This window comes from Leucopleurus acutus (assembly GCF_964270905.1).
Source record: "Leucopleurus acutus genome assembly, chromosome: 18".
NCBI lineage: Eukaryota > Metazoa > Chordata > Mammalia > Artiodactyla > Delphinidae > Leucopleurus > Leucopleurus acutus.
The window spans coordinates 22,623,189-22,767,367 of NC_139160.1; the positions used below are offsets into that span (position 1 = coordinate 22,623,189).

A 144,179-nucleotide genomic window follows, 5' to 3' on the forward strand; every position below is an offset into this window, starting at 1 on the left:
TGTGTAATATTGACAGAGCACCCTCATTTGACACTCTATCACTCTTTCCACCCTATATGTGTGTTACAAAGAATCGGACTCCGTTTTTCATGTCTGCTGACAACTTTCCAGCCACATCGTTCCTCTTCTCCTGCTGCCCCACAGCCAGATGATAAGAAGCCTGGGTGCTCCCTCCTTTGGTACCAGCAGGAAATTCAGGTTATGCAAGCCTCAGCACATGTGAGGGGACACTCACTCCATCCCTACACTCTAACCACCGTAAAAAGCCAACCCAGTCGTCCTTTCCGGATCTCCCAAGCCTTTGGACCTGCTTGGGAGTTTGTCCTGCTCTCCTTTAAAAGTCTCATTATGGGGCTTCCCTGGTGGCGCAGTGGTTGGGAGTCCGCCTGCCGATGCAGGGGACGCGGGTTCGTGCCCTGGTCTGGGAGGATCCCACGTGCCGCAGAGCGGCTGGGCCCGTGAGCCGTGGCCGCTGGGCCTGCGCGTCCGGAGCCTGTGCTCCGCAATGGGAGAGGCCACAGCGGTGAGAGGCCCGCGTACCACAAAAAAAAAAAAAAAAAAAGTCTCATGTGAGTAATAAAGGTTCTCAGGCTCTCATAGTGTGTGTGTGGCATCATCAGTCTAGACCCCTGAACTAAACTTGTGGTGGTGGCAGGTCCATCCCATTTCCACAGAGGGACCTAAACAACCTGGACCTAAACAACTTCCTTCCTTCCTTCCTTCCTTCCTTCCTTCCTTTCTTCCTTCCTTCCTCCCTCTCTCCCTCCCTCCCTTCCTTCCTTCCTTCCTTCTGTAAAGGGTCTTAGTTGCGGCACGCGGGATCTTCATCGTCACATGCAGGATCTTTTAGTTGAAGCATGTGGGCTCTTAGTTGCGGCATGCAGGATCTAGTTCCCCGACCAGAGATTGGACCCGGGCCCCCTGCATTGGGAGCGCAGAGTCTTAACGACTGGACCACAAGGGAAGTCCCAATGGCAGTACCTTCTAAGTCATCTTGGTGTCTGAAGTTTCTCTGTCCCCTCTGCACACAGCTGAAAGAGTCACCGCTCCAACGTGCTGCTCTGATTTTGTCACTTCTCCATTTAAGTTTAGAATTAAAATCTTTCAGTGGTTTCCCTACAAAATCAAGTTCTAAAATCTTAGCATGGCATCTAAGGCCCATAATTTTAACACAATTTTACTTTCTGGGCCTGTCTCCTCTACCATTTTAGAAACTCTATTCTTTAGCCAAAGAGCTGAACTACTGATTCCCAGAGGAATTTTAACATCTGACTTGTATTCACAGTTAGCCTTGTATGTGCTTTTCCATTGTTGTCTTAAAGTATTACTTATATATTATGATGTTATTTAAACTTTCAGTTCTTAACGATATTCTTCTACCAGATTTTTAGAAGACAGGAACTTTCTTTGTTTCTCCCATAGGATTTAAGGCAAAGCCTGACCCATCATATGTGCTCACTGAATATTTATTCTTCTGATTTGATTTTATAAAGAGTTATAAATCTACTCTAGGATTTCTCAAGGGTGAAAAAACAAAGGATAATTTTTGTTGTAGACTTTTCAGCCATATTTTATGTTTTAATTATACATGACTTAATGGACTGGGTTTGGGAAAATATTCTTTAATATAAAAATGAAATGGATCTGCCCTTTAGTGTATTGTGATAAACAAATTTGAACTTTTCTCACAATTGTAACTTATCAAGATAAAATTTCCTTAGGCTGAATTACTAAGTCAATTGGTTTGTTTCAGATGTACTGATTTTTAGAGGAATTTTTCTAATCATACACTTTTAGTACAGATTTTAGTCATTCAGTTAACACTTTACAAAGGCTCTTATTGCTAAAAAGGGCAACATGGTAAATTTCTTCCATTGGATTGGCGTTCACATGGGCATACACAACAGGGATTTGTGGATCATTCAAAAAAGCATTGTTTTTTCTTTAAATCCTCCACTCAGCATCCTTCCTGGGCAGATAATAACTCAAGGAGAAGGACTTGGAGCGTCATGGTTCTCTCAGTAACAACGGTTATCACTCTAGTAAAGCTTCTATCACAAAGACACAGGTTATGCTGTGGCAACCAATGGAATTCTGACTATTTGTGGGAAGGTCAAGACACATAGGTGGCTCATTTTCCCCTTAAACTTGGTTTGATGCAAAGAAAAGGATAGCCAGCAGAAAGCCTTCTGTAATCCAGAAGCTATTTGAACAATATTTATACCAATGCCTTTCTCAAAAACCTGCTAATAATATTGGAAACCAGATGCTATTCTCATTTATTAGGCAATTTGCTCAATAAAGACAGATGAGTCAATAGCCCTGCACACATAACCGTCTGGGAATTGGGGACTGCAGGTTAGAAAAGACTTTAGTAAAATATGTTCTGGGTCACATACTTGCGCTTCCTCAAATATTTTTGAGAACTATATTAAAGCTTGGATTGCCTGTTTCTACTGTACTTTTGTAAAGTGACACGGCTTAGGGATTGGATCACATGCGTCACAGCTTTCTAAGTATTACATCAGCTCCAGACTCTAAATTCTACAGCACTTTGTCAGTTTTTCTGCTACAGTGTCAGCTGCCATTCACTAAAAAGCTCACAGTTCATACATAACGCGCAAGACACTCTCGGTGTCTAGGCTCTTCCCCACCCAACTCAGCACACTTTACGTGTCTCCTTCCTCTACTTAATCTTCATTTTTTTCTCTCACTCCCAACTCCTGCATACAGCCTCACATGTCTGAAATAATTTCCATTCAGCTTCTCTCCACATTCCTCACCTTTAAATGCTCCATGTAATTGGATAGCCTGAAAAGCTCAAAATTTCTGAAGTCTCTTTAGAGGAGTTTTCTATCTACCCTATTACTTTGCTAGGCTCAAACATACTTTCCCATATTTTCTTCCTATCTCGTACTTTTCTTGGCCATGTAATATTATAGCAGCATCTAAATCTGGCAGTGGCAAACTATCAACTATTGATGCTAAATAAATCTTCGTTCATAGTGTTGGAGGCTAATAAAGTGGTTATCCAAGATCAGGCTCTGGAAGTCACTAATGATGGCATGAGGAACATGTCACTAAACTCCCTCAATTGCTAGAGTTTATTTCATTCTTTAAAAAAAAAGAAAAGTAGCCTAATTTTCCAGCTGCACAAAGCAAAATGGAAGAAAGAAACCACTATCACAAACTGGTGTCAGGTTTCTTAACAGTTGTGTATTTTTTTGAATAACCGGAATCACCACCTATGACTGGTTGTAACACAAGGGACATTTATCTGTAAAATATAGAAATAATTCCATGAAGACTAAAAAGCATAAGTAGAATATATTTAAAATATGCTCACATACTTGGAGGATTTCTGGTAAATAAAATCTGAACGTTCCACTGGAATCTTAAATTAGGTTTCTAGTCTTTGCATCAAATGAGTAAAATAATCATTCCTAAAAATATACCACATGTTTGATAATTATTATATTCTGTTATTTCTTTTGTTCTTTTCCTGTAATAATCAAGCCAACAAATCCAGAACAGCAGTTTTATATTATAATGTTGCCACCTTTTTATGGGGATTTGATCCTAAATATGACCAGAAAAGTCAGTCCCAAAATGTCTCCTTGGCAATGATCCATTTCTTTGTTCCCATTTCATTCTACAACATTCCCCAAGGGACATACCGAGTATGGGCACTTTTATTTATCAGTCTGCTGTTAGAACAATGGTGAAAAAGTAGCAATACTTACTTATGTTTCAGAGACATCCAGAACTGACTTTAAATTCTTACATATTGACTAACCAGCTTTCAGTTAAAATGTAGATTGAACACAAATGTTTACTCTTTTCCCTCCAGAAACCTCACTAAGGAGGCAGTAAAGGCAATAAAACATAAATCCACAAGTATAAAGAGAACAGGAAAACAAATGACAATAAAAGTTTGAAAGCTGAAAGTCTTACGGATGAGTAGTTACTAACTTAGGAAACTAGAGGAAGCCTGGAAGTGGTTTGAGCTGGAGAAGCCTCAAGGTAACTCCAGAAATAAGCAGGTGCATGTGACAAAACCACCGAAAGCCTCAGTAGTTGGGGTATCAATTACCTCCAAAGGTGGGGTGTTCAGGTGAGGCTGAAAACCAGAAGCTTAGTTGAAAATCTGTATAAGAAAAAATTAACCTCATAGATCTCCCTCCTCAGCCTCCTCAGACCACCTCTTCCCCCACCGTAAAAGGAAACAAAAGCTTTGCTCACTGATGGGCTATAGCCTCACCTCACTAGAGAGCTCTACTAAATACAGGGAAAACAGGCCAAATGTGAAATTTCTGAAAGGTGAACCCTCCTCACCCCCATCGCAGCACTTTCTCCCACTCAGTCCCAGAATGCTGCAAGAACGCATAACCCCCAGGCGTGAAATTGGAAGATTCATATCTAGGGAAACTGACTCAGCAGAAAGATCTGCAGATCTTGACAGTTGGGGTTCCTCTAAGAAGACACTCAGCCAGATTACCTTAGAGTGAAGCCCACTACTCAGCAAGGGCCCCTACTCATTCAGACCTTAGAAGCAACCTTTTTCATTAATAATAATAATGAACACACAGCCAATAATAACAGTAAATCTGAGAAAGACCTACAATATGAAAGACACAGACCAAAACAAAAGAGAGAAAAGAGAGGCATTGAATGAAACAGAAGAAAACTTCCAAAAACAAAAAAAACTGTAACTAATCCTCATAAAAATAAAATAGATCAGAGGAGTCTGTAAAAAAGCAACATTTATTGAACAAAAACAAATTCTTGGGAATTAGGAAAAGAGCAAAAATGAACATTTTAATAGAAGGGATCGAAGATAAAGTTTAGTAAATCAAGTACAAAGGATGACATATCTGTTCATGAGATAGAAAATAGGAAGGATGATAAGAAAATTAGAGAATCAACCTGGAGGTCCATCATCCTTTTAATGGAATATTCAGAGAGAGAGGAAAAAGATAAAACAGGGAGAAGTTATTAAAGAAATAACTTGAAAATGTGTCAGAACTAAAAAAAAAAAAAAAAAAAAAATAGCTTCCAAATGGAAAGGCCCACAGGATGCCCAGCACAATACTTGAGCAAAGACCCACATCAATTCCTATAATGAGGAGATTTCAGGAGCCGAAGGACAAATAGGAAATCCTAAAACCTTCCGGGGAGCGAAAAACATACGAAGATCAGGAATCAAACTAACACTGATTACATCATGTTGTTCCAACTACTGCAAAATAACATAAAGTGAAATATCAGAACCTAGAAGATGCTGGAGCAATGCTTTCAAAATCCTGAGGGAAATGCTTTTCATGGTAATAAGATACCAAATGATTGATTAATTATAAAACTGGAATAAGGATTACAAGTTCTCGGGGCTTCCCTGGTGGCGCAGTGGTTGAGAGTCCGCCTGCCGATGCAGGGGATGCGGGTTCATGCCCCGGTCCGGGAAGATCCCACATGCCGCGGAGCGGCTGGGCCCGTGAGCCATGGCCGCTGAGCCTGCGCGTCCGGAGCCTGTGCTCCACAACGGGAGAGGCCACAACAGTGAGAGGCCCGCGTACCGCAAAAAAAAAAAAAAAAAAAAAAGATTACAAGTTCTCAAAAAATGTATCTCCTATGAACTGTTTCCTAGGAAGTTACAAGGTGTGCTCCATCAAAACAATGAGGAAAGCAAGAAAGCAGAAGACACAGGATCTAGGAAACAATGGATCCAAAATAGGAGAGAGGCAAAGGGAATCTCCAAAATGGTAATGACTGAAAATTCCTTGGCAAAATTGGTGTGGCAGGCCTAGAGATCAGCCAGTCCAGACTAGAAGGGGAATAGAGAGATGTCTTTAAAAAAAAGAAAAAGAAAAAAATGATGTGATAGTTACCTGTTGTAATTGAATATATTTAAAGAGATTTGTATTTCTGGCACAGTTCAAGAATGAATCAATGACAGTAAATAGTATATAGAACTAAACAAATGAAGAAAAGGAGCTCATACAACTCAATATCAAAAAAACAAACAACCCACTCAAAAAATGGGCACAAGATCTAAACATTTCTCCAAAGAAGACACACAGATGGCCAACACAAAAAGATGCTCAACACTGCTAATTATTAGAGTAATGCAAATCAAAACTACAATGAGGTATCAACTCACACCAGTCAGAATGGCTATCGTCAAAAAGTCTACAAATAGTAAATGCTGGAGAGGATGTGGAGAAAAAGGAACCCTCCCACACTGTTGGTGGGAATGTAAATTCGTGCAGCCACTATGGAGAACAATATGAAGGTTCCTTAAAAAACTAAAAATAGAGTTACCATATAATCCAGCAATTCCACTCCTGAGCATATATCCAGAAAAGACAAAAATTCTAATTTGAAAAGATACATGCACCCCAATGTTCATAGTAGCACTATTTTTAATAATAAAAATCAGAGTGATTACCTCTGAGGACAGAGGTATTGACTGGAAAGGTGCACAAAGAAGCTCTTTGAAATACTGGAAATATCCTGTATCTTGATATGGTTTGTGGGTCATGAGTATGTTCACAGATAAAAATTCAACCAACTATATGCCTAAGATTCATGCACTTTAATATATGTATAATATATATGTATAATGTATATTATACATGTATGTATACATGTATGTAAGGTATGTAATTATACATATAATATATGCATATAATATATGTATAATATGTATAATTATAATATAATATATATATATATGCCATTGTAGCAATATTATTCCTCAACAGAAAAGAAAAGTTGTTTGGAAGAGAACCTCTCCAATCCTCTAAGCTCCTTCTCACTCACTCTGAGCCTCCGTATCACCTCTACCGCTGACTTCCAGCACCCTGCACTCCTCCCCCCCCATCTGCCCTATTTACACTTGGAGTCCAAGCTGAAAGCTGGTTCCCAACTGTTCAGCCCCATGATTCCTCCAGTGGCAGCACGTTATACATTCTCTTCCCCCAACCACCCAGAAGTTAGAGTTTAACCATCTCATAAATATAGACTGTTCCAGATATCCTAGGCTTCTGTCAGCCCTAAGTAAAATGCCTGCCTGGGGGAATGTGCATAGACTATTTTTACGAGTGCATGCTGTCATCGTATTCCACATTCTAAGCTTGCTGAAGTCTTTCTACCCAGCCCATACCCCAGAAAAGAATAAAGGAAGAAAAGAAGAAAAAAAGACTACGAAGAGATGGCTCTGTAAATTTCTAATCTCCTTTTTTTCCCTCTGCTGGCACATATTTCTTTTTAGCTTATTATAATTCTCATATTTTTTCTGCCTCTTCCTTTCCTTTACACTATTCTTATTCCTTCTTTACTCTCTACCTATATCTGTTATAGTTTAATAAGACATTTGAAGAATGGAATAGTTCTGGAATTTTTATATTTTTATTTTTTACTTTCTATTTTTTTTTTAATTTGTTGAACACTAGCATTTATTGAGTGCTGGAAACCAAGCTAAACATTTTCAGTAGAGATCACAAAGTGGTGGTCCATAGACTGTATCCACCTGAAGTTTTGTTTTTAAATATTTGAGTTTTTAAAAAAGTTTTTGGCCATGCCACACAGTATGTGGGATCTTAGTTCCCCAACAACTTCCCCTGCAGTGGAAGCACAGAGTCTTAACTACTGGACCACCAGGGAAGTCCTGGAATGATTTTTTTAATTGAATATATTTGGCACATAACACTGTATAAACTTAAGATGTACAACATGTTCTTTGATACACTTTTGTATTGTAATATGATTGCCATTGTAGCACTATTTATCACATCACATAATTATAGTACAATATTATTGTCTAGACTTAGAATGATTTTTCTAAATTAATGTACTTTTTAGAGCAGTTTTAGGTTTATCGAAAAATGGAACAGAAAGTACAGAGAGTTCCCTTATACTCTCTTTCCAAGATACCCCACATTTTGCCCACAGTATCCCTATTACTAACATCTTACATTTGTGCGTACAATCGATGGACCAATACTGACACATTATTATTAACTAAAGTCCATAGTTTACATCAGGGTTCATTCTTCGTGTTCTACCGTTCTGTGGTTTTGACAAATGCGTAGTCATGTATCCACCATTATAGTATTATACAGAATAGTTCCCTGCCCTAAAAATGCTTTGTGTGCCAATTGTTCAGCTCCCTCCGCCACACCACCAACCCCACTGAACCCCTGGCAACCTCTGATATTTCTACTCTGTTTAAAGTTGTTTTCCAGAATGTCATATAGTGAGAATCATATAGTATGTAGCCTTTCAGACTGGCTTCTTTCATTTGCCGTATGCGCTAAGTTTCCTCCCTGTCTTTTTCACTAGCTCATTTCTTTTTATCACTAAATAATTTTCCATTGTCTGAATGTACCACAATTTGTTTATCCAACCACCTATTGAATTACATCTTGGTTGCTTCCAATTTTGGCAGTTTTGAACAAAGGAGCTGTAAAAATGTGTGCACGATGTTTTATGTGGACCTAAGTTTTGGCTCATTTAGGAGCACGATCGCTGGATCCTATGGTAAGATTATGTTTAGCTTTGTCACAGAATAATTTTCTAAACATTCTAAAAATAAAGAAATGAGGCATTTCTTCCAAATAGGACATGGGAAATAGCCTTCCTTCCATTGCTACTCCAGTCCTGCTCAATAATAAGTCTCATGATACTTAACATGTTAACCTTTTCTCCTCTACTTTGCTTCTCTTGAAAAGCCTCTGTACAAGTCAGAATTATATGGACCTGGGTTGTGAGGGAGAGAACCAAAATGCCTTAGACCAAATTTCCTAGGTAAGATCTCTTTTCCTGGGTTAATGAGCTTTGAAAGGAGCTAGGGCAACCTTGACTCCAAGATCAGCTCCTCATGGCAGCTACTTAACCTCCCATAGCCTCAGTTTCCCATCCGTAAAACGGTGATAGAAGTAAGAGCACAATGACACTGGAGAAAGGATTTGATGAGATGCCATATCCAAAGCTCATAGGACACAACCCGGGAAACGGGAGACACTCACAAGAGTTTACTTCCCCCCTTTGATAAAGGCTGCTTGTATGCCACTATATTTTTTCCTCCCATTTCACTGGGGCAATACAAATGGTTAGCCTATCTCCACTCAAGAGACCAGGAGCTCTCTGATAAGACTTTAAAGTGAATTCTTGAAAAAGTCTTGAACAGCCTACTAAGAATGAGTGACATTCTGTGGACGTTATTAGGATGGAAACTGACCTTGGCAGCTCTCTTGATAGTGTTACTCCCTAATGCTCTTTAATGTATTACCCTCCCTAGAGCATCTGCATTTTAAGTGAGGATTCCAGAAGATAATACAAAGGAATTAGCGCCCAAAGGAATTTTAATCAATCCTGTGGTTCACTCCCTTTAACCTGACCTAGGAAATACCAGTCTTTCTGCAACGCAGACCAACATGTCCACAGAATTCAACTCAAGACTCTTCAAACAACCATGGAATGTGGGATCATCCACCCTACAAGGATTACAAGGTTCAAATGAAAGGAACACCGTGGTCTTGAGACTGATCGGAGCCTTGTGAAAGTGAGAATGCTGGTTTTTCTTTTTTTATGGATGTGAGTATAAAAATTATTATTTTGTGGAAATATATCTATCTTTAGGCGTGTTTTAGCCCTAGCTACCACAGAGAGTATCCAAAGTTAAGTGACTTGACAGAAAACAAAAGTGTTGAGATTTGCTGATCACTTCTAGGCTGTGTCAGATTTCTTAGAGTTAGCTCAGTGCTTTAGTATCATAATAAATTATATAATTCTTTTTGTCTCTTTGATTACCAGGGGATTAACAGCTGTTTTAAATGCACCTATGTTATGAGCATCTGCCAGTCATAGATCCCAGTATTCTTTCCCCAAGACAATTTACCTTCCTAATTTTCAGGGTTATATTTGCATCATGGAGCCAGTGTTTTCCCTTCCTCAAAAGAGCGCAGTATCCATGTCTCATTTGCCCCTGTACTTTGTGTACATGGTGCTGAATATCTATTGACAAACACCATGGTCTTATTGTAAATCAAGAAATTAAAGATGCCAATTCTCTCTTTACAGTGTGATTACCAATCCTATGGTTAACAATTTCCACCTTACAATTTACAGATTCCCCAAATCACAGATACCATTGTAGCATAGAATTTTTTCCATAAAGTTCAGTCAAGCATCATTAAAAACTTTTAATTGACCCCTTAAGACCTTCATAATTCTATAAATAGAGGATAGACTCATTTATGAAGCAAATAGTATGAATTCTGTCTGGAAAATTTATTGAAATAGTGTGTGAATTACCTTTCCTTATTTCCTTATGGGGCACATGGTGAATCCAAACCACCGCCAGTGTGGCATTCCCACTCCATAATTTATCCCAAACTCCTAGTTTGCTGTATAAGCATCATCTTTTTCCTAGACTTCTTAGCTTTCTCCTCACTTTCATGCCAACACTCTTCACTGGTTGGTTCGAATTGTTTGTTTTTTTCTGTTTGTGCCTTTGTTTAGCAGGGGCATTTTCCATAAAATACAGAGATTTTCTTGCTTCACAAAAGGTGCATGGATGGGACGATGAGCTAAGAGCCATAAAGTTGGTCTGAGATGAGGATGCTTGACCTTGGATAGGTTTCACCCCGGGAAAGTGACTCACTACTGCCAATGACCGTCACCTCAGTGTATAGGACTTAAATATGTAGTTCAGCAAAATTCAAAAGACTACGTTCTGTGGACCATTCGAGTTACTTAGCTGTAGTCAAAACCACACATCTTAATTCTCTGAATGCCAATAGCCTTATAATGATTTTTTTTTAATTCTAATATAATTTGTGAATAGACACCCTTTTTGAGACGGAGTGGGAGGGAGACTAAATTAGTGAACGCTGTTGTGAGTGAGGAGCTGGGTTGCTTGCTTTATTCTCTACAGACACGACATCATTTAATTCTCTCAGTAACATTATGAAGTAGGTATATTGTTCCTATTTTTAGAGAAATGAAAGTTCTGAGAAGATTTAAACTTCCCAAATATTATACAACTAATAATTGACTGGGAAATAATTCAAAACTGGGTCTGTCTGACTGGAACCTTGATGCTCAAAATGTCCTCTGACCACAGCATCAGTGTCACTTGGAAGGTGGCTGAAAATGCAAACTCTCTGAGAAACTTAAACCAGTTTATAGATAATTATAGATTGAGGCCTACAAAATCTCATAACCGCCTAGGAAAGACTGGAAAACTAAGAAACTGAAGCACAGAAGGATGGAAAAGATTGACAAAGTTGAATTCACTACTTAATTAGGTAATATAAACTTTGAATCTGTTCTTTTCTCTGGGAACTTTGTACCCCATCCTCAGGTTGCTTTAGATTTCTCCTTTCAAACATTCTCCTCTGCTAGCCTTTCAGATCCCAATTAGTGACGAGGCCCCAGTTGCTCAGGCCTATCCTAGGGGTCATCTTTAATTATTCTTTTTTCATTGTCCTGCACGTAACGCATCACAACTTCTTTTAGATTCACCTCCAAAATAAATAGCAAAAATCAATCACACTCCACCATCAACACCCTCATCCAAAACGCCCCATTTCTTTCCTGGGTGACCTTCTAACTCACCATTCATCCCGATTCTACTTTCAACATCTGCAAGTCATTCACTACACAGAAGTCAAAGTAATATTTTAAATTATTGTTAATAATTACTTACTGTATTTAGAATAAAGTTCAAACTCCATGATCCAGCAGCTTTTTCTACCGGCCTGTTTTTCATTTATCACACGTAACACTGGCCTTCCTTTTTTTCTGGAACACGTCCAACTCATTCTCCCCTCAGGGTCTTCATACTTTCCTCTGTCTGGTAGGCTATCCCCCCCCCCGATCTTTCTGTGCCCCTTCTCATCATTCACACATCGGCTCAAATATCAACTTCTTGGAGGAGTCCTACCTGACCATCTTAACTAGGCAGCCCCTCCTGATATCTGATATTTATTCCATTTCCCTGTTTCATTTTTTTCCTAACACTGCTGCAAGTTAGGTTCCCCAGGAACCAGAGACTGAGGAGTGGTTTGCATGTAGGAAGTTTATTAGAGGTTCTCTTGATCAACACCTGAGGAAAGAAGGAAAATAAGAGGAGTGGATGAAGGGAGATGTTGGGCTACAACTGCAGTCTTAACAAAAACCTCAGCAAACCGCACAGTTGAGTTCCGAAGCTGCAAGATCTAGAGATACACCATTTTAGCAAGAGGCAACAAGTTTGACATCCCCAGGTCAACCAGTTCCTGGATGCCAGGGGCTCTCTTCAGTTGGGACAATTCCCAAAGTAAGCTGACAGCAAAAGCTATCTGTCTGCAGCACTCCCAGCAGCTTGGGGAGCAAGTTTTTTGGTACTGAATGAGGGTCTAGGTAGCACTTCACGGAGGTCACGAGTCCACCCTTTGAATCTACTGCTCTGAATACATTCTGGAGGCAGCTTTGTGGTGTATTCTTCCTCAGGTAAACTTACTGAGGTTTAGTGGCAAGAAACACAGCCCCAGCTGAGCAGCCAGTCTTGGGATCACAAGTGAAACGCATTGTCTCCTCCTCCACCTCCATTCTATATTCTCCTCAACCTCACCTAGCATCTCCACAGGTCTGTGTGTCTTACCTGGTGGCATGAACCTGACCAGAGGGGTCTGAGGTCCCAGTCACCACGTCCTTCTCTGACTAAGGTTTCTAAACTTGCCTATTACTGTCAACACTGGGCAAAGTAGTACCAAGAGGCACCTAAAAAAATCACTTGGGTGCCAAATATATTCTTCCCTGCTTCCGCTGTATGACAGTCTCCCAACGTCCTCCTGATGCCACGAGTCACCCCCTTCTTGCCTGTTGGTCCCTTGGAACAAGGAACCCAAAGGCTGAGCTGTCGATTATAGTTTAATAGGACTCTGTGTCCTCTGGTGGAAGGACCAGAGGGAACCAGGACAGAACTCAGAGAAACAAGGAGAGGAAGAGAAATTCTCCAAGCAGGTAACGAAGTGATGGTAAGCAGGGCCATTCCTGCCCTGACCCCTAACTCCTGGAAGTATGTATTCTACCTACTGAGGATGTCACACCATATAATATTCGTTGATATCAAGTACACAGTGCACCCTAGATGATGACCCCCACTTCCTTACCCTAATCTCAAAGCTGCTGCCTCAGCTATGCCTTGAATGTACCATTCCAGTGCTCTGCTGAGCCAGTCTCTGATGGTGCAGTATGGGACAGGACCAGTGCATCTCACAGTCATGAACCCACTCCTGCGTTTTGGTGTGTCTGTGTGGCATCCACCTGGGGAAGCTAGTCGCTCCCAGCATCCCTGCAGTGAAGCCTAAGAGCACATCCCCTGTATCTGCAGCCATGATAGTTTTAACACCAAGAAGACTCACCTTTGTGATGATGTCATTGTCGGAACACATTTTGGAGTCAGTTCTTTCCTCAGCCTGGGGCAAAGTTGTAAGAGTGAACTGGCGACCCTTTTAGGGCTACCACAAGCTTCAGAATATGATGGAGAAGCAAAAAAAAAAAAAAGTCAGGTTTTGATGACTGGAATTTCTGGATCAGTGTGGCCCTCAAGGGCTGTGGTTCCAGCTACCACAGGCCTATCCTATTAAAGTTTTTGTAAGGTTTGGGGCCTCCATTGATATTTATTCTGTTTTACTCCAATCTCAAATTGCATTTTAAAGAAAACAAAAGGAAAAATTGTATCCTTTAAACTCATTTATTAATTATGTGCATTTGCCAATTGGATGAAAAACTAGGTGACAACTTCTTGCCAAAAGCCAAGTGGAACTGAGGTTAAGTTTTGTATTTACTTACCTAAAGAAAACCACATGTAAATATAGTTAATATTTTATGTGTAGAACTATCTATCTGTATATCTGTGTACATTTATGTGTATTGACATATAAGGACATAGCAGATGTCAGCTGATTTCCAGATCGTGAGCCTTGCAATATTCCATTACAAGTATACTTTTCAAAAGCAGAATTTTTTTACTCAATGGCTAGGACCAGTCTATCCAAAATACACTTTTAATAATGATATGAGATATGTGGAAAATATGAGGGAGAAAAATCTATGAAAACCACTAATGCCAAAATCAAACTGAAGAGGCAAGGCACGCCGAGGTCGTGCAGAGGGCGTGCTATGTGGACACGAGCAGCTGAGGTAGTCAGCCAGGTTCCACAAAGCAGCCCTCAGCTCAGTTGCAAGGGCCAGTATAGGGCTGTATCATCCACCCTGTTCTTTCCTCTTTGGTTTCTGCATAAACCTAAATAAGTCCATTCTTTATCTGGAGGGGTGTGTCCACCTTCTGGTGTGGGTCTGGTTATTGGCTTCAGAGAGGAGCCGGAGTATTGAAATTGGCCCTGGAAATCGTGGTTTACAAAGCCTTTGAGCCACAGTCTTATTAGCACAGGGATAGGAGCTAGCTACAGGGAGGAGGCAGCTTCTGCTGCTGCTGCGGCTGAATTTCAATAAGCAGAAATCAGTCAACAAAGTCAGGACATGGGAGCCCTGACATGGGAGCCCTGACAGGCTCCGGCCTCCTCTGAGATGAGGCCGGTCTGGGGACTTCAGCCTGACACAGAACTTTTTACATCTCATATTAAAGACATACGAGCAACGGCACGTCCCCAGGAGGCTCCTTCTCTGAAGAGTGAAAGTCATGGCTGTGTGGCCTTCTCATTCCTGCTCTGTTGTCTGAAGTCGCGCAGAAATAAAAGGCATCTTCTTTTGAAGAGAGTTATGGGAAGAATGCATAATAGTTGCTACTTAAACATCTTACCAAGATAATTAGCAAACAAATGCCACAGGTTATATAAATTGAGTGAGTGAATTTAAAATTTCATTTTGTCCTTAGATTTCCCTTCCTTAAACCTTGAGAGCCGGAATAAATCAACTCCACATTTTGGAGGCTAGACAGGGTATTCTAGAGTACGGTCACCGGGCAAGCAGGATTCAAGGGTGCCGGGCAGACCCCAGTGTGTTTCTGGTTTTATCCAGTTGTGCTTTGGTGGAAAACATTTAATAGCAGTAACTCCTTCAGTTATTACTCCTCGTAGGGTGTCTCTGATACCTCTCGACTTACTTCACTGACAAAAAGCATGCTTTTAATCTGCTTTGCATCACTGAGCCAACTGAAAAAAGGGGGAACACAAAACGGGTCCTGTTCCTTGTGAATTATTGAAGCACGTTGTCAGCAACTATAAACCCTGGAGATGGATGACAGCCTCAGAAGCAGACAGAAGACAGCCCAATCTGTGGAGCCCAGTGGAAAAAAAGAAAGAAAGAAAATGACTCTTGACTGGAAAACTGAAGATACTCCATTTAGATTTAGAATATGGATTTGAGGGAGCTCTTCACAAACACCCCAAATCAAAATTAACCAACAAGTCTTCTTGGATAAAGTTTTATACTATTTCTCTTGTTCTTTCCTTAACATCTTACTTGGTTGGGATCAGAGTCAACTAAAGTGATTTAAATGATAAGTTTCAGAGGAAAAGCTTTTGGGCACTTAATATAGATATCGCTTGAAAAAATTTAGTATATAAAAATAAACCAAGCCTGTTAATCACCAGATGGAACTAAAAGGAAGAATACTGAATATTTTCATGGAGTTCATGTGAGTCCTATTCTCTCTGTTGTCAGTTCTAATTCATTATCTATTCATTCAGCAAACATTTGCTGGGGTCTCTCAGTAACTTTCTCTCTTGTTCTTTTTGAAGCAAATACTCTTGGGAAAGTATTTAGAACTTCCTGGCCAGCCAATGGATAAGAGAAAATGTCTGTACCGTGGTGTTAGCCAACATTTTTCTGTTACATTGATTTAGGAGTTTATTTTCATCCATCCTACATTATTAAAAGCCAGGGAGAAGCTAAATATTAATCATATATTTTGTTTCAGGAAGCACCATGGGGTCCCCAGACTCTGATTCAGAATGGACTTGTGGCCCAATGTCAAAGGGAAACAGAGGCCATCGGGTGTCAGGGCCAGTGCTGCCCAGCCTTGGGCAGGGAAGCATCCTTCCCCTCTCTGAGCCTCAGTGACCTGCACTTGTCTGACACTATGAGTGAATGCCTCCTTAAGGCTGGCACCCTAGGCACCTCACTCACCCACCCTAGTCCAAGCCTTGCCCCTAGGATACCACTTTGGTGAACTTTATGACTCCAGAGACATCTTGGGCATAAAGATCTTGTCTCAGTCTCCTCATAGTGGAAGGTCTAGTAAAAATTGAAACAGCTCACCCTGACTCCAAGGTTAATCACTCCTCAAGCCCAGCTGTAGGGGCTGCTTTCCAGAGGGGCCGCCCACCCTGGGGCTAACGAAGCGCTACTACACCAAGGGAGGTCACAAGGGCACTTTCTGAACGCTGACACTGGACATTCTTGCTCAGTGTTGATTGCTTCTTTGGTTCCTGTCTTGTGCTTTGGCTCTGAGCTTTGCTAACTGTGACTTTTGGCTCTGGTTCCTTTTGGGCTTCTGCCCCCTGGCCTCCACGCTGTCTCAGTGGCAGACCTTCCAGCTCTGATCAGCAGCTGCGTCCTTGATCTGGCTTGTTACTCATTCTCTTTAGGTCTCCTGCTCTGTTTTCTCCACAGTCCTGGGCTGAGGTCCTAAGGCCATTTCAACATCCCAGGTCTGGTCATTGACAGTGTGTCCTGGAAAGGCGAGTGGAGACCAGAAACATTTGTTTTCTATTATTCTTTCCCTTCATGAAAAACAGACTAAAATAATATATTCTGCCTTTCTGGACTGCATAGGTGTGTTATAAAGATTAACGTCCGTGAAGCCTGTGTGGATTAATGTAAAAAGCAGCCATGTAGAAGATTGCCAAGGTATCGCCTTGGCAACATTTCCACTTTAGGAAGAAACCTATAACACAAGCTGTCATTATAAAGTAAGGAGTCTGTTTTATTTTTACCAAATGCACCAAACTCTGTACTTCTAGGTACCTCTTGTCCCCTTCAAATTAGCCACTGTGGGAAACTGTCAACTTATTTCACTTATTTCAGCAGTTAATGCCCATTCAAAAAATTGTTAGGAATGAACTTTCGCTATTTCCTTTAGGGACAGAGGCCTATTTTTCTCAAATCTCCTTAGTGGTAAAAAGTCTTTATTCTATCAGGGTTGTCCTGAATTTAAAACCACCAAATCTGGAGGGAAAGTCCCCCACAAGTCTGGGAAATATTGAAGAAAGAGAGAAAGAGACAGAGACACACAGAGAAATTGATTGACTGATTGATTCCACCTGAAACTGTATAAAAAAAAGAGCTTACTCTAAAGTAGTAACTGGATGTGTGTGTCTCATGCATGCGTGTGCGGCGGTGTAATGATTGTATGTAGGAAAGTCAGAGAGAGAGAATATCCTCGGTGTTTCAATTTGTTGATAAAGTAGTGACTTTATGTCCCACTGAACAAAGAATGCAAATCTAATGGGCCATGCATGCTACAACTTCCACCCCTGTCAGGAAAATTTCTCAGCTTCAGTCTTAATTAGAAGCATAATTTTTTTTTTTTTTTTTTTTGGAACAGATGATGCTGTCAGCAGGAAGGCAGAAGGTCCCACAGGGCACATCACGGGAATGTCTCTCCACCCAGGATTCACATAGCTCTGTCATCATATCCGAACTCTGCTGCCGCAGATGACCAGCCAACAAGGCTGGATGTGCAGACTTGTGAATGCTTTCAATTGAATTTTTGAGGAAAAGTTTACTTTGCAAACTAGTCAGCTCCCCTTTCTCCAATGCCACTAGTCTCTATGTCCAGTATTCCTTCCCTCAGGCCTCTCTCTGCCTTTAGAAAGATCAGCAATTATTTTCAGCTTCAAGCAGCAGGCTGCCCCACAGGGGCCCTCCAGAGGCCATAAGTATGGGAGAAGGTGGGTGATTTACAGATCAACAGCTACCTGGCAGATGCTGTGGGATACTTTGCTGTCAACACCAAAGGATTGACGAGCATAGTTTTGCTAGCCATAGAAAAATCTGTAAGAAAAACAAAAAGAGGGGAGCTTCTCTGGTGGCGCAGTGGTTGAGAGTCCGCCTGCCGATGCAGGGGACACGGGTTCGTGCCCCGGTCCGGGAAGATCCCACATGCCGCGGAGCGGCTAGGCCCATGAGCCATGGCCGCTGAGGCTGCGCGTCCGGAGCCTGTGCTCCGCAACGGGAGAGGCCACAACAGTGAGAGGCCCGCGTACCGCAAAAAAAGAGAGGAATTACAACCTCTCCTCCTCCTCTTGAAAAATCTGGTTGTTTCTTTCTTTCTCTTTGGTAGCTAATTCCATTTTTAGATGCCTATGAAAAAGACAGAAACATTCTTGCTTTGTGAATTCTGGTATTTCCTAACTCATACTGTCTGTGATCTGGCCAACATTAACAATGGACTGAATTCCCTGTGTTTGCAGTATTTCCTGGATCCCCAGGAGGGTCCACCTGTTAGATTCTACTGAGGACCACTTGAGGCTAAGTCAGGACATAGGTGCTCAGTCCATGTCACTCCTCTTGACTCTCAGCTGTACTGTTCACCTCCTCACCCTGTAATTGGCATACCTCTCTTCCCAACTTGCCAGTACTACCAAACTGCCACATTTCAGAAACTGAAATGCCAGAGTATCCTGAGGTCCCATGTTCATGGTTTTTGTTTTGTTTTGTTCCTATTTTTATCCCTCTGGTAGATTACTACAATGTTTTAGAGGGTAATTTTTTTTTAATTTAATTTTTATTTATTTATTTTTGGCTGTGTTGGGTCTTCGTTTCTGTGCGAGGGCTTTCTCTAGTTGTGGCGAGCAGGGGCCACTCTTCATCGCGGTGCGTGGGCCTCTCACTGTCGCGGCCTCTCTTGTTGTAGAGCACAAGCTCCAGACACGCAGGATCAGTAGTTGTGGCTCACGGGCCTAGTTGCTCCGCGGCATGTGGGATCTTCCCAGAACAGGGCTCAAACCCGTGTCCCCTGCATTGGCAGGCAGACTCTCAACAACTGCGCCACCAGAGAAGCCCCTACTACAATGTTTTAGAATGGATTAGCTGAATCTGTTTCATCCTGTAGCCTAAATTCAATTCACCTTAACAATCATTTGTGGAATCCTCACTAAGGACAGATATAAAAGCTACAGAGGGTACATAAAAATTTAAGACATCGTTCACAATCTAATTGGGTAGATATTCAAGCACAAAAAGGAATGTAACACAAGATAGAGTAAGATAGGTATCTTAGGATACATAAAACATTGTTCCTTGATCATTGTACTGTTAGATGTTGGCCATCAGGAATGGGATACTGATGAGGAAAAGGGTGAACGACAGAAATCAGGAAGCCACACTATCAAACACCTTTGCAATAATTAAGTTCAAACCTGAATTCTGAGAGGGGCCTATGTTCCTTTGGCTTCACTGAAACCTTGTAAGTAGTACTATGTAGGTCAATCTGTTTTCAAGGTTTAAGTGTGAAGAAGCTGTTATTTAGTTTTTTAAAGACTTTATCTTTTAGAGCAGCTCTAGGTTTACAACAAAATTGAAAGGAAGGTACAGAGATTTCCCCTATATTCTCTGCCCAACATATGCACAGCCTCCCTCAATATCAATATCATTCACCAGAATGGTACTTTTTTTTTACCAAGGATGAACCTACATTGACACATCATAATCACCCACAGTCCATAGTTTACCTTAGGTTTCACTCTTGGTGTTATACCTTCTATGGATTTGGACAAATGTATAAGGACATATATCCATCACTATAATATTACACAGAGTACTTTCACTACCTTAAAAAAAAACAAACTATGCTCTGCCTATTCATTCCTCCCAACCACTTTTCATTTTATGGTCTACATAGTTTTACCTTTTCCAGAATGTCATTAGGTTAGAATCATACAGTATGTCACCTTTTCATATTGGCTTCTTTCACTTAGTAATGTGCATTTAAGCTCCCTCTGTATCTTTCATGGCTTAATAGCTAATTTCTTTGTAGAACTGAATAATATTTGATTGGGTGTACCATAATTTATTTACCCATTCACCTACTAAAGGAAATCTTGGTTGCTTCCAAGTTTGGGAAATTATAAATAAAGCTACTATAGACATCTGTGTGGAGGTTTTTTATATGGACCTATGTTTTCAAATCATTTGGGTAAATACCAAGGAACACAATTGCTGGATTATAGGTTTACTGGAGATGTATGTTTATTTTTGTAAGAAACCACCAAACTCTTCCAAAGTGGTTGTACCATTTTGTATTCCCACCAGCAATGTATAAGAATTCCTGTTGCTTCAAATCCTTGTCAGCATTTGGTATTGTCAGTGTTCCAGATTTTGGCCATTCTATTGGATATATAGTGGTATCTCGTTGTTCTTTTAAAAGAAGCTGTAATTTTTATATTTTTTATTTTAGAAAATAATGGTGGAATGTAAAAGTTGGAAGAGATGTCATAGGCCATCTGATCAAACCCTCCAGAAGAGGCTGAATTCCTTCCTTCAACAGAAACATTACTCAATCAGGAGAGACAGTCCAACATTTCTCGAAACAGACCCAGAAGTGATTTATTCACTTCCTCCTGACCCAGTAGCCTATTCTTTCTTCAGAAAACTCTGTTCATTTTTCTTACATCAAGAGAAAATCTGCTCCCTTGCAATCTCCCCAGATGGACATATAAACCCTTCATTATGAAAGACTTCAGGTGTGGAAACAGGTATCATGATCCACCACCCCTCTGTTGCCAACCTCACCCTTCCACACCATTCTCTTCTGCAGCTCAACATCACCAATTCCCTCAATAGGTATCCCCTCAATTCTTTTATTTTGTTAGAATGTAAAAATAATCAATGACTATACTAGAAAATATATTAAAGCATAGAGTAACAACTCTAGAAGCATGTGGTCTAGTTAAAAAGATGAATGTATGATATGCACACTATAAGGGCACAAAAGAAGGGCATTGAATGAAATTAGGTGGCAATGACACTGAGCTGACTGACGATGAATGAGTAGAAGGATAAGAGGCAGATTCGGAGAAGATATTCTAGAAAAGATCTTATGATGTTCAGAGCTTGCACCACAGCCCAGAAGTAGGAAAGTGCACAGTATTTAGATGATGATAGGCATTCTTTTTGGTAAATAGTTTGTATGAAGGACTGGTAAAAGATGAAACTAGAGAGGTGTGTGGAAATCAGATTGTGAAGGGCCTTACCTGCAAAAGAAAATGTTATTTTTGTCCCCAAAGTTATAGGAATACATGTCATTAATGTGTTTAAGAAAGGGAGCATTTTTGTTGCTGAAAGTTCACTCCACTGGCAGGTGGAAAAAGAAAGGAGCAACCTAGGATCAAGAAGAGATCAGTTAGGCTATTGCAGAGAAAGAAGTGACAAAAACCAGAGTGGCAGCAGTGTTGGAATGAAAGAGAGAGAAGGAAAATATATTTCAGAGATTGAATCACTGTGACCTGTAATTGATCGAAATTTAATGGTGAACGTCTATTCAACATAGTACTGAAGGTCTTGGAGCAATTAGGCACAAAAAAAAGGCAGCCAAATCAGAAAGAGAAAAGTAAAATGATCTCTGTTTACAGATAACATGTTCCTATACACAGAAAATCTAAAGATTTCACCAAAAACAATCTTAGAATTAATAATGAATTCAGTAATGTTGCAGGATAGAAAAACACACAAAAACCAGTTGCATTTCTATATACTAACAATGAACCATGCAAAAAGGAAGGTAAGAAAACAATCCCATTTGCAGTAGCATCAAAAAGCATAAAATACTTAAAATAAACTTCGCCAAGTAGTTGGAAAAACTTGTACACTGAAAACTGTAATACACTGAAGAAAGAAATTAAAGAAGAAATTTAAAATGCAAGTAAATGGAAAACATCCCATGTTCATGGATTGGAAGACTTAATATTGTTAAGATGCCCATACTACCCAAAGCAATCTACAGGGCTCAATACTATTCCCATCAAAATCCCAATGGCATTTTTTATAGAAAAAAAATCTAAGATTCATATGAAATCACAAAAGACTTTGAATAGCCCAAAGCTACTTTGATCTTGAGATCTTGAGAAAGAAGAATAAAGCTGGAGGCATCCTAATTTCAAAATATATTACAGAGCAGACCTTCAAGATGGCAGAGGAGTAAGACATGGAGATCACCTTAATCCCCGCAAATACATCAAAAATAAATCGACATGTGGAACAACTCCTAATGAACACTAGCAGAAGACCTCAGACTTCTCAAAAGGCAAGAAAATCCCCACGTACCTGGGTAGGGCAAGAGAAAAAAGAAAAAACAGAGACAAAAGGATAGGGACAGGACCTGCACCTCTGGGAGGAAGCTGTGAAGGAGGAAAAGTTCCCACACACTAGGAAGACCATTCATGGACAGAGATGGGGGTTGGGCGGGAGGGACGATTCAGAGCCACGGAGGAGAGCGCAGCAATAGGGGTGCAGAGGGCAAAGTGGAGAGATTTCCGCACAGAGGATCAGTGCCGACCAGCACTCAACAGCCCGAGAGGCTTGTCTGCTCACCCGCCGGGGCAGGTGGGGGCTGGGAGCTGAGGCTTGGGCTTCGGAGGTCAGATCCCAGGGAGAGGACTGGGGTTGGCTGTGTGAACACAGCCTGAAGGGGGCTAGTGCGCCATAGCTAGCTGGGAGGGAGTCCGGGGAAAATTCTGGACCTGCGGAAGAGGCAACAGACCATTGTTTCGGGGTGTATGAGGAGAGGGGATTCCTTCCCTGTCTGCCCAGAAGAGGCAGAGCACCACCTAAATGAGCGCCAGAGAAGGGCACAAGCCACGACTATCAGCTCGGACACCAGAGACAGGCATGAAATGCTAATGCTGCTGCTGCTGCCACCAAGATGCCTGTGTGCAAGCATGGGTCACTATGCACAGCACCCACCCCGGGGAGCCTGTGCAGCCCGCCACTGCCAGGGTCCCGTGATCCAGGGACAACTTCCCCGGGAGAACACACAGTGCGTCTCAGGCTGTTGCAACGTCATGCCGGCCTCTGCCACTGGAGGCTCACCCTGCATTCTGATTATAACTACCGTACCCCTCCCTCCCCACAGCATGAGTGAACCAGAGCCCCCTAATCAGCCACTGCTTTAACCCCATCCTGTCTGGGTGGGAACAGATGCCTGAGGGCAACCTACATGCAGAGGTTGGGCCAAAACCAAAGCTGAGCCCCAGGAGCTGTGCGAACAAAGAAGACAATGGGAAATCTCTCCCAACAGCCTCAGGAGCAGCAGATTAAATCCCCACAATAAACATGATGTAACCTTCATCTGTGAAATACACAAATAGACAACAAATCGTCCCAAAATTGAGGTGGTGGACTGTGGGAGCAACTGTAGACTTGGGGTCGGCTGTCAATGACTGATTTGTTTCAGATTTTTATATTTAACCTTAGTATAGTTCTTAGTATAGTTTTAGCACCTGTTATCATTGGTGGATTTGTTTATTGGTTTAGTTGCTCTCTTTTTAAATTTTAATTTAATAAATTTTTCTTTCTGTTTTCTCCCTTTTCTTCTGAGCTGTGTGGTTGACAGGGTCCTGGTGCTCTGGCCTGGTGTCAGGCCTGAGGCTCTGAGGTGGGAGAGCCGAGATCAGGACATTGGACCACCAGAGACATCCCAGCCCCATGTAATATCAATCGGTACGAGCTCTCCCAGAGATCTCCATCTCAACACTAAGACCCAGATCCACCCAACAGCCAGCAAGATCCAGTGCTGGATGCCCCATGACAGTCAACTAGCAAGACAGGAACGAATCCCACCCATTAGCAGACAGGCTGCCTAAAATCATACTAAGTTCACAGACACACCACCGGACATGGCCCTGCCCACCAGAAAGACAAGATCCAGCTTCACCCACCAGAACAGAGACACCAGTCCCCTCCACCAGGAAGCCTACACAACCCACTGAACCAACCTCACCCACTTGGGGCAGGCACCAAAAACAACAGGAACTATGAATGTGCAGCCTGTGAAAAGGAGACCCCAAACACAGTAAGTCAAGCAAAATGAGAAGACAGAGAAACACACAGCAGATGAAGGAGCAAGGTAAAAACCCATCAGACCAAATAAATGAACAGGATATAGGCAGTCTACCTGAAAAAGAATTCAGGATAATGATAGTTAAGGTGACCCAAAATCTTGGAAATAGAATGGAGAATATACAAGAAACGTGTAACAAGGACCTAGAAGAACTAAAGAACAAACAAACAATGATGAACAACACAATAAATGAAATTAAAAATTATCTGGAAGGAATCAATAGAAGAATAACTGAGGCAGAAGAACAGATAAGTGACCCTGAAGATAAAATAGTGGAAATATCTACTGCAGAGCAGAATATGAAAAAAAGAATGAAAAGAATTAAAGACACTCTCAGAGACCTCTGGAACAACTTTAAATGCACCAACATTTGAATTATAGGGGTCCCAGAAGAAGAAGAGAGAAAGAAGTGGACTGAGAAAATATTTGAAGAGATTATAGTTGAAAACTTCCCAAACATGAGAAAGAAAATAGGCAGTCAAGTCCAAGAAGTGCACGGAGTCCCATATAAGATAAATCCAAGGAGAAACACACCAAGACACATATTAATCAAACTGTCAAATATTAAATACAAAGAAAAAATATTAAAAGCAGCAAGGGAAAAGCGACACATAACATACAAGGGAATCCCCATAAGGTTAACAGCTGATCTTTCAGCAGAAACCCTGCAAGCCACAGGGGAGTGGCTGGACATATTTAAAGTGATGAAAGAGAAAAAACTACAACCAAGATTACCCAGCAAGGATCTCATTTAGATTTGATGGAGAAATTAAAACCTTTACAGACAAGCAAAAGTTAAGAGAATTCAGCACCATCAAAGCAGCTATACAACAAATACTAAAGGAACTTCTCTAGGCAGGAAACACAAGAGAACGAAAAGACCTACAAAAACAAACCCAAAACAATTAAGAAAATGGTAATAGGAACATACATATCGATAATTATCTTAAGTGTAAATGGATTAAATGCTCCAGCCAAAAGACATAGACTGGCTGAATGGATACAAAAACAAGACCCGTATATATGCTGTCTACAAGAGACCCACTTCAGACCTAGGGATACATACAGACTGAAGGTGAAGGGATGGAAAAAGATATTCCATGCAAAGGGAAGTCAAAAGAAAGCTGGAGTAGCAATTCTCATATCAGACAAAATAGACTTTAAAATAAAGACTATTAAAAGAGACAAAGAAGGACACTACATAATGATAAAGGGATCAATCCAAGACGAAGATATAACAATTGTAAATATTTATGCACCCAACATAGAAGCACCTCAATACATAAGGCAAATGCTAACAGCCATAAAAGGGGAACTCGACAGTAACATAACAATAGTAGGGGACTGTAACACCCCACTTTCACCAATGTACAGATCATCCAAAATGAAAATAAATAAGGAAACACAAGCTTTAAATGACACATTAAAGAAGATGGACTTAATTGATACTTTTGGATATTCTATCCAAAAACAACAGAATGATATTTCTTCTCAAAGTGCTCATGGAACATTCTCCAGGATAGATCATATCTTGGGCCACAAAACAAGTCATGGTAAATTTAAGAAAATTGAAATCATATCAAGTATATTTTCTGACCACAATGCTATGAGACTAGATATCAATTACAGGAAAAGAACTGTAAAAAATACAAACACATGGAGGCTAAACAATACCCTACTAAATAGCCAAGAGATCACTGAAGAAATGAAAGAGGAATTCAAAAAATACCCAGAAACTAATAACAACAAAAACACAACGACCCAAAGCCTACGGGACTCAGCAAAAGCAGTTCTAAGAGGGAAGTTATAACAATAGAAATCCTACCTCAAAAAACAAGAAACATCTCAAATAAAGAGCCTAACCAAGAGCAATTAGTGAAAGAAAAACAAAAAAACCCAAAGTCAGCAGAAGGAAAGAAATCATAAAGATCAGATCAGATATAAATGAAAAAGAAATGAAGGAAACAATAGCAAAGATCAATAAAACTAAAAGCTGGTTCTCAAAGAAGATAAACAAAATTGATAAACCATTAGCCAGACTCATCAAGAAAAAAAGAGAGAAGACTCAAATCAACAGAATTAGAAATGAAAAAGGAGAAGTAACCTCTGACACTGCAGAAATAAAAAGGATCATGAGAGATTATTACAAGCAACTATATGCCAATAAAATGGACAACCTGGAAGAAATGGACAAATTCTTAGAAAAGCACAACTTCCGAGACTGAACCAGGAAGAAATGGAAAATATAAACAGATCAATCACAAGTAATGAAATTGAAACTGTGATTAAAAAATCTTCCAACAAAGAAAAGTCCAGGACTAAGATGGCTTCACAGGCGAATTCTATCAAACATTTAGAGAAGAGCTAACACCTATCCTTCTCAAACTCTTTCAAAATATAGCGGAGGGAGGAATACTCCAAAACTCATTCTACGAGGCCACCATCACCCTGATACCAAAACCAGACAAAGATGTCACAAAAAAAGAAAACTCCAGGCCAATATCACTGATTAGCATAGATGCAAAATTCCTCAACAAAATACTAGCAAACAGAATCCAACAGCACATTAAAAGGATCATACACCATGATCACATGGGGTTTATCCCAGGAATGCAAGGATTCTTCAATATATGAAGATCAATCAATGTGATACACCACAAATTGATGTATAACAAATTGATGGATAAAAACCATATGATCATCTCAATAGATGCAGAAAAAACTTGCGACAAAGTTCAACACCTATTTATGATAAAAACTCTCCAGAAAGTGGGCATAGAGGAAACTTACCTCAACATAATAAAGGCCATATATGACAAACCTACAGCCAACAACATTCTCAATGGTGAAAAACTGAAACCATTTCGTCTAAGATCAGGAACAAGACAAGGTTGCCCACTCTCACCACTATTATTCAACATAGTTTTGGAAGTTTTAGCCACAGCAATCAGAGAAGAAAAAGAAATAAAAGGAATCTAAATTGTAAAAGAAGAAGTAAAACTGTCACTGTTTGCAGATGACATGATACTATACATAGAGAATCCTAAAGATATTACCAGAAAACTACTAGAATGAATTTGGTAAAGTAGCAGGATACAAAATTAATACACAGAAATCTCTTGCATTACTATACACTAATGATGAATAATCTGAAAGAGAAATTAAGGAAACACTCCCATTTACCACTGCAACAAAAAGAATGAGATACCTAGGAGTAAACCTACCTAGGGAGACAAAAGACCTGTATGCAGAAAACCATAAGACACTGATGAAATAAATTAAAGATAATACAAACAGATGGAGAAATATACTATGTTCTTGGAGTGGAAGAATCAATATTGTGAAAATGACTATACTACCCAAAACATTCTACAGATTCAATACAATCCCTATCAAACTACCAATGGCATTTTTCACAAAACTAGAACAAAATATTTCACAATTTGTGTGGAAACACAAAAGACCCCGAATAGCCAAAGTAACCTTGAGAAAGAAAAATGGAGCTGGAGGAATCAGGCTCTCTGACTTCAGACTATACTACAAAGCTACAGTAATCAAGACAGTATGGTACTGGCACAAAAACAGAAATATAGATCAATGGAACAGGATAGAAAGCAGAGATAAACCCACGCACATATGGTCACCTTATTTTTGATAAAGGAGGCAAGAATATACAATAGAGAAAAGCCAGCCTCTTCAATAAGTGGTGCTGTGAAAACTGGACAGCTACATGTAAAAGAATGAAATTATAATAGTCCCTAACACCATACACAAAAATAAACTCAAAATGGATTAAAGACCTAAATATAAGGTCAGACACTATAAATCTCTTCGAGGAAAACATAGGCAGAACACTCTATGACATAAATCACAGCAAGATCCTTTTTGACCCACCTCCTGGAGAAATGGAAATAAAAAGAAAAATAAACAAATGGGACCTAATGAAACTTCAAAGCTTTTGCACAGCAAAGGAAACCATAAACAAGACGAAAAGACAACCCTCAGAATGGGAGAAAATATTCGTAAATGAAGCAACTGACAAAGAATTAATCTCCAAAATATAGAAGCAGCTCATGCAGTTCAATATCAAAAAAACAAACAATCAATCCAAAAATGGGAAGAAGACCTAAATAGACATTTCTCCAAAGAAGATATACAGATTGCCAAGAAACACATGAAAGGATGCTCAACATCAGTAGTCATTAGAGAAATGCAAATCAAAACTACAATGAGTTATCACCTCTCCCTGATGGTCAGAATGGCCATCATCAAAAAATCTACAATCAGTGCTGGAGAGGGTGTGGAGAAAAGGGAACTGTTGGTGGGAATGTAAATTTATACAGCCACTACGGAGAACATTATGGAGGTTCCTTAAAAAACTAAAAATAGAACTACCATATGACCCAGCAATCTCACTACTGGGCATATACCCTGAGAAAACCATAATTCAAAAAGAGACATGTACCGCAATGTTCATTGCAGCACTATTTACAATAGCCAGGACATGGAAGCAACCTAAGTGTCCATCGACAGATGAATGGATAAAGAAGATGTGGCACGTTTATACAATGGATTACTACTCAGCCATATAAAGAAATGAAACTGAACTATTTGTAGTGAGGTGGATGGACCTAGAGTCTGTCATACAGAGTGAAGCAAGTCAGAAAGGGAAAAACAAATACTGTATGCTAACGCATATATATGGAATCTAAGAAAAAAAAAGAAAAGAAGGTCATGAAGAACCTGGGGCAAGATGGGAATAAAGACACAGACCTACTAGAGAATGGACTTGAGGATATGGGGAGGGGGAAGGGTAAGCTGTGACAAAGTGAGAGAGTGGCATGGACATATATACACTACCAAACGTAAAATAGGTAGCTAGTGGGGAGTAGCCGCATAGCACAGGGAGATCAGGTCGGTGCTTTGTGACCACCTAGAGTGGTGGCATAGGGAGGTTTGGAGGGAAGCGCAAGAGGGAGGGGATATGGGAACATATGTGTACATGCAGCTGATTCACTTTGTCATACAGCAGAAACTAACACAACATTGTAAAGCAATTATACTCCAATAAAGATGTTTAAAAATATATATTACAAAGCTACAATCATTAAAATAATATGATACTAGAAGAGAAAGACCATCTGAATAATGAGTAGAAAAAAGTACAAAAAGGGAAAGGTACAGAATAGGTGTTGGTCCAAAGGAAAGAAAAGTCCAACCACTATAAAGTAATCAAATTATATCTAATGATGTCCAAGTAAACTAGAAGCCTTCACCACAAGAACAATAAGTCTCCTTCATGGGAAAGAAAAGCACTAGCACACCAATTCAATTCCCCAAAATAAAGGGAAGAAAGATATTTTTAAAAAACAGGTCACAATAATGTTCAGCTGAGTCATACTTATAATAAAGGATGTAATAATTGAGAGAAATCTAATAGTCTGCCTTTAAACAAAAAGGGTAAACAAGTAATTCAATCTCTATGGAAGAGAAAAATGGCAGAATTTTTAAAGAAGAAAGGATCTCATTTCCAAAAGATGTTAGTACAAGTTACATAAGTTTTCTGTAGGACTTAATGTTTTTTACAACCATAATCCTGCAAGCCATGGGAATAGTTAAGAATTTAATCATTTAGCTAGGCAATTGACTATTGAAGCAGTTTGGTTTTACCAAAGAAAGAAAAAAATAGACATAATCTTGGAAACTTTTGCCAGTTCAACATTTTTTATAATGAGCCAAACAAATTACCTTCCAGCTAGAAGAAAATTGTGTGAAATTCAGATGGAGAAAAATCAAGTTGGTGTCAAGGAAATGCTTGAATTGATCAATTCCAGCCCTTACAAGCAGGCTGAGGAAAATTTCAAACATAGTTATGAGGTAATGTCCATTATTGGCAGAGAAATAGGCTGTGTGTTCCCATCTCAAATTGTTCTAACTCTTCAATTTACCCTTTTCCAAATAATTTATTCCATAATGCGAGAATGTTTACCTTCTGATCCAAAGGAAGAGGGCCAATACATTTTTCCATCCACTTGTCTTTTTAAAAATAAGACAGAAAAGAAAAATAATAAAAAGAAAATGTATCAATTCCTAATAGACCCTAATAGCTAGATAGTAATAATGGATAGATCCTAATAGACCTAATTCCTTATACTAGGGTCCTGCTCACATAGGTTCATAGACAAAACATTCTAAAACCTCACCCTTCTGTTGTGTAAACAAATATCCCCTCCAGAGATAGAAATAACTGAGATCCTGTTTCTATATCAAACACACATGTGGGAAAAGCTCCTAAAACTCTCTAAGGATATTTGCCCACTGTAAATAAAACATTTTCTGAGTATCTAGACCTGCAGTTGAGGGACTTTTTTTTCTTGTCATTATTTTCCAGATTCCACCAGAGGTCTATTGAAAGTGTTTTCTAGCAGATTCAGCAGTGAAGGCTACGTGAAGAATAGGCACAACTCAGCTCCGATGCTCCACCATCAAGGTGGGAAAGCAACATCTGCAGCTTTGCTGCAGGGTCTCTGTTGGTGTAAGAAACTCTCAATACTGAGACAGACTTTCAATACTAAGCTTCCATGGAAGGTCTTCCTCTAGTGCTGACAAACTTGGGAATCGTGAAAGGAGGGAACACTGAAGTAACAAAACATTGGTGTTCAGTATTATGCTAACTGGAACTGAAGTAAACCCAAATACCAGACCTCAAGTAGCCAATATGAAACTCACTACAAGAAATGAACAAAACGCAAACATCCTCCAGTGTAAAATGATGGCACAGAAACATTGTTCTGATTCACCAAGCTTTCTAATCCTTTCTAGTCTTCATAATTATCCCAGTTCTTGCCTGAGCATTAAATGTACTCATTAAATTTCTCTCTGTTAGGCTACAGAAAATTAAGCCTTAGTGGGTGGGTTTGTTTTTGTGCCCTTCACATTCCCCAAAAGTTTTGTTTCAAAATCTAAAACTCTATTAATCCACACTAGTAGCCACTAGAATCCTGTCCTATCTTGGACTCTTCGAATGACTTATTACTGTACCCAAGTGAAGCGCATATTTTTTATTTCCTGCTCTAGTTTAGTTTCTCTTTCTTAACATGGGAACAATTAGTAGGGTACCTATAATTTTTCTTAACAGAGTTATGGTAAATGTTCTGCAAAAATTAGCTCACAGATATTTTTTCTGAACAAATATGAAGAGCCATTTCATATTGGAACTGTTATGACACACTTAATAAATACTGATATAGAAGATTATAGTAATAGCTTCATAGTGGCTAACAGAGCTGAAAGTTGTAATTACACATACACCCCAGCCCTCAGGATACCATATTACTGTCCACAATCCTTTTAACTTCTCAGGAATGGACGACCTGATGATCCATTCGGTTTTGCCTTTATCATCAAAATAGTTTATATCAACAAAAATTCAATCCACTAAAAGGCTATGGACTGTGACTCAGATATTTTAAAAACTGACCAAAGTATCATCCAGTGGACATCTCAGATTTCTACTAGCCCAGGATACGTATGCAAATCTAACTCACTATTTAATATTATAAATGTTATTTTGATGGGCAATCTAAGTCAATGGGTAAAAAGAGTAGAATTATAAAGCAGGACAAAGCATGTGTAATCCATTTTACATCCATTATCGTGGGGCCCAATTCACCAAGATGCTAGCTTTTTGCTACTTAAGGTTACAAGGATTCCAGCCTCCAGTGAGGTATTGGACTGGATCACCTCTGCATTCACTTTCTGAGAAAGGTTGTATAGAATGACAGGAAGGGTTTAGGTTTTAACTCCCTATCCCCGTGTTGGATTTCAGTTTTGTCTGTGGTATAATACTGAACAAATCATTTAATCCTGAGTCTTGGTTTCTAATGTATGAAGTGGGAACAATAAAGCAAGCTTGGAGAATGGTAAATGCTTTTGTTGCATTCGTTCCATGACATTTTGATTTGTTCACAGTTCTGTCCTGGAGCTTCCTGAGGGCAGGGACTGTGTCTTATCCATCTCTAAATCTTAAATGCCCAACAAATACCCAGCAAATGAAAGACACTCAATAAATGAACTATGACCTCTCAGAAACATTTGTCACAATAATAATGACTTCCCATTCAGCAGCAATGCCTCTTTTTTTTTTTTATTTTTAATTTTTTGAGAAACCTCCACACTGTTTTCCGTAGTGCCTGCACCAATTTACAATCTCACCAACAATACACAGGGGTTCCCTTTTTCCCACATCCTCGCCAACACCTGTTATTTCTTGTCTTTTTGATAATAGCCATTTTGACAGTGTGAGGTGATAGCTCATTGAGGTTTTGATTCGTATTTCCCTGATGATCAGTGATGTTGATTAGTGATGTCATTTCCTATTCCCTTTCCCTGCTTCTTGTTTTTTCACAGCACTTACTCTTTAGCAGTGACTTTATATTATAGATCTATTATATATCTATCTATATATAGATCTATAGATCTATTATATTATGGATCTATTATAGATCTATTTATTTGTTTATTGTATCCCTCTTGACTAGAATGCCCTTCATGAGGGCAGAAATTTGATCTTGTTACCTGCTGCATCTCCAGCACCCAGGAAAAAGTCTGGTATGGTATATATTAGGTACTCAATAAATATTTGTTGAGTGAATAATTAATGTCCAAATTCACTCTTTTGAATTATTCACTATCCATTTATTTTATGTAACAGTACCAGGCAAGCAACAGCTTTAGATCTCAGGGTGGGATTACACATGCCGCCTGCATTACTTACCACCCAGCATGCCGGGATGGAGGAGGTTGAGCCAAGGGGCACCACAAAAGGGGGGCTGGGGAGTGTCGGCAATTCTAAATTGCATCCAAACCAGAGAATGGCAAACCCAGTGCAGCCCACTGCAGTTGTTGGTATTAGAGTAGGGAAACAACGGGATGGGAGAGCCTTAGCATAAGGGCAGAGCTTCCTACTATCAGGAGAAGAGTAGAGACCACAGGACTCCAAATAGCGAACAAGGTTATCTGGGGAAATTGTCAGATGTACTGGAGCAGAAGAAAATTTGCAAAGCTCACAAGAGATCTATCACCTTAATGGTTGATTCCTTGATATCAGTGCAGGATCATGGCTGCCTACTGGTTTGACTGATGCTCAATCCAGTATAAGGCATGGGGATGGGCTGGGACAGGTACTGTGGGGATTGTGCAAAGACAAATAAAATCTCTATCTTCAAAGTGGCTGGAGACTTATGGGAGGTGATAAGACACAGCTAATAGAAGTAAGAGCATTACATAATATGTATGTGCTCAGTGGAGCCGTGGAGTCATAGCAAGTTATGTCTGTAAAGGAGGCTATTTCTGGATTGTGTTTAAATATAGAACTAGTCTCTTGGGTAAAAGAAGAACAATTTACCAGTTGCAAATCTCTTCATCTGCAAAAATGTAGGCTTTAAATAGAATTCATTTCTCTGTGTCCCTCTATTTCTAAATTGCTATCATTCTTAATTCATATACATGTAACCCTGTATACATACACATATATACGTAGATAATAAAACCTCATTAATTGGACTTTGCTAATTTTGGATTTATAATCAACCATCAGAGTGAGGCTAGTTTAATTTTAATTTTGCTCTATCAGTAATATTAGTAGCTTGTCCAACAAACAGTGTAAACAAATTATAAAAGGAATGTTCACCAACTTTAAAGAGCAAACTGTTTTCAAATACAAAATTTCAAACACAAATAGCTGAAGTGGAGTCAGACACTTGGACTAATGTTTTGATACACTTCTTACAGATCCCTGAGCTAAGGCCCCCTGGAGAGAAGGGGGTTGACACACAAGGTCCCTGACCCTCACCTCACCTCAGAGCATCAGGAGTCAGAGCTTGACTTGACTTAAAGGAGAAGCCAAAGGAATTATCTCAGAAGAAATGTGACCTCGCCACTTATCCCTGGAGCCTCTACTGTACTTCTTGCTCTGGTGGTAAAAAGTCCTTGTGAAAAATGTGTAATAGAAAAGATGTATTCTTTTTTTAATAGGTTATTACATAAAATTCATTCATTTATAAAGATTTAACAGATGGCTACTATGCAGGAGGCACGATTATATATCCACCTTACATTATGGATTTTTCAGTACCATGCGTTCATCTATCCACAGTTCTTGAAAATATGCTAGAAGAATATCTCAATATCTCAAAAGACTGCATGTATACCTCACAGGAAAATGGGAATCTTACCCAAAATAGAAAGTAAGGTGACTAGGGAATCCTAAAACTTAGCAAAAGCTTTTAGGACTAAGGTCAGAAAAGCTGGGACGAAGTGAGAGAGTGGCATGGACATATATACACTGCCAAATGTAAAATAGCTAGTGGGAAGCAGCCGCATAGCACAGGGAGATCAGCTCGGTGCTTTGTGACCACCTAGAGGGGTGGGATGGCAAAGGTGGGAGGGAGACACAAGAGGGAGGAGATATGGGGATATATGTATATGTATAGTTGATTCACTTTGTTATAAAGCAGAAACTAACACACCATTGTAAAGCAATTATACTCCAGTAAAGATGTTAAAAAATAATAAATAAAAATTTAAAAATTTTAAAAAAGAAAAGCTAAAATTCAGAATGAGATGGAAATGGGAAAAAGTCAGGAAAGGAATGGAAAAAAAAAACCTTGGAAACCACACAACTAGAAATTTTCATTATACCTTAGAAAAATGATCACAAAGTGAAGAGGAGCTGGATATAGGAAGGCAGAAATATGAGTCACACCACCTAGCAGCCTCTCTCTGTGGCTGAGTCGAAAGACTAATCAAGATAGGCCATGGTCCTCCATCTCCCTTGGACACGTTGAGGTTATTTCCAATTTGATTCCTTTCCTAAGGCTGCTCTCCTCACTCAATGTCTGACTTTCAGATACTGTTCATTCTTCAGAGCTTTGCTGCAGTTCCAGCCTCTTCTCAGCACAGCCCTCTCTGTCCAAAATGCCAGCCACTTTCTGGATGCACCACAAGCCCTTACACCAACACAGTTTACCACTAAGCGGCTCTTCACTGGGTGTTGAGTTCTTCGTCTGGATTAGTCTGCAGATTCCTAACTAGCAGGACTCATACCTTAAACCTTTTAATAATTTATGAACTTCCTTATGAGAAAAGTCTTACAAGAGATAAAAAATTAAATCATCTTAAATTTATATATTTAGTAACTTGTGTTTATTAAAAAGAATAATACTGTAGGAAGTGAACCTGTCTTGGAAAGTTTGGAATATGTGTTCCACAAGACCCATTCACTTAACTCCTAAAATATTTTTGACTGCATATTGATTAGATTGATGTGTGGTAGTAGGAGATGTTTCTTTACGGAGACTTTTCGTTCTAACCGGTGTGTTAATAATGTATGAAGTTGACTAGTGCAAATAATCAGATAATATGTCCCGAAGTAGACTCGAGACATTCATTACCACCACCACCTAAAAACTGCTCAGCCTCCCGTATCCTCTATCCTGCTTAATGACATCACCACTCACCCAGTGACCTAAATCAGGATACCAGTGGTTACCCAGCACTCTTCTTACTCTCATATTTGATTCCTCATCAAATTCTGTTGAATCTCTCCGATTCATCCCTGCGTCTCCTTCAGACAGCTTCTTCCTTGGTTCGGGCCTTAGTTTCTCCACCCAGGCTCTATGGTCATTTCCCAACTGGTTACCTTATATCTGGTCTCACCTCTCCCCAATCCATGCCACATACAGCTGCAGATGATCTTTCTAAAATGCAAATGTTTGTGTCATCCCCCTTTCTAAATATTAAAATGACTCTTAATGTCTAAAGCATAAAGTCCTAACTTTTCTGCGTGTCATTCAAAGGGCCTCATAATCTGATCCCTGCCTTTCTTTTTCATACCAACTTTAAGCATTTGCCTACATACATCGTACCTTCTACCTATGCTAAAATTGTCAGACTTTGAAATACCATGCCATTCCATCTCACTATGTAAAACCATCTTTAACTCTGTATCCATTTACACTGTTTGAGTTAACTTCAGTCCTAACCCAGGGGCCAATTTCTTTCTTGACCATCTCTACAAGGCTGATACTTTTGTCACCACTGTGCCTGGTAAACGCTTTCAATGTATTTGTTCATACACCCATTTTACCAACTAGATATCCTCTACCCTCAGAAGAGTAGGGAGGAACACAGCAGTATGTGGAGATAGTATGTAGTTTGGGACTTCATATATTACCAGTCACCATAATGACTACTCCAGTGTTTGCTGAACATGGCTGAGTCAGTGATGAAAGAGTTTAAAGGAGGAATTTCAGGGAAAGAGAACATCAGGAGCAAAGGCTCAGAAGCAGCAGTGAAATTGCAGGAGGCTGAGACCAGACCAGGGTGTTTTTACCCTGACATTTCTAAATTGGAGATATTTATGAAGGGGTTATAGGTAAACGAAGAAGCCAGTTTGAACAAGCAGTGACTCAATAAGTAAAACATGAAATGAAACAAAAATAACTCAAAGATTTCTGCCTGGGAGGCTGGAAGATTGGCTGCACCTTCGCAGAACATGATAAACCTGGATTACACATTCAGACAAGTTCTCACCACCTGAATCTGAAAAAATGTCTAAGAGGAAAAACTGAAAATTACTTACAAATATCCTTGCCAGTCTGAGGGTTTACGCCACCTGTTGGCAGTATACCCAATTTTAGATTCTATTTAAAGTGGTATAAACTCTCCAAATTTGTAGGTACCTGCAAATCCTAGTACAGTGTCAGGTATGAAGCAGTTACTCAGGCATTTTTTGTTGAACAAATGAATGAGCTAAATGTATAAATCAATTATTAAATGAGGCAAAGCTCTGTGGTGAAAAGAGCTCTGACCTGAAGGTCAAAGGTCAAGTGAGTAGGCATCCAGTTCCGTACTATTAACTGCGGGGTGACCTAAGAAAGTCACCAGATCTCTGGGTCTCAGTGTTGGTGTATGTAGAATCTCTAAGTAGGGCCAGAAGAGAAGCTACATATCAGTACTAAAAGTACAGAAAGATTCATTGGGGATGACTGAATTTTGTTTTGTATTGTTTTTAATTGAAATATTTCGTTGATTTACAGTATTTTAGTTTCAAGTGTACACCATAGTGATTCAAAATTTTTACAGATTATACTCCATTTAAAGTTATTATAAAATATTGACTATATTCCCTGTTGTACAATATATCCTGTAGCTTATTTATTTTATACATAGTAGTTTGTACCTCTTAATCCCCTACCCCTATCTTGCCCCTCCCCCCTTTCCTCTTCCCATCAGTAACCACTAGTTTGTTCTCTTTATCTGTGAGTCTGTCCCTTTTGTTATATTCATTTGTTCACTTTATTTTTTAGATTCCAAATATGACTGATATCGTATGATATTTGTCTTTGTCTTACTTCACTTAGTATGATAATCTAAATCCACCTATATTGCTGCTAATGACATTATTTCATTCTTTTTATGCCTGAGTAGTATTCCATTGTATATACGCACCACATCTCCTTTATCCATTCATGGATGGACATTTGGGTTGCTTCCATATCTTGGCTATTGTGAATAGTGCTGCTATGGACACTGGGGTGCATGTATGTTTTCAAATTAGTGTTTTTGTTTCCTTTGGATATAAATAAATTATTGAATAACTAATAAGGGGAGGAGAGTAGATAAATCTGTGCAGAAAATTTTCCAATTATTTATGTAGATACTCTCCCTTCACAGAGGTGGAACATAATTCCCTACTAAGTATAGCTGTGTACACACCACCAAAGAGTATAAAGCATGGAAAGGAGGAATGAAAGAGTGACTTTATCATGGAGAAACCTGACAAACACTACCTCAGCAAGGTGATCAATGGTGCTAAGTCATGCTGATTAGTACTTACCCTTGACATGACTTCACCTCTGCAGTCTTCTTCCCCAATATCCATAATTCAAGTCTATTCAATAGAAACACATCAGAGAAATCCCAGTTGAGGGGCATTCTACAAAATACCTAACGAGTATTCCTCAAAGCTGCTGAGGTCATGAAAAAATAAGGAAAGCTTGAGAAACTGTCACACCCAAGAGGAGCTTAAGGAGATATGATGGCTAAATGTAATGTGGTGTCCTGGATAGGACCCTGGAACAGAACAAAGGACTCAAAAACAGAGGAAATCTGAATAAGGTATGAACTTTAGTTAACAATATTGTATCAATATTGGTTCATTAATTGCAACAATTGTACCAAACTAATGTAAGATGTTAGTAATAGGGAAAAGTGGGGTTTTTACAATTTTACAATGCTAAAACTATGCTAAAATAAAGATTGTTTTTAAAAAAAGAAAGCACGAGCCAAACCTCCCATCACACTCAGCACCATGTGGAGATTCAAGGAAAGGTCAAAATATTATTAAGTACCTTTTGGAAAATTAGACAGCCAAGGATATGTGAAAGAAAAAGGAGGTTTTCAATCCAGGAAAGAGAAAGATAAAATATGGTTTAGGCACAGTTAGATATAATTTTTTCTTTTGAAAAAAGTATAGTTCATTAAAATACATAGAAAAAATAGAAAATATAGAAAAATACAGAAAAGCAGAAAGGGGAAACAAAAGTTTTCATAATCTCACCATCTAATGCAACTACTATTACTACTATTTTATTTTCAATTTTTAAAAAATATATAAAGTTTTGTGGGTTTTCTCATGTTGTAATCACACTTAATATACAATTTAATTTGGAAGTTTTCCCCCCTCTTAACTTGAATATAAATCTTACACAGAGCTAGTTAATTAGTATTATTCTGCATTTTGGACAATTAAGTCAAGTGAAAGGGAACTACAGGACTTCCCAAGACTAAATGAATCTCCTGAATCTGCTCTCCTTATCTAGGATGTAGTACAGAACCAGAGAGCATGTATACTATGTTATATAGGAGCTTAATGATGTGTCTCTTGACTTCACTGTGAAGGAGATGTGGTATTTAAGAAACAAAATGGAAAAGGGGAAAAATTCACTGTCAGGCAAGAGCCACAGAAATGAGAGGCGGGGAACTAAGAGTGTTGGGGTCAGAAAATAGTTTAGGGGAATATAGAAGGGGCATGTGTGTGTTTAAGGAATAATTATAAAATGGCATGGATTGAGAAGAGCACGAGAGATCATCTATTTTGCAAATGTGTGGCCTGTGAACATTTTGGGAGAAGAATGTGGTTAAGAGTAAGTGGTAGGAAGTATTAACATTATTAAAATCTCTGTAGGTAGGAGCTTGAATTCAGGCAATATTGTTTCTTAAGATTTGATACAATGACAATTTTCCAAATAAAAGTTTGATGCCTTAATTTCAGTTAGACTGAGGGAACTGGAAACAGTAAACATTCTTGAGTACACATTGCCACCCAGTGGATGAATGTACATGATGCACAAATCATACGCAAAGGAAAAGACAAAGGAAGACTGTGAGAGGTTATCACCATGATGCAAGTGTTAAAACTTTATGTTCAGTGATATCATATGTGATCCAAACCTGAATCACACCACTCATTCAGAAAGCCAGACTAGATTTTAATACACATTTTTCAAAGTATTCTGGTAAATATTATGAAAGGCTTTCAGCAATGAAAGAAAAATATTGAGTGTGCTTACCACCACATTAGATACTAAAGTTTCATTAACGCTAATAAAACTTATGTTCATGAATTTCCAATAGGACAAGTCAGAGATACTTAACTCGTCATATGGCAGAAAGAGGGCTGTCAAGGCAGAGATTCGAGAGTCTTAACTCCCCAGGGTGCTAAAAGCTTTGACGTGAAATCAGAGATGAATTACATCTTTGGCATAATAATTTTGAGTCTCCCTTCATCTGAAGGCAAATAAAAAATATGAGATTAGGGATACACAGAGACAATGGGTGAAGTTGGGTCATTTAAATACGTATTGAGGCCATGTTTATATAGGGATTTCCTAGTGGTTCAACTTGGAGGGGCATAGCAATATTCTCTTGGAGTAACTCAGTAAGAATCTTCTGGTATTCTACAGACAAGTCTAAATTTATATACTGTCTTTCCTAAAAAGAAAAATAAAATTTATGCAATTGGCATGACATTGAATGTCTAAGGAAAACTAGTCTGGGGCTTTGGTTTTTGCTATGTTTATGCAGTATCCTAAATAGAGGTTTATCCATTCACTTTTGAACACCTCTCAATAGGGAACCCACGAACTAATGTGCTTCTCCTTTCTTGGATCTGGGATTTATCAATCTAATCCTACTTATGGGCTAATAAATTAGTCTATCACCAGTATTGGCAGAAGATGTGAGATGACTGAGTTAGAGACAAAAGATTTCGTTATTCATAGTTAACGAGTAGGATAAACATCTTATCTAAGTTAGTTCCCTTCCCTCCAAGTCCCATGGGGGCACCAAAGAGGGGCTCAGGTGTATTGTATGCACACAGTAGGTTTTTGTCCTAGGTTAAGAACACTGAGCTTGGGGAATTCACTTTTATAATAAGTGGTAAGCAAGTCTGCCTTTTCTCCAAAATGGTATCTTAACCTATCCCTCAAGATTGCTTGCTGCAAACACAACCCTGATAAATGTCCTGGAAAAAAAAGAGCAAACAGGGCCTTGCTGGAGTACTTAAGGCCCATGGCAGATAGCCTTTCTCAACATTCATACTAATCCAAAATCAGTCTTCCTATAATTTCCACTAATTTGTTCTATTTTTTTCTATTCCGTCAGCATTCTGTACTTCAAATATCTATGGTGTGTTGTTTAAATTCCACTGAGACTTCTTTTCTCCAAGCTAATCTTTCTAGTTCCTTTGATCCATCCCTCCCATAATCTGGCTTTGGGCCCCCTCACCATTAGTATTGCTTTTCTCTGACCTTGTTTAAGGGGTACTTCCCAAAATGTACTACAATACCCCAAGTATGGTCTAATCAATTTAGAACAGAATAGAAACATTGCTTTGCTCATTCTAGAAGTATATTGCTATATGGCAACCTGGGATCCCATGAGGTTTTTTGGCAGTCCCATTAATTCTCATTGAAAAACACTAACTTTTACCATAAACTGCTATTAAGCCATACACTTTTATTCTATTCTATTCTTATGCCAGAGGATGGAAGTTCCATGTAGTTTTTCATTAAAGGAATCATCATACCAACCAGATTCCACTTAATAGAAAATGTAAAAGTAAGCTTATTATTTTAGGACAGTTATTTAGCAGAAAAGTGTGGCTCCTTATTGTTTCCTATTTTGTGAATTACAGACCTCCTGTGTTAATATAAATGGCATATAATTCTCATATTCTTCATTCAAACAAGAATCCAACAGTCAGATATGTTTGCTTTCTCCTCTCCACTCCCCACACCATGCATATAAAAGAATGAGTTGACAATGTTCATCTTCTGCTTTAATAAAGAAAATTGAAATGTGTACATACTTTTTCTAAACAAAAATGTTACTTTAAATATTACTAGCAGTGCAAGAATTTTTAAAAATTATGGCTAAATTTCAAACATTCACGAAAGTAGAGAAAACAGTACAATGAACCCCCAGATAACCATCGCTCGGGTTTAACAAGTCAAGATTTTGCCATGTTTGCATCATATCCTTATTACTATCATTATTATTGAAACATTTGGTAGCAACTGGCATGTAACACATCAGTTTACTCCTACAATACAGATCAACATAGATATTTTTTACAGAACTTCAGTATCATTAACCTCTAGAAAAACTAATGATAATTCCTGGCATCATTTAATACCTAGATCATATTCAAATTTTTCCCAATTGTCTCAAAAATATGTTCTATAGTTTATTTCTTCTCATTGGAATCCAAACTAGGCCCACTCATTTCATGGGACTGTTAGGTCTAATAAATTTATTTTAATCCAGAATAGTCCCCCTCCTATCTTTTCTCTGGTAAAATGATATAGCCACTTTTTTATTTAAAAAAAATTTTATTGAAGTATAGTTGACATATTGGTTTCAGCTGTATCTCCCACCCTTTTTAAAATTCTTGACCAGTTTCAAAAAGTGGATCACTTTTTTACCACCCCAAATTTGTGGTATCCTTTAACTTAATCCTCCCTCCCCCATATTTCTTACACATTGATAATTAGCTCTAGAGCTTGATTAGATTCAGGCTAAAACAAGTACTTAAGGAAAGTGAAATAATAGGGTAGCACTGGTAAGATGTAAACTGTAGGAATGTATGATGCAAAAATAAATAAGAAGAAAATAAAGGAAAATAAAAATTCAAAACTCAATTGTCACCACGAACAGGTCTATTTTCTACAGATGTTTCTCATGGGATGAGAGTACCCTTTTTGTTGTTGTTAGAAAGGAATGTGGTATTTTGAGCTACTGAATCTGCTAGAAATTTTAATTGTTTAATAAGATACAGTAACTGGACACCCCAGTCTTTTGAGAACTACATAAAAGAAAAAGCCTGCTCCAGATACAGAAAGGACACAGCTCACCTCAGGCAATTGGCACAGACATAGGGAGCGTGATGTAAGCATTTCTTTCTCTACGAAGAAAATGCGTCTACGGAGAGTATGAGAAGTTTGTCTCCACACAACTGACATGTGATCATTGTGAGTCCAAACCAAATGCATTAATCCGGAAAAAGCAGTACTGGCAGATTTCTTTTTCCTTCATTAAGCAATGACCTCACACGGAACAATGCATTACTTACAGCAGTTGCCTCATCTTTGAAATCACAAGTAAAGTTTAAAAACACTGCCTACAATGGAAATGGACGTGCTCTAGACCAGAGCTCCCATAAACACATACAGTGAGCATAAGGACCATGCTTCCATTCTTTACTGCCCGATTTACAAAATTTTTATAGAGGGAAATCTATGATTCCACTGCATCCAATGTATTTTGTGTGACTTTACAGTAGCTGGGGCAAAGAGGCTATGCACCATACATGGCACATACTTCTTGTTTACCATTTAGCACACACACAGATCCATGTCTAAGATTGGTGGCACTAGAGTTCACATAAAAGGATGGATACATCGGAAGTATAACTTTAGGACAACTGAGTGAAAACAAAGATCAAATCCTACTTTGAGATATAAAATGAGTTCATATGTCACTGTCCTCTTATTTCCAGCTTCTGAATCCATGGGTATCATGTATGTTTTTGTCATGTGACACAGAATAAGCTTCTTTGAATCCCTCCCACCCCCCAATCTATTTACAGAAGAGCAGTTACTGGAGATTCTGTAGAAGTGAGACCCAGGTAGGTGAGGATTCCTAAATGTTTTTACCTACTTGAACTATAATAAGTTGCATCTAAAGTAAGAGCCATATATGTGTTTTGTACAAATAAATACAGAGATTAAGATTGGTTCAACTTTATACCAAGAAACAGAGCAGAGCTACTTGTAGAAATACTACCTCCTAGTGGAAAGACCATTTTTTCCTTTGCTTTATAAAGCAATGGAGTATAGCATATTTAATCACTATGCTACTCTTCAGAATTTAAAATTACAATTAGATAAATTTTAGTTCACTAATTAGCACCTCTAAAAAATCATGTCATGAACTCTGATTTACAAACTTAATTTATCGTCTTACTAAAATGACAACTTATATTTTCTATGTGCAGTTAGTAGTAGTGCTTAGATTGAAAACAGAACTTATTAAAAGTCATCATTGTAGTTACACCCTGAAAGTCCCAGAAACCTATATACAAATGCTTAAAAATGAGAGAGATCTTGTAGAGGCAATAAGATATGACTATTTAACAACCAACATTCTGTTTTTGAGTTACTGAATAAATACTTTTCACTCAGTAAAACAGCAAGGAGACAACTTTTCATTCTATGCTTTGACACAGATAATGCAAAATCATAGATAATCAAACATAATTTTTATTTGGTTTTGGAGTATTTTGATACATAAAGTAAAACATGGCTGCCTAATACTCTGCATTCAACAAAATAATATACAGTGAAGAACTGGAAAATTATCCATCTTTCTCAATGGAATTATTTCTTAATCTTATTGTTATCATGAAACAAGAGTATTTTACATGAGTTTGATTGCATGAGTTTGTCCTATGATTTGTATTTAATGCCTTCCCTAAATTGGAAGAAATGAGGTATTATATATAAATTTCACACTGAGCTATGAGTTACATAAAAGAATTAAACCACCTTACAACACATATCACAGTATTAAAATTGTTGCTTTATTGAATGTCACTTTCACTGGATATTAAATATCTTGAGGGCCGTAACTATAATTTTTAACCTACCCTAGCACCTCAACAAAATTTTGACTGAGTGGATGAATACGTGATATTAACAAAAAGTTGCAAAAATTTAATTTAGATAGCTCTGATTAACTGTAAATTCTGAAATGACATTTGGAGTCACAAGATGTGGGTTCAAATCTTACTTTATCACAAATTATGTGATTTTAGCCTCTACCTGAACGAGGCTCAGTTTTCTTATCTGAATAAAAGGAATAGCACCTGACATGTACTTCAAGATACCTGTAAAGGTAAAATGAGGTAATGGACTTGAAAGTCCTTTATAAGTACCAAACAAATGTAATTTTCTGCATATTCAGGTAAGAAATATATGTATGAAATAAGAAATCTTTTTAAGGTACAATGTGACAATTCACATTAAAAGTATGTACCATACATACCATTTTTCCCAAGTGAAAACAGCCTAACTCCTCAGAAGGGTTGACACTGGTGCATCCTCATCCTCAAAGAACTGAAATCTGACTCCTCCACCATGACCTATAGAACAGCTTCAACATGGTTAATCCATTGGTTTCTTCTCATTTTCTCTCTGAAGATTTCTTTTTTTTTTTTAACTTACTTACTTATTTTTGTATTTTGGCCACGCTGAACGGCATGCAGGATGCGGACCAGGGATCAAATCTGGGCCTCCATAGTGAAAGCACCAAATCCTAACCACTAGGCAACCAGGGAACTCCCTGAAGATTTCTTTTCCTCTCATATCGATGCTGGCTTCTTTCTCCAAAATGACTATACATTTTTTTCTTCTAGGATCAATCTTTTTGACTGGTTCAGCTTCTGGCTCTCCAAATGCAAGTGTTGCATGAGGTTTCATCCTTGGACCTCCCTTCTTCTCACTCTATGTTTCTACGGAGATGATCCAGCCTATTCCAGCAGACTCGGGCATTGCCTCTGCATAGCCAACTCCCAAATTGCTGTCTTTTTCGCAACTCCCTCCCAGGTTCCTGGTCTCTATTTCTAATTGTTGACCACATAATTTCCATCTGGATGTACTTCAGTCTGTGTGTCAATCTCATTATCCCTCCCCCTGGCCCCAAACCTCCTCCCCATCTTTGCTGCCACTCTAGGTAGTCAGCCAAGCAGAGACTGGGAGGCATCAGGGACTTCTCCACTCTTCCTCATCTCTTACCTCCATGATCTAGGAACAGGATCTGCAGATTCCATCTCTGAAATGTCTCGCTAATTCATCTACTCTTGCCTCTGTTTTAATTTCCACTGCATTCAGGTTTCATTATTTCATTTTAAAAGTATCGTGACTGCCTCTTAACTAATCTCTCTGCTTTAGTCTCTCACAAGTTAAATCCATCCTGTTAAATATAATGCCAAGGACATAAAAACACTCTCCTACTTTCTATGCCTACTCTTTGCCTGGAAAATAAACTCCAAACTCTCTGACACAGCATTCAAGACCTGAACTAATCTGTTTCTAACCTGTTTTTCCAGTAACTCCTGCCCACACCTTTCTCTTTGCAGAACATGTTATACACGTACAGCTTCATGCCCTAGTTTATGGTATTCCCTCTACCTGTTATGGCTGTTCTTTATTTGTCAAAAGCCTATACATCATCTTTCGGGTGCATGTGGTAAGTCATGTTCTCTGTAATACCTTCTCTATTCTGCCTTTCACATAGAATTAATCCTCCCTTCTCCTGTACTCTTTGGCTATTAAAATTAAAGTGTTAGAAGTGTTTATCTCTTCCACTGCATTAGACTCAAAGGGAAAAAGTATTACTCATCTTGATTTCACCTATGATTCACACAACACTTGACAAATAGAGGCTACCCAATAAATACTAAACTGAATAGACCTATTCCTGATTTACATAACAAATACAGACTACAAACTTTAAGAATAATCCTTATCTGTGTAACATATAAACTATTGGGTTGGCCAAAAAGTTCATTTGGGTTTAAGTAAAAATAAAAGACACATTTTTCATTTTCACCAAGAACATTATTGAACAACGTATTCATTAACTGAGCAAACCTTTTGGCCAACCCAATACATCATATTAATTTTGTGTCAGTTACTGTTAGAATCAATGAAATCATTTGGCTTTGGATAATAATGAAAATATATCTGAAAGATGAATTATTCATTATAATCCTTTTGGTTTTAAGCATATCAAACAGCTAAATTTCTCTCTTACAGTTGGTTTGGAAGGAAGCAGGAAATAGTTATGCAAAAATCCAGTCAAGTATCTGTAAAAATACATAGAAATCAAATATGAGGAGGCCATTAGTAGTGCTATTAAAATATCAATGTAAGAATCACTAAATCTATCAAAGCCTTTTGTATATTAAAGAGTTAAAGACATTGTAAAGCCTAAAAACAATATTAATTCAATTAAAAGTAACCTTAAAGAAAATCAGGTATATGCTAAAGGGTCAGTGCCAAATCACTGTCACAAAATATTTTTTGTATAACTAAAAAAAAAAGTCCATCTCTAAGAAATACTAATTTAATGAAATTACACTAAATCTTGCTCTATGATTGTAGCTCAAGTGTCAGCAAACTATACCCTGTGGACCAAATCTTTATTTTGTAAATAAAGTTTTACTGAAGCTGGACATACTCATTCATTCCTGCTCCTGTCTGCTTTTGCTCTACAAAAGCAGAGTTGAATAGCTGAGCAGAGACTACATGTTGCACAAAGCCTAAAATATGTACTATCTAGCCCTTTAAGGAAAACTGACCAACTCCGACTATAGATAATCAGCTGGTAATTTGGTTGTAAAACCAGGCTGGTCTGTGTATGTATTATCATTATAGAATTTTGAATTTTTAATGTAAAGATTCCTTCTCAAAAATTAAAAGAATTTAAAAAAGAAAGATTTAAAGATGTTATGATAGAAAATATACGGATGTCAAAAAAATATATACAGATGTCAAAAAAAAGAAAATATACAGATGTCAAGTACATAGGAGAGTTAAATGGCATATATAACATGATTTTTTAATGAAAAAATTATTTTATTTTTATACTTTTATATATACTTATAATATATTCTTCATTAACTAGGAAAAGAAGTAGCTGCTCTTTATATTAGAGTATGTCACAGAAAATTAACTGTTCTACTACTATTGCTTCACTAAAAAGTAGAGAATTAATTCTTCCTATAGGAATAAATAAGTAAAGTTAAATATAATTAATTATTTTTTAAAATGAAGGGAGGGAAAGGTGGAAAGAGGGAGGAGAAGGGAGAGGGAGCAGGGAGAGAGAAGCTACTATACCTCATTCTCTAATTGATATGAAGCCAATCTGTGTACCAAAGTTAAGGCCATCTCGGACATGGGAGAAAAACTTGTCAGGATGACAGGAGGTACAGAGGTTAAGATCTTGGTTCTGGTCCTGAATATTCTGTGGTAGAATTCCTCCCTGTTCTAGAAGAATCCTTAGGATAAAGATTTTTCAAAAGACAGAAAGTTTACTTTACCAACAGCCAAAGCAATATGGAAAAAGTATGGATATTGGTGTAAAAGAATTCTGGGAAAGATCTGCTTGGAACAATGCAAATTGTTATTTAGTTACAGAACAAGGACAAGTCAGGAAATGGTAGATTTCACCACCATTAATCATCTAAGTTCATATGTGAACTGTATAACCTCCATATTGTCCTGCAGACATGATCTGGGTATAGGATTCTATAAGCAAAATCAAGTAATTATTTAAGAAGAAACTTTTATAAGCAAAATCAAGTACTAATTTAAGAAGAATCTTGAAGACAAGATTCAATTGATTCAGACAGAGCGTGCTTCGTAGTCATCTGGCTCTCCCGCCTCCTTTCCTTCTATTAACCAGATTTTTCACAGAAAACTTGCTTCTCCTTAAACACTTCATGGTATGAAATATGACTATAAATTAGTGATACTTATTTCACAGGTCACATTTAAGAATCAATTTCAATCCTTTCTACTTATGTACTAAATGAGGCAGAATCTGGGTAAGGTTTTGCTGACTGGAAAAGAAACACGATCCAAATCAGACATCAATTTTCCTTTGTAGAAATGACAAATAATTTTTATTATCTATTAATAGCAAAATTTCATAAATTCAAAAATGCAAGGGACCATAAAAAACTTGAAAGTATCTATGTGTTTATATTATCTAGTATTTTTGCTGAAAAACATATTCCTCCAGTTAATTAGAGAATAAGAATAATTTTAAAATATCAGTTTCCTGATAGTTTATTATATTTAGGAGAATTTAGCTGAGGAATGTCTGTGACGTGCCATTCTTTTCTATAAAAAGTGCCAACTTTTCTATATGAAGTTTAAGTAGATCTCTTAAAATTAAATGCCAGCTGTTTCTTCCTTCACTTTCAAATCAATAAGAGATACCAGATCAAAAGATTGCTGTTATTCAAACTTCAATGAGAAAAGATTTCATATTTAAAATTAGTTTTTGTGTAAGTGTATATGTCAGCTACTTAAATATCTGCCACCTGAATTTTTCTTGGAGTTACTAATTGTTTTCTAAAATTATCTTCATTTTAGAAGCAATAAGCAATAATCAAACTTGCAGTTCTGGACTGAAATCAAGCATACCTCGTGGCTTTACGGATGTCAACATAGGGATTTGGTGAGCCAAAGAGCCGTACACATCCGGGATCAAGATTATGAAATGCCTTTGCTGATTCCCTTGGAAGAGTAAAACAGCAAGGTCCTACTGAAGGCCCCAGTACAACAATAATGTCTTCCAAACTACAGCCATATTCTGCTATCATAGCATTCACTGTAGCCATAGCAACACCTAACAAAGTACCTCTCCAACCTAGTAAATAAGAAGAAAAAGAGATAAGCAAAGTTAAAACATAAGAAAATTTCATCATAATTTATATCTAAGTTAAAAATGAACAGAGTCAGTTTATGTATTTTCGAAGTCCGGAAATAGTAAATGAATCACAAAATTAATTAATTAAGCCAAATAATCAACTAATTAATTAAAATACTGGGTTTTAAATGAGGTATATTATACAAAGCACCTGACACAGAAGAGACATTTAATGGGAGGTCCCTTCCACTTCCTTTTTAAAATGTTCTATACTTTCAGTTTCCACTGGAATTATATCTTCTTAGTCTTCTCTCCTTCACTTTTTATGCACACTTTTAAAAATCGTGGGAAAAAACACATAACATAAAATTTACCATTTTAACTGTTTACAAGTGTACTCTTCAGTAACGTTAAGTCTATCCACATTGTTGTGCAACCAATCTCCAGAACTTTCTCATTTTGCAAACTAAAACTCTATGCCCATTAAACAAGAACTCGGCCTTTCCACCTTCCCCAGTCTCTGGCAACCACCCGTCTTCTTTCTGTTCCTATGAATTTGACTATGCTAGGTACCTCCTATAAGTGGAATCATATAGTATTTGTCTTCTTGTGACTGGCTTATTTCACTTAGCATAATATCCTCAAGATTCATTCAATGTTGTAGCATGGGTCAGGATTTCCTTCCTTTTTAAGGCTGGATAATATTCCATTGTATGAATTTTGCTTATCCATTCAATCATGGATAGACACTTGGGTTACTTTCACCTCTTAGCTACTGTGAATAATTCTGCTATGAGGATGGGTGTGCAAATATCCTGCCAATATCCTGCTTTCAATTCTTTTGGATATATATTCAGAAGTGGAATTGCTAGGTAATATGATAATTCTATTTAAAAATTTTTGAGGAACCATCATACTGTTTTCTATAGGAGCTGCACCATTTTATACTCCCACCAATAGTGCATTATGGTTTCCATTTCTCTTCACCAACACTTTTTTTTTATAATATTAGCCATCCTAATGGGTGTGAGGTGAAATCCTGGTTTTGATTTGCTTTTCCCAAATTATTAGTGATGTTGGGCATCTTTTCACATGCTTGTTGGACATTTGCATATCATCTTTGGAGAATGTTCTATTGAAGTCCTTTACCCATTTTTCAATCAAGTTGGTTTTTGTTGTTGTTGTTGAACTGTAGGTGTTCTTTATATATTCTGAATATTGACTCCTTAGTAGATATATGAATTGCAAATATTTATTCTCAATCGGTTGGGTTGACTTTTCACTTTGTTTACTGTGTCCTTTGATGCACAGAAGTTTTTACTTTTGACAAAATTCAATTTATCTATTTTTACTTCTGTTGCTTGTGCTTTTGGCATCATATCTAAGAAACCATTGCTTAATCCAAGATCACAGGATTTACGATTACACTTTCTTCTATGAGTTTTAGAGTTTTAGCTCTTACATTTAGATCTTTGATCCATTTTGAGTTTTTATATATGACATAAGATAAGGGTCTAACATTATTTTTTTGCATATGACTATCCAGTTTTCCCAGTACCATTTGTTAAAGAAACTGTCCTTTCCCCATTGTATAGTCTAGGTACCTTGTGAAAAATCATTTGACCGTATATGCAAGGGTTTATTTCTGGGATGTCTATTCTATTCCATTGCTCTATACGTCTGTCTTTATACCAGCACCATACATACTGTTTTTTTTCTCTTTGCAGTACACGGGCCTCTCACTGCCGCGGCCTCTCCCGTTGCGGAGCACAGGCTCTGGACGTGCAGACTCAGCAGCCATGGCTCACGGGCCTAGCCGCTCCGCGGCATGTGGGATCCTCCCGGACCAGGGCACGAACCCGTGTCCCCTGCATCGGCAGGCGGACTCTCAACCACTGCGCCACCAGGGAAGCCCATACATACTGTTTTGATTACTGTAGCTTTATAACAAGTTTTGAAATCGAGACGTGTGAGACATCTAACTTTGTTCCTTTTCAAGACTGTTTCTTTTATCTTTGATACTTTTGAATTTAATGTTTCAAAACCCAGGAAGTAGCAAATAATATTCCCGTTTTATATCCAGGAACTAAAACTCAAATTTTAAGTAACTTTTGACAATGTCACTGACTTCTAGTCATTCATTACTTTAGCTAGATCAAAAGAAAAATGCACCACTTTCTTATTTATCTACAGTCTAAAATGCAAAGTAATCGTTGATTTACAAGCAGAAGAAAATCTAAAAGATCATTCTTCATTTTACATAGACTCATAACCACTGGATAGTCTAAACAGTATTTTTTTAAAAAATCACCAGAAAACAAAATTCCATTAACACAACACAGAACCTAAAAATTCTTTGTTCTTATCTTCAGAGAATAGCTAAAGCCATTAGACTACAGCATATTAAACTAAATGCGGTTTTCCAAACATATCTTGCTTTTTCTTACCTCCACACCTTTACACATGCTGCTGCATTTTCATAAACACCTTCTGTGACCCAACATGTCTCAACTTCCTATTCCCTATTACCTGGACTTCAAGGGTTCTCAACTAGAGGCAGTACAACTCCCTGGGAGTGTTTTGAAAAGCATGGAGGCTTTTTTTTTCTTTTGGTTCTTACAACTCTGAGTGCTACTGGCATGAAGAATTTCAAAAAGCCAAGTAAACTTGGTCTGCAGTCAGTGTAAGACTATCTTGCCCCAAATGTTAATAGCACCCCTGCTGAGAAACACTGGCACCTAGCCAAATCCTATAAATCCCCCAGGAATCAGCCTAAGTACTGCTTTCTTTGGGAATTATACTCTGATTCATATAATTTAATTTAGGGACTCCTTTTATCTGCTCCTGTCCTAAGAGTCTGCTAGCTCTTCCCAATCTTTACACTTATCACCATGGGTAGTAATTAACTATTTGTAATATCCATCAGAAAGAAATTATAACTTTTCCCGTACCAAAAAAAATTGGTAAAATCCTAGATGTTTAATTAAGTACACTTACCAGAGTGAGCAACCCCACATGCTTTTCTGACAGGATCAGCAAAAACTATCGGTATACAGTCAGCACCAAGAGCCGCTATTGTGACTCCTCTTTGATTTGTGGTGATTCCATCGTAAGATTCAGGCTCCTTCCTTCCCATAATCCAGACATCATTAGCATGATCAGTCTAATACCAAAGATGTGAGAAAAAAATGTTTTGAAGATAGAGTTTCTCATACCATAAGCTTTTCCTAAAGTACGCATCTTGTACAAAATTATATAACCAGTTTAAGGTTACAAGCATTCATTAAACATATCAGGTCCATATATGATAAAATAACAAACTTACGTATTTAACTTTATGATATGATAATCTCTGCATATTTTCCTCAAAGGAAAGCAGATTTTACATTTAACAAACATTTTAAAAAATTCAAAATAGTCCATCCATCATGAATACCTCCCACTAGAGATGGGTAAATCTCTAATTGCAGTACTTTCCACAAAGTACTAATTTACTGAAAGAAATTAAATTTCCAAATCAATGATCTTTTTACTTTTCCTGGAGTCAAGTAACGCTAGAATTCTGTAAGAAACAATTATCTCATCAGTTGTACCCGAGTTCCTCCTAGTGTTGATTAATAATGGCTTTTCTCTCCCACCAAGCAGGAACCTTCCTTCTAAATCAAAAAGGGCAGTGGTACTATACTCTGAGAATTCACTGTACTTTTAGATGTGAGGAGCACCAGATGAAATATATATATATCATCATAGAATTGATCTCTAGGTTATGGTATACAGCTCTAAGAAATATAATCACAAATACTATCCTAAATCTTAGATAAAACACTAGATGCAAAAGTTAAATAACTTATTTAAAGTCCACGTAGTCATTAGCAGAGTCAAGAATATACTTTAGGGACTTCCCTGGTGGGGCCGCGGTTAGGAATCCACCTGCCAATGCAGAAGACACGGGTTCGATCCCTGGTCCGGGAAGATCCCACACGCCACGGAGCAACTAAGCCCATGCGCCACAACTACTGAGCCTGTGTTCTAGAGCCTGCAAGCCACAACTACTGAGCCTGCACACCACAACTACTGAGCCTGCGCACCACAACTATAGAAGCCTGCACGCCTACAGCCTGAGAAGCCACCACAATGAGAAGCCCACGCACCGCAAGGAAGCCACCACAATGAGAAGCCCACGCACCGCAAGGAAGAGTAGCCCTTGCTCGTCGCAACTAGAGAAAGCCCGCATGCAGCAACAAAGACCCAACACAGCAATAAATAAATAAATAAGAATATACTTTACATCTTCCAAAATAGGAAATAAAATTGTACCTTTATTCGGTAAAATTTCTTCACGTTAAATCCTGCTGCATTCCCCAGCCTACGCAGATTTTCTTGAACAACAGCCTTGGGATCTCTCCGTTTGGAACTACTGAAGAGGTTGAATGAGCTAAGAGTTGGTATGTAAGATATCCCACCTGTTCTTGTAGTAAATCCATGTATGAAAATATCTGTTGAAGATAAACAATGAAGATTAAAAACATGACATACAAAAGACTATAAGCATTACAAACCCAGTCTCTCATTAAGACTTTCCCTAATCACCTCATCCTGCATTAGTTTATCTGCCTTCTAATTTCTACAGTTCTTTATACCTCCACCTATTCTTACGACATAATGCTTTGGGTTTGTTTTACCTTTTCTGTGGGATTATTGCTCTTCAAAGGGTATCTTTTGTCCCATTTGTCTTTGTTATCCCAATAGCATATAGCTCACAGTAAACTTCATTCTTCTGTGAAAGCACCAATGAGTTAAGGTTTCAGAATTTCTGAGTAGGAAATGCTTACGGTCATAAATCTCATTTAAAAGGAAGGCTGGGGGATTTGTCTTAAAGCTGAATTTGCATAAAGAGAAATTATTTACTTAGGGTGGCTATCCCTTGACACCCCTGACACTACAAGGCAATGCATGACACTCCCATGTTGTAACTGATGCTAATGAACACATAAATTCACAACAGTCTACAAAAGAAAGAAGCAAAAAGAGGTGAACAACCTGTAAAGAAAGACTGGCTTTTCACATCCAGTAAAATCAACAGATAGTGTTTAACGTACCTGGGATCAAAGGAGATGTGATAATGGTTAATTCTCCTTTCAGTGTTGGCAAACTTCTCAAATATGTTTCTATTTCATTCTGGATTGCCTCTAGTTCTTGAGCTGTGATTATGTTTATTTCAGTAGGCTGTTTCAAAAGACCTCCCCTCAAAGTCATCTGTAAATCTTCAAACTCAAAATTGTAAACATCAGTGAAGAGTTGACCAATAAAAGCCTTCATTAATGTCTTCCGGTGCACAGGCACAATTACCTTAATGCTGCTCAAATTTTTTTCATCAATTTTTTGTTTAATGGTATACAATGAGGCAGCCATGCTGGAATTGCTAACAGTTTCAAATTCTCTCAGGAAAGCAGATAATCCATTGCTTGTTTCTAATTCACAATCATCATGGTCACAGCTGATGTTACTGCAACACATTATGCAAAGGAACTTGGCCTTGGCACCATGGTGGTTTCGGACAGCATTCAATGTCATTAGTAATGTCTGATGACAGTTTTTCTGAGAGTTTAATTTCAAACCAAAGAGATCTATCAACACTGCTTCTGCCATCCTTCAACACAGTACAAAGTTCTTCAAAGAAGGTTTTTGTGCCCCCCAAAATCACCTGTAAAGAAAAATTAGCCTAAGTAAGAATACAAAGTTATATCAATCTCCTTATAGTTACAACAGAAACTTGTGGATGGGTAAAAAGAATTGCATTGACTAAAAAATGTAACCAGAATAGTGAATCTAGACTCCTCCCAGAAAAGCTAGTGCACTATTTGTCAGAACCAGGACAATGAAAAGCAAAGACATCTCTTAATTCATTTTGTGAAAGTACTTTACATCTTTCCAGCAGAACAACAGTTTTTGTTTTGTTTTGTTTTCAGGTAGCAATTTTTAAAAAATATCTTTATTGGAGTATAATTGCTTTACAATGGTGCAGGTAGCAAATTTTCAGCAGGGAATTACTTGTTGACTTAGACAAAGTCCTGTATTTTAATTACAGGGTGTCAACTTATTGATATATCATTAATCCGGATATCACTGGTTTGCTAATTTACATCCCTTCATATGAAATACCTGGGTGTCGAGTTCAATAGGTTAAAAGGAGCTGCACCTAAAAATTAAAAATTTTTAAATTCTTAATTGCTTTTTCTTTCCTTCAGAAAAATTGCATTTTGTTATTGTTGTTTTTCAGAAGCAGATTCACAGATACAGAGGACAAACTAGTGGTTACCAGCGGGGAGAGGGAAGGAGGGAGGGGCAAGATAGGGGTCGGAGATTAAGAGGTACAAACTACTATGTATAAAATAAATAAGCTACAAGGATATATTGTACAGCACAGAGAATATAGCCAATATTTGATAATAACTTTAAACGGCATAAAATCTATAAAAATATTGACTCACTATGTTGTACACCTGAAACTAATATTGTAAATCAACTATACTTCAATTTTTTTTAAATGCGTTTTTAAGGAGATAAAAGCAGACTCCAGGATTCACGCAGGACTCAGGTATGGCAATTATCTCATAAGCAACGGCAATTTGGATCAGGTGTGCGTCCCACCTGCTCTCCTCTTCACTCTCCGCGCACAGATCTTCTCCCCCCAGCCCCTGCCCTCCCCCACCCCAGGCTGCCGGTCTCTCTTTGGTGACCCCTTCGGTGACCCCCTGTGCCCCGGATGGTTTTCTCCTGCCGCCACTCCTAACCCCCTCGCTCTGGACCGTGAAAAGCCCCACGACGCCTCTGCCACCCGCCCGGTCCGCGCTCGGCCCTGTGGGGCGCCGATCCTCACCTGCCGGACTCCTCCCGCCCCTTCGAGATTTTCCGACGGCCGGACGCACACCCGAGGCCGTTCTCCGTCCTCGCCCGTCGCGCGTCGCCTTCCGCTGCACACTCGGTGGGCGGCGAGCTCTGAGGCGTCTGCCGCCCCCAGTCCTCCGCCTGAACGAGACCAGGAGGCCGCAAGCGTGTGCCCGGGCGCTGGGCGGGCGGCGCCCGTCCCGCCTCACCCGCCTGACCGCGGACTGACAGAGCCCCCGCCCGGCAGCCCCGGAGGCCGGGCCGGGGGGCTGGGTGCGGGGAAGCGGGAGCGACCCGGGGAGCGACCCTCGGGTCGGACGCGCCAGACCGCGGGGAACCGTCAGCAGTTCCGGGTCAGGAGGGCGCAAGCCCGCACCAACCGCCCGGCGCCAGGAAGAGGAACGGGAACCGGAGCAGCCGACCGACCGAGTGGCCGGAGCCAGGCGGGTCCGCGGGCCGGTGGCTGGGCGGGGTGGGCGGGGCGCGAGGGAGCGGGGCGGGCCTCCGGACTGGGCGCGCGGCCGGGCGGCCTCGGGTCGATGACCTCCTCCCTCTGCCCGGGAGCGATGAAGCCCTTTCCCGGCGTCCGCGCTCCCAGTCGGGCCACAGCGAGTCGCCGGCCCGGCAGCGCGGTCGGGACACTCGGTTTCCTCCCCAGAGCCCAGGCCTGAGAACCTCCTCGCGTTAGCGCTTGGCACTCTGTCCCATCCAAGTTCAAGTAACGTGCCTCCTGAGGTAGACTTTTTAAATTTTTGTAGCGGTTTTGCTTTAGTTGTTTCCAGAAACGAGTTGGCTGAACCCCTCCTTTGTCTTTTTGCTGATCGTGCCTAACTTGCTGACTAAACTTTACAGCTCCTGCACGTGTGTGGATAAACGGAGGTCCTAGGTGCCCTTTGAAAACTACGCGCCAGGAGTAGAAAATTAGAAGGCACTGACCCTTAGAGTTGTGATAAAGATGTAAATTAGCATCCTTTCTCTGCCCTGAAAGAGCATAACATTCATTTATTTAAAAATATTGAACAGCTCCTATGTATATGGAAGGCAGACACTCTGGCCAAGGGGAAATATCTCCAACCTTCAAAGAGTAGCAGAAAGGATGCTTCCTGTGGAAGTGGTTATGACAGAAGGAGGGGGTCCCTTTCTTCTGACAGTCGCTCAGACGATAAGTGCTGAAGAACCTGTCCCTGAGAGAAAGAATCTCAGCCATCTGGGAGTTTAGAAGAGCACCTGAAATGGGCAGGTGCTGCTATTCTATGGCATCACCAACACAGAATAGGAACCCACTGTTCAGTGTCTGGCAGATGTTTCTGTCAAAAATTGTACTTTCATCATTTTTGCTGGGCATTTATTAAGAGCACTGAGTGCTATGTGGTGCACCTGATGCACTCTGCTCTGAGCTTGCTTTATGTTAAATATTACTGTAAGCAAAATAGAGGTCTTTAGTTACAAAGCTGGGTGAAAACATTTATCTCTGTTTTTATAGACAATGGTGGGAATTCATTTTCTGTCATGCAACGGTAACAGTAAAAAAGGTAAAAAAGAAATATTTCAGAATAGGGAAGCTGTCAGGGAAGAGAAAGTTTGCTGTTATATTGTATTTATATACCATTTCCTTTCATCATCTGGTACTGGGCTGTGGCCTCATCTAGCACTCTCTTACCTCATACCCATTCCCCCCACTCCAGTGGCTCTCAATCCTGGCTACACCTCAGAACTACAAGTAGAACTTTAAAAAAATATAAATCCAGGGAGCTTCCCCCTCCCCCACCTCCAGATATACATTTGAATCAGAAACTCGGGGAGTCAAGTCTCACTCGGGGCGTCAAGTCTCGACCTGTTTTGCTTTGCTTTTTGTTTTGTTTTAATCTCTACAGATGATTCAGATGCATAATTAGATTTGAAAAAACAACTTCCCTATTCCCAAGCCACTCAAACTAAAGGCTGTTCCTTGGAACACCATATGATTTCATCCTTTGCGTAAGCTATCCCTTCTGCTTAGAACACTCTTCTCTTTATATGCTTTTTTTAGCTGTTACTTGTTCAAGACCCTTCAAGCTCAAACATCACCTTGAATCCCCATCCCCTTGCTAAGCAGAATTAACTGCTTCTTTTAGCATTTTGTTTGTATAGGAGAAGCTCTCTCATAGATGCAATCTGTATCCATAACCAAGCAGTACATTGAAAAAGTCAATTAAACATTAAATTGTATACCTCATAAAGATGAACATGGTAGTATATAAATTATATCTAAATAAAACTGTTTCAAAGGAAAGTCAGTTAAACCAGAGAGTTATGAAAATATACCATAATACCTTAAACATTTTTTAACCTAAAACAACTATATGCTTGTTTGCCAATCTGTTGAGAAGGTCCAAGGCCTTTTCTTTGCACATGGCCTCCTGATTAGAGTTCTGCATCATATCTCTTCCATAAACTACACTTCTCAGCCATCAGCTAAGCTTTCCCAAGATTCGGTTCCTTTAAGAGGAAAATAACCTAGAGGCACTTGTGAAGCTGAGTGCAGATTTCTTCTTTATAATCATTTATAGTTATCTCACACATTCAAACAACTCACCTTAATTGGGTCTTTCCAAAATATTAAACATAGCTTTTAAAGAAACAACAAACTTTATTTCCACACTATTTCATTGGTTTACATAATATTTAATTAAATTATGAAAGCACAGTGACAAGTACAACTGGCATAAACAGGTTCAGGAACAAACACAAGTGACATTGTCAGCTGTACAGTTCCACTGGTAGGAGCAGAAGTGGGCAGACTCACTGGAGACTAGCTTTGTAACCCTTTAGCATTCAGCATGTGCATTCAGTGTGATGTGGGAATTAGCAGCTTATGATTTAAAAGGAAACAAAATGAGTCAATTGGTTAGAGGTTAAGTGTAGGTAGACTAAGAGAACACCTACTGTTCCTCTACATTTTCATTATTTGACTTTGCATCTATTTCCCCCATAGAGACTTAGAGCATTTTGGGGGCAGAGAGAGTGCCTGGCTGTTGAGGGGAACCTTTGGGAAAATCCCCAGGCATTCTTAATCACCATGTAAATCCTTACCATGAGAACAATTAGAATAAAACTGGGAACACTTGTCTTTAAACCATTCACACTAGGGTTTATGAGTCCTTCCAGAAAAGGACATGTAACATGCAAATTTCCTTGTTAAAAGATTATGTTAGTTTCCTAAGTTTTCCATAACAAATGACCACAAACTGGATGGCTTAAAACAACAAAAATGTGTTGTGTTATAGTTATGGAGGCAGAAGTCTTAAATCAAGGTGTGTCAGGACCGTGCTCCCTTCAAAGCTTTCCTTGCCTCTTCCAGCTTCTGTTGGCTCCACGTGTTCCTTGCGTTGGGATTTATTTATTCCAAAATTTATTCTTTTTGGATGACTCTGATGATGTAACTTCTCTTGAAAACATGTGGTTGAAAAGACTTGTCCTCTTTTTTACCTGAAGTATGTACTATTGATTCTTACTCATTTGTGCAGTTTGTTACATTTTCCCCATGATTCCTCTTTAATTTATTGTTGGAATCAAACCATCCAGAACTGATTCCATCATGCTTATGACAAATATAGACATAATTTTAAACTCTCAATTCCAGGAAAACTTTTCTCTCTTCCCCAGGTCAGTTTTTTTAGCTTCCCCAGTTAAACATCAGCTTCAGTTATTAAACTCCCCCTACAAAAGCAATTTCGCACTTACGTGAAAATTAACTAAGTAATTTTTCTTTCCTTGTTTTCTAATCAAATGTATGTTCTAAAGGGGTAATTATAGGGGTTATAGAATCTAAAGGGGTTCTAAAGGAGGTAATTATAAACTTAACTACTTAAACTGCTTGGCAGGTCCACATACAGCTTTTTCCATTCAGGATGAAAAATGGTGCTTATGTGACATGGGCGCACATGGACAGTTGCCTCGTCTTGATTCTTTTAAGCCTGAAGCTCTCAAAACCCGAGGGGAGTTTGACAGCCTTGCTTTATTTTGCTCATTAACTTGAAGGGAGGTACCAGACGATGAGTTTCCAAAAACTCAAGCCATGGCCTTTTTAAAATCTCCTCCCAAGGGCCAATTACAGGCACTCGCCTCGAATTCAGATGAGATGGTGCACAAAAATCATGCTCATCACAATGCTTTAGTACATACTAAATACCTAATAAATGTTAATTTGGATCCTAGTTGCTTCAAATTTCATCCTTCCTGCTTGGATGTATGACCTTTGGCGAATTTCCTTATTTCTCGAAGTCTTAGTCTCCTCATTTACAAAATACAGGTAAAAATCATGTCTAGCTTATAGGATTGCTCTGAAGGCTAAAACAGATAATCTATGTGAAAGTACTTATGGTAATTAGTAAATGTTGGCTATAGTTAATATAGAACATGGTGGTTTATAGTATTTCCATTGCATTGTTTTCTGTAAAGCTACTTTTTTAGTTGAGAGTGTTTTGCCTAAATGATTTTTTTTTTTTGCGGTACGCGGGCCTCTCACTGTTGTGGCCTCTCCCGTTGCGGAGCACAGGCTCCGGACGCGCAGGCTCAGCGGCCATGGCTCACGGGCCCAGCCGCTCCGTGGCATGTGGGATCTTACCGGACCGGGGCACGAACCCGTGTCCCCTGCATCGGCAGGCAGACTCTCAACCACTGCACCACCAGGGAAACCCCTAAATGATTTTTATAAGTAATATTTGGATATTTACTCTCAAATACTATAGGTATTATAAGGTGTGTTTTTTTTAAATCAGTCACTAAATTCATAATTATATTTCCCACAATGCTTTGTATATAATATGTACCAACATACGTGGTTTGAATGAAAGAATAATTAATACTGTCTAGTCTCCAAACTCTTGTTTTTATTGATTTATGCAATTGTAATGAATTATCAGTAGATGGCAGTAGTTTGTTTTTATTTTTTGTCCATTCTACAGTAGAGATCCAGAAAAAATGAAAATTTCCTCAATTTTAAACCAGATATCCTTTCATGAATAGCTGGTTTAAATAAATATCACCCAAGAGTTCTTCAATTTGTGCTGCTTCAGAAATAGATATTAAGAAGTACCAGTTACTTTATTTTTTATTGTATAAATCTAATTTTCTTAATTTTATTTTTGGTTTCTTCATCAAATACTTTAAAGAATACAAAAATGAGTAAGATTTCCTGGAGCTTATAGTCTAATAGGGAAATATAGTATAAAGTAATGTAAACAGTAGGAATAGAAATTGTTGAGTGGCAGGAATTTGCTAAATGCTTTATATTCATTATTTCACTTCATCCTCACAAAAATCTAATGAGGAAAGTACTATTATTGACAAGGAATCTGAGGCTCAGGTTGGAAAGAATTTACCTAATAAACTAGTAAGTGGCACGACCTAGCTTCAAAATTAGCCCTATCTTACCCTGAGACCTAGACTGTTACCTATCTTGGTATAATAGAGATATAGAAACAATTGTACTAAAAGGAGAGAGAGAGAGATCATATATACCCAGAAAGATCAAGAAAAACTTCTTAAAGAAGATGCATCTAAGGTGGAGTTGAAAGATTGGTTGCTATTTGATGTGATCAGAACAGTGTTTCAGAAGCATTATTTTGTCAGTAGAACAGGGTCAACTGAAGTGGAGATAGACTATAGTTAGACACCTGTTATGTTGCAGGCACTGTTCTAGGTCTCTTCCCTCATGGAGCTTACATTAGTAAAAGGAAATAAAAAAGAAAAATGATAAAAGTGATAAATGCTGTTAAGAAAAATGAGGCAGGGTAAGGAAATGGGGGATGAAGGTCATGTTTTAGGGGGATTATCAGGGAAGCCTTCTTAGCTAAGATAGTATTTGGAAGAGGTAAGGAGTGGTTGGATTCCACTATAATTTAAAGGTGAGTTTTGCCAAAAGAATTGCATGCAGCATGTAAGAGAAAGAAAAGAGTCAAGATTCTGATTTGTCTATTGAGTAAAACAATTGGGGCAGCAGTCTTGGGCCACATACTTGGGGAATATCTAAAATGATTTCTCAGAGGGTCTATGGAACATCAACAATGAGCTCTCATTTATGATTATCTTGGGCAAGGCTGATTAAATTGCCTTGGGCTCTATATCCTTCTAGATACCTCCCTGACAGTATTCTAGAGTTTTGAGTGTGAATAAGAAAAATGAACTTATAATTTACTGGGATGGAGAAGACCATGAAGGAGCAGGTTTAGGGGTAGTGATGGAGTGGACAGAGACATAAAGAGTTCGGTTTGGAACATAGTAAGTTGAAATGCCTATAAAAAATTAAAGTGGAAATATCAGGTAGGAAATTGTGTATGAGTCTGGAGCTCAAGAGGGATGTCAGGTTAGGGATATGAATTTGGGAGTTGTGAGCCTATAAGGGGAGTTTAAAGCCATAGAACTGGATGACATTACCTGCAGAGTAAGTTTAGAGAAAAGAAGAGGCCTGAGGACTGAGTGCTAGGGCGCTCTAACGTAAATGAGAAAGGTGAGGAGGAGCCGGCAAAGGAAACCAAGAAGTATGTTGTTTCAAGAAGGAGGGCATGATCAAATGTGTCAATGACATGGATACGTTAAGGAAGATGAGGACCAAACTTGCCATTGAAGTGGCAATGTGGATGTCATAGATACCTTGATAAGAACTTTAGAGTTGTAAACGATTAATTCTGGGGGGTTCAAGAAGAATAGGTGGAGAGGAAGTAGACAGCAAGGATCTTGGCTATAAAGGAGAGCAAAGAAAGGGGTCAATAGCTGAAAGAGATCAAAGTGTCAAGCAAAAGTGGTTATTGTTGTTGATGATTATACGATAGGCTGTCCAGGATAATATGTTTGACCAAATAAAGGAGGAAATTCTATTGATGGGACGTTTGAAGGAGCAATGTCCTTGAGTAGGAGAGGAAGGGGTACAGAAGGAGAGGATTGGCCCTAGGTCAGAGCAAGTACACTTTATTCACTGCAAGAAAAGAATAGACTAGTATATAGGTATAGGTCCAGGAAGACTGGTAGATGGGGTGATTTACCACCCTCTCTGATATTTTCCTACTATCTCAGTTAAACAAGAAATGGGTTATCAACTGAAAGAGGAGGGGGAAAGAGATGTGGGAGGTTTGAAGACAGAGAAGAAGAAGTGAAATAATCATCCATGAAACTTGATGAATCCTAGGGGCCTAGCATCAAGGGCCCACTTGACGTAAAGTGTCTTGAATTTTAAGTGAGACCACAGCACAGGTGTGTGCTTTTCTTGAGGCATATTCAGCTACTAGTATGTAAGCAAAGCAACTAGTTGGAATTTTTCCAGGGAAGTAGGACAGGGAGAGAGCGGTACAAAAAAAGTGAGGTTGAATGCAAAGGAATCTAAACTGGGTAAGTGACGTGAGTACATGAAAGGCTAAGGGACCATGAAAAGGTAGAAGAGTCAATGTGGTTGAACAGCTCTTACAGTCAAAATACTAGGAGGGATGAGCTGAAAAATAAGTGTTTGAATCTGAGATTATGGATGAGGTGTAGTGATACTCTGTGGGTGGCTGGGGAGGATGGATAAGGAAAAACATCAAAGAACTGAGAAGTCAGGGTATTAAAAGTACCACCTGTGTGGATGTTGAAATTCCAAAGAAATATTTTAAAAAGTAGTAATAGAGACACAGTAAGTCAGATACTGTAATCTAGGAGTGAAGGGTAGAGATTTATAAGTCAACTGATAATAAGGAAGAGTAAAGCTTACTTTACTTTTTACTCTTTCTTACTTTACTCATCTGAAGCTCATGATGGCATGAACTTCAGAGAAACTAGGTGGTTTTAGGGAGAAGATGTTTTTAAAAGGATGTCATCTAAAAAGAAAAATCCGTATGTTCAAATGTTAAGCAGGAACACTACATTCCTTTTATTAATCATGCAAAATTGTATGATTTCTTTTGTATAGGAATGGACGGGCACAATCAGATACGCTTTTTCCAAAGACTGGTAGTGCCTTTAACTCTGCCAACTCAGCATTCATTTGTTGCACTGGTACAGGAAAGAACTCTTTCTCTCCATCTTTCAGGGGAGAAAAAAATCTACCCCTTCATCTCATCTGTTTCTCCTACGTATAGAAGAGATTGAATGGTGATTTTAAACTTGTGTAAGGCTTACCCTGGCCTTACACAGGAGTGCCATATTCCCTGCATCCTATACCCATGACAGAAGTTGCTAATTCAGCTTGGCACTGTTTTTCACAGATTCTGGTTATAGTTTTAGAATCCATTTCATAATAGTTCTAGAGGTACTAGCTACTAATCCAGAATAATTAGTTACTCACTCTATGTCATTTACTGTGCTAAGCATGTTACATACATTAATTATTACAACAACCCTATGAGGTTTTACAGATGAGGACACTGATGAGCAAAGAAATTAAGAAACTTCCCAGGGTCATAACAGCTGAAAAGCAGGACAACCAAGATGGAAGGACAGTTCTACTTTTTCCCCAAATCTCTCACTCAGTCATTGTATTTTAATTCTTGCAGCTGTTGACAAATGTCATTGTCATCCTTGTGAGATATTTGACAGTTAATTTACTTTCAGGATCACTCATACATGACGGAAAAAAAAAAGAAAAGTGAAAGATTATCTACACTGATTATTTTGTAGGAGTAAAGAAGGTGAACTAGAAAGGGGAAAAGAGACACAAGAATGTCAGGCAATGAAGAAAGGAAGAGTCAAGGAGTTCCTGAAGAAGGTAATGAAGCTATCTTCAGAAATATATAACTAAAAGATGAGTGGTAACAAAAAAGTAGTATGCTAGGATAATTGTGTTAAAATTAGTAGCAAATTAGAATAGAGGGAAGCTGTTGAAGTTTACCGGGAGGAAACTTATAGAATGTTTAGAAAAAGTATAACAACCTGAAAATGCAGGCCTATAATGAAAATTCATCAACTGCAATTGAGAAATGGTTATGGTACTACTATAATTGTAGTATATGTGCAAATGGTCTAGATAAAAATTTTTAGGACAATCAAAATATTTATACTGTTCCATAAAGTAACAGGTATAATATTGTAGTAGGTGACTTTGAATTGCCTGTTTTTATGGCCTTTGATTTTGGTTTTGTTTATAGTCAAAAAGGAAGAGTACCAACCCTAAATTTAGTTTATTTTTGAGAAAACATAACAATTTTCATGACTTTGAGTGAAGAGATATGTTTCTTAGAATGTTTGCATTTAGATTTTTATTATGTACTTTATTTTGTCTAGCTCTGGCTAAACAAGACATATCTTCATTAACTGATGCTGTCGAGCAAGTTGCACAGCAACAACAATCACAAGCATCAGAAATAGAAAAAAACAAAAAAGTTCTGTTCAATTTGCAGGTAACCTATTTCACACAGTCTTTTAAATGAGTCTTTATGTTCTTCAAAGCTATATTAAATTTGTAACAGGAAAGTTATTAAGCATAACTTAATAACTCTGAGGAGGCAACTTAAAATGTCTGTTTTTCATATTTACACCTTCTAAATTATTCTGGTATCCCTAAGTAAAGTCTACATGAGTATTCCAGTTTCATGGAACATTTTACACATCCAGTGTGCAAACATTCAACAATGTCACTGTGACTATAAATAAGCATAAAAAATATGTCACATAGAATTATTTTAATTTCACTCTATTTGATAGTTTTTCCTAAAATTCTGAATTGAAAGAAGGTTAAGTTTTTAAGCCTGTGTTCTTAAAGCTATGGCTCATGAATTACAAGTTGCCAGTGAACATTTCAGGTAGGTAAGGAACATTTCTGTGTTCCTTAAATTTCAAAATATGTTCATAATTCCACCACAGGCATCTGGAAGCCATACTTGTTTTTGTATTCAGCATAATTAGACATAACTGTTCTCTGTTAATATAGCTAAAGGAGCAAAAATTAAAACAGTGTATTTAATTTTTAAAGGTTTTTTTTTATTAAATATAACATAGAAATGAAAAGAATATGCTCTAGAGCAGGGGTCCCCAGCCCCTGGGCCACGGACAGGTACCGATCTGTGGCTTGTTAGGAACTGGGCCACACAGCAGGAGGTGAGCAGCAGACGAACGAGCAGAGCTTCATCTGTATTTACAGCCGCTCCCCATTGCTCACATTACCTCTCTGCCTCCTGTCAGATGAGTGGTGGCATTAGATTCCCATAGGAGTGTGAACCCTACTGTGAACTGCGCATGCGAGGGATCTAGGTTGTGCGCTCCTCATGAGAATCTAATGCCTGATGATCTGAGGTGGAGCTGAGGCACTGGGGAGCATCTGTAAATACAGATTATCGTTAGCAGAGAGGTTTGACTGCACAGAGACCATAATAAATCAATTGCTTGCAGACTCATATCAAAACCCTATCAGTGAGTGACAAGTGAAAACAAGCTCAGGGCTCCCACTGATTCTGCATTATGGTGAGTTGTATAATTATTTCATTATATATCACAATGTAATAATAATAGAAATAAAGTGCACAATAAATGTGATGCGCTTGAATCATCCCGAAACCATCTCCCCCCCAGTCCCCCACCCTAGGCCGAGGAAAAACTGTCTTCCATGAAACCTGTCCCTGGTGCCAAAAAGGTTGGGGACTGCTGCTCTAGAGCTGAACTGCCTAGTTTAAAAGAAGAGATTTGCTACTTCTGGTTCCATGGTTTAATCTCTCCATGCTTCTGTTTTCTCATTTGTAAAATGGAGATAATAATAAGACCTGCCTGTAAAGTTTTCATGACAATTAAATGAAATAATACTTGTAAACATTATGTAAGATATCCTTGCTGGGGCCCTGGTAGGCAGTATGGGACCAGATTTTGATAATGGCTTTAGGTATTAGTGCATCAACAGAGATATGATGATAATAATTATACCTTTTTGGTAATAGAGATTTCTTGTAAGTATTTGCATTGCATTAGTCACTTTCAGAAAAGAATACATGTTGACAATAGGATATAATACAAAGATAATAATGTCTTAGATTTCTATAAAGAAATTTTCTATAAAAATTGTCAATCTTCAAAGAGTTTTACAGATGTTATTTCACTTATGTTGAGGGCCTAATTTCTATTAAGCATTTTGCTAAATATAGTCCTCACTTTTACACTACTCACCGTCTATTAAAGAGGGAGACAAATAAGTAAACAAATAATTACATGCAGGGAAGTGGTGTCAACAGTAGAAGCGCAAACACAGATTTAACACTGAAAGAGGAGTGATCGGTTGAGTTTTTAAAAATATCTGGAGTTCACTTGAATGATTAGGTGTCTGGGATAGGTTTGAGGGTTAGGGGGTGAGGAGGATGATATTCCAGACAAAAAGAACCTGAAAAAAATTCACAGAGTCCTGAAATAAAATTGGTACACTCAGAACTATAAGTAGTTTGATAGTGGAATAACATAGACTATTTTGAGAAGCAACAAGAGATGTATAGCATGATAAAAAACTTGAACTTTATTCTAGAGATGATGGGAGGGTTTTGATGGACTTCAAGCAAAAGAGTGAATGAGTAAATTTACGTTTTAGAAAGAGAATTCTAGAAGCATGAAAGATACTTGTTATAATCCAACATCAATTTAAGATAAAAACTTCCAGCAAATTAGGAATAGAAGAGAGCTCCAGCCAACTAAAATAGGGCATCTACATAAATCCTACAGCCAACAGCATACCTAACAGGGAGAGACTGAATATTTCTCGCCTAAGATCAGGGATAAGGCAAGCATGTGTCTTCTCATCACTTCTATTCATTCTACGGTACTGAGAATTCAAGCCACTCCTTGCAAGAAAAAGAAAGAAAAGGCATCCAGATTGGAAAGGAGGGAGTAAAACTGTTTTTATTCACAGATAGCATGATTATTTCTGGAAAATCCTAAGGAAGCTGTTATTTTAAAAAGCTATTAGGACTAATAAGGGAGTTTAGAAAGGTTGCAAGATAAGATTAATTATAAAAATCAGTTGTATTTACATATATTGAAAGAAACTATCAGAACTTAAAATTTTTAAAGCATTATCATTTACAGTGACATCAAAACTATGAAATACTTAGGGGTAAATTTGATGAAAGTTTTTGTGTTTTAGACTGAATGTTTGTATCTCCCCAAAATTCATATGTTGAAGCCTTAATCACCAATGTGATTGTATTTGGAGGTGAGGTCTTTGGGAGGTAATTAAGCTTAGATGAGGTCATGAGAATGGGGTCCTGGTGGTAGGATTTAGTGCCCTTATAAAAAGAGACTCCAGAGAGCTTTCTTTCTGCCATGTGAGGACACAGTGAGAAGGTGGACCTCTACAAGCCAGGAAGAGTTCTCACCAGAACCTGACTATGCTGACACCCTTTCCAGCCTACAGAACTATGAGAAATAAATTTCTGTTGTCTTAGCCACTAAGTCTATGGTATTTTGTTATGGCAGCGCCAGCAAACTAAGACAATATGTAAGACCTGTATACTGAAAACTGTGAAACACTGCTGAGAGAAATTAAGGACCAAAATAGAGAGATATACCATTTTCATGAATCATAAGACTCAGTATTGTTAACATGTGAGTTCTTTCTCTTTTATCTACTGTTTAAAAGCAGCTCCAATCAAAATCCCAGCAGGCACTTTTTAGGGAAATTGACAGGCTGATTCTAAAAGTCCTATGGAAACGCAAAGAACCTATAGTAGCCAAAACAACTGTGAAGAACAATGTTGGAAGTACTACTATTACTTTGTGTTTTTTTTTTTTTTTTTTGGCCGTGCCACGCAGCTTGCAGGATCTCAGTTCCCCAACCAGGGATTGAACCTGGGCCCTTGGTAGTGAGAGTCCAGAATCCTAACCACTAGGCCACCAGGGAACTCCCATAATATTACCTGACTTTGAGATTTATTATAGAGTACAGTAATCAGGACAGTGTAACATGGCATAGAGACAGACATATAGATCCATGGAACAGAACAGAGTAGTATCCAGAAATAGCCCCACACATAACAATTGATTTCAGAGGTGCTCTCATGGACAGAATGTTTGTGTTCCTTCCAATGTGATGGTATTTGGAGGTGAGGCTTTTAGGAGGTACATAGGTTTAGATGAGGTTGTGAGGGTGGGGGCCCTATGATGGGATTATAGGAAGAAAAAGAGACCCCAGAGCTTTTCTCTCTCCCTCTCCCCCCTCCCCCTCCCCCTCCCTCTCCCTCCCTCTCTCTCTGCCATATGAGGACACAGCAAAAAGGTGTTTGTCTGCAAACCAGTAACCAAATCTGCTGCACCTCGATCTTGGACTTTCTAGCCTCCAGAGTTGTAAGAAATCAAGTCGGTTGTTTATGCCACCCAGTCTATGGTGTTTTTCCGTTTTTTTTTTTTTTTTTTTATAGAAGCCCGAGCTGATTAAAATGGGTGCCAAGGCACTTCATTAGAGAAATGATAATCTTTCAACAAGTGGTGGAGGACAGCTACATGCTAAAAGTGAACTTCAATTTCCACCTCATACTGTATATGAAAATTAACTAAAAATGGATCATAGGCCTAAATACAAGAATTGAAAGTACAAAGTATCTAGAAGAAAATATAGGAGAAAAACTTAGTGATGCTGGGTTTGGCAAAGGTTTCTTAAATAGTACACAAAATTTTAAAAATTGGACTTCACTAAAAAACGTTTTTATTTCTGTTCAAAAGGCACTGTTATGAAAATGAACGTGAGGTATACCTGCTGGGGCCCTATGGGCATTTGGGTTGTCATAGACTGGGAGAAAATACTTGAAAACATACCTGACAATGTACTTGAATTTATTTATACTATATAAAGAACTCTTACAATTCAGGAAGGCAAACAACCCAGTTTAAAAATGGGCAAAAGATTTCAATGGTCATTTCATGCAAAAAGATATTGCAAAAGACAAGCACATGAAAAGATACTCAGTATCATCAATTATTAAAGAAATGCAAATTGAAATCATAATGAGATTTCATTCTATACCCACTAGAATGGGTAAATTTAAAACGACTGACCATACCAAGTGCTGGTGCAGATATAAAAGAACTGGAATTCTCAGACCCAATTATTTTGGAATGTAAGTGATGTACCATTTGAGAAAATAGTTTACAGTTTGTTAAAAGTTTAAAATATGTCTACCATATAACCCATACATTCAATTTCTAGCTATTCATTTACCCAAGAGAAATAAAAGTGTATGCCCACTGGAAAACCAGGAACAACACAGATGTCTACCAGATGAATGAGTAAACAAAGTGTGGTATATTCGTACAAGAAATATTGCTCAGCAATAAAAAGAAAGAGCTACTGATATATCTAACAACATGGATGAGTCTCTAATTAGGCTGAGTGAAAGGAGTGAGACTAAAATTGTATATATTGTATGATTCTTTTCATATAAAATTCTTGAAAACGCAAACTAATTTTTGGTGACAGCAGATGAATGTTTGCCTGGAAACAGCTGAGGAGGGAAGGATAGATCACAAGGGATCAGGAGGAAACTTTTTTGGACATGTCTGATATTTGGACATGTGGGTAATGGATAAGTTCACTGTCTTAATTGTGACAGTCTCATGATCATAAAATTAAGTCAAAACTTATTAAATTGTAAAGTTTAAATATGTGCAGTTTATTTATATCAATTATATTTCAATAAATCTATTAACAAAGAAGGGAAGGAGAAGTGGGGAGGGAGATGAGAAAGAGGAAGGAAAGAAGGAAGGAGAGGGAGGAGGAGGAAGAGGAAGAGAAGCAGGAGGAGGAGACGCAACAACAACAAGAAGACATAAAATTCTAGTGAAAGAGTAGAAGTGGATTGGAGGAGGAATTGAATAAAGCCAGGGAGAAAAGTCAACAGTCTATTAGTTATGTTAGTCTAAGAAAGAGAAGAGATGATGACCAAATTAGTGTAAATGCCATCTCCCCATATTGATCAATAGGGTCAACAGCCTGATCTAGTTGACAGGTCATGTGTCCCTTTCCTAACCATTCCATGTACATCACTCATTCACTCATTTATTAAATATTTATAGAGCACCTACTTTGTGCCAGGTGCTATTTTAACTACAGGGAAGATGGTGGTAAAGAAGTTAGACAAGTTTACTGCACCCATGGAGTTTACTTTCTAGTTAGGGCAGGCAAGCAATAAAGATATAAAGTAATTCCATTAATTGAGGTGTTACAAAGGAAATACAATAGGTTGATGTGTAGAGAATAATGGGGGAGGAAGGTGGATAGTTAATTTATATTTTGATTCAGGGAAGACTGTTCTGAGGAGTAGTAATAAAGCTGAATTGTGAAAGACAAAGACCCCAGCAGGTAATAGCTAGGGATAGAGAATTCTAAGGTGCAGGGAACAATTAATTACAGATGCCCTTAGGAGAGAAGGAACTAGGTGTATTTCGTAAACAAAAGGAAGCTGGAAGTGGGGAGAGTAGTACACGAGAGGGATGGCAAAGTGGATAGGGATTAGAGCATGTATGGCCTTAAAAGCCATAGTACAGAATTTGAATTTTATTATTAGTGCAATGGAAAACCACCGGAGGATCTTGAGCAGAGAAGTAGCATGATATGATTTATGTTTTTAAAGGATTCTTCTGCCTGAAAAATGGAGTCTAGTTGGGGGAGAGGAGGAAGCATGGAAACAGGAGACCAGCTGGAAGCTGGACTATGCTACAAAGACTGGTCAGAAGTGAGCTGGGATTTTATATATTTTGGAGGCCCAACCATCAAGATTTGTTGGTAAATAGGTTGTGGGGGTTAAGGTAAAGGGAAGAATCAAGAATGACTAGTAGGTTTTTAAGTGTCCAGGTGGAAAGTGGTACCGTTTATTGAAATCAGGAAAGCTGGAAGAGGAACATGTTGGGTGTGCAAATTAAAAGTTCTTTCCTGAACCTGTGTAGTTGAGACATCTATTACATATCCAAATAGAACTGTCAAGTGGGCATTTTAAATATTAGAGCTGGAGATAAAGGTTGAAGTTCATCAGCACGCTGTATTTTTCAGTGTACTTCCCTCTCTTGTCTCTGCCAAGAAAAGGATAGGCTGGGTCTGCCTTTCTATTGAAGTGCTTCCCTCCCCAAATTATAGATTCATTTAAAGAGGATGACCATACTGGATAGAAGAAAAAGGATAAAGGCCTACAGTTGTATTGGTGGGAGGATCTACAGAATTTGATGAATAGTTAAATATAAAGAGAAGAGAGGGGCTTCCCTGGTGGCGCAGTGGTGAGAGTCCGCCTGCTGATGCAGGGGACACGAGTTCGTGCCCCAGTCCGGGAGGATCCCACATGCCGCGGAGCGGCTGGGCACGTGAGCCATGGCCACTGAGCCTGTGCGTCCGGAGCCTGTGCTCCGCAACGGGAGAGAACACAACAGTGAGAGGCCCGCGTACCACAAAAAAAAAAAAAAAAAGAGAAGGGAGGAATTAAATATGGCTCCCAAAGGAATACCATTAACTAAGTTTGGGAACATAGGGGTGTGGTAATTTGCATTTTTAGTCCCAAATCTTCATCCTCGTGTATACACCCTTTGCCATTTATCATTGTAATGCCCTCCCATAATGGGTGGACATACTTTCTACCCCTCCACTGAGATTTGATCATGTGACCAGCTGGGATGTTATTCAAACAGAAGTTTGAAAAAGTTGTTCCATAATTGGGCTTCCATTCTTCTGCATCTGCTATCATCATGAGAAGGACATGCCTGTCCTGGCCCACTGGAGGATAAGACACATGTGAAGCAAAGCCAAGACACCCCGGTTGGCCCAGCTGAAGCCAACCTAAATCATCTTACAGCCAGCCAACCTCCAGACATTTGAGGAAATCCAACCAAAGTCAACAGAACCACCTAGCCAAGCCCAGTTGCTTCTTATCACATGAGCAATAAACACTAGTTATATGTCACGGAGGTTTTGTGATTCTGACAATAAGTGACTGATACAAGGGAGAGCAGGATGGGATCGGGGAGGGGAGGATTAGTCTGATTTTTGGACACGATGAATTTGAGATGGCCAGTGGCAGCTGGGTGTAGGACTTAACAGCCACTTACATTCTGTGAATCATTAGCATATATGTATCTCAAGATCTAAGTATGGATAAGATTACCCAAGGAGTATATACAGAATGAGAGGAGGAAATTATGATGGCTGCATCCTGAGGAAAACCTGTATTTGAAGGAACCATCGAGATTGAAAAGCAATGCTCAGAGATATCTGAGGTGAAGAAGAGAAGAGTGCTGGGAGGTTTTAAAAAGGAGGTGCTGGTTAGAAATGCCAAATGCCTCAGAGAGGCAAAGCTAAATATACCTTTAAACTCATCTTACAAGTGAAGACAGTGAGGTTTGAATAGGGTAATTAAGTCTGCTATGTATGATCACCCCAACTAGTAAATAGTAGTAAGGACACTAGAACCTTGATCTTTTGTGTTTTCAATTCAGGGTTTTATCATTTTTATCATATAGTTTTTCTTTAGTTTGTACTTCTGATTGCCCACAAATATATTAGTAAAATGATTGTATCTTTTACATATAAAATGTTAAGACAAAGGATAAAATTTTAATATTTAGAATTAGATGAACATTAAAAAATAAGAAATATATAACTCTGGGCTCCCTCTGATTATAAAATAATTTTGTTACTTTATTACATGTCTCTGGTTATGCATCAATTTTTCTGTATCTGATAAATATATATTTTTTATGTTAAGTGATTTTTCTACACACACTATGGATCAAAACAATGACTTTTCTTTCATGTTGAATATCATGAACTAATAATAATAATGTTGAAATATCTTACAGAATGAACTTCATGAGCTTAAAACACAAATAGCATCTGTCTCTGCAGAAACTAAAGAAACGGAAAGGCAAATTTATCAGCAAGATGCTGCCATACAGACTACCAAACTTCAGTGTGGAAACCTGGAAAATCAAATCAAATCCTTACATACAGAAAATGTGAAGCTTAAATTTGACATAGAGGCAGCACAAGAAGATTTTGAGGAACAAATGATAAGATATAATGAATACTATGCAAAAATAAAAGCACATAAAGATAGTTTGAGAGAGGTAGAGAGCAAATGGTCATTCATGACTGAACTCAATGAGAAACGAGACCTTGTTAAAAAACTAAAGACAATGAAAGAGGAACTTATGCAGGATCTCCAAAATCCAGAAGGAAACCTGATGAAACAAGTACAGGTTTGAAATATCACTTATTAAAATGTTTTCTATTATTCCTTTTATTGCAAGTACACTTACTAAGTGATAAACTTATCATTAACTTAATAAAATACCCATGGGTGCTCTAACTCGATTCACAAATTTGAAAACTTGTATAAGTGCATGAGTTATGTAACAACTATGCCATATGTGCAAATGCATGAAGGAAACATCCCCAAATCCCTTATGGATTAATAAAAATATATAGTCAAACAAAATCACAGTGAACAATTAATCCATTTGTTACAGAAGGTGTGACTCACAAAGATGTTGAAACTCTAGCTTCCAGGCTAATGGATACAGACCAATTAAAATCAATTTAGTGTGCTTAATGCTATTATACAAACAATATGAATTAATAATTGTACCCTAAGCATCTTTTTCTTAATAGTCTTTGAAGATGTTGGGAGATAAAAACTTAAAATAGCTATTATTTTTTGCTAAAGAATTTAAAAATATCCTTTATATTGTAGCTGGGCAATTGCTCCTGTGACTACCACTTTCCCTTATGTCTTATTTTCATTTGGTTTTTACTTCTATATTTTCAAATCTAAGGTTTGCTTGTTTGAACAACCATTCTTTGTTCCTCGTACCTATAGAAGTAATATTCTAATCCTATTTATCAAAATTAAATGTGATGGCTAGTTTTCTTAAATTATAGAAACACTGAAAATCTTGGATTTATATTGACCATTCATTGTTTGATGTGTATATTTTAAATTCTATAAACATACAGGAAGACATTATAAACCTAAAGGATAAAATTATAACTGTAAAAGAATCCATCATTGAAAAAACTTGTTTTCTTGAGGAAGAAAAAAAGACACATGAAAAATTAAGAAAAGAAATAGAGGTAAGTCTTAATTATCTGGATTTCAATGTTTTATGGGATCATTTTTTAAACTTTTACTATAGTCATAATTTCCATAGTTTACTCTCAATTCCCAAAATAGCTAGAGAACAAAAAAGAACTACAAAAAGCAGTTGATAAGTCTAAACCATTAATAGATAAGTATAGAGACTCCCTCATTCAAAAATATTCAAATATATTAGTACATTCAAAGAAAGCAAGTACTCACTGTTATTTAAATCTGACCTGGAATTCTTCCAGGTCATATTCCACCAATTTTGTACCCAGTTAATGGCTAGAAAGCAGAGGCTAATACTGTATGTGGCCTTTTCAGATTGGCTTCTTTCACCTAACAATATGCATTTAAAATCCTTCCATGTGGGGGGCTTCCCTGGTGGTGCAGTGGTTGAGAGTCCACCTGCCGATTCAGGGGACATGGGTTCGTGCCCCGGTCCGGGAAGATCCCACATGCTGCGGAGCGGCTGGGCCTGTGAGCCATGGCCGCTGAGCCTGCGCGTCCAGAGCCTGTGCTCCGCAACGGGAGAGGCCACAGCAGTGAGAGGCCCGCGTACCACAAAAAAAAAAAAAAATCCTTCCATGTGTTTTCATGTCTTGATAGTGAGCTGAGTGATAATTCCATTCTCTAGATGTACCACTGTTTATCCATTCACCTGCTAGAGGACATCTTTCTTGCTTCCAGGTTTAGGCCATTATGAATAAAGTTGCTATAAACATAAAAAAAAAGAAAGTAGAAGCTATCCAGTCAAAAATATGACCACTCCTAGACAGAAATTAAAGACTCTTCAAAGTAAAGTAAAGACAATGGAAGTATTGGTATTCTAAACTCCTCTGACTTCCTATTTGTAATTTTCAACTGTCCAATTAAAAACAACAAACTGATATGTAAAATTAAAAGTGAAACTAAATTTGAGGTGCCACTGGCAGACCTCTATAGTCATTATTGTTTACATGAGGGCAGAACAAAAATGGAAAAGTGTACGTTGTTAAGGGCAAAAAAATAATTTTCACCCTTAAAAATTACTTTGGAAAATAAAAAGATGTATATTTTCAACTTGTTTGTGTCTAATTTGACACAATAAAAAAAACCTGAGGAATTTGAAGACAAAAACCCTCACCTTTACAAAACATTCTCTTCAAGAAACACCATGATTTTATCTTATATTTTACTAGCAATCTAAATAAATGGGTATTTTTTTTACCCTTCTAGATATCAAGATTTATTATAAAACTATAATAGTAAGACAGTATATAAGTGGCATAGAAATAGAAAAAATGATTAATGAAACAGAAAAAAAGAATCCAGAAATAATCCATCATAAATGGTACAAACAAAAATAAGTTAGCCATATGAAAAAATAAAGACAATTTTGAAATAAAATTAGATTCCTACCTCTTAACACATGCATGCTCATGCTTCCACAAGGATTGAAGACAATATAGGAGACAAACTTAACCATTTGTGTTACAGAAGTATTTATTTTAAAAGACACACAGACATATATGCAAACTACATGATTAAATGTTACTTTTGACTATATCATAAATTTCTAGATTATTGAGGTGCAGCATAACAATAAAGAAGACAAGAGTCATTTTGAGAGAGGGTATTTGTAACATACATAAGTGACTAAGAGATAAGAAAATTTCAAACAAGTTTCAAATACAACATTGGTAAAATGGTATGAAAAGTCTTACCTTTCAAAACATGAATATCAAAAAGAAAAACCCAATGGAAATGATGAACAACCTCGCTAACAATAAGGGGTTGATAATTCAAACCACAATAAGGCCCCATATTTAGCCTGTCAGTTATCAATATTACAATTTGTAAGATGTGGACCACCTGAATTCTAAAATACTATTGGTATGAGTATAAATTGGTCAAAGCATTTTGGAGAGAAATTTGAGATTCTTAGTAATTTTTATTAAGGTATAATTGTCATAAGAGTAGGTACACTATTTATAAGGGTTTAGCTTGATTAATTTTGGCAATTTATACATACACCTGGGTTACCATGACCTAGATCAAGATATAAAACTTTTGCATCATGCCCAGAAAGTTCTCTTGTCCCTTTTCCTCAGGCTACCACTATGCTGATTTTGAAAACAGCTTTATTGAGATATAATTCACATACCATACAATTCACCCATTTAAACTGCATAATTCAATGGGTTTTAGTATGAATACAGATAATTTGTAACCATTACCATAGTCAATTTTAGAAATTTTCATCACCTCAAAAGAAACCCCATACCCTTTAGCTGTGCCCTCTCCATGTGTCTATTGTATTTACCCATATTTTTACTCCACCATATTCTTTCTTCCTTCCTGATGTTCTAAGATTTCCTCTTTTATCATTTCCTTTCTCTTTAGAAAACTTCTAAATTCATTCTTTTAAGAGAAGTTGGCTGGTGGCAGTCTCTGGGTTTTTTCTTTTTTCTCCTCTGAGAATGTCTTCATTTCCCTTTCATCTCTGAAAGATATTTTGGTGGATATAGAATTCTGGGTTGACAGTTCTTTTCAGTTGAAAAATGCTGTGCCACTTCTATCTCGTCTCTATGATTTCTAACAGATAATCCACTGTCATTTGAATTGTTTTTCTCTCTACAGATAAGGTATTTGTTTCTTGCTGCTTTCAAGCTTTCCTGTCTTTAGTTTTCAGAAGTTTTACTGTTACATGTTTTGGAACTAATTTCTTTGGATTTATACTATCTGGAAAATTCTCAGCTTCTTGATTCTGTAGGCTTATGTCTTTTGCCAAATTTGAGAAGTTTTCAGCTCTGATTTATTTGAATACTTTTGCAGTTCTGCCCTCTTTTCTCCTAACCTTCCAGGACTCTGATGACACAAATCATAGGTCTTTTTGTGATATAGCCCTACAGGTCCCTGAGGCTCTCTTCATTTCTTTTTTTCAGTCTTTTGTCTCTCAGTTTTTCAGATTGAGTAATCCTTAGAGTTCTATCTTCCATTCACTGATTCTTTCCTTTATCCCCTCCATTCTGCTATTGAACCATCCCATGAAATTTTTTATTTCAGTTACTGTGTTTTTTCCATTTGGTTCTTTGTATCCTTTTTTCCTTTGCTGAGACTTTTTATAAATTCATTTGTTTCAGGCAATTCATAATTACTCATTGAAGCATTTTTATGATGATCGGCTTTAAAATGCTTGTCAGATGATGCTAACTTCTGCATTTTCTTGGTGTTGGCACATGTTGATTGTTATTTCTTACTCACTTTGAGGTCTTCCTGGTTCTTGCTTTGAGGAGAGATTTTCTATTGAGATCTGGACATGTTGGGTACTATGTTTTAAGACTCTGGGTCATTGTTGCTTCCAGGTAGTACTGGAAGTTCAGAGTCTCCATGGACACTCACGGAGGGAAGAAGGGCTTCTTGTTACTGCTAGTCAAAAGTGGGAGTTCTGGCTGCCCACTAGGCTTCTGTTGATAAGCCCGTGGCTGGGAAAGGGCAGGAGCACCTCTTTACTGCTCCCGTGTAGATGTGGCCTTGCTACTACTGAGCGGTGGTAAAAGCCCTGACTCTCCACTAGGCCTCCTCTGACATTCTCCCAGTGAGGAGGGGGAAGAATGCCTTGTTACCACTAGGTGGGAGTAGAAGTCCAGCCTTCCCAGCTGGGCTCCACTCACACCGGAGGATGTGGTTTGTTACTTTCCAGAGGGAATGAAAAGTCCTGGCTCCCCAGTCAGCCTTCTCTGACACCGCCCCAGCAGGAGGACCAGGGCACCTTGTAATAGCCCAGCAAAGGTGAAAGTGTAGGCTTTGCTAGTGTGGGTGGTGGTGGGGCCGTAGTTTTTTCTGTGGTGTTTGACTTGAGTAGGTACTACCTAAAAGTTTTCAGTCTTGCATAGTCTGCCTTTTTCCTGGTCCTTTGGCTAGAAAACAGGCTTTTCTTGGAGTTTTTTGTTTTGTTTTGTTTTGTTTTTGTCTGCACCTATTGGCATTTCCAGCTTGCTGTCTTCCCCATATCCAGTCTGGGATATATGAGGCAAAATGAAAACCCAGGGAACTCATTACCAAGTCGTTCCTAGGATCCTAAGGTCTCCAGCCAGTCTGCCTTCTCTCCACCTTTCAGAAGCTTCTTATGCTAATATTACATACAGTGTCCAGGGATTTTAGTTGTACTTAGCATGAGGAATAGGTATATGAAATGCATCTACTTTATTTTGACAGAAGCAGAAGTGTACATAGGTATTTTTAGTGGTAAAGGGTGATGTAAATGTCTACTAATGATAGATTTAGATGGAATGTCATTGAGCTTGAGACCAGTTTTTAATGTTTTCATCAGTATATTTCTTATCGTGAAATTTAATAAACTCTTTTAAGCTTTCATAATAGGGTTACTAAAGATACTTTTAGGCTTTTTAATTTTAGTTTTATTAACTCTAATGCATTGAAAAGTAGTCCTCAATTCTATCACAACGTTATGGTTGAAAAAATGAAAATCTAAGAAATTAGAGATTATCTGTAATCAACTATAACACTGAAGGACAAATACCACAGCCACAGCATTGTCTTGAGAGCACTGCATTTTTTTCCCAACAACTTCGTTTATTGCTTGATGAGAATTTATCATTGACACAAGTAACTTCTTTCTCAAAACAACTAGTTTTTTAAGAGTATAAATTTAAGTACCAGAAGATTTTTATTACTTATTTCTTTTTTGAGTCTTTTTTTTTTTCTATTCCTTCTGGATGTTTTTAGCCATGGTCTTGGTACAGTTCATGGTCATCTTTTGCCTGGATTATAGCATTCTTCTGTTCTAATGTTTAATTCTTTCAATATTTTGTGCTTTGCATGTTTAATCTTGATATTAATGTTGCTTTTTACATTTTTTGATTAAGAAAAACTGAAAATGGTTTTTTAATTTTACATGGTTTTTTTTAGTCAAATGAATGTTTTTGGTAATTTTAGGCCATGTCTGAATGAAAGAAGTATTTCCAAATAATTATCCCAAAATGCCTTTTTTCCCTGTCTATTGTCTGTCCTTATATATATTTTAGAAGAAAGGAACTAAAGAGAGAAAATAAAGATAAGTTATGAGTCACTGATGAAGAAAAGTGGGGAAGCAAAATACAAAGCAAACAAACACAAAGCATTAAGCAGGAATCATTTTTAAAAACATGTTATTTGCCAAATCCAAGAGTTTTCAGGGAAGGGAAACTAGAGCAGTTAAGAAGTTTTTAGCAAATGATGAGTGCTGCAAGTAACATTTTGTGATAAACAGGTATTGTGTAAAGCATTTTAAGATTTATTAACGGTTACCCTTGCCTAAATTTTGTTCAATTTGAGCTCCAAATTTAAGGGACAGGGAAAAATTCAGAGTGCTTTTGGAGCTACTAGGGATCAGGAACAAAATACGTTTCACTTGTCACAATGGAACATGCAGGTTACACAATTAACTAATCTATTCATTTACTGAGGTCAGCCACAGAAATGATTACACAACTAGAAAGCCGGTCCTACATGAAAAACCCAAAGAAGCAAAGGTAAAAAGGTAAACTAAAGGCAGGGTAAGAATGATTCAGATAGCTAGATGACATGGTAACAAAATATTCTGTCTTACAAAAGGTACAAGAAGAAATGTTCAGTATTATTAAATCTATTGCTGTTTATTGAGTGCCTGGTATTTTTCAAGCACTTTGTGTAGGCTATCCCATTTAAATTCTCACAGTAGCATATTTTACAGAATTTCAGAAAATTTAAATAACTTGTACAAGGTTATATAGCTAGTGATAAGGAACAGAATAGAATATGAGTCCATGTCTTTTGGACTCTACTCCCAATCTTTTTAAAAAATGGTTTTCACTTCTGTGGAAATATATTCTCCTTGGAAAAGATTAAAATTTTAGAGGGAAGGCTAAAGTTCCTTTGACCACTGCCTCCCATTACATTGCGCTCTTATCACACTCACCTATTCCTAATGGCAACTGCTGTTTGGTGTGTGCACTTGGGTAAGCATGAGTATGTATGTATATATGTATATATACACATGTGCATGTACACACACACATGAACACACATCTATGCATAGGGGAAGATTACATAAAGTACCATACATATAATTTTGCAACTACTTTACTTAATAACCTATATCATAGTTTTTTTTCATATTAGTACCTATGGGCCTACATTATTCTTTTGAACTGCTGCAAAATATCTCACAGTATGACTATACCTTAAATTATATAAACATGCCACAACTGATAGACATTAAGTTATTTCCAGCGTTTCACTATTAAAAGTAGTGTTGTAGTGAACATAGTACATACACCCTTTGTATCAAGAAGTAGAATTACTGGGTCGTAAGATAAGTTCCATGATCTTACTAATATTTAATATGTTCTTTTAATAATTATCACCACAAATAATAATAATAACTTACGTTTGAAATCATTTTATACTGTTTTAGGTATTCCTACCCCTCATCATGAGGTTGATTGAGTAAATATTAAATTTGGCCTTATTTGGAGCCCCAAACTTCTGTATTATCTCCCTTCAAATCCTTGGCTTTAACTTGAACTGCAGTTGCATTGGGGGCGGGGGTAAAATTTCAAGGATCACAGTGGGGAAAACAGCTACAATGCTGAAGAACTGACCTGAGATTTTAGCATCTGCCCACTGCTACTACTGCCACACTTTAGGAGTAAAGACCATACTCAGAACTAAGAACTAACACAAAACTAGACTAAAGACAAGGCCTAGATCTAAGAACAAAACTGAAATGGACACTCTCTAGCAAAAGTATAAAATAAAGTCTCAGAAGTTCAAGATGATCCACCTGTAACTTAACTGACTGTTAGAACAAAATTCAAAACTTTTCAGAATAAAATAACATAATCCAGAGTTTATAATATATGTACACTGTTCAGTTAATTAAAAGCATTCTTACACATGTAAACAAATAGAGAAGTATTACCAATAATTAAGAGAATAATTAATCAAGAAAAACAGTTGAATAATTAATCAAGTCACAGTTGACTCAGCAGTTGTTCGGCAGGGATGGAAAATTATGATTAAATACGTTAAATATTCTACAGCAGCGGTCCCCAACCTTTTTGGCACCAGGGGCCAGTTTCGTGGCAGACAATTTTTCCACGGACAGGGATGGGGGGAGTAGAGCAATGGTTCAGGTGGTGACGCGAGTGATGAGGAGAGATGGGGAGCTGCAGATGAAGCTTTGCTCACTCGCCTACTGCCCACCTCCTGCTGTGCGGCCTGGTTCCTAACAGGCCGCAGACCAGTACTGGTCCACGGCCCCGGGGTTGGGGACTCCTGTTCTACATGAAAGATGGATACACAGTAATGGGTAAAGAGAAAGAATATTAATCATATAAAAGAACCAAATGGAAATCTTAGAACTGAAGAAAAAGTTGAAAAAAATTATTGGATGTAATTGATAGCAGGTTAGACACAACAGGAGCAAGATCTTTCTTAAACTTGAAGACAGATCAGTAGACGTCATCAAAGCAAGCATACAGAGAAAAAGAAAAAAAACTGAAGAAAATGCATAGAGCCTCAGTGACTTTTGAGACCATGTTAAGCAATGTGACATATGGGTAACTAGAGTTTCAGGAGGTGAGGAGAGAGAGAGAAAAGGGAACAGAAATATTAAGAAATACTGGCCAACAATTCTCCAAACTTGACTAAAAGAATAACTCATAGATTCAAGAAATTTACCAAACCCAAAGCAGGATAAATACAGAGAAAACTGTATCTAAGGAAATTATAGTCAAGCTACTGAAAACCAAATACAAAGAAAAACATCTTAAAAGCAGCCAGAAAACAAGACACATTAAATATACAAGAACAGGGATGGTTATTGATTTTTTTAATAGACTTTATTGTTTTAGAGCAGTTTTAGGTTCACAGCAAAATTGAGCAGAAGGTACAGAGTGTTCCCTCATACTCCCTGCCCCCTGGCAGCCTCCCAAGCTATCAACAGCTCCCACCAGGGTGGTACATTTGTTACAACTGATAAACCTATGTTGACACATCATTATCACCCAGAGTTCATAGTTTACATTAGGGTTTACTCTTGGTGGGGTACCTTCTATGAATTTTGACAGATGTATAATGACACCATTATATGTATATCCACCATTATAATATCATACAGAAGAGTTTCAGGGGAGTGGTGGTGGTGGGATGAATTGGGAGATTGGGATTGACATATATACACTAATATGTATAAAATAGATAACTAATTAAAAAATAAGAAGAATTTCACTGTCCAAAGAATCCTCTGTGCTCTATGTATTCATCCCTCCCTCCCCCAACCTCTGTCAGCCACAGATCTTTTTACTGTCTCCATGGTTTTACCTTTTCCAGAATATCATATAGTTAGAATCATACAGTTTGTGGCCTTTTCAGATTGGCTTCTTCCACTTAGTAATATGCATTTAAGGTTCCTTGTAACATTTCATGGCTTGATAGCTCATTTTTTGTTTTATTTATTTATCTTTTTAGTGCTAAATAATATTCTGTTGTCTGGATATACAACAGTTTATTCTTTCACCTACTGAGGGACATCTTGATTGCTTCCAAGTTTTGGCAATTACAAATAAAGCTGCTATAAACATCTGTATTTTTGTGTGGATATCAGTTTTCAACTCCTTTGGGTAAATGCCAAAGGGTGTGATTGCTGGATCATGTGGTAGAGTATGTTTAGTTTTGTAAGAAACCACCAAGCTGTCTTCCGAAGTGGCTGGACCATTTTGCATTCCCACCAGCAATGAAAGAGAGAGTTCCTCTTGCTCCGCATCCTCACCAGCATTTGGTGTCATCAGTGTTGCAGATTTTGGTCATTCTAATAGGTGTGTAGTGGTATCTCATTGTTTTAATTCTCATTTCCCTGATGACATTTCATGTGGAGCATGTTTTCATATGCTTATTTGCCATTTGTATATCTTCTCTGGTGTGGTGTCTGTTCAGGTTTCTGGCCTATTTTTTAATCTGGTTATTTGTTTTCTTATTGTTACATTTTAAGAGTTTGCTGTATATTTTGAATAACAATTCTTTATCAGATGTGTCTTTTGCAAATATTTTCTCCCAGTCTGTGGCTTGTCTTATTTTCTTGATAGTGTCTTTTACAGAGCAGAAAGTTTAATTTTTATGAGGTCCAGTTTATCAATCATTTCTTTCATGGATTGTGCCTTCAGTGTTGTATGTAAAAAGACATCACCAAACCCAGGGTCATCTAGGCTTTCTCCTGTGTTATCTTCTAGGAGTTCTATAGTTTTGCATTCTATATTTAGGTCTGTGATCCACTCTGAGTGTAGACAGAAAAGAAATAAATAAAAAAGGCAAAATAGACTAATGGAACACAAATATTGAAATGGTAGACTTAAACCCAAACATATCAGTGGTTACATCAAATGTAAATGGACTAAACATTCCAATTAAAAGGTAAAAATGATCAGATTGGATTGAAAAAACAATTTGCGAACATAACTTTTTCACAAGAGATGCACTTTGAATATAAAGACACAGACAGGTTGAAAGATAGAAAAAGATAAGCTATGAAGACATCAGTCTTAAGAAAGCTGGTCATGGCTGTATTAATATCAAGTAGATTTTAAGATATGAACTACCATCAAAGTTGAAGAGGGCCAGTCAATTCACCAGAAACAAATAATAATACTAAATGTGTATTTACCTAATCATAAAGCTTCAAAATACATAAGCAAAAACTGACAAAATTAAAAAGAAAAAGATACAAATCTACAATCATATTGGAGAGCTTAACAACTTTTTTGAGTAGTTGATAGAATACACAAAATCAGTAAGCAAGCATATAGAAAACTTGAACAACTTATCTACCAACTAAACCTAATTACCATATATAAAATACTCCACCTAATAACTGTTGATTATATTTTATTTTCAAATGCACATGGAACATTCACCAAGATAGACAGTACACTGGATGATAAATTTCAAAGAATTTGATATTCTTTGATAACAGCAGAATTTAGTTAAAAATCAGTAACAATAAGAAAGCTAGAAAATACATAAACATTTTGAAATTGAGTATCACAATTATAAATAATCCATGAGTCAAAGAAGAAATCACAAAAAAAGAAGAAATCATGAGAATTATTACAAAATATTTGAAACTGAATGATAATGAAAACACAGCATATAAAAAACCATAGGGTATAGCTAGAGCAGTATTTAGAGGAAAATTTACAGCTTTAAGCGTGCATATTAGAAGAGAAAAAGGTTTAAAAGCAATTATCTAAGCTTCCATCTTAAGAGACTAGAAAATAAGAATAAATTCAGCCCATAGCAAATAGGAAGAAATGACATAATAAATAGTAGAAATCAGTGAAATAGAAAATGGAAAATCAGAGAAAATCAGCAAAGCCAAAAGTTGAAAAGACTAATAAAATTGATAAACCATAACAATACTGATCAAAAAATGAGGATCGTGGGGACACTATTTTAGGTCCTATAGACTTAAAAGGATGATAAAGGCCTATTACAAAGAACAATAAATTTAACAACTTAGATGAAATGGACAAATTCCTTGAAAAGCACACATACGATCAGTAACACAGGAAGAAATTACTTTTATGTTTAGACCTATGATCCATTTAAAATTAGGCTATATAAATGGTGTAAAGTAGGAATCAATGAAATTGAACTCATAATTAAAACCCTCCCCACAAGGAAAGCTTCAGACTGACATGGCTTCACTGGTAAATTCTATCACACATTTAAGGAAGAAATAATACCCAGCCTATACAAATTTTTTCAGAAAATGGAGGGTGGAACTCTTCCCAGCTTATTTTAGGAGGCCAGCATAACCCTGACACAAAGAATGAACAGGAACATTACCAGAAAAGTAATTACAGACCAATGTTCCTCATGAACGTAGATGCAAAATATTTTCAAATTGACATCCGCTGGTATGTATAAAAAGGTTAGTAACTCATGACCAGGCAAAGTTTATCTCAGGAATGCAGAGTTGGTTTAACTTTCAAAACACAAACAATGTAAAGAAGTGAAGGAGCTAGTCATGTAGATATGAGGAATAGCTTTCCAGGCAAAGGAAAAAATAAGTGGAAAAGTCTTAAGATGAGAACGTACTTGGACTCAGATTCTAGAAGTGAAGTATGTCTAGAGTGAAGGGAATGAAGAGGCCACTCTTTTTGCCACTGTGTTTTCTGAGCACCACCCCTGCTTCATTATTATTCTTATTTCTGCCTTGAGTGTAACAATAACTAAATAAGAATAGTAACCCCTCCATTTCTTAGAGGCAAAAAAAGCTGTATTCTCTCCAGAACCACTACATCCTTAGCTGTGTAATGGTATTCAAGTTTGAATATTGACATATACCAAAGGCAGAATTATACCAATAGAGGCTGAACAATTGGCTGGCCTTCAAGAAGGCTCACAATGTGACCTTCATCTTTACGAAGTCACTTCTTGGCCAAAACCTCCTTTTAGCCTTGTGGGCTTAGAAAATTAACCTTTTAAATATCCCAGGGTTGTGTAGACATGGAGAAGTGCTAGTAGAGTTCACAAGAACCTGATGTATAAAACTCAAATGCCAGTTTATTAGTTTACAATAATAAACAAAACTCTCAAGGAAATCAGAAAACCTATCAGTCATCAGTGCTTCTTCTCCCTGTAAGGAAACTACACTGGAAGCCAAATTATCATAAAGCTGGTTACTGAGCATGGAAATCAAGTCAGTCATTTGAGTTGGAGTGTTCTTAACCTCTGGCTCTGGACACTCAAGGAGCCAATCTCCGTAACAGCGTTATTCTTATCAGACAGTCACTGGATGGGAACTACCAACACATGCCTCCTTCACTTGCCTATTTTTGTGCTACGTTCTTCACATAATCCCTTCTGATGATATATTCTTTCTTTAGTTTATATTAATACCTCCTGTGATATCTAGCTGAGGCTGGTGATCTAGAGTCCCACTAAGGGGACTTTGCATGTCTCTACTGTGATCCATGGTGTATTAGTTTCACAGCTTCACTGCTGAAGAATAATTTTAGATGCAGGCTAATATGATTTATGGAGTAACCAAAATTTTGTTCTAGTTTTTTGATTTCTATTAGTATATTCTATGAACATGTATATAAGCATATTCAGTGACTATATTCTCCTTATGAATGTATGCTATTGGCTATATCAATGGATGTATTTATTACATATTAATATATGCAGTGGTATGTATTACATATATACATATAAGTTGATATATATCCCTTTGAATATACTTGATATATTAAAAATCTTCTTTTGAATATAGTTTCATTATCTAATATGATGTTTCTGTTTACCAATTTAATTTATAATTCTTTTAAAGTCATTTTCTGTTTTGCCAATATATCAGGAGGCCTAGTTCACCAATTTGAATGAACTATCTGACTTTGAAGAATTAACAAAACTGAAAACTTAAAAGGATGTTTAAAGTTTATAGCAATTTATGTGAAGTGTTACTTGACAAGTTTTCACTTTGTTTTTATACCAGTATTTTGGAATGCTTACAGTGTTTCTGTCCTAGTTCCCCTGATGCTCTGCAGAACTGTGTTTCCATATAATTGGTTTCTTTTGTATTCCTGTATGTTTTATTTTATGCATTTAAAAAACATTCTAAGAAGAAGTCCATAGTCCTCACATACTATCAAAATGAGCCATGGCATAATAAAGGTGAAGAAGCTCCAAGTTAAGGGAGAAGCTGGGAAAGAGAGAGGGGAAACTGTACTGAGGGTCCCAGTAAAAAGGGTCCCAGTGAAAAGGAAAGCTGAGTTACAGAGAGAAGGGGAGACAGGTCGGGGACAGAGTCTTAAGGCCCCAGAAACCCAGAGTCTTGTCTCCCTACAGCCATCTTAAGCTATAAACTTATTTTGGCAAATTGGTTATTTTGACAAATTTGGTGAATTGGTGTTTTGACAAATTGATTCTTCTTTGTATTGACCTAGAATCACCTTCCTGACTGACTAGAGCTCTCTCTTAAATAGACATGAGAATGAAGTAGTAACTTTCCCAGCCCCACTAATCAGTTCATTTTAAAGTGGGTGTTTTACTACAATACCACTGTCACACTCACTGGAAGTACCACTTCACACCCACTAAGATGGCTATGATTATGATCAAAAAGACGGGTAATATCAAATACTTTCAGTGTGTGAAGAATTGGAACCCTCCCACATGCTGGTGAGAATGTAAACTTGTGCAGCCAGAGTAGAAAACGGCATGGCAGTTCAGCAAAAAATTAAAAATAGAATTACTGTATGATCCAGCAATTCTGCTTCTGGGTATATACCTAAAAGAATTGAAAGCAGAGTCTCAAAGATATATTTATATCCATATTCATAGCAGTGTTGGTCACAATAGCCAAAACTAGGAACAACCCAAGTGTCCATCAATGGATGAATGGATAAACAAACTGTGGTGTATACACACAATGAAATATTATTCAGCCTTAACCCATGCACTTTCCACTGGGCCTCACTGCCCTCCGCTGTAGCCTTGTCTGTCTCAGCATAAATACTGATCTACTTAATGGCAGGGAAATGGCCTACATGATCTCCTGGATCTTTTAGATCAATGGGTCTATGTTTCATTGAACCACTAGATACAGGAAATGAAACCATTACTCTTAACCAGAACCTGCTTTGATAAGTAGAAGGCCCTCCATCACAGATGCTTCCCTTGTGTTCAAATCCCAAACACCGTCACTGGCTAGCTGTGAAACCTTGAGTGCATTACTTAAACTCTTTGATCTTCAGTTTATACAAAAGTGGGGATAATAATATTTACATCATAAGGTGTTATGAGAATTTAATTACATGTAAAAAGCTCACATCACAGTATCTAGCATGTAATGTGTTGAATACTTATAATTACTGTTTATTTTTATTATCATTATTATTTACAGTGAGTAATTTTTAGTCAAGTGCTTTCCTCTTTAGAGTAGTCAAAATATCCTTTATGGCTGTTTACTATTTTTCCTTCTCAAGGCCCATTGACATGTGCTCTTCTTTTAATAGGTACAACATAAGAGATACAGTGCAATTCTTAAGCGTTTGCACTGTCAGGTGAACAAGCTTCAGTCAGATAGAAGACAATGGCAATGGAACATTCAACAGCTGCAAAAAACTGCAGCTGAACTGAGAAAATGCATTGGAACGGAAGATTAACATGGCCAAGGGTAATGTAGTAAAGGGTAATGCTGAGCACAGACTATGCCACAAAAATTATGGGATAGAAAGGTGAGAATATCCCTTGGGTCTTAACAAATGACATCCACTATCAGAGGGCTCTCTTAATGACAGATATGTTTTCTTTTCTTTGAATCAGTCATCTGTTTGCTGAAATGCCTTCGAACCCGATAATTGATAGCAATAGAGAGACAACAGGAAGGCTCACAGAAGAATAGTGAAAGACTCTGTTTGAATATTTTGAGTGTATAAGATATATTGTACTCATGAATGCCTGTTTATAAACATGTTGCCTTCACTAGCACATGAAGCAAAAATTTAGAAGAAAAGAAGCATTTGAATTTACAGTGGTTTAAATTGTTAAGATATTTTAAATGGTTGTCTGTTTCAAACTACCTGCTTTTTACCCCTGGCTTCAAAGCAGTCCATAAATGTTGACATTTATAATAAGGTTGTTATGTGTTCAAGGCTTCAGATATTTACTTAGTTTTTCTCTTTTATCCAGAAGGTAACAATCATTTTTCTTTGCTGTTGGATAACATATTTTTAGAGTGTTGCAATGTATACAATTTTTTGTTCACTTTTCTGTCTGTATGTTCTTTCTTACTATTCTATAGCTAAATTGAATTTATAACATCATGTAAGGCAAACATACCAGCTCTTAATGTTAACCAATGTAGACTAACATTTTTCTTCTCATTAAAAGTCATATACTATGTCCACAGCAACAAACTTGTGCCTTTTAGAATAAAAGCGCTCCTTCTTGTGGCTCCATTGCGTTAAATTTTTAGAAGCAGAAACAAAACATTAATTATTGAAGATATGGTTTTTAAATATTCACTTTTAGGATTTAATGAGTTCAAAGCAATAACATCAAAAAGGTATCTTAGGTCCATTTTCTCCTCACCTTTCTATGTGCATAAGATTCAGTAAGAGTATAGCTGACATAAAACCTGATAATCTTGTTTGCTTAATATTAGTAGTCCTATTAGGAATTTGCGTGGCTTATTATGGCTAACACTTCAAGTGGCTTATGCTGTAACACAATCAGCGTTGGCCCATGACTCAGAACTAGGTTATTTTCTTCCTTTCTTCTATTTTTTAGGATTAGGATTAGGGTTAGAGTTAGTAGATCACAGACATAAATGCAAAATGCAAAATTATAAAACTGCTAGAAGATAACATAGGAGAAAGCCTAGCTAACCATCAGTATGGTGATGTCTTTTTTAGATACAACACTGAAGGCACAACCCATGAAAGAAATAATTGATAAGCTAGACTTCATTAAAATTAAAAATGTCTGCTCTGTAATAGACACTGTGAAGAGAATGATAAGACAAGCTATAGACTGAAAGAAAATATTTGCAAAAGGCAAACCTGATAAAGAACTGTTATTCAAAATATAAAATAAACTCTTAAAACTCAGCAATAAGAAAACAAATAACCAGATTAAAAAATGGGCCAAAGGCCTAATAGACACCTCACCAAAGAAGATACACAGATGGCAAATAAGCATATGAAAATATGCTCCACATGATATGTCATCAAGGAAATGAGAATTAAAACAATGAGATACCACTACACACCTGTTAGAATGGCCAAAATCTGTAACACTGACAACACCAAATGCTCATGAGAATGTGGAGCAACAGAAACCCCAAACAGAAATGCAAAATGGTACAACCTTGTGCAAGAAGTTCATCTCAGTCTAAGTTTAGAGGGAAATTTGACAAAACCTTCATTTGCGGGACCTGATGATGGTGGTCTCACTGGTGATGCCAAGAAACTGAGTTCCTTGTATTAAGTAAACTTCATGTATTTCTAATAAGACGACTTTCCAGAAAGTGACATTTGTTATGTTCTGGCTTTTAAAAGGTGAAATATAAATAAATTTCATAATTTATCCAAGAAAACAGAAATGCAAAATGGTACAACCATTTTAGAAGATAGTTTGGTAGTTTCTTACAAAACTAAACATACCCTTAACATATGGTCCTGCAGTCACACTCCTTGGTATTTATCCAAAGGAGTAGAAAACTGATGTCCACACAAAAACACAGATGATTATAGCAGCTTTTTTCATAATTGTCAAAACTTGGAAGCAACCAAGATGACCTTTGGTAGGTGAATGGATAAATAAACTGTGGTATATCCAGACAATGGAATATTATTTAGTGCTTAAAAAAGAAATGTTTTTAAGCTATGAAAAGATACGAGGAAACTTCAATGTATATTACTAAGTGAGAGAAGCCAATCTGAAAAAGTTACATAAGTCTAACTATATGACATTCTGGAAAAAGAAAAACTATGGAAGCAGTAAAAATATCAGTGGTTGCCAGGGTTGCTGAGGGTGGGGGGTTGGAGGAGAGATGAATAGGTGGAGCACAGGGGATTTTTTTAGGGCAGTGAAAATATTTTGTATGATGCTGTAATGATGGATATATGTCATTATACATTTGTCCAAATGCATAGAATGTACAGTACCAAGGGTGAATCCTAAGGTAAACTGTGGACTTCGGGTGATTATGATGTGTCAGTGTAGGTTCATCCTTGGTTTAAAAAGATGTACCATTATGGTGAGTAACGTTAATGAATGGGAAGGCTGTGCATGTGTGGGACCAGGGAGTATATGGGAAACCTCTGTGACTTTCTCTCAATTTTGTTATAAACCTACAACTGCTTTAAAAATTTGTTATTTTTTAAACATCTTTATTGGAGTATAATTGCTTTACAAGGTCGTGTTAGTTTCTGCTGTATAACAAAATGAACCAGCTATACGTATACATATATCCCCATATCCCCTCCCTCTTGCGTCTCCCTCCCGCCCTCCCTATCCCACCCCTCTACGTGGTCACAAAGCACCTGATCTCCCTGTGCTATGTGGCTGCTTCCCTCCGGCTATCTATTTTACATTTGGTAGTGTATATATGTCAATGCTACTCTCTCACTTCGTCCCAGCTTACCCTTCCCCCTCCCCGTGTCCTCAAGTCCATTCTCTACAATTGCGTCTTTATTCCTGTCCTGCCCCTAGGTTCATCAGAACCTTTTTTTTTTAGACTCCGTATATATGTGTTAGCATATGGTATTTGTTTTTCTCTTTCTGACTTACTTCACTCTTTATGACATCAGTACATGAAAGTCAGTATTAGTAAAACATTTGGGCTAAGGAAAGTGAAATTCTGCTTATAAAAATTGCTTTGGAACCTTGTAAAGTTCACATTGGGGATTACAATTAATACTCGAAGTTCCTGTATCATCTTGCATTGAACATGGAATCCCTTGTTCATCCATACAAATCATTAAGGCCTATATCAACACTGTGGAAATTTAGGACTAGTTTTTGGTGGGGAGAGTCAGTAGACTAAGAAGAACTTACGGTTTTTCAACTAAAAACTAGTTGATTTACTAGTTGCTCATATTTTCAATATTTTATTTTTCATTAACTAAGCTAATGATTAGTAAAGCTAATGATCAGTAGCTAAAAGTTGTGTGCCTGTCATAAATAACCTATGCTATATTTGTTTACTTGAATTTATAATGTATTTCTAAGGGAAGGGTTTGGATTTTGGGTTTTGTTCTTTTACTTTCCTGATAAATTTGGCAGTATAAGTAATGGGTCTTCTATATCACATTAGCTACCATATAGCACTTTCTCCTGAATGTTACTGAACTATGACCAAAACCAGGAAAAATAAATTGAAACAGATACTAATAACAGAATAGATTTAGTCAATACATATCTAAGAATGGGATGCTCCAAATTGCTTTTTCTCTTCTGTAATGTTCTGTCTCAATGATGGCTAGGAGGTCTACATTTTTAGAAAAATTAAAAGAGCATATGATTTAGTAATGACAGAGTTGCTGTTCACGTAACCCAGTGAAGACAGACATGAAATAATGAAACTTCAATCTTTTAATTAATGAGATGATGTATTCCAAAAGCAAAACCAGAGTTCATGTGATAAATAGTTTTAAAAGGCTTCTTACTCAGAAAGCTCTCTGGCATAACAATCATGTCAGAATTAGAATAAAACCCTTAAATTACAGATATTTGCCAGTGTTGCTCAGCCACATAGCACAAGGTAATTTAGAGGCAATGATAACACACTGCCAGTCTAGGATAGACCTTCAAACTTCTTTTTTGTCCAAAACGTTTAAGTCAAGACATACCGTCCACCTTATCTATTATGTATTACTTATTACTCCCCATGACATTATTTTACATAGAATAGAAATTTGTTATCCCCGTGCTTGTATTGGAGAAGCTTCCTCAAGGTGCTTTCAAGACTATTTCTCCTTGATTCCGTAGTGCTTCTTTATGTATGTGATATGGGAAAAATATAACAATCCTGCAAAAATGAGTTGTTTTGTCTTCAATGACTAGTGTTAACTAATTCATGCCCAGTTAGCCAGCCAGATGTCAGCACATATACTTGGCTGAAAATATTACACAGTTTTCTCCTCATCCACCTTTCCCACAGAGACTGTGTACAGCCATTGTCAAGTGTCTGTCATTCCTTAGAGGGAGACCGTTTTGAGGACACCTCCGTCCCTTGGATGTAATATTGACTTGGCTGGGAAGTTAGATAATGTTGATATTATTTTAATTTGTGGTTCATACAAATTTGTATAAAGCACTCAATTCTCAGAAGAGTCCATTCTTTTTCTAATCTTTCACTAATTTAGATTATTCATCTTCTAAGCCTTTCAATCTCAATTAATCTGTCAATGTAATTTACTCAGGCACAGTTTCCTAATAATTAGTCTAATTCTCTCATTTTTCTTCCATTTCTTTCCAGCAAAAAATACCACTTCCTCTTCAGAGCTTTCCTTTTCTCAGTCTCTGCAGAGCCCCAGTTGTATCATCCTCAGACTCCAATTCGCATTTTTGGTGTAACTCCAAAGTTTAATTCACTTGCCTAAATTTAGATCCCGAACATTGAAAACAATCTCTTCATTTATAACTGCCTTATGCAAGAGACTCCATCTTTATTTTGAACTGCATCCCAGAGATAAACTTTCTCAGAAACACTGACACAGTCAGTGCTCTGCCCAGACCCTCTCAGATCTCTTTTTTATCCTTTTTGAGCACCCCTCTCCCAGGTGAGCTATGCTTTTACCTCCACTAGCTCTCACCAACACTGTCTGTGGGAATCCGGCTACCCTCAAAAGGACTGTACCTGCTATTACAGCCTTGCTTGGCTTTTTTTTTCTTTCCAGTCTTGCTTCCCTCACCAATTTCTCCTGGGAGGACTTCACTAATAAATCACTTGCTCGGAGTCTGCTTCTGGGAATCCCAAACCAACTCACCTTGCAAAAATAATTACACATTGAAATCTCTATTTTCAAGATATGACTTACTCTACTCCGGTTCCTCATTCCAGATCAATTCTGCTTCCAGCAGCAGCAGCAACAGGAAGAAAAAAAAAAAAGCAAGAAACTTAGCACCTTTGAAATCTAATTACTATCCCATTTAGTGTAATTATGACATTTTTATTTGCTTTAAGTTAAAAACGCAAGCCAAAAGACACAAACTTTATTCCATTTATTTAGTACAACAGTACAAGTACACTATGAGCCTTCAAGTATAATAAATCAGTCACTATTTTGTATTAAACTTTTTTTCATATTACTATTCTTAGGAACTACCATGTTGCTACATACTATAAATTTATTAAATCTTGAATTTAACAATTTTTTAATTTAAAATTTTTTCAACTGTGCTGAGGTCCTGTGATTTTTAGACAGGCTTATTAAAAGACTCACACAACCAGACAAAAAGGGTGATATTTAAGGAAAACATTTTGGTTGCTCTCATTCCAACTAAATGACAAAGACAGGGACAGGAAAAAATCATGTGTGCACATCCCCAGATCCTATGGCCTCGTATAATCATCCTGGTTCTTTCAAACCATCCTTTCCCATCTTTTCCATTTTTTTTAAATTAGCAATTCTCCCTTTTAATCATTCATTATTCCACCTACAACTCAAAACCCTAGAATAACAGTCTGTTGCAGATCAAGAGTAGTTAACTCAGAATATTACAAAGAAATGTGGATCTAGAAGAGAGAACATTGTAAAAAATCAGAATCATAGCATCTGTCATCATGGTTTCAGAAAATTTACAGTCACTTCAAAAGTATTGCTAAGGGTATTTCATAATATCTTTGTGATTTTTTACATTAACAGCATCGAAAAATATAAAATTGGTAACAGTTATAAAAAGATTATTAGTGTTGTGAAAATGGTTTTAACCTAGGCTAAAGTTATTAAGACTTCTTGCTCTTGGCCTCCAAACACTTGTAAACATTGGTGTTGCTAGTCCTCAAAACTTCAAGCTGATATATAAATAAGTTAAAATTCTGCAAAATGTCCTACACTTATGGAAGTAGGGCCCAGCAATAGGAACAAAATTTGAATATCCACTTTCATTTTGTAACAATCTAAAAAAGAAGCTGACTGGTATGTGTTAAAGCCCAACACAGTGAGCTGATGATGGCAAAGAAATAAATTTCACGTTCTACCTTCTTTGTTAGGTAATTGCAAAAATAAATATGTCATGGTTCTTTCCATTCAGGAGACTAATTTAGTTGGCAAGAGAGACATGTATATAATAGGTTCAAATACAACATAAAACATCCTGTAATAGAAGCATAAACCAAACCCTGTGGAAACACAAAATAAGGTGCAGTTAATTCCAGACGAGGGTGGAAGAGTTTAAAAGAAGAGGTGACATTTGAGGTGGGCTGCAAAGCAACTATTTTCTCGTGATTGTTTTCACTCATCAGACTCTGAAAGCTTCTATTTTATTCCCTTTTGCATTGCCATCAGCAAGCAGATACCTGGCATACATAATAGGTGCTCTGGTGTATGCTGAATGAATTAGTGAATAAGATAACCATTGCTCTTCTTGTCAATATTTCCCAACATCCCTGTCGTCAGTCTCTCCTACCTCTAATCTTATTATTAATACTATTTCTTGAGTTATCTTCTTTGAGTAAAAACTGAGCATGAAATGCCTCTTCTGGGAAAAAAAGAAAAACTTTCCAACGACACAAAATCCATTTCAGGACTAAACAGTAAACACTGCCTTTTTTTCCATTTTTTTTTCTGTTCGATTTAACAATAAACCCTTTCCACCAGCCAAAACAAAATTCTAGGTCTTCTGTAGGCATGTATTTTCACAAATTTGCTTCAAGTTCTCTCTCCTACATTCAGGAATCAACAATAACACAGCCTCAGAACCAAGTTCAACAGTTACAGCTACTATAAAGCTGAACTACATTTAAAATGCCTCAGTTTCTCTGCAATGCTGTAGCTTAGAAGTACTAAGAAATATATACCATGATTTCTGAATCAAAATAAATATTGGCTTACAATTTAGAGAACTTATGTAGAGTTCCTTGTTTAAAATAGGTTAAAATAACTTTAAGCTTTTATATATTGGGCTTAATTATGGATAGTCTGGCATGATTGACATAGGATGATACCAAATAACAGACAATTCATTTATTATTTAAAAAAGAACATGAAAATTACTTCCAAAATTTACCTTTATGATTTTAAACCAAAATATGTGAATATTTATAAAGACCAAATCTTTTCTTTAAATGCTTTTTTAGAAAATGAAATGAAACTTTTATGTAACTCTAATGAAAGTAAACATGTTTAACAAGCCACAAGCAATATGCTCTTGTGTTCTGCAATTATAAACAGTTTGAACCATGCTTTTAAAAGAGTTTTATATATTGAAAAATTATGTAAAATGTTCCATCTTTTAAAGAAGAAAGCTGTGAAAGCTTCATGAAAATACAACTAAACAGGGAGGACTGTATGGAAATAGAAAGAAAATCTTTATTAAAAATGGAAACTATAACATTTCTCTGAATAGAATATTGTAATATTCTATTGAATATTGTATATTCATAAATGTAATGCCTATTCAGGATAATTTGGGGCAATTTCACTTTGTTTTTATTGTGTCTATGTGGCTTTTGCATAACTGTGGAGTTTAACTATAATTCTAATATAATTTTTCCCAAAGACACACTTTATATCTTTCCTTATTACATCTGTAGCAAAATCATTTTCAGGAAACCAACTTCCTATGTCTATTATTATATTATTCTTTACACCACTAAAAATGCCCTCCCTTTTAATCATTTTCAAATATTCTTTACTTTCTTCCCCTAGAATGGCAATATTCCATTAGCTGATGGCACAGGGGTTTTAAGTGCTTTTCAGAGTTTTGGCATCAGAAGTATCCTTAACCATGTTTATTAGGCCTTGGAGAGTGTTAATTTTCAGGTAGAAAGGGAGTTTTGAGCTTTCGTTAGGATGTTTCCCAAATGCTTTAATTTCAGATATAGTTTAGTATAATTATGGCTGCTTTAACCAGGGCCATTTGAGAAAAAGCACTGAGTAGCTGATAAATAAATGACCATTGTAACATAGTTTAACATCCCATATACCAAAGGGAAAACGTGTATTCTGTGATATTAACTATTGTAATTGCTAATGCATCAAAACTTAGGCAAATAAGTTCAAAGAATACCAAGTTCTTGAAATTGTAAGCATTCTTTGAATCTGAATAAAAATTGCAGCACTATTTAATATGGTGGGCCCTGGAGTGGAGTGAATAAAAAAATGAAAAGCCATCTGTTTTACGTTTGGTAGTGTATATATGTCCACGCCACTCTCTCACTTTGTCACAGCTTACCCTTCCCCCTCCCCATATCCTCAAGTCCATTCTCTAGTAGGTCTAGTGGGAAGCAGCCGAATAGCACAGGGAGATCAGCTCTGTGCTGTGTGACCACCTAGAGGGGTGGGATAGGGAGGGTGGGAGGGAGGGAGACGCAAGAGGGAAGAGATATGGGAACATACGTATATGTATAACTGATTCACTTTGTTATAAAGCAGAAACTAACACACCATTGTAAAGCAATTATACTCCAATAAAGATGTTAAAAAAAAAAGAAAAGCCAAATATACCTTATTAAAAATAATTAGAAAAAAGAGTTTATTAATATGCATATTACTGAGAGTATAAATTTGTTGAATGAAGAGGAAAAGTAGATTGTGAAACATTAGGAACAGTATATTTTAATTATATATTTTTAAAGTGACTATGAACTCTGTTTCAAAGCGCCGGAAATACATAGCCCATGTCCAGCCCAAGAACTGTTTTCTCTGAGCTAAATATTCCCAGTTTATAACAACTCACGTGACTTTAGTTCATATCCCTCCACCATCCTAGTCACATCCCTCTGGATGTGTTCTGCCTTGGTATTGTCCTATGAAAGATGCAGAACAGAAAACAACACTTAAGGTATTAGTCTGATCAACCACCTGTAGAAGAGTCTTATTTCATTCCATACTTGGAACTCAGTTTTCTGTTAATGCAACCTAAGTTTACAAAGGCTTTTATGGTAGCCATATCATGTTGATCACTCATGTTGAACTCACTCCCCAAACCTGAGAGATTATGTTAGCATACTAGTGATGTACAAGCATTCCAATTTCTCAACATCTTCGCCAACACTTATTTTATTTTTATAATAACCATCCTTATGGATATAAAGTGATACCTCACTTTGGTTTTGAGCCCATGTTTCCTTAGTGATGTAGAGAATCATTTCATGTGCTTATTGGCCATTTGTATATCTTCTTTGGAGAAGTGTCTACTCAAGTCCTTTGTCCATTTTTAAATTCGGTTGTTTTTATTTTTGTTGTTGTTGAGCTGTAGAAGTTCTTGATATATTATAGATATTAATCCTTTATCAAATATTTTATTTACAAATATTTTCCCCACTCCATGGATTTCCTCTTCACTCTGTTGATTGCATCCTTTGATGTGCAGAAAATTTTAATTTTGATGAAATCCAGTTTATTTATTTTTTCTTTTTGACTGTGCTTTTGGTATCATATCCAAAAAATTCCTGCCAAGTCCAATGTCATGAAAATTTTCCTCTATGTTTTTTTCTAAGAGTTTTATTGTTTGGGTTCTTACATTTAGGTCTTTAATCCATTTTGTGTTAATTTTGTGTAAAGACAAACGGTCTTTAATCCATTTTGTGTTAATTTTGTGTATGTCCACATGGAAAGGAACTTCATTCCTTTCCATGTGGACATCCAGTTTTCTAGCACTATTTGTTGAAAAGACTGTCCTCTCCCCATTGGATGGTCTTGGCACCCGTGTCAAAAATCATTTGACCATATATGGGGTGGTTTATTTTGGGGCTCTGTATTCTATTTCATTGGTCAATACATCTATCTTGATGCTAGAATAATCTTTTGTTTGTGATACAAGTAGCACATATTTATTCCAGTTTGTCATTTGTCTTTTTACTTTGTTTATAGTACTTCTTTTGCCATGCAAAGTTGTTTTATTTTTATGTAGTTAAATTTATCAATGTTTTTCTTTATTGCTTCTGTATTTTGTGTCACAGGAAATTTTTCCCTGTACCTAACTCGTAAAGGAACATGCCCATGTTTTCTTCTAGTACATGAATAACACTATAAGGTTTTCAGAGAAAAAGAGAGAGTAGACCACTTTTTAGCAAATACATGATAATAAACTAAATTGAGAAACGACTACACAAAGACCACTGGCCAAGTTAGAATGTACTCCTTTGTGTAATAGTAATGATGACAATCATGATGATGATGATGACAATGCTGACTATCTAATGACTTCATTTTCTGTACAATACACCATAGGAGGTCTTTGCATACAGTAAGTGTAGGGAAAGAAGAAAAACACAGTTAAGAGCTTTAACTTTAGAGTTATATAAACTTGAGTTCTAATACCTGTTTCACTAGATTCATTCCAAACTATCACTCATTGGTGGTGTGATTTGGGGTAAGTTTCTTACATTCATTAAGTCTCCATTTTAAAATCTGTAGAATGGGAATAATCATATGATTTACTTCATGGAGTTGTAGATTAAATAAGATAATGCAGATAAAGTCCTTAGTGATTAGAATTAAATATTCCATACATATTAACTACTATTAATACAATTAGTATTAATTAGTCCACAGAATTCTCAATTTATCATTGAAATTACTGAAGCAGTTGAAAGTTAAAGTCATATAACTAGTATGTGTCAGAATTTGGACTCAAACCTAACCTCTGATCTCCTATTCCTCTACTACATCAGTAGGAAGTCATTTTAACATGAATGTTGATTTTACAAAAGCCTAGAGTAGAGGGACCTGGTTGTTAAGAGAACTCTTTTCTGATTGGAAACAATGGTAATCATATAAGAAACAATGTACAAAACTGTAGTGTATGACCCCATGATCTTTGCCTCTTTTTCCACAGTCAAATGGGAAGTGATCGGAATTTTAGAGCTGAGAAGTGAGAGAAGATTAAGACCGGGAAGGTGTCACTGGATTGAGTAGTTAAGATCTTATGGTTGATTTTTGAGCCAGAAACCAGTGTGTAAGGTTAAGGAGTGAGTGTATTCCGGCAGCAGCAGGGTTGGCACGGTGGCTAAGACTAGATAGGCTTTCTGGTGCAGGAGTTAGGAGAAGCCCTAGCCAGGAGGCAGAGGATGGATAGTGTAGAACATTTATTCCCCATGGCTCATATTTCCATAAAGGGAAGAGAACGTCCAATCTACTCTCCAGGAATGGAAAATTATGGTAGGAATGTTTTCAGCTAATCTCCGAACTTCCAGTTGTCCCAACAGATGAGTGACTTAACCTTTTGTTGATTTGGAAGAAGGCTTAGCCCCCGACTCTTCTTCTTGTAAGCCAGACTGCAAATCAAGTGCAGAGAGGGCACATTCTGGGCTGCTGTTATAGGAGAAAGTTCAATTTAATAAAACTATTCAGCCAAACATTCAGCCAAAGAAACATTTACCAATCAGCTTCATCAATAGTAAAGTTAATGTTCCAATATCTATCTGTCCAAACGCGAAGGGAGAAAAAAGGAGTGCGATGGGGGTTAGCGGTAGGCAGAAAATGTAGCTGGTAGGTGGTTAGCTTCAATAAGTTCTAGTAGCAGTGACATAGGCAGAATCTAGTTCCAGGTGGGAGCACTTGCTACAGAGATTCAAAACTGAATCTAAGGGGTGATAGTTGCTTCCTTGTGAGCAGTTTTGTCCTAGAATCTAAGCACAAGCTTACCCCTTAGGCCTGGAATTTGTGGCCTTCAGTATGAGGACTGGTGGGATGCAGTACATCCAAACAACAAAGTGGATAAATTGAGATAACATATATTGACTGCACTTTTGAGAAATGAGATAGTAAATGAAGGGCTAGAAATGCAAGATAACTTGTAGGGTAGCTAGAAGGGTTAAGAGAAGGATTTCCTAGGGCCTGGGAAATCTGACCATGCTTGCAGGGCTTATGAAAAAGGCAGCATTGAAGATACAAGAGAGTGGGAGCTATACGTGGAGTGCATCCTGGAAGCCCAGGAGGAGACAGGCTTCAGGGCAGAGAGGAAGGGAGTAACCTTCAGAAGAAAGAGCACTCCTGAGTCAGGATGAAAAAATTAGAGACTGAATAAAGGAAAAGGACAATTTAAAGAAAAGGGAAATCAAAGGAGTTCTTGATTAGATAGAGTGTAAGAAAAACAGCTGAAGGTGATAGTGTAGCGTTAGTAGTGTAGAGTTAGTCATTTGAGGAAAATGAAAATGGTGTGAACTGCCATAAAGCCATAAAAAAAGGGATTAGCTTTAATGATCTAAATGACACCAATTAGAGTAAATCCACGGTTAGTGTAAATCCATGGTGAACCTACTAAGTTCAGCTTTGCAGTGTTTATTCAGCAGTGTTCTGTTTCCAGGATCAGGAGACACAGCAAAAGGTGGGATGGAAATTGGATTAAATAAACTCAGTAGGTCAAAGACTTTTTACATTTTGTTTCTTAAAAAAAATTATGGAATTTTACCGTAGGGTCATCATTTTAGGTGTCTGTTATCTCTATTCGGTGGTATAGTGGTAAATATAGAAGTTGTAAAAAAGAATGTTGAACTCAAAACATACCTGGGAAGTAGTTTGTGTGGCTTGTTGGTCTATTTTAAAACTAAATTCAACATCTCAGATTACAAGTGAAGTGCTAATATTTATGGAAGCCTAAATGCCCACGCTAGACATTTGCTAGGGCACCACACAAATATGTAACTTGATTTAATTAAGTATTCCAGGGTCCTGGATCGTTTATTAGTTGTACATCTACTAACTGCATCTCTCGGCAACATAATATAAAGTGCAATATATAGTCTTTTTTCTCCTTTATCTTATACCCAGTTGTTCCTCCAGTTAAGATGTGAAACAGATGAATCAGTTCAGCGACACTGAAAGAGCAATTATAATGAAGTACCAACATATTTTACAGATTTTCAGAGGAATGAACAATATGAGCTATTTTGGGGATGATGGACAGGATTTGGATGAAAAGGAAAGGAAAAAATTGGATATTTCAAACTACAGCCATCATGTGCTGGAATGCCCACAGCACGCAGGTCTAATTACTCTTGGGAAAGAGTAAAGGAGAATGTTTGAATCAGATGTACTGAGACTGAGGCCGGGTGGGGTTGGGAGGGCTGCTTCATGGAGGGAGAGAAGGGAACCCCATCTCTGAGTGTCTACATTATTGGATTATCTGCTGGATCTAACTCTTCTAGGTTGCTTTGGCTATGAAGTCATAACTACGGTGTGCTTTTCCACATGGTGTTCTATGAATATTATTATTTATAATAATTCCTTCATAATGATTTTCAAAACATGAAGTCTACACATATCAGTGTTCTCTGTAATCATTAAGTCCCTCTCCCGCAAGCAATCCTCGGCCAACCAACCCATTAGTCTAAGTTAAAATGGAAACTAACAATTTTGGAGCATGCCACAAGGCTTTTAAGGAACCTATACTTTTTTCTTTTTAAAGTCTTAAAATATGTGGAATAAATATGAAGAGGTAGCAATTTAAATTTTTTAATTTCTCTTTTAAAGCCAAAAACTAAGTCCAGATGTTTTTATTGGTTATAGCTCTAAAAGCAGCTAATGGGTTGATGCCATTTTATCCTTCCCCTGGAAAGTAAAATTTTTGTATATCACTTATATGTGGAATCTAAAAAATAATACAAATGAACATGTTTACAAAACAGGAAAAGACTCACAGACATAGAAAACAAACTTATGGTTACCAAAGGGGAAAGAGGCAGGGGAGGGATACATTAGGAGTATGAGATTAACAGTTACACACCACTATATATAAAATAGATAAACAGCAAGGATTTACTGTATAGCACAGGGAGCTATATTCAATATCTTATAATAACCTATAATGGAAAAGAATCAGAAAAAATACATATTTATGTATAACTGAATCTAACACTTGAAACTAACACGATATTGTAAATCAACTATACTTTGATTAAAAAATGAAAGTAAAAAATTTTTTTAAAAAATGCTTGAACGAAACCTGCTAGAATATATCCTATAACCCCCAAACTTACAGCAGATCTGATGTAATACCAGGCTGACTCCGAATCAGAAAGCCCCAGACAGTTGCATGAATTATAAGGGATCTCAGGAGTCAACTTAGTTACAGAGCTCATAACTGAGCAGGGAAGACAGATGTTAAATTATTATGAGGTTATTTATTGAATTGTAGAGATAGTAAGTGCTCTGAAGATGTAATACAGGGAACTCTTGAGAGAATGACCCCGTCTGGGGGTGGTCTCAAGAAAGACTATCTGGCTAAGGAATGCTATGCATGTAGCAAATTTATCACCCCATGGAGATTCTAGAATGTAAGAGAACAAGCAAATTATCATCAGCAAGCACCTCTTCTGCATTGCTATGTCTCTTATTTTCTCATAAGCACTTTATAAACATTAATTCTATCCTCATAATTTCCCCATGAGGTAGATGCTATTATGACCATCATTCCCATTTTGCATATGGAGAAATTGAGACACAGAGTGGTGAAGTAAGTTGTACCTGGTCCCATAGTGACATCATGGCTTAGCTGGGATTTGAACTCTGGTGATCTCAATCACCACACTGTGCTGCTTCTCAGCCCACATATAGCAGAGGGGAAGAAGCAAGTGCACCAAGGTATAAAATAACATATACTGAGAGTAGCTTAAGTACATATGTCTTCTGCATCCAGTAGAAAATTCAATCAGATCAAGGATTACTAAATTTCACCAGAAATCAAAGCGGAGCTGAGTAATATTTTGACATATAATTTGTATTTTCTCTCACCTAATTTTTCCTCTTATTCTTTTCCATATTCAAGCCAATAGCTCTCTGTGCTCTACTACTTCAGGTGTAGAAAGTAAAAATAGCCCCTATCCTTTCTGGCTTTTCTTTCTAAAACTAAAAGTAAGCCCATAGAAGAACTTACACTCCTTATGGAGGATGCATAAAGGAGAACATGTTTGCAGGAGCAAACCAAGTTTGAAAAAAGTAGAGGAAGAAAAAGGCTTTCGGCAGGGAGGGAAGTCCTGGGGCAGGAGTCAGGTGCAGCTTTCAGGAAATATCTGGGGAGGCAGAAGAACCCAGTGCAGAACGGCTTCCAACACTGGCTGTGACTGTGGAGGAAGGACAACGTGGAAGTATGAGAGTGCCGCCAGCCTGGAGGGACAAAGGACGTGGAAAGAGACAATGCGTGTGAATTCAGTGGGACACCATCAGGAAACCACTGTCTTCATCCATGTCCTGGTCGGTGTATCCTTTCTACAACTTGGCAACCTCTCCAAGAAATCCCATAGCATTTCTGGTCATTTTCAAACCATGTCTACAGTCTCATCTTTAGGTAAGCATAAGTGTAACTCTAATTTCCTGCTTACAATATGACTTCTCTTCTCTCAGCTGAAGTCTGACTCCTGCCTTTGTTTGGGTACCAGGATTAGGAAATGCAGGCTGCTTCTACTGCTGTCTTCTTCTAAACTCCAACTCCCAATACCATGACCTCCTCTCCCCACCCCCAAGGTGAAGGAGGAGGGCCGAGAGCAAAGAGCAAAGGCCTATTTACTTAGCTTTGCTGTTCCTAGTTTGTCAAATGTAGACTCTCTTTCTCTCCCAAGTTGTATGTGCAGATGATTTAAATATCTCCTAGTCAGGGCACTCTAGTCTGCACTGACCTCTTACTGTCCCCTGCAGTGCCTGCCCTCTAGGGTGCACCCACAGTCTCCTTCTGTTGGGGTCCTTTCACTTCAACCGGCAGCCTCCTGAGCTGGCTCAAACCTGGCTCCTCTCGGTGTCCACTGGTTGTGATGTGCAAAATCCCGGAAAAATGGCACATTTTGAGCATGGAGGAAGTTTCCAAAAGAAGCAGAAGTTAAAATTTCCTCCAAGCAGGTGTAATGGGAAGTCCGGAGTCAGAAATTAAGGTGAGTTTTAGAAAGTAAATGGGTATTTTTTTTTGCACAGTTATGTTTGTGGTTTGAGAGTCATACCTGCTGAAACAGTAAGTCTCCTCTAGAATGTTGTCCCTGGAATTGTGTAACACATGGCCCTAATCATCTATTAACGTAGGCCAAGTTTTTGCGCATTGCAGTAAATTTTCTTGGACTTTCTAGGAATGGTTGAAGAGAAGGAGTTGTCAATTGCCGTTATCTTATAGGAGGCAGAGGAATGAGTTACTCTCTAATCAGTTTGTAACCATGTAAATCATGGTATCCAATGAGGAGTGCCTTCTGGTTTCTCATTCAAGATTTAACAACAGTCTTCTTTAATACAACAATGTGAAGAAAGAGCTTCCTTCCCCTCGTCTCCTCCCCTTCACCCTCCCTCTTTCTTCTTTTGTCAGTTGATCAATAGTAGCTCAACTTGCACAAGTCACTGCTAATTGCTAATTGTCACAAAGTTGGCTCCTGTTCACCATCTACTTTCTAGATTGTAGCTTGTCCTTGTTGTGGCAGCAGGGGACCATCATGTTTTGATAATTTGCTATTCTATTGATCTTCTCTGTTAATTTACAAAAGAGTTAGCAAAAATATCCATTACCTGGGCATTTATCCAATATTAATAACCATTCTAAAAGGACAAAATTCCATACTTAAAAATATGTGATGTTACTGTGTCACTGGATTCCACTTTATCTCTGAAGACCCAGATGCTGCTGGGTCAACTCTGACATGCTTAGTTAATGCGAAAAAGAGAACAAAGAAAATAAACGTACATAATGGGTCTGCAGTTAAAAAAAGGAGGCAGCATGGTTGGGGGTGCCTCTCAAGGATCACACCTATGTATGCTGCTTCTCACTCTGGCTTTCTGACTTGTCAAGTCATTACACATCTCTGAATCCTTAGAAAGGTAACAATACCTAAGCTTAGAAAATCTGTTAAAATTCTTTAAAAAGAAACAAAAAGCAAGGAAGATGGAACAGAAACAGAAATGGCTGTTTTCAGCTCACAAAACAGAATATGTTTTTGGAAGGATGACGTGGTTTCATAACAATTTCAGGTCAATAGTTCATATTACTCTTCTAAGGCTCATCCTTTAATTGGTTATGAGTTCTTTCATAATTGTCCCCAGAGTTCCCTATATACCCATAAATGCCTATTCAGCAAAATTGGCAGATTAAAAACTCTCATTCTTTAAATGTGTTCAAAAACACATTTTATAAACTAATTATGTATTTCAGACCAGCTAATTTTTGCTGATAAAATACATGTTAGACGTGCAGATTTTATCCCATCATCATCTCCATTGATTACTGACAGAATTAGTAGGGATCCAATAGTGTGGAATACAATTAAATGAAACAATTTCAAATGGATGGAGGAGGGCATTTTGTCCTAATGTGAATCATTTTATTTTAGTGAAACCTATTACACGCATATATTTATTAGCCATTCACACATCTCCAAGGCACTGATGAGCCATGCAAAACATAGTGATGGGCTGAGAAGTATCCCATGCTATTATATCCAAAGGTAATTAACATCTAAATCCTGGAAACGGTGCACTGAGTGGGCAGTAAACCGGTTTGGATATGACAGCTGGCAACATCAACTACTGGGCAGCACATTGCTTCTAAATTCCATTCAAGGCCATCCTCTCCTGAAAGCAAATTACATCTCTCAACTCCTTAATTTCTCCAGCATTAAAGGTTGGGAGAAATGCTTGGGAAGAGAGAACATTGGTGAAGATTCCCAAGGTCTTGTTTTATGAGAGCTTTCCATTTCACACCAAATTATAATTCATATATTAATTAGGTGGTTCTTAAACACATTTGGGGAATCCCTAGCCTTAAAACCTTTAAAATATCAGGATTTTCGTTACCTCCATAAGGTGATGGAAGTAAGGTAGAGTATAACACTCCAAATACAAATACATTGTATAATACATTATAATATAATGTATTATATTATATACATTATAATTATTATAATATAATATAATTATAATTGGATTCATAAGTCTATATCACTATCTGCCTACTTTTTGTAAATGTCAATATTTGCATATATTAATTTTTAATAGTTACATCTTAAGTCAGGAATTTTGACTTAAATTTTAGGAGAAAGGCAAAATAGGAACTTCTTAGCTTGAGCACAAGAAAAGCGAAGTGTTCTCAATTCTTATATTAAAATCACCTGAGAGATTTTTAAAACTACTGAATCCTTGGATCCACTCCAAAGAAATTAAATCAGACTTGCTTAAGAGACCTGGGCATCAGGATCTTACAAAGTTCTTCACATGTTTCTGATATGTAGCTGAAGTTGAGACCCACTGGAAAAGGTCAACCGACAACCAGTAAGAAGAGGAGGTGTCTTCTAGCTGTGGTGGAGTCTGGGAAGTAGGGCAAAAACTGCTTAGAGCATAATGGAATTGCCCTGGGAGCAGTATCTGCATGAAGAAAGAAACTGGAGAGCCAATTAGGGCTTGATGGAATAAAGCAGGTAGGCTTTTAAGATCACCACGTGAAGAAGGACTTGGTCTGGGAAGAGGCTGAATCAAAATTTCACGACAGTGATGTTCAGAGGGTCTCAATCTCAGATATAATCCTATTCTGTTGACTGTAATCACCAATCTGCAGAATAGTCAACAAATCCTGCATTAAAGGAACTTTTGAGCAATCCAAAGATTGCTATTCACGTCTTAGCCCTGAAGACAGTTAGGAAAGAAAAATTTGCATTAAATGAGCCACTATTTATTGGGCATTAGCTCTGCATGAGACACTATGGAAGATATAAATAAATACATGGTCTCTGCCTCTTATGAGCATATTTCCAACGAGTTGGAAAGAATTGTAGCACTGATCTCATGTTCCATATTATAGCAAATGTTCACTTTCAAATCATCTTTCTTCACGCCCTACTTCTTCAACACAACTTAAGAACTATTTAAAAACAGTCAGTGACTAGTTGTCATGGAGTGGGTCAGATTGTACGTGCTATGGTTTTAAACAAGAAGAGATCACTATGGACAGGGCTGACCTAGGAGAAGGCTTCACAGGGGGCTTATACCCGAGCTGGGTTTGAGGCTGAACTGGCTGTAGTTAAGTGACAGGAGGGTGTTGTTGGTCTTGGGGACGCGTTTCCCTGCTGTCACTGTTGTCCTTTGGGGGAGTCAGAGAAAGGTTTGGTTTGCTGACAGTCAGGCGGCCTCACTGCACCAGCATCTCCAGGAGAGGTGACACCACACACGAGCCAGCTTCCACAAAAGGCTGTGTAACTGAACCTCTGTCCACACTGCCACACCATTCACACACTCTGTGAACCACACACACGCATCACCATCACACCCGGGAGCCTTTACCAGGCCAAAGCAATTGGCATTTTATCTAAAGAAGGAGCACCGAATCTGAGAACATAGTTGGAAAAAGAATAAATGATTTATTGATATTATATTACAATATATGACAAAATCATATTTTATGTTTCTAGACTTTATAGGCCACCTGGTGGTCACTTAAGTTCATTAAAAGCTAAAGTTCTGGGAGAGGTTAGTTGCCATTAACAAGACTGATCAAGAATGGGATAAATGAAAGGTATCCGAGTATGGGGAGTAGAGAGAGAGGAACAGCCCACAGGGAGAGGCAGGGTGCCAATAGGAAGGAGGGGACACTCAAAAGGCAGTGGGAGACAGCCAACAAACGCTGTCCGCGCCATAGTTTTCCTGAAGACAGTCTTTGTCGGGGTAGTCCTGGAGTTTCCCCAGAGCTGCAGCTTCCCAAGACTGGCTGTACATTGGTGTGGCATGGGGACCTACCCAGTGAATCAGAATCACTGAGATGGGACCCAGGAATGGACAGTTTTTATTTTTTATTTTTATTTTAAGTAAATCAATGTTATGGAAAGCTTTATTCTTTCTTACTTTTTTTTTTTGGTATGCCATCAGCAATTTTTTAAATTGAAATATAGTTGATTTACAATATATCAGGTGTACAGCAAAGTGATTCACTTGTACATATATATATATATACTTTTTCAGATTCTTTTCCATTATAAGTTGTTACAAGATATTGAATATAGTTCCCTGTGCTATACAGTAGGTCTTTTCTGTTTATCTATTTTATATATAGTAGTACCTGTTAATCCCAAATTCCCAATTTCTCTCTCCCAGCTTCCCACTTTGGTAACCATAAGTTTGTTTTCTATGTCTGTGAGTCTATCTCTGTTTTGTAAGTAAGTTCATTTGTATCATTTTTTTATAGTCCACATATAAGTGCTATCATATGATATTTGTCTCTGTCTGACTTACTTCACTTCGTATGATAAACTCTAGGTCCATCCATGTTGCTGCAAATGGCATTATTTCATTCTTTTTCATGGCTGAGTAATGTACAACTTTTAAAATGCCACAGATGGTGCTGATGAGCAGGCGCACAGTGCTCTAGAACAGACCTGGCAGGAAAGGCCTGGGATGGATCACTGGAGGCTCACCCACCTGCAGTGTGATCTTAGGCACCAGAGAGGCTGCAGAGTAAACAATCCCAAGGTGCTGGACCACGGAAATCAAACCCCAATGTGCATAAGAATAGCCTGTTAAATGAAGACGTCTGGGTGCCAGACCAGAGGTTTATGATTCAGCACATCTTACGACTCAGGCCAGGAACATAAGTCTTTTACAAACTCCCCAGATGATACTGATGCAGGTGGTTCGAGGACCTCAATTTGAGAAATACTGTGCTGGGTGTTGCCAGGACGTGGATCATGAACCACCTTGCACACTGACCAGTGGAGAAGTCAGGTGACCTAGTGCCCTGAGTCCTCCTGGGAAGAGTTGGGGACAACACATCCAGACCAGCTCTTTTCCACCATGTGGGCTTCATAGAATGAGCATTGTTCACACTACATAGGCCCTGGCCTCCTTCCTGGGTTATGTGTTTCTTTTCTCCTCCTCTTCTTTGTGAAGAAGGAAATGTGTTAGTCTCTGAGGTGGATCAGACTGAGGTTGGAGAGTTGTCAGCTGAGCAGATGAGATGGGTTATTTCGCAGACCTGGGGAGATTTTGCTCAGTTTCTACTTGACGATGCTTCCATGTAGGGTAATTTAACTTTCTTTCGAGAAAGATTTTTTTTAATATTTAATAATTGTGAAGGCAATTATTTTGTTTTTATTGACTATTTCTTTTAATACCAAGAGTAAAGTGACTTTAAATGAATTCATAAAGAAACAAACAGCCACTTTAAAATATTTTGGAATCTTTATGACGGGTAACAAACGTTTTTCTTGTTTAATGTGTTTTGTGATTTATGTTGTGTATATGTATTGAATATACACAACTGTTCAGTCTGCAAAACTTCTAACAAAGAGAAAATTAAAGCCCAGTAGATGGCACTGTTTGCTACTTTTTTACAAGTTAATTCAGCAAGGAAACATTCCCCTCACCCCCAAATGTATTTGTTCTTACAATAATATAAATCCAACCTCCATTTTTAAAAAGGATTTCTTACAAGAAGCCCAATCATTCTGTCCTCTTCTGGACCTACACTGAGTAACTCTGTCACAATTTATTAAATAGAAAAGTACTTGAGGATTATTAATCTTGAGTGTAGAATGCATTTAACTTGCTCCTTTTCCTTCAGTGCTGCTGAGACAGCTGTATTTCCCCTCCTCCACCCACCCCCATACACTCTACAGATGCTCCCTCTTCAAAAAAGATGTAGGTTAAAAATCAATTTCAGGCCAGAACTGCACGTGTTTAAATGAAATTGTTTGTATTGGGATTATACTTATAGCTGTTCTCTAACATCATTTTTTTTCAAATGCTATAATACATATATGAAAAAACCCTTCATTGTGTCTTTTGACATGAGAAGGAACTAATGTGTGACCCATGTGTGTAGGTCACGGAGATCAGAAGGGGCACTGGTGTGAGCTCTGGGGGTTCCAGTCCCAGGTCTAATCATAGGACCCTGGGTCCAGCATTTAACTTGTCTGAACATCATTGTTACCACATGTATAATTGTGGTAACAATGCCTATGCCGTAGGAATATTATGAAAATGAAACTCGATAGTAGAAGCATCCAGTACCGTGCATGATCCATAAGAGGTACTCAAGTAGTGGTGTCTGTTGTTCATGGTGTTATATCAAACAGTCTCCTAGAGTCAGTCATGCCTGACACGAAACTTTCTAAAAACTTCAGAAAAATAAATTCCATAATCTCCATTAGCAATATATTTAGTCTTAACCCTCCCCCAACCTATGGGATGCTAATTTACTGTGTTTTCTCATCATTAGCATCAAACCTATATTTTTAAGCTTCTTGGGCTTTAGAGGCACACAGAGGCAATTCAGCAAGCATCATTTACTATTGAAGGTTAACGCAGTCATACCCTGTAATCTCCTACTCAGCTGCCAATACTAATTTAATACAGAGGGGTGAACACATGGCTGAAACAGTTAGTGCAGTGTCTATTTTGCCCATCTCAGTTTAAGATTATGAAAATTATATACTGTCTACAAAAGCTAGTATTTCTAGTTAGTGATAGCTTCCCAACATCAGAGCACTAAATACATCAAAGTGCCAAGGTATTCTACTACGAATTAAAATTTGATGTCTGTCGGCATTCGATTTGATAAAAATTCTGAAGCCAAGCAGAAAGAGATTAACAAAATGAACTGGAATATTCAGGAGGAAGAAAAGTACCAACTAGTAAAGAGAAAAGGGGGGGAATCACCCTAAAAACAACTTGAATCTTCTATATTTATCTGTGTGTATTTGCTCCCCTTGGTTGTCAGTTTTAATTGGTCTGCAGCATGCTGGGGTTCTAATGTACTCAGAATTTCAATTGTTATTTCCACCATCTATTATAGTATCCCCAAAATGCAGTCTATTCTTGGTGAATAATAAGAGTTTCTCTCTTTATTGAAATAAATAGCTTATTAAATCTACTGTTAGTTTTTATACCTGGTGACACAACTGTTTAGAAGTGCAGAAAATGAGAAACTGTCTCCTTCACAATTCATATTTACTAGGAGCAAGGTTGATTCCTCAAGGTTGGTCCAATGCTATTTAAGATTTTGTAAAGGTTAAAGCCAAGGCAGGTATATACCAAACTGTCAGAAGTTCACTACTGACACTCATGTCTTTCCAACGCAATTGTTTTCTGGATGCCGAGACTATTTTTAAAAAGGAAAGAGTCCTACTGTGCTGTGTGTATGTTTGCGTGCTATATCTATATAAACTTCGATGGTTCTAAAATTTGAGAGGCCACGTGATATACTGAAAAGAGCATAGGCCTTGGAGAAAGACAGATCTGGAATCTTAGATAGATACTAGCATTTATTTGTTTTCTTACCTTGGGAACTTATTTAAACTTTCTGAAGCAGAACTTTGTCATCTATAAAAAATGAGGATAATAATACATGCCCTATAGAAAGGGACTGGTGTATTTTATCACAGTGCCTGAAAAATAGGAATAGCTCAATACTCGCTTAAAAATTAACTCGCTTAAAAATAATAGGTGGGCCCTTAAACAACTTTATATATGAAAATCTGGATTCACAACTACAAAAAATTCGTTGTTGATAATTTTTTAAACATAATTGTAAGAGAAATAAAAATAGAATCATTTTTTAAAGCCTCTATTAGTGCATTTAAAGTTTAACAAGAATAACACTGTACAAAACATTAAGTACAGTGAAATAAACTGTAGAATTAACAGAACACCAAAAGGAAGACGTTATGTTGTTTCTGAGCCATTCATTTGTTGATTCCTATTAATGAAAATTAACTTCCCTACTTGAGTAACACGTAACAAGTATTTGTCTATGTTTTACTTTAAATAGGACTGGTTAATATTTAGATGTTTAGGTTTGTTAATTTAGCTAGTGTCAATATGTATGTGTGTATATATTATTTTGTGCTGTTCAGAAATATTAGTTAATATATGCCTGATCAGGATATGGAAATTAAAGGTTAAGCAAAATAAACATAAAGAAGATATAAGGGTCATGGGGTAGGGAGTTGGGACCCACTACCTTCTGTCCTTTTCTCTGCATGTCTCTCAGATCTCTCATTTGATATGAAAAGTTGGAAAAGTACTGAAAATCTCAGATGGTTTTATTGAAGGGATAATAAAATTGAACTACCACACGTTGATATTGGACGCACTCATGAATCCAGGGATGTATATTCTACAATTTCTCAAAATGTTATTACGACATTCTATTATACAGTCTTCATTTTACATAAGATTTTCTTCCAAGAGAGATAGTTTGATGGATGTTTTGTTTGTCAGTTTACTAGAAATTGAAAAACTGAACTGAGGACACAAAGTTAGCTGAATTTACCAATATGTGCATCTAACAGAGGCTGCGTGGCTGAGAAAGGGTTGGTAGTCTCTTGGTTCATAATCAGAATTAATTATGATTTGGAGAAATAAGACAGTAAGTTCAACCACTGACTTCTTGATGAACCATTCTGAAAAGCTAATTAGGCAAAATGCTACTAAAAGACTAAGATGCATCTGCAAAATGAAAGCATATATATATATATATATATATATATATATATATATATATATATATAAAGGCTGTGGAGGATGTCGATTTTGTCCCTAAACTAGTGCACATTCAAACGTGTTCATTGTCATTTGATTCTGGCACTATCAAGGGTTGAAAATCACTCTAGCAACTAATATGTGAGCGAGCAGTTCCTTCGGCTCAGTCTAGTCTAGGTGAGAGGATTACTCACTATTTCTGGCCACATCTAAGAAAAGCAGCCGCTGAGAAATGCACAGCCATTCTCATACCCTCCCCTTCCCTACTCTCTACAATTCCCAACTCCCCTATTGCACAATCCAGCTTGTGTGACCAACACTTTTCAAAGCTCAATGTAAGCACACCAATGTCTCAGAACTCTCATATGCCATTAACACAAACAGGGGACCTTAGTAGCAGTCTCTCAATCACAAGTCACGTGTGTCCTGGTATCAGGGCCTGACTTCCGGACAACACAGAAGATTCCGGCAATAAACACATCACACATTTTCTTAATGAAATGAAAAGTTCAACTTTTAAGGGCTCTTCTACTGTATTTTGCAAGTTATAGTTGAGTCTATTAGAGAAATGGCTATGCGCCTGAGCTACTGATCAGGGATAGCAACTTGCTGGGAGAATGATATGATTGGAAAGTAGGACTGAAAGCTGGCATCACAAGTTTTGCTAAATGAAACAGAAAATTCGCAATATATAATGGTTTTCCGTGGGTTGAGCAGCAGGCTAGATGGCAGGGGTGTCAGGCCTTGCCATGAATTCAATAATTATTTCTTGAATCCTGCCGATAGGATATCCATAATATTAATTAATTAATTAAACGACTATTTACTAAACACTTGCTGTGGACCCCAGTCAGAGTTTCGTGCACATATCCAAAGGAAAGAAAATAGATAGGCTTCCTGACATGTTCACAGACCAGTCCTGGTTATGGCTATGAAGTTCCTGTGGTATCAGTTAAGAAGAGCATGGGCAGAGATTCTGCAGGCTTGGATTCCTCCCTAGCTGTGCTGCTGACTTGCTGAGGGATATTAGCGAGGGCATTTAACCTTGCAGTCTCACTCTCTGCTTTCATGCAAGGAGGCTAACAACAGTTAGCCTAGATAGGGCCTAGATAGGGCAGTTAGTGAAACTGCCCTATCTAGCTTCCCCGCAGTGTTGGTGTGATGGACAAACCAGATAATCGATATGAGAATGCTTTGAAAATTGTAAAGTACCCATTTTAATTTCACCTTGCGATAGACAGAAATAATAATTTCCACCTATTCACCTCACATGCAAGCTGCTGCTTCTTGGCACGTATTGAACAACAATGCTCACTCCCTGACTTACAAACAGAATTAGACAGAGTTCCTGCCCTGTGTTTTAAACTAGGCAGACATGCATGATAAAACAATGAGAAAACATTCAAGGTAGACAGTATTGTGGTAGACATTAATGTGTTTATAAAAGCCTACGAATTTCTTAGATGGAAAGTGATATGGGCATTTTTCATAGTCCTTAGGATGTTTGCTTCTTGTGAAATAATGTAAAATACATATATTTTTTTAACCTAATGTAAAATAAAAAGAAAGCTACAGGAGGATTGAAAAGAAAAGAAGTTGAGTAAAAAGAAGGGAATAAGTCAGAAAGACAAATATCATATGATATCACTTATATGTGGAATCTAAAAATATGATACAGGACTTCCCTGGTGGCACAGTGGTTAAGAATCAGCCTGCCAATGCAGGGGTCATGGGTTCGAGCCCTGGTCCGGGAAGATCCCACATGCTGCGGAGCAACTTAGCCCATGCGCCACAACTACTGAGTCTACACTCTAGAGCCCACGAGCCACAACTACTGAGCCAGCGCACCACAACTACTGAAGCCTGTGTGCCTAGAGCCTGTGCTCTGCAGCAAGAGAAGCCACCACACCTGTGCACCACAACAAAGAGTAGCCCCCGCTCACCACAACTAGAGAAAGCCTGCGTGCAGCAACGAAGACCCAATGCAGCAAAAAATAAATAAATAATAAAATAAAAATATGATACAAATGAACTTATTTACAAAACAGACATAGACTCACAGAGATAAAAAACAAACTTATGGTTACCAAAGGGGAAAGGATAGGAGGAGGGATAAATTAAGAGCTTGGGATTAACAGATACATACTACAATGTACAAAATAGATAAACAACAAGGATCTACTGTATAACACAGGGAACTATTTTCAGTATCTTGTAATAAACTAAAATGGAAAAGAATCTGAAAAAGAATATACATATGTATATATATGTACATATAACTGAATCACTTTGCTGTACACCTGAAACTTTGTAAACCAACTATACTTCAATTAAAAAAAAACAGAAGGGAATAAATAATGTGGGGCAATTAAGTCCAACAAAATGTACTGAACACCTTACTATATGCTTTATACTATGCTGTGTCCTTGATGGGGGAAACATTGATATTGGCATGAAGTGAACAACAAGCATGTTCTTTATTTTGCTCTAGAACCTATGCCAAGTAGTTCACCTCATGATTGACTGCGATCCTATAGTTTTGAAATTATTAATATTTTTAAATAGTAACAATTGTAGTAATACCCCCCAGATATTTTAGCATCTATATAATGCCTTAGATTTTACAAAATTTTTATGTGAACAATCTAATTTAATCTTCATAATAATTTTGTGAGATGGGCATCACCATTATCTCTAATTTACAGATGAAAAAGTTGGGCAGGCGTTGGTAAAATAATTTACTGAAAGTAAGACAGTAGTTGGGAGACCCATGGCTTGAACCCAGGTCTTCTGACTCTAAGATGTGTTTTCCATCTTCATGTCACATAAGTCAACAGTTTAAAATAAAGCACTATGAAGCCTGAATTTGGATGCATTGTGCCTTTACTCTCATCTTATTCCATTTGTAGAATTTACAAGTCAATTCCATTGGTTTCCAGAGTAATGCAGTTATTAGAAGAATTTTGTGAAATTGTTGCTTGGGCAAACACTGCCTTCTTAAGGAATGTCACTGTGAAGTTTCTTTTTTTTTAAATATTTATTTATTTTATTTTTGGCTGCGTTGGGTCTTCGTTGCTGCGCGTGGGCTTTCTCTAGTTGCAGCGAGCGGGGGCTACCCTTCGTTGCGGTGCGTGAACTTCTTCTTGCATTGGCTTCTCTTGTTGCGGAGCACGGGCTCTAGGCACGCGGGCTACAGTAGTTGTGGCACACGGGCTTAGTAGTTGTGGCGCACAGGTTTAGTTGCTCCACAGCATGTGGGATCTTCCCAGACCAGGGCTCAAACCTATTTCCCCTGTGTTGGCAGGCAGATTGTTAACAACTGTGCCAGCAGGGAAGTCACTGTCACTGTGAAGATTTAATTGTGGATTGTGTTTCTGCATAGGTATAGGATATATTTCTTTCATGAGATTGTTAGAATGCTCAAAAAAAAAAAAAAAAAGGAGACCTGATGTGAGATTCACTAAAAAGTTTAAAGCATTTATTTTATTTTCATTAGTTACAGGTAATCATGTGTAACATGAAATCTAAAAAGAGAGTGAAAATAGCTTTAAAGAAATATAAGCCAGGGCTTCCCTGGTGGCACAGTGGTTGGGAGTCCGCCTGCCAATGCAGGGGGCGCGGGTTCATGCCCCGGTCTGGGAGGATCCCGCATGCTGCGGAGCGGCTGGGCCCATGGGCCATGGCCGCTGGGCCTGTGCGTTCGGGGCCTGTGCTCCGCGGTGGGAGAGGCCACAGCAGTGAGAGGCCCGCGTACCGCAAAACAAAAACAAACAAAATATAAGCCAAATACAAAGTCATAATTAACATTTATTTTTTAAGAATGAAATAAGATTCTAGTTAACTGTCTAATTAATGAGAAGCCTATATGAGTAAAACACATACACAATCACACAATTATGCATGGTTGTTAGCAAAACTTCACTGATTTCCTGGAAATTCTAATAGTCTTCTAGTCCAAGAACAGATTACTACATGGCCCCTTTGCCAAAGTGAGGGTAAAAGACAACAACTACTACAATAACTTGGGGTAGTGCCTTAGTTGAGGCTCATATAACAGAATACCACAGACTGGGTAGCTTAAACACCAGACTGGTATCTCTCACAGTTCTGAAGGCTGGCAAGTCCAAGATCAAGGTGTTGGCAGATCCAGGGTCTGGTGAAGACTCTCTTCCTGGCTTGCAGATGGCCATCTTCTTGTCTTATCCTCACATGGTAGAGAGCAAGCTCTCATGTCGCTTCTTGCAAGGCTTGTAAAGCCACTAATCCCATTCATGAGGGCTCCACCCTCATGACCTAATTACCTCCAAAGGCCCCACCGCCTAATACCAATACCATCACTGGGGATCAGTCTTCCACATAACGAATTTTGGGGGGACACATTCAGTCCATAGCAGGTAGCTTAGATCTCTCTCCCTCTCTCTCTCTCTCTCTCTCTCTCTCTCTCTCGCAGACACGCACATGCACACAATAAGAACAAGATCGTTAACAAAATATCTTTTACCACAGTAAGAACAAAATCTTGTTTTTCTCTCCCAGACTATTGTCTCCCTTCCAGAAATCTGAAATGAAGATTGTCTCATTAAAACAGCTGCTAAAGGCCAACTTCCATTTCTTTTCATTTTTCCTTCTATAATTGTAATGGAATAAAACTATCAAAATATATTATCCTACTCTGAATTTTCTATTCAGAGAATAGAAATTTACAGTATCAGAGAATCATCTGATTAGAAGAGTACTTGATTGATTATCAATGTCTGCCTTTAGGAAATACTATGTATAAATATTTTATTTAGACCTATTTATAAAGATCTTCCGAGAGGACAATCCCATCATATTTCTTATCTCAATTTGGATGCAATCACTTCCTTTGTCTGGAAACTCTTCTCTATACTTTGATTAAATCCCTTATACATCACAGATTAAGAAATATAAATATACAGACTGGATCTTTACATTTGAAAACTTGACCCTTGGACTGTCTTAAATATGGAAAAGAACTTGAGTTCATGTATTTCCAAAAACTTGTGATTGTTATGATATGAAAATCACTGAATGTTCAGGCTGGGTCACACAGGATGTAACCCTTAATGAAATCTTCATGGTGTGAGGCTTGGTCCCCAGTTTTGCAGTTGCAAAAAATTGGTGAGTGGTCTGGTCCTGAGCAAATGATTCATGCTAGCTGAAATCACAAGAAACTGGTTTACAGGGTGAACATGTGGTATGATATGAGGGGTGGGGAGTTGAACATGAAGGAGGGTAGGCAGATGCATGCCTTTTCTGCTGGGCATTTTTTTTTAAGATATCAATACTTTATGTATTCAGAACATAGCCTAGACATGGGAAATAAGTAAAAAGAGACCGTTTGTAGTGAAAAATAGGTGTCCCCAAGTCTATGAAATGGAGTTCTGTTTTGAGCAGAGAAGAATCTACAGTCAGTCACACTGAAGAAACAAGAAGAGATGGCTGACACCTTGAAGGAATATAGAGAAAGCAGACATGTGCACTCAAAGGTCCATTTGTTGGTGGAGGATGGTGTATTAGTCCAGGTTCTCCAGAGAGGTAGAATATATATATATATAGATATAGATATAGATATAGATATATAGATAGATAGATAGATATAGACATATATATATACGTGTGTGTGTGTGTGTGTGTGTATGTATATATATCTGAATCACTTTGCTGTACACTTGAAAGTAACACAACATTGTAAATCAACTATACTTCAAGTTTTTTAAAAGTTAATTTTATTGATCTCTAAAACAAAAAAGAGAAACTTACCCATGTTCACCCAGAGAGTGACAGACCCATGATTTAAATTTAGCTCAATCTGATCTAAAATCCCATAATATTTTTACTTTTCTATGCTATTTACTATTAAATATTATATTCATTCCAGTGATTTTAATTTGTGACGATTAAAGGATATACAACATACTATATTTTAGCAGAACTGCCACAAAGTAATTAAAATTTTAAAATATTTTGGTACTTATTTTTTCTTAATTATTCTGGTCAAATATGGCCTTATTATATTAACTGAAATAAAGGGTGACTTTTGATAATGGGGTCAAAAGAAATAAAAGTGGAACACATCCATCTCTTTGAGCTTCAGCCAAGCCGAGTACCACACATGAGGGGCATTCCATGGCTACTCTACTCCCATGGACTTGGTTCTGGAGCAGTGGCCTCGTCCTGTCTCCATTTCAGACTTTCTTCTTTCACCTCACCTTTCAGATTCCATGCTATAAACTTGGTACCTCTTCCTGCCCAAGGCCACTTCTTAGCCCAAGGTGGACCTATAGACATAAACTTGCAGCGTCTAGGACAGGAAAGAATCAAGATAAATGATCCTGTGCAACAAAAGTATCCCTTTCCAGTTGCTGAAATTCTCTGATTTGCTAAACATGATGGCTCTCTTTGATGAATGCTAGAGACATGCTATCAATTCTCTAAAACTTTTTAATGCATATTGCTATGCCATGTATACAATTTCCAAGATTATAGCTTGTCTCATATGTTGCATTTTATTATCTCATTCTTTTCTTAGATGAGTTGCACATACAAGGTGGTAACTTATTTCCTTAAAACTTTCATAATTCACAAGGTAGGGTGTATATTCTTCAGAGAACTCCTATAGATAATTAATCTCACCTTGTTTTCTTTGTTTCCTTCCTTCCTACTGTCAATTCTTTAGCTTTCATTTTAAGAGTGATGCCAGAGGTCCTGGTCTCCTGGATTTGCAGAATGGGATAGCCTGGATTGGGGTTGTTTTACTCTGGGAACTTGTGCTCTGTACAACTAACAAATCAACAAAATTATAAACATTGTTATTATGTTCCATTAATAATTATAGCTTCCTGGGTGAAATAGTGAGCATGCTCAATTGCAAAAGCAGGGGATTCTTTTGGAATTATAGTCAGCATTTTCGTCTTGAAGGACTGTTTATAGCCTCTTAAAACAAAATAAAACATACTTCCCAAATTTTGCCTGCAGCAATTGACACAAAACATGAACACAAACAATTCACCTCCAGGCCAACCTTCTGTATAACCGGTAGATGGTCACTCCAGTGAACATTCTGGTTACTTATTGAAATCAAGAATCTTTCCTGCTCCATCAGGGAATTCAGTACCAGATCCAAGGTCAGAGCCGGACCTCATCTTGGGGGTGGAGGTTAAGTAATGCAAAGCATCCACAGAATGGCTAGAGGCCAAGGAGCAGGGCTTGTGACTCCAGAACGAGGCAGCTCAAGGTGAGATTAAGTTTTTAAAGGGTCATTAAGAAGTACTCACTGTTAGAAGTGGGGAAGTGAAAAGGGAAGGTTTCAAGGATGACTTGGTAAAATCCTGTTTAAAGGACTTGCTGAGCAAAGAATCCTGAAGAGTATGAAAGGAAAAAAACCCAAAACCACTTTTGAATCTTTTTGTGAAAGAGTTTAACTGTTTTTGCTAAAATGCTAGTATATATTTAAATGGCTGATACGTTGACTTGGATGACATTTTAAAACAATAAACTGATGCAAAAAGATGTCTGGAAAGGTATACACCAAAGTAGGAATGTTGGTTGGTCCCTGAGAGGTGATGTTACAGCATTTGTTTTCTTCTTTATACATTTCTGTATTGCTTGTTTTCCCCCAATGAGTACACACACTGCTTTCACAATTAAGGAGGAATAAACAGTGAATTATTTTTGTTTAAAAAAACTAAAGTTTACAGTTGGTCTTAATCTGTAAAATAAATGTTCCTATAGCTAAGTTAGCAGCTCAAAACACCATTGGGGAAGCAGGATCTGTGTGACAGGAAAAACAGAGACTAATTAAAAACAAATGAACACAAAAGCTTGGGTTTTGCGACAGCAGCAGAATTTACAGAATTACAACACCTCTAGAATTATGGAACCCACAAGTTCCTGCATGTGTCTGTTTCTGCCAACTTCTGGTTGTCTGTGGCTTTCTTAAAATATCCTTGGAAGGGACTCCAAGAAATCATCAAATCAGTTCAATGTTCTTTAAGTTATAGTCTAACAAAGGCTCCAGCATTTCTACAGGAGCTTCCCATTCGTGTACGTGTTCCAATTTTTTGCCACACACTTGATTTAAATCCAAGATTGCATAGACTTACTTAGCTCCCACAACATTTGAAGCCCTTTCTCACGTTGTAATTTTCTTAATCAATGAGGTAGTTATTATTGTCCACATTACACAGGAGAGTCAACTGAAGCTCAGAAAGTGACTTGCCCAAGGTCTCAGAGCAACTTGTTTGCCAGGCTGGGATTGAACTCAGATCTTACAACTTGATGTCCAGTGCCATTTTTATATGACACTAAGACTGCCTCTGGAGAAGTAAAAAGATGTGACTGGTAGTCCTGGTGTCCCCACATGAAGCCTCTGGGGCCCTTGGAGAGGCAGGCTGTGTAAGTGGTCAATACATGGGTGGTTGAGCTTTCCACAGCTCTAATTATGTGACTGGCTTTATGTTCATGCCACCCTATAAGTGGGAGAGGAGTTCATGGTAACACTTCCTTTAACTGAAAACCTCTTGTTTCCTTGGATGATTGCTTTTCCTCTTTATAAGTTTGTCATGAATTGAGTGAAGGAGTTGTAGTTTCATAAGTTCTATTAACCAAAAATAAATAACGTTAATAAGTGAAAAGAACAGAGGGCAAAAATTAAGAAATTTTAAGGAGAGTCATAATAAAATATTACACTAAAATTATCCAAGAATAGACGGGTCTTTGTAGATACAGAAATTGCAAAATACATGGGTGGTCCTACTAATTTGTGGATCAGTTGAAATATAAACTATATAAAATTGATTAGCATATTCTAATCAACTCCACTCTGACCAGGGATCTCCAGGGATACTTAATCCACAGCTGCCATTGCCAATATGGCTGATTTTTTTCTTGTCAGTAATTTTCTTCTTATCCCCAATCTAAAATTCAGAATTCAGCAACAGACTAGCTTTTTACCTTATACATATTGTGGTAATTTAAGTTATTACTACTAGGGAATATGAATATGAAAACATGCATATATACCTTGGCCACTAATCAATTTTCAATGGAATGGTTTATTTACTTAACAAATGGCTCGTTAAGTCACATTGGTAATTCAAGTTGAAGTTTTTTGTACCTGGTCAAGTGATAAATTATGCTTATGTTCACTTTTTTGTTCCCAAGAATAATGATAGCTAGATTGTAGGCTCCTTAAAGGCAGAGATAGATTGCATTTTATACTTTATTTGTTAACAATCATGGCATTAGGAATGGTACTGATTATGAAGTAGGTACTCAATAAATACTTGTGGGGTTTACTGATTTGCTTATGCATCTTCTTGGTATTGACAACCAAATAACTTACTGGATTAAAAACAGATGTAAGGATAGTAGTATATCTACCAATTCATTTCCCTTTAGCCATAAATATCAATGTGCAAAGGATCTATGTTAGACAGGGGTTCTTAACCTGAGCTTCAGAGGGTGTTCCCTTAACTTCCTGAAATTTTATTCAAATTTTTTGTGTGTTCAGATGCTCACTTTCCAGAGGAGAGGATCTAGAGCTTTCTTCACCTTCCAGGAAATCCATCATTCCATAAACTATTAAGAACCTGTGGTCTTTAATATTTTCGCCTGTCTCCGGAATGTCAGCACTGATAACCCTGGAAGCCCACCTACATTTGCTTGGAATACACTATAACCTTTTTCCTCTGATTTTTGACTTCCCCAAACATGCCTGATCTCCAGTTAGAATTAAATTGCCCTAAGTAATATCTGGAATAAAACAATGTATAAGAGCATGAAGAGAAACAGGATAACTTGAAACTTCTTCTTGTTCCCATGCTACACTCTGTACTGAGCTGGCATTTGGGTCCAGATGCAAGTCAAGGTGTTTTTTTATCATTTAAAACTCTAATGCACTAAGTGATCTGTGACCTAATTATGGGGGAAATTACCTGTATCCTTATGCGTGCTCACAACCACTAAACTCAACAGCAGCATTTCAGCTAACGGTCCCTGCCTTCTCACTTGAGAGAATTTGGAGCAATCTGCTCCCAGCATGAGCAGTTGACTTTGGAATTCACGGTACATCTCACAGCCTAAATTTACCAGTCTTCAGAGGCAGAAAGCTTTTGTTATAACTTTAGAGGGGCAGATTAGTTAATTGTGGTCAAATCAGTTTGAAGTGTTTCTCTACACACCCCACCCTTTCCCAATCCAGTATTTTTAAGGAAGTTAATGTTTGACTAGTTCATTGCACTGCTGCAAATTGAAAAAAGCAGTTATGTTAAGGAGCATTCCCTTTTTAGGAAGAAAAATCAAACCTTTATAATTATGCTATTAATTCTCAGTTCAACTGATAATAACATATGAAAATGAATTTCTCGGTAGAACATTTTATTATTATTTAGTGTTTAGCTAGCATGAAGAGCTATGGTTTATAGCATTTTAATCGTAGCTAGTCCTCTAAACTTTTAAGTGGGTCAGAAACACTTTCTCTCTTATGTTGTTAGTCTTTCTTTCTATGGTTTATCTTTTAAATTAACATACATTAAGATTTCTCCAAGCCTACCTTCTTATTTTTAAATGTTGGCTTCTTGTAAATGTATTTGTTTTTACAAACACAAGTCTAATCCCTTTGGTGCTCATCAGAGAAGTTATGGCTTTGTTCCATTCTTCCATCCTACCAAGTAAGCAAGCACTTGGGAAGCTGTTGAATGAAACCATAAAGGCAACTTTTTAAGCAAAACAAAATTATTTAAAATTATTTTGGAAGACTCTAATAGCCATTTTAAAGGTTGGCTGTCAAGAGCCCATTTTGGGTGTCAGAGTTTTTCTGCTCCTTCTGCAAGTTCTAGAGCTTCCTTTCAAGTAAAAATTTAAAATATCTAAGCTTTCAACCTAACAAAAAAGCACGTGAATTCCATATCACAACAAGTGGCTTCTAAGAAGATTGTAAATTGAGTGACAGAAGAGGAATCATTTAAAGGGACTCCCACTAGAGAATAACGGCAGCACCCAAATAAATCCATTTTAATTTTCACTTTATTTCAGTTCTATTTCAAAGCTGTGATATCATGAGTGGAGAGAGAAGCAGCTCATAGAAGAGCCTGAGTTCAAAGGAACTGAAATTTAGCATGGAATGTAAAATCGAGGACTTTTGCTTCTAAGAGGATGACTGTAGAAATACAAGGTTGAAGGATGTGGGCTTGGTGCTACAGCAGAATTAGTAGTCTGGGGTGACCCTGCATGTATTGGCAAGTAGCCATTAAGTAATGCTCTTTACAAGAGAAAATCTTGTACCCGACAAGCTATTAGAAACGTGCATTTCTCTTAAACCTCTTTTCCTGCCCTTCTACTCTAGACAAGACATTATAAACTGCTAATGAAATGTGACTTTCATGTTGAGAGACTGGATTCCCCCAGGACTGAAATGAAGCACGCTTTAGCCTTCTCACACCCAGGTGCCCCATCGGGTTCCCTGCAGAGTGATCTCTGCCAGCACCTTGGTGAGACTGCACAATGGGTCAGTACTCTCTGCTGTCATTGTTTGCACTGGGGCTCTGGCCGACAAAGGGGAAAATAGTCACATACAGGGAAATGGTATAAGTTAAAATCAAGCAAGTCTGGTGGGGTGGTAATGACTTTCCCAGCATCCAAGTCTTCGCCTTCAGGACATGTGAAGCTAGAAAACAATGTCATTCATTCAGCATTTATAGAGAACACACAAAGTACACGGTGCTGGGCTCAGTACTGGAGGGCATGCAGAAGTGTACGAAACACAAACCCTGCCCCCACCCCTGCCCGAGGATTCTTGCCAGGAAGGGTATTTCAAGTATCAACCAGACCTTATGACCCTTTAAGAAATTCTTGAGGGAATAAAAGTGCATTCAGAATTTAAAACAAGCATGGAAAAGAATACCGCTAGGACAATAAGTCTTTTAGGAGAAAGGGCACGTAAATGTGCCTGAAAATTTTATTTCTATGGTATACAATGTAGCTTGGCTGAATGAGAGAGTAGAGGTTTAAAGGGCCAAGAGCGGCGCCAGGCTGGCCGGTTCTTGGAGAAGCCGGACCTCAAAGAAGTCGGATGCCTGCACAGTTAGCTGAATCCGAACAAAGAGGAAGCCGGCACTTTTACCTGGGAAGTGGATAACTTCGAGGAAAAGTGGCCTCCGAGGAGGAAAAAAGGCAACATTCCGCCCGGAGTGGAAGCCCTCACAACCCTCGACTGTGCCTGCTGACCGCACCCTTGACCGACCTCACCCTCGCTCCCCCGCCCGGCTTCCTCTACCCAGTCTAGGCGGCAGGCCGCGCTCCGCCGGGTTCCACCGCCCACTCCACGCCCGCAGCTCTTGCACGCGCCGGCTCCAGCTGGTAATCGGCCACGTGCGCCGGGTTCCCCGCTCGGCCCCTCAGCGGGCCGAGCGCCTCCAAGACTGCGGTGGGCACGGTGGGGGCTCGATCCCTGTCCCCACGCGCCCAGCCGAGAAGTCCGGACAGCGGCGGTGGCGGGAGCGAGCGGCCCGGCCCCTCCCTAGAGGGAGCAGCGCGACAGTGGGCTGCGGGCGCCGCCTCTGCTGCATCGGTGGCTGCGCGTTCCGCTCGGCCCAGCCCAGCTCGGATTTGGAGCCCGCGCGCGCCACGCTGCCTTCCCCTCCTCCTCTGCCACCGCCCCGCGGGCAGCTCCCCGGGGCCACACGCACGTTCGATCCTCTTTTCCCTGGTTTACGGATTTCCGAGGGCGAAGAATTTCGCCTCGGTCCCTGCGAGTGTCTCTCGGCCTCCCTCTCCCCTCGCGACTCCCCCTTCCCGTGGGCGCGCGCGCGCACGCTCGCTCACACACACACACACTCACACTCGCCGGCGCGCGTGCGCACGGCCGCGCGCCCTGAGCCGCGGAGTCTCCAGCGCCTCTCAGCAGATCCCACTCTCTCCGGCGCCGCTACTCACACAGGCTTCCAGCCGCCACTGGGCGTCCTCTGTCTGCGGTAGCGCGGCCGAGGCGGCGGTGGGAAAGGTAGCTGCAGCCCGGCGCGGTCTCAGAGCTCCGTGCCCTGGACCGAGTCCGGGGAGAAGCGGAGAAGGAGAACGCCGAGGCGAGGAGGAGCCGCGCCGCGCCCGAGTCCGCGCGGCTGGCTGCCTTCGCTACCGGTACCGCAGCCCCAGGTAAGCTGCTCCGGGGCCCGCAGCATCCCCGGGGCGTCCGGGCTCGGAGCGAGGGTTCCGCGGTCCCGCCGCCGCCGCTGCCGCCGCCGCGGCACCAGGACAGAGGCTCGGAGGGGAGTGGGCTCTGGGGGAGGGGAATGGAGCTAGAGGTGAGGCCGGTAGGGAGGGGGGCAGGGGAGCGTGGGGGCTTCACCGCAGCCCCCCGCGCCCTTCCCCTCCCTACCTCAGCTCCACCTCAGCTCCAGCCGGGTGACTTTTACGAGCCTGGGGGCGCCTGGCGCCCCAGACAGCTATTCTCAGCTCTCCCCCGCGCCGCCAGCTAGTGTTGGCTGCGGGCTCCGCGCCCGCCGCGCGCCTACCACCTCCCGTGCACCTTGGACAGCGCACCCCGCTGCCCGCCGCCCCCTGAACCGCACCCGGGTCCGCGTCCTGCTCGCGCAGCCCTCCCACTGCTCTCTTCTTTCCCGGTTGTCACCCTCCCGCCCTGCATCCCTTCTCCCAGCCGTGGCGGACTCCTCTGGGTGCGGGCCGGAAACTTTCCTCCCCGCCTTGTCTGAACTAGGTACTATTGTTGTTATTTGTGACTGTCCCCTTACTCGGGGAACTCAGACACAGTGGACTGGTTTTCCTCGGCGGGAGGCCCGGTCCAGCCCGAGGCAAGAGAGGCATTGGGCAGCAGGACTCGGCGGCTGCCAGGGTGCAGAGCCTACGCCTCGGTAGCCGGACGCCTGCCGCCTCCCCTCTTCTCCGGACTCCACACGTGCGCGCCTCCCACGGACGCCGCCCCTCCCCGACCACCCCACGTCCTCCCCCTGCACTGCCACGGCCACCCCATAGGTTGGACACCTGGGGCTTGCGGGTCCTGATTGGCTGAAGGCGTAACCCCGCCTCCTTTCCGGGGGGGTGGTTTGGAGTGTTGTGGTTGTCATCCCGCGGCGCGCACATGGGGGAAGTTGGGGTCGACAGGTGGGGAAGCGGGGCTCGGTTGGATCCTCTCGTCCCATTGTGTATAACTACGCTCTCACCCGCCTTCCTCCAAATGCGCTCCTACTTTTCTCCTTTTCTGTTTTTTTCTCAACATTTTGCTGCTGTGACATTAAAAGAAAAAACTGGCTTGTAACCTTATTTTTATTAATATTGTATTTGCTCGGTGGTGGCGAGTTTTAAAGCAGATCTAGAAGGATGAGGGAAACAAGTGCTTATGGGGAGGTTCGTGGCAAACTGGGCTGCAGATTTGAGTCCGGTAGTTTGGAGAAAGTAATGGGTGCCTAATGGTTATGAAGAGGGTGGAGAAAGTGAGAAGGAAATTGATTTTTGGTGAGGGCCAGACACAGGTGAGCAACCTTGAGAAGCTGAGGGAGAAGGAAGTGGGTCATGTGTGGGGTGAGACGTGAAGGAGAAACCCGGATGGGCGCTCCCAGGAGCGTTTTGCTGAAGATGGCTCTGTCCGGAAAAGTAATTTTGACTAGTATTCAGTTCATTATTTAACACACTTTGTTTCTGTCTTGCTAACGTTGCCCTTTTGATATATTTTATAGTAATAATGTCAATCCACGTAATGGGTTTTGCTTATTCCAGTTTCTTGCGATATATCGATTTGCAAGTGGTAATGAATTTCAAAAAGTGAATTTCAAAGCCTCCTTTAGAGGGATGCACTAAATAGTTAAAGTGCTTTGGGGTATTGTGAAGGGAGACGGATGAGCATTGCATAAAATCCAAAGACTGTTCTGGCATTATTTAGGGTCTTTGCAGAAATATATGTGTGTGCGTAAGTGACACTGATTTCTCTTCATTTCAAAGCATGATTGCCTCTAGCACTTTCCAGCTTTAATTCCTTCAGGCTGTTTTGATGTTGTGTCTGTACATCTAAGAATATTGTAATTATCTTTAGAAGCCTTGTCAGTGGAAAACAAACAGCAACTGATGCAAGCTAATGTTGACAACTTTATAGTGAGTACACTGTGCATTATTTTATTTGTAAGCTAGTGAAATATGCAAGAGCAACATAGCAGGACTGTTATTCCCTAGGGACCAATATCAAAACAAAGTGGGGAATCACATGAGGCTATTCCAGGGAGCACAGTTCAATTATTTAAAAAGTGAATATATGTTAAGATTCTTGGGTATAAAGAAAAGCAGAATATTCCCACTTGAATTATTATCTTTGTACGCAGTGGTAGCAGATGATTTGAAGTAAAACGACATATTAAATATGTTTGATGATTCCAAAGTAGATAGTAAAGGCTTTCCATTTATTATTTTTATATAAGTAGAATTACTTTTCTGACTGAAGAACTTTGTATTCAAAGGACAGAATTTGATACATCTGGCAAATTGGTAATTATTGCTGTTGTTGAGAAAATAATTCTTACTGTGTTTTCATATCTCCAGGTCATGCTTTGATTTGCCCTCAGGGATTTAGATTCTAGTTTTTGGCCTATCAAATTGAGATGGGTTGGAGGTAGGTAGAACAAAAATATATATAGTCACACACACACACACGCAAAATGTATGTATGTGTATCAGCACACAGCTATATATTTATACACATAATTTGGGGGTACCTTCAATGTGTTTAGTTATATATATGTTATTGTCATCCTTAGAATTTTTTCTCATTTCTCCTTGTCCAAATGGTGGCCCTGTTTTAAACTGTGGAAAGCATTATCACCAGTAAAATTGGCCAATAGATCATGGAAACAGACAATTGTATTTTGTTGCTTGGCAACCACCTACTGTGAATGAAAAACAAAGCAGTGACAGCTGCTTCCACGTCCTGACACTCATAACTGTAGCTCAAGCATCGCAACCCTCCAAATGAGACAGATCTACTAACTTTCATTTGAGGAAGGTGAAGTGGTTTCCTTTTGCGGATGTTTTTAAAATGCACAGTTAAAATATTTATTATAATAATTATATTGGTACTGTGGGATGAAATGAAGCATCTAATTTCAGTTGCCCCCCTAAGCCTAGTATAAACTGAAAAATGCAAGACTGGGAGGATTGTTTAGACCCTTCTCATTCTTCCCTTCATAGTCATTAAGCACCGTAAGCACATTTTCTGCTGCCGTTAGATGCTCTTAGGATTTTACAAAAACTTGAGTTCTCTGTGATACCTAAATAGGTGACTGGATTTTACTGCCAGGAGGGAGTTAGAGACTGATGCTTTGGCCTAACCCTTTAGTTTTAAGGGACACTGAGGCACAGTTAGGTGTTGTGATTTGAGCCTGGTTACAGAGTCATCTCCAGGATGTCTTGCCTTGGGTCACACTTGAAAAATTTTCTCCTGTTTCCTCCCTCAAATTATTCTTTCTTTGTTCTTTACACAGAATTTGTAACCAAGATTTTTATCCTAATAAAGATACTTAGAAAATACAGTAATATTTGGGAGTCAAAATTCAGTGTTGACGCCAGGCTACATTATGGTTTTAGAGGTATTGTGTACTCAGCCCTCGGTCGCGGAAAGTCCTGTGACTTTCCACCTCTTTCCTCAAACTGGGGAAGCCCAGTCCCTTGCTTTGGTAATTGTTTACATCTTTGGACAACCTTTAATGATCTGTTATTCTCTAAATGAATTTTAAATGGGGATGAGATTGAGGATTGTGTTGGTCAGCTTGTATACCTGCAAGAGTTTAACCATTACAGCTAATTAATCACGTGTTGTGGTCTGTCTGTAACATGATAGACGTACTGTTTAGATGTACTGTTGATCTAGTGATCTGGGCTCAAAAAAAAAAAAAAAGATACAAACGAACTTATTTACAAAACAGAAACAGACTCACAGAGAACGAATTTATGGTTACCAGGGGTGAAGGGTGGCAGGGTGGATAGATTGGGAGTTTGGGATTGACATGTACACACTGCTATATTTAAAGCAGATAACCAACAGGGACCTACTGTATAGCACAGGGAACGCTGCTCAATATTTTGTAATAACCTAAATAAGAAAAGAATTTGAAAAAGAATAGATACATGTATATGTATAACGGAATCACTTTGCTGTGATTCACCTGAAAGTAACACAACATCGTTAATCACCTATGCACCAATATAAAATAAAAATTAAAAAAAAATAGAGTACATGGGACAGACTGTGTAGCTGCATAATCTTCGTTTCAGTCTTTTATCAAAGCTGTCTTGCCAAAGGTGTTACCTGAAGCCTGCTTGTGGAGGACAACTCATCTATCTGTGAGAGATGGCAATAGTGCAGATCGCCTCTGAACTCTGAAATGATAATGGAGTACTGGATGGCGAACTTGGATCACATGTGCATTATTAAGGCTTTTTTCTAAACTTAGGCAATGTATTGCATGTGTGATACATTTTGAGGTTCCTTATGCTATTTTAAAGAATCTGTATTCTGTTATTTATTATTTATGACAAAGGTAGTCATTGAACTTTAATACACCTTAACTGGAAGAGGAACTTGGATTGGACTGGTTGGAGAAACAGTGTAGTGACAGTATTAAGTACCATTGCAGAGCCATTTTCACCAGAAAAGCATGCACTGTAGCAGATTTGTAGGGGAAATAAATTGATTTACAGCATGTTTAACCTAGTTTTAGAAGTCTGCTATTAACTTGTTCTAGCTGGAAGGATTTCCAAGCAGAATAATGATTTCGCAGATTTCAAGTGAACGTCACTGATTTTTAAAATCATTTTTCACAGTCTGGTTGTAGTTTGTTCAGGACAGGTGCTTGCTTTGGATCCCCTAGGATTAATCTGAATTTTAAGGTTATTATTATTTTTAAAAATTCAGAACCATTTCTCTTTGCGTGGCATGATGTTAAATATCCTGTGGTTCATACATTTAATTTATTCCACTGGAATCTTGAAAGTTAATGAACTTTCCTCTCCTCTCTTCATGTTCAAGAGAATATGTATGCGTACGTGTTTGCATTCTTTTCCTTTTCATGGTTTTCATCCTAACGATAGAGCACCAAAGGGCCTGATTTGTATTTTTTTCATACAATAAAGAGGTTTAAACAAGAGATATTTGCGTTTTCCATTCCCTTATGTCAGCTTCTGCTATTATAACCTGTAAACTCTCACCCACACAAATAGGATGATTGCTAAACAAGCAAACAAATAAATATTTATCCAAGCAGCATCCCATTTGCTGCCCTTCAGGCTGGCCAAGAAAGCATATTTTCTCACTCTTAGACACACATATACTTCCACACCCACCCACATACACATTGAGTTTAAGGTCCTGTAGATTCTTTTTTTTTTAAAGAGTAGATGGAAATAGTATTTGATTGGGAGACTTGTATATGATAGATTTTAAGTAAAGCTGGTATATTCAGATTCTCAGAAACGTAGCAGCAGAGGAAGAATTAAATTGAATTATTCCCTTTGGAAAAATTTCAAGTTTATGCTGAGAACATAACCCATGACCCTTACAACAGTACCCGCAACAGAGCCTGCCACGTGGTAGACACTTAGTGTGTATTTTGTGGAGTATGCACCTGCCGCCTCCTTTATGTTATGCTGCAAATATTTCAGTCTGTATCTGCATGAATAGCAAAAGTTGGGGAAATGGAGGAGAAATGATTGTAATTTTCTAATTGTTTCTGGCCGTGTATAAAAATATGTCAAAACAACTAACGTAGCCGGTGATATTTTGGAATATACTTCTTGTTGGTGTAGAAAATTCTATCAAGGGTATGATTTTGCACAAATACAGCCATCCTAAGGGCAGAAGAGCACTTTAGTAGCCCACAGCAGCATAACAAAGGTAACGGCAGCTGGGCCGAAGGAATACTTTATTTAGCTGGAGCTGGAGGGTGAAATCTGTTCCGCCCAGTGTAATTATCCAGACTGGAGTGTGGCCAGGGCGCTGTGGTTAACAACCCAGACGGGGAGAAAAGCCGCCGATGAGGTCTTTAGTGACTCCGACTGTCCAGACCTCTGCTTTGGTTTGTAAGAGAGCACCTTGAGTAGCTTGAAAACCACAGAAGCTGTTGTGCATTTAAGGGGTAGAGCCCAGAGTTACCATCGAGGTCCCAGGTACCAAATTTCTGGTGATTGGAAGAAGTCTTAATCCTGAGAGATCAGTGGCATTGAAATAAGACTTTCTTCTTCATCCTGCTCCATCTTTGTGAAGTATGTGAAGGGCGACCGTGTCTCTGGGGACAGCCCTGGCAGAATCACCAGGTAGGGTAAAGCCTGACAGCCTTCCAGTTCCCCGTAAAGCATCCTTCACCTTTCCACCACTACCTCCGTTGTTTGTCTCGCTTGTAGGGTTTAATTCACAGTTTTGTAGCAGCAAGTGTCTGTTAAGGTGTATGCTGATCAAAGGTTATAGAGCTTTTCTGGAGGGATTCCTGAGTGGCTTCCATATATTAGGTGCTCAATAGATATTTGTTTCATTTTACTACTATTTTGAGAGATAGGGAAGATATTTATGTCCACAGAACCTATGTAAGTAATACCACACTAGTTCCTTTTAGGATGATTTCTTTAACAAACATTTATGGAGCATTTACTATATGACTGGCATAGTGTCTGGCTTTGGAGATCATAGAGATTATTAAGGCACAGTTCCTGCTTGTAGCAGAGAATATGCTGCCTGCAGGGAAGACTTGCAGGAAGTGCACGAATTCAGTGTGGTTTACAAGTGACTGTGCTGCGGGGAGGAAAGGGGGAGGAGGTTTGGAGAACAGGGCAGGGGCAGACCATGGAAGAACTAGTAAGACCCATCAAAGATTTTGAATTTTATGATATGGGTCAGTGTTTCACAATCTCCCCCTTCTTGCCACAGTACTGATTCCTGGGTCCCAACCCCAGCCCCCCGAATCAGCCTCTTCAGGGACACGCCAAGTCGAGTAGACACATTCATATGCCCGGATGCTCACTGCTCCCTCGCACATCTGCAGAATTCTTCTGCAAGCACCTACTGTTCTCCACCTGAGGGCTTTCTCTGTCACATGTGGGGCAGCTGTAGGGCAGCAAAGTTAGATGGCCCCAGGAGTGGACCTCATCCAATGATTGAAGAGAGCTGGGTGGCAGTACCCTAGCATCTTGGCCCATCAGCTGCAGAGACTGATGTGTGTCCTACGCTGTGTCCCAGGATCCCCGAGTGAGACTGATGATGTTGCCCATGGTGGCTGTCTGCTAGATAATTTGGGCTTTCTTGGCTGCCTTCCTTTCCCGTACTAGTCCTTCCTAGGATCCCCTCCCAAATGAATAGCTTGCATTGAAATTCTTTCATGGACTTCCCTGGTGGTCCAGTAGTTAAGACTCCACGCTTCCACTGCAGGGGACCTGGGTTCCATCCCTGGTTAGGGAAGTTCCGCATGCCATGCATTATGGCCAAAAGAAAAAAAAAAAGGAAAAAAGTAAATAAATTCTGTCTCAAGGTCTGTTTCTGGAGAAACCCAATGTAAGATACTGAAGAATCTGCTTCGTTTATTTTGAAAATAATGCCCCCACTGGTTTTCTTCATTAGGCAAATTTGGGCACTCCGGCCTCAGGTGATAGAGAGCTACTGAAGAATTAAGGTGAGGGCATCGTTACTCTTGATCTGCAGCTGAGAACGACCTTGCCGGCAGGTGTGTGGGGAATGGATTGATAGAGGAAGAGTTGGGGGCATGGAGACCAGCTAGGAGGTGGCGGTGCCTAGACAAACCGAGAAGATTGTGACTGGGAGGCTGGAGATGGGGAAAGGATGCAAGAATGATTTGGGTGGGAAGCTGGCTGGAAGAGTCAGCAGGACCAAGAGGCCTGAGATGTGTGCTCACTTAGCTCATCCCAAGATGGAGACATCAGTCCTCCACCCGCCGCTCGGCCTGCTGTCCCTCCAGCTCGATACGCCCTAAAGGGCTGAGACGCCTCTGCCTTGCCTGTAATCGTGGTCAGGCTCTCTAGAGTTAAGTAGTACAGTTCTGGGCATAAATAAAAGAAGACAGAAAGATAAACTGAAGCATATAAATAATTTACCACCAGATCATTAAGGGAAGAAAGTTATATTTTACTGGCGGGATTCGTGGAGTGGTAGAGGAGAGTTGGAGAGACGTCTGTAGCGCATGTCCATTTTGCGATGAATAGTGATTTTTTTCCCGTCATACTCTTGGCTAAGAAGGGATTTTCATCCAGCATCAGTTTCTGGAAGACCTAGCAGGCACTTCTATCTATTGTTTTCCCCGCTTCTCCCGTAGCCTGTATTTTAGCTAAGTGAATGAGTGGTAGCTGGGAGTGGGCTGGCTCTTTCCTCTTGGTCTGTCAAAGTGCCAGGCTTTTTTCTGCAGTTTCTCCTGCCGGTTCCTAGGCCACCAGCTCCCAAAGATCAAAGGGTGTGGAGGGTGGGAGAAGGGAAGCATGCATCCAGGAAGAGAGCGGTTTTGAAATGAATTCTTAATCATGAAATGAGCAGGTTAAGGCTTGTTCGCTGATCTGAAATAAGATCAGGCAGTCTCCTAATTGTCCCGTGCGTGAAGCCTAAGGTCCTGGCTCCGTCTGCAGTCAGAAAGGCAAAGCCTGAATAATCAAACAGGAGCAACCTAGCACCGTCATATTTCTGCAGAAGTAGCACTGCGCCAATGACAAGGAGAAGACGGAATTCTGAGAAGTTGTAGAGGGGGCCAACACAGAGTTTACTGGGCCTTGCTTCACCGGGAGATCAGGGTCCTGACGGTAGAAACACTGCGCTTGTGAGTGTACAGACCGGAGACAGTATGGGTGAAACACGGTGGCCAGGAAGAGGCCTTATTAATTTAGAAGAGTAGGCACATATTTATGGTAGTTTTTAATTAAACTTTTTATTTGGAGATCATTACAGATTCATGTGCAGTTGTCAGAAATAACATGGTCAGAGCCTGTGTACCCTCTACCCATTTCCCCCCTGTGGTAATGTCTTGCGAACCTATAGGGCAGCATCGCAACCAGGACATGGATCGCTGCGGTCCACCAGTCTTGGTCAGGTTTCCCCAGTTTCACCTGTACTCATTTGTGGGTGTGTGGGCCCAGGTGTGCATGCGTATATTTTCTCCTATTAAATACTTATATTTAAAAATTTTTTCAAAGAACCTTTTCCCCCTAGGATTTTGGGGGAAAAAATGCACTTTTTAAGACTAGTCTTGGATTAATTGTAACTGAAGAAAGGGTATTAACTATAGAATAAACCCCGCAACCCTTGCAGCTCGGGGACTGTGCAGAGTAGATCAGGGTCACCTGCACGCAGCAGGAAGGTCAATAGGCCAGTCCGGCAGGTATGGCTTCCACTTAATTTATTCCTGTGTGACCATTATATGGCAGTAAACAAACCTTTTAAAAGTGTATCTGTTGGGAAAGAGGCTTGCTTATTACAGTTCGCTGTGACTCCTGGTCCTTGCCCCAGGCTTCCTGGCCTTCCCCCCCCTTCCCCTCCGTGCGCCGGAGGCTCACCCCTGCAGGCTGTTCACCCAGGTTTCCGAGTCAGCTGGCTTGCTGTGTTCAGCCCGTGGAAGGCACGTGGGAGACAGCAGGGAGAAGGGCAAAGCCAGGGAGGGTATTTTTTTCTTTCCTCCAGCTTCGCGCGGCGTTCCCCGGGCGGAGGGAATCCCTCCCCGGTAGCACCACTCATGCTTGACAGACCTCCTCTGGTTCTAGCTGCTCACAAGTGACCTTGGCCCGTGGACTCCAGCAGCAGCCCCTCCTTCCGTTGTCTGTTGTCAGCCTAGGCAAGGCGGCAGCTACCTGCCCTTGCTGATCTCTGGATTATCTCACTGTCACGTGTAGGCAGGCTCTCTGCTCCCCCATCACCTGAGTAACCAATTCTCTCTCGTAAATTTCCTCCGTGAAAAATACTTGAAGAGATTCCTATTTTCCTAGTTAGACAGTCCCCAGGTCCGGAAAGCGTGGGCATGGTGTCACTCTGATGACGTTTTCCTCTTTCTGACATTTTGGCTTCTTCCGCTGCAAAAGTCTGGCCAGCTCCAATCGTGCAGAAAGTACCTGCATTTAGAACGTCACTCCTCCCACCAGGAGCCTCCTTTACTGACTATTCATCCCCTCCTAGTCTCCGGTTTTCCAAGCACTGATTTCCCTTTGTCACATTTATTCGGCATTTTGGCAACCTCTCCTAGTGTCCTTGTTAGTCTGTCCTTGAGCTCCTCTTTTTACTAACCATCTCTACCTGAGTTTCTGCCAGTGGTTCTTACTGACCTTACCTCCGTGTGTAATATCCTTATGCCCGTATTAACATGTTGGTCTCATGACTCACTCCTGAACGTCCTCTGGTTTACAGGTTATACCTCTGCTCCCTAAGGATTTGGTTGTGCCAGCACTTCACTTTCCTGCACAAGTGTGCTTTCTAAATGTGTTACCAGGCTCCTCCACCTCATCTCCTATAGAAGTGTACGTGGTTCTCTAACAAAATCATTGGTAAGAACGTTAATAAGGATGCTTCGGGAAGAAGGGGATAGGACTCCAGGAGCACCTGCGAGGCTAAAGCCGATTGAGAAGCCACGTCAGAGGAAGCCGAGCTGGTGGCCAGCTGGCGTGGTGGCCTCGCGCACTACCTTAAGGACGCTGTTCAGGCTCCTCCCCCTGTTGGAGAGCAGTCTGGTTGGTTGCCCCCATATTGGTCCCATAGTTGGCCGCATCGGGCAGCTTTGTCCCTTCTCTGGGGGGTCCCCAGCCAAGCACAGAGAGCTGGGAGTTGCAGCAAGGAGAAGGCTTTCGAGCTGTCTCCGAGTAAGATGCCAAGAGGTCGCACAGACAACCCAGTTGTAGGTGCCCCATCCTCAGATGTCAGGAGCAGTACCTTCAGGCATTGCAGCACACATGGGGTTACTCTAAATTCACCACCAGGTCTAAGGACTGGGGCTTGGGAAAGCCCAAAGCTTCGGCGAGAGAAGAGTTTAAGTGTAAAATTACACTTATATACTATATAAAAGAGTTTAAGTAGAAGGATAGCCTATGGCATGGGTGGTAAATGTGCTCAGGTCTTGACGTTCTCCTGCCCTTGCAGGGGGAACAGGGCTGGAGAATGTTCTATGGGCTGGTGCACCGGATTTTGCACAGATGGATGTCCTTGGAGCTGGGCCAGTCGCTGGCCTCTCCTCTGCCTGGTGATCCCAAGTGTTGAGACCTGGGTGGGAGGACTGTGGATTAGGTGGCTCTGTGTGAGCTGACAATGGAAAAGAAATAAGCTTATTTTAAATGGGCATAAGCTTTGAAGGCAAGTAATTAAGACACTCTTCAGCCTCTTGGACAAATTAGGGTTCTAGTTAATACAAATGCAAGATTGGAAAGAATGAATCACTGGCACACCTATAATCACTGAAGAACAGTTTGTTTAGTAACCAAATACCAATTGTGCCTGCTCTTATGTGAGTTTCTCCTCTATTTCCCTTTTAAAAAAATCCCTCAGAACAGACTGAGTTGAAGGTCCTTTCTTCCTGGATTGGACTCTATGCACTTTCCTTCAAGAAAGTGGTGCCCATGTGAGGGCAGCCCGCGGTTTCTCCTGACCTCCATCTGAAGCCTGGTCTTTTACCCAGTTCAGTTGCATCTTTCTGCAAAGGTACAGCCTCCGTTTCTTTCCTTATTACTCAGCAATGTGCAGTGGCACAAGGAGAGAGTTTTTAAAAGGCATTTCCTTGAGCATCAGGGACTTGATTCTGTCCAGAAACACGAAGCAGGTGCTGTAGCAGGCAGAGAGGTTGCTTTCTGTGCCTGGTGGGTGTTCTCCGTCCTGTGTTGAGTTGGCCCTAAGTAGTTTCTGATTTTTCTCATCTGGTTATTAATGTCGACATATATATTTTAAATCTCCCATCATATTGTGACCTAGCTCGATACTCATTTTGTAGTAGAGATTTAATGTTTTTGGAGCAAAGCATGCTACATAATCTTTGTGCCAAATGAGTAGGTATTTATGGTTTCCAGGTTCCCACTAGGTTCTGGGAATGCAGTAGCGAACAAAAATCCCTGGTCCTGTCCTCCTGGGAGTCCATAGTTTACTGGAAAAAATATCAAGTAAAACAAAAATCATTATGTAATTGGAGCTCATGATAAGTTCTTGGAAGAGTCCAGATTTCTCTGAAAGGATACCATGAGGTGGTCAGGGAAGGCCTATACGGGAGAGTAATTTATAAATTAAGACCTGAAGGTTGACTGGGGTTATCCCATGGCAAGGTGGTGGGGAGGGTCCCATGTATGAGGCCCAGATGTGAGAAAGAGTCACTGGAAGATAGCCAGTGCGGCTGGAGTGCAGAGAGTGAGGGTGACAGTGGCTGGAATAAGGCTCTGGGATGTAGGTTAGGGCCTGATGATGCCAGACCTACCAGGCCAGGCTGAGGACTTTGAATTTTAGCCTAAGTGCAGTGGGGCGCCATTGAAAAGTTTTTGTTTTGTTTTTCTTTTTCTTTAAATTGGGGTGAAACTTATACAACATAAGGTGAACCATTTTAAAGTGAACAATTCAGTGGCATTTAGTATATTCACAGTGTTGTACAGTTGCCACCTGTGTCTATTCTAAAACATTTTCATCACCAGGAATGGAAATCCCTACCCACTAAGCAGTTATTGAAGGGTTTCGGGGGGAGTCACGTGGTGTGATTTGTAGTGTGGAAGATCTTTCTGGCAAGTTTCTGGAGAAGGAATCGGAGCGGGCAAGAGAGGAAGCAAGACAACCAACTTGGAAACTGGGGTCAACTCCAGGGAGAGGTGGTGGTAATGACCTCCTGGACAAGGGGCAAGAGTAGTGACCATAGATGTGGAGAAGGATGGAATGATCCAAGGAGAGTCATCTAATCGGGTTTGATGATCTGTTAAGGGATTTGGTCACCTTGTAATAACCTACGTCACTCTTCCCCAAAGGGTGATCCGTACCCTGTTTAGATCTATGTAGGTTGCTTGTTAAAAGTACAGCTTCTTAAGCCCACCTCAAGATACTGATGAAGAAGGACTGAAGAGGGTCCCTAAGGGGTTTCTTACTGGAACTGAGGTGTGAGAACCACTCAGTGTCTTCTTTCTCATTCTGATGCCCTTTCAGGTTGAAGGCGGCCAACAGTCCATCCAAGTGGGATGAATTAGAACGAGACACAGAATAGACAAATGGATAACCTAGGGCATGCTTGTGATTTTGAGTGGGAGGGATGCTTTCCAGAGATGTATCTTTAACTTGATCCCAAAGGCAAGTGTGTAATATAGACAATTTTATGGGTGGTGTTTATCTTTGATTCTTTCCTTTCGTGGAGTATTGGGACTCTCCCAGAATTAAATGGTGACTGACTGTGAGCCATGGCATTACATGAAATACAGTGTAGGTACAGTATAGTAATTTATTGTAAAAGAAACACGTGCAGGAAATTAACTTCTAAAACCATCCTAGTATTTTTGGAGTCGCCTTATATCTACAAGATTCCTGCTACTTCAAAGAGATGTTTACTTCACTTAACTGATTTTAGAGCCAGAGTTTCTGAGACTTTATTGTCAGAAAATCCTACAAGCTGTAGTAAAAATCACCAATAAACAGATCAAGGTTTTTGTCTTTGACTTCCGTTTCCCATTTGCCTTTGGTACGTTTTTCTAGCCCAGTTCCTCCTCTCAGAGATGTCACTTCGAGCCAAGTCTAAGCCGCTCAGATGTTTCTGTCCTAGTGGTGTTTGGACCTTTCAGATAATCCTCGTCCTCCCAACAATTTATGTAATATGTTTGGTTAAATTATACCTTTAGAACTGAAAAAGCTCACAGAGATCATCCAGTTTTCTAGTTGGCTTGAAGTGATTTAAAGTGACTGTAATTGTCCTCCACTGCTGAGGAGTGGGGGTAGGTTTTGGGGTGGGAGGTCTTCCCCATGAGCAAAGGGTATGGATGTCCAGCAGCAGCGAACGGCTGAACCCTCTGCATGTCAGCATGGTAGCACCCCACACCAGCCGCCCCTGGGTACTTTCTGTGCTCACTGTCACGTGTGTTACCCTCTCTCCACCTCCCGCCCTCCCGCCACTGCCGCTTTCCCTTTTCGGAAAATGAAGTGCTCAGCTTCTTTAAGAAGATGTTTCCTTTTGATTAATATCATTTCCACTCTTCTAGAAAGACACTTAGGCACCTCTGGCTGTGTTTCTTTTTCAGCATGTACAAATTCAGATCTTAAAGCAGTTTCATTGCTTTGTCATGGAATTTTATAATGAAATAATATTTTGAGTGCCAGGGTAGCATCTTCAATTTTTTTTTTTCCCCCCTCGGAACACTTCAGTTTGGAGAGGGATGTGAGGCAAAGCCGTCCACTTATTTCACACTAGAGGGAAACAGAATCAGTAAATAGCCAGCTTTGTTTAAAGCTTGATTTTTCTGCGGCCCCTCCCCCCAAAATGCATGTTGTTGTACGAGAGCAAACACTATACAAGACTACAAAAAGGAAAGGAAAATTCTTCGGAAATAATACAGTTAACCATTGCTGACATTTTAGTAAAATTCTTCCAGGAATATCTCTCTGTCTCTGTCTGTCTTTCTCTGTCTGTGTGTGTGTATACATATAAATATATATATATGTATACACACACACATATATATTACATATACACATGTACGTACACACACAAGATACAGATAAAATTCTAAATAAATGGAATTTTGCTGTACATCCTATTCTGTAATCTGCTATGTTGTTCTAATGACATGTTCTGGGCATCTTTCCATGTCAACAAATATATCTCATCTTTTTTTTTTTTTTTTTTTTTCGCGGTACGCGGGCCTCTCACTGTTGTGGCCTCTCCCGTTGCGGAGCACAGGCTCCGGACATGCAGGCTCTGCGGCCATGGCTCACGGGCCCAGCCGCTCCGCGGCATGTGGGATCTTCCCGGACTGGGGCCCGAACCCATGTCCCCTGCATCGGCAGGCGGACTCTCAACCACTGCGCCACCAGGGAGGCCCTATATCTCATCTTCTTAATGACCGAATAGTTGTATTAGATGCTTTTCATTGTAAGTAATGCAAATCCCAGGGCAAAGTAGCTTAGATAATAGGAACATACTGAAAAATCCAGTAGGTAGGGTCTTCAGGCATGATTTAGTTGGGATTTAGGATTTCTTTATAATTTTCTCTTTCCTGCTCTTTTTTATGCTCCTCATGGTGGCAAAATAGCTGTGGTCCTAGGGGCCCATTCACTGTCCAGAGAAAGAGAGCTTCACTTAATCATCACACAAACAAATCATTAAAAAAAAAAATCCTTGCTTCCTTCTACTTGGACCATTTTAGGTTAAATGACCAGGGCAGGGACTTCCCTGGTGGTCCAGTGGTTAAGACTTCGCACTCCCAGTGCAAGGGGCCCGGGTTCGATCCCTGGTCAGGGAACTAGATTCCACATGCATGCGGCAGCTAAAGATTCCCCCATGTCGCAGCCCAATAAATTAATTAATTAGTTAAAAAAACGTGACTAGGGCAATGCTCTGATTGCTTCAGATTTGGGTAGGAGTTCATGCTAACCCTTCTGGACTTCATGTATAGGAAACTCAGAGTACTGGTAGAAAAGAAGGGAAACAGCTTGTTGAGGAGGCTGTCAGATTTTATTCTAGGCTTACTGATAGACATTTGTCTCCAGTTTTTCAATCTAGAAATCATTACAGCTCAAAGCATGCTTGTAGGTACATCATTTTACACTTGTGCAATAATCTCATTTGGGTAGATTCTTATTAGAAGAATTGCCGGTTCAAAGGGTATGCCCATTTTACAGTTAATAGCCATAAGCTATCTAAGCTATAAGACCACCCTTTTGCCAATTATACATTGAAATCCTTCAACTGCCTGTTGGGAGTTTTTAATTTTTTACTTTTTAGCTTTTGAATCTTTAAGTGGAGACTTCAGACTTACAGCAGAATTTCAGATGTCACAATTTCTCTGAGCAAGACACATTTGACGTGACAGAGTTTAAGGTTAATCAGAGCTTCTGTGGTGTAAAATGTTTCACCAGGAAGGCAAAGAGAAAAGGATGGAGAGGAATGCATTCTACCAGCTGCAAGTCTAGTGCTTGATGGGCGATGGCTCAGGGATGGGCTCTTTGGCTGCCATTGGCACGTGCTCTGCATTCACCCCGTCACTGTCTATCTCACATCTCAGTGTGATATGAAGACAGGCCAGACATGATTGGAAATGCTGGCAGAGGATGGTCATTCATACATTTACCCTGCACTTTCAACTGTAGTACATCTGAACTTCTTGCGGTTGAACTTAGTAGGAAAAAGCTAACTTGGAAATCAGTGGTCTCTTGGATGGTAGGACCTTGTGTACCTTGGTCATTCTTTGGAGGAAGCGAGTGGGGAAGCTCATGGGAAGACACACTTTCAGGGACCCAATGGCAGTGAGATGCTATTTGCTGGGGTAGCATTTGTTAGTGTGCATGAGAATGGTGTGTGAGTGGAAACCTAGCAGGAGAATTACAGTTAGCATCTTTTGAGTATTTTTCAGGCACAGTTTCAGATGCCATCCTGTTTGATCCTCATGGCAGCCTTTTCTTATGCCAATAATAAGAGGAAACCAAGGCTCAAAAAGATTGAGTAACTGGTCCACTGTCATAGCTGGTAAGTGGAAGAGGCAGGAATTTTGAACCCTGTCCTCCACCACATTGTGTTCTGTGATGCTCCTTGTCTCCCCAGTAGAAATGATTAGTAGCGACATGCTTTGTTTTTTCTGATGATGCAAAAGAAGGAATATAATGTCTAGTATTAAGATATGGCATCGAAGAGATTCACCTGAGAATTGTAAATGATAAAAGGGACCGAAAGTGCGAATGGCCCAAATGAGGTGTGTGACCCAGAAAGCAAAGAAGTTGCATCAACAGTGACAAAGAGGACAGGCTTCCCTGTAGGAAGTGACTGCAAGGTGGGAGTTTCA

General features: G+C 38.8%; 2 protein-coding genes across 4 annotated transcripts; one reads left to right on the plus strand and one right to left on the minus strand.

Annotated features, from left to right (window-relative positions):
* Positions 1 to 44,779: 44,779 nt before the first annotated feature.
* LACC1 (laccase domain containing 1) lies at positions 44,780 to 56,433 on the minus strand. Its single transcript, XM_082859563.1, has 7 exons — positions 56,016 to 56,433; positions 54,235 to 54,839; positions 53,453 to 53,631; positions 52,133 to 52,298; positions 48,910 to 49,135; positions 47,596 to 47,756; positions 44,780 to 46,562 (listed from the first exon to the last, which is right to left on the minus strand). The coding sequence occupies exons 2-6, from the start codon at positions 54,782 to 54,784 to the stop codon at positions 47,597 to 47,599; spliced, it is 1,281 nt and encodes a 426-aa protein (XP_082715689.1). The 5' UTR covers positions 54,785 to 54,839; positions 56,016 to 56,433; the 3' UTR covers positions 44,780 to 46,562; position 47,596.
* An 8,238-nt stretch (positions 56,434 to 64,671) lies between these two features.
* On the plus strand, positions 64,672 to 89,436 carry CCDC122 (coiled-coil domain containing 122; the record flags this gene model as incomplete). Of its 3 annotated transcripts, none has more annotated exons than XM_082859349.1 (5): positions 64,694 to 64,748; positions 65,255 to 65,370; positions 73,778 to 74,176; positions 74,934 to 75,050; positions 89,103 to 89,436. In XM_082859349.1, 5 exons carry the CDS (start codon positions 64,694 to 64,696, stop codon positions 89,250 to 89,252), a joined length of 837 nt encoding a protein of 278 aa, XP_082715475.1. In that variant the 3' UTR covers positions 89,253 to 89,436. The 3 variants fall into 3 exon arrangements, with proteins under 3 accessions (XP_082715477.1, XP_082715475.1, XP_082715476.1); XM_082859350.1 differs by having other exon boundaries at positions 64,694 to 64,739; XM_082859351.1 differs by lacking the exon at positions 65,255 to 65,370 and having other exon boundaries at positions 64,672 to 64,739.
* Positions 89,437 to 144,179: the final 54,743 nt, after the last annotated feature.

Excerpts from the sequence above, each read along its gene's own strand:
- LACC1 (XM_082859563.1), bottom strand. The coding sequence starts at position 54,784 with ATGGCAGAAGCAGTGTTGATAGATCTCTTTGGTTTGAAATTAAACTCT. Across the intron at positions 53,632-54,234 it reads CACATCTCCTTTGATCCCAG|ATATTTTCATACATGGATTT; the intron begins GTACGTTAAACA and ends TATCTTCAACAG. Across the intron at positions 52,299-53,452 it reads AGAAATTTTACCGAATAAAG|ACTGATCATGCTAATGATGT; the intron begins GTACAATTTTAT and ends CTTTGGTATTAG.